This window comes from Coregonus lavaretus, assembly GCF_964263955.1.
Source record: "Coregonus lavaretus genome assembly, chromosome: 17".
NCBI classification, from domain to species: domain Eukaryota; kingdom Metazoa; phylum Chordata; class Actinopteri; order Salmoniformes; family Salmonidae; genus Coregonus; species Coregonus lavaretus.
The window spans coordinates 16,870,011-16,991,659 of record NC_140004.1 but is presented as its reverse complement, the minus strand read 5'-3'; the positions used below and the strand labels follow the sequence as shown (position 1 = coordinate 16,991,659).

Genomic DNA, 121,649 nt, shown 5'->3' with positions numbered 1-121,649 from the left:
ACCCAAAATAGGTTTACTCCAAAATCTGCATTGTTTTTAAAATGGCATGTACATTTACATTTACATTTTAGTCATTTAGCAGACGCTCTTATCCAGAGCGACTTACATGAGCAATTAGGGTTAAGTGCCTTACTCAAGGGCACATCAACAGATTTTTCACCTAGTCGGCTCGGGGATTAGAACCAGCGACCTTTCGGTTACTGGCACAACGCTCTTAACCACTAAGCTACCTGCCGCCCCATGTAGACAAACACATTGGTAAATCTTGATTTTAGATTTTTTTAAAGTACAGTTTCACAGAAATGTCAATGTTTGAAATTGGCTGATTTAAGATGAAAACTTCAACCCTGTTACTTTATTTGGCACCTAGGCACTTACTATAGTCATTTATTTATTAAACTTACCATAGCCTTACAATCCATCTTTTTGGTATTTTGTGCCAGTTTCCATCCCTGTACAAAGGCATGGTCTTCAAGCTATGGAAGATGGCCAAATATTTAATGATAATAATTTATTGGACTTACATGGCACTTTTCTAGACACCCAAAGCTCTTTATAGTATAAGGGGAAACTCACCACACTAATCCCATTTACTTACTCTTTATTTGTATTTACTTTATTAGCACATCCACCCCCCTCTTCGGAGGACAAAAGTAACTTTAACTATTTTTAAAAATATATTTTGTTACAAATACATTATTTATACACTTCACATACATGGTACTTTTATACACAGCATTACGTGATAGGAATACAGTTTAATATACACATTACACATAAAATGGTACTCATCATTATATACTCTTGCAATAAGTGCCATGGGATCTTTAGTGACCACAGAGTTAGGACACCTGTTTAAAGTCCCATCTTCAATTTCATTAAGGAACATTTCATAGTTAGTACTTCAACATTAATGTTGTGAAAGTGTATGGTATAAATTACAGTGATCTGTCTTTGAACTTATTGCCTTCTTGTTCATTGCAGCAGCATATTTCTCTTTGGCTTTTGTTTGTTTGTCTTTCCCCTGGTGGCATTCATATGTCTTTGTGGCCACAACTTGAAATGGAACACCATTGAATGGGAGATTTTTACCCTTCCAATTGAGTTTTTTCCCTTCCAAATGCTGTGCATCTGTTGAAGGTCAAGAATATGATATATTACTATTAGAATGAAAGGCTTGTAGGGAAACTAACAACGTTGCTCTATCAAATAGAATAACTCATTTTAGCTCTCTCAAACTCTAGGCTGCATTCTGCCTTCTCCCTAGTTCTCAGCCATTAGCTTCGCCCATGACTGCCTCATATAAAATACAATCCAAATGCTGTGTTTGAACATTTAGAAACCTCAATAATCATCGCTTGCGATATGGCTTTCGAAACATATGGCCCTTATCTTTCATCAGCGAGTAAGAATCCTTCAAATAAAAAAGATACTACTACAGTAAATGTTTTGCACTGATCCATACAGCTATTGGTGCCTTCATCCAACAAAACTACACTTCCGCTACACTTCAACACAGGTGTTCGGAGCATGCTAGATAGCTACAATGAAAAACAATATAAAATGCAACATGCAACAATTTCAAAGATTTTACTGAGTTACAGTTCAATTGAAATACATGTACATTCATTAGGCCTTAATCTATGGATTTCACGACTGGGAATACAGATATGCATCTGTTGGTCACAGATACCTTAAAAAAATTAAAAGGTAGGGGCGTGGATCAGAAAACCAGTCAGTATCTGGTGTGACCACCATGCAGCACGACACATCTCCTTCGCATAGAGTTGATCAGGCTTTTGATTGTGGCCTGTGGAATGTTGTCCCACTCCTCTTCAATGTCAGTGCAGTTTGTGCAGACATTTTTCAGTTGAGTAAACCCATAGTTTCATTAGCTGTCTCAGACGATCCCCCAGGTGAAGAAGCCGGATGTGGAGGTTCCTGGGCTGGCGTGGTTACATGTGGTCTATGGTTGTGAGGCCGGTCGGACGTACTGCCAATTTCTCTAAAACGACGTTGGTAGAGAACTGAAAATTATATTTTCTGGCAACAGCTCTGGTGGACATTCCTCCAGTCAGCATGCCAATTGCACACTCCCTCAAAACTTGAGACATCTGTGGCATTGTGTTGTGTGACAAAACTGCACATTTTAGAGTGGCCTTTTATTGTCCCCAGCACAACGTGCACCTGTGTAATGATCATGCTGTTTAAATCAGCTTCTTGATATGCCACACTTGTCAGGTGGATGGATTATCTTGGCAAAGGAGAAATGCTCACTAACAGGAATTTAAACAAATTTATGCACAAAATTGGAGATAAGATTTTTGTACGTATGGAACATTTCTGGGATCTTTTATTTCAGCTCATGAAACATGGGACCAATTTAAATGTTGCATTAATATTTTTGTTCAGTGTAATTAGCACAGGAGGTCTTCCGTAGTTTTCCATAAACAAGCGTTGTAACATGGTGATATGGCAGTGTGGGAACACTAACCATAACCCTATCAAGGTGTGTATCGATTTAACCTTTTGTTTTTTGAAAAGTATTTATCTCTGATATGATAGATATGTATAGGGGTAAGGTGATTAGGCATCAGCATATATGATAAACAGAGTAGCAGCAGTGTAAATGATGACTATGTGAGTGGGTGTGTGCATATTATGTGTGTGTGAGCAAATGATGGAGTGAGTGTTTGTATGTGTGTTGGAGTATCAGTGAGCGTAGTTTGTAGGGCCATGTGAGTGTGCATAGAGACAGTGCAAAAATAAGAATAAAATACAAAAGGTCAACTCAGATAGTCTATGTAGCCATTCTGTTAGCAAGCAAGAAAGTTTATTTATATAGCACAATTCATACATCGAAGCAATTCAATGTGCTTTACAAAGATGTTTATTAAAAAAAATGAAAACATCATAATAATAAAAATAAATAAAAAATATTAAAAATTAAATATTAAAAATGGGATAAAAACATAGGAAGCCATAAGGCTAAAGTTTAAGTGCTCAGTCGTAGGCACGTGAAAAGATAAGTGTTTTTAACCTGGATTTAAAAATGGATACGTTTGGGGCACATCGAAGATCTTCTGGTAGTTTATTCCAGTTGTGTACAGCATAAGTGCTAAACGCAGCTTCTCCATGTTTAGTTTGGGCTCTGTTCATGGATCTAAGAGCCCTGCTTGGTTTATATTCTTCAAACATATCAGACATGTACTCGGGTCCTAAACCATTCAAAGATTTATAAACTAAAAGCACCACTTTAAAATCAATTCTGTAACTGACTGGAAGCCAATGTAAAGATTTAAGAACCGGAGTGATGTGCTCCGTTCTCTTGGTCCTGGTTAACATTCTAGCAGCTGCATTCTGAATGAGCTGCAGCTTTTTTACAGTCTTTTTCGGGAGTCCTGTTAAGAGGCCATTACAGTAGTCAACCCTACTAGAGATAAAAGCATGGATGAGCTTCTCTTGATCTTTTTGGGACACCAAGCCTTTGATTCTGGCTATATTTTTTAGATGATAGAATGCTGTTTTGGTGACCGCTTTGATACGACTGTTAAATGTGAGGTCTGAGTCTATCAGAACACCAAGGTTACGCACTTGATCGCTGGGTTTTAAGGACCCGAGAATCCAGCTCTTTACTAATACTTGTTCTTTTATTTTTGTTGCCAAACACAATAATCTCAGTTTTATCTTGGTTTAATTGTAGACAATTTTGGTTCATCCAACTATTTATGTGCTCTATACAGTGACACAGAGAGTCTATTGAGCTGTTGTCATACGGTTCGAGAGCCATATATATTTGAGTATCATCAGCATAGCTGTGGTAGTTAATGTTGTTGTTCTGTAAAATTTGGCACAGAGGTAGCATATAGAGATTAAACAGAATCGGTCCGAGAACTGATCCCTGTGGAACTCCGCATGTCATACAGTGGGGAAAAAAAGTATTTAGTCAGCCACCAATTGGTGCAAGTTCTCCCACTTAAAAAGATGAGAGGCCTGTCATTTTCATCATAGGTACACGTCAACTATGACAGACAAATTGAGAAAAAAATATCCAGAAAATCACATTGTAGGATTTTTAATGAATTTATTTGCAAATTATGGTGGAAAATATGGTTTGGTCACCTACAAACAAGCAAGATTTCTGGCTCTCACACACCTGTAACTTCTTCTTTAAGAGGCTCCTCTGTCCTCCACTCGTTACCTGTATTAATGGCACCTGTTTGAACTTGTTATCAGTATAAAAGACACCTGTCCACAATCTCAAACAGTCACACTCCAAACTCCGCTATGGCCAAGACCAAAGAGCTGTCAAAGGACACCAGAAACAAAATTGTAGACCTGCACCAGGCTGGGAAGACTGAATCTGCAATAGGTAAGCAGCTTGGTTTGAAGAAATCAACTGTGGGAGCAATTATTAGGAAATGGAAGACATACAAGACCACTGATAATCTCCCTCGATCTGGGGCTCCACGCAAGATCTCACCCCGTGGGGTCAAAATGATCACAAGAACGGTGAGCAAAAATCCCAGAACCACACGGGGGGACCTAGTGAATGACCTGCAGAGAGCTGGGACCAAAGTAACAAAGCCTACCATCAGTAACACACTACGCCGCCAGGGACTCAAATCCTGCAGTGCCAGACGTGTCCCCCTGCTTAAGCCAGTACATGTCCAGGCCCGTCTGAAGTTTGCTAGAGTGCATTTGGATGATCCAGAAGAGGATTGGGAGAATGTCATATGGTCAGATGTAAAATAGAACTTTTTGGTAAAAACTCAACTCGTCGTGTTTGGAGGACAAAGAATGCTGAGTTGCATCCAAAGAACACCATACCTACTGTGAAGCATGGGGGTGGAAACATCATGCTTTGGGGCTGTAAGGGACCAGGACGACTGATCCGTGTAAAGGAAAGAATGAATGGGGCCATGTATCGTGAGATTTTGAGTGAAAACCTCCTTCCATCAGCAAGGGCATTGAAGATGAAACGTGGCTGGGTCTTTCAGCATGACAATGATCCCAAACACACCGCCCGGGCAACGAAGGAGTGGCTTCGTAAGAAGCATTTCAAGGTCCTGGAGTGGCCTAGCCAGTCTCCAGATCTCAACCCCATAGAAAATCTTTGGAGGGAGTTGAAAGTCCGTGTTGCCCAGCGACAGCCCCAAAACATCACTGCTCTAGAGGAGATCTGCATGGAGGAATGGGCCAAAATACCAGCAACAGTGTGTGAAAACCTTGTGAAGACTTACAGAAAACGTTTGACCTGTGTCATTGCCAACAAAGGGTATATAACAAAGTATTGAGAAACTTTTGTTATTGACCAAATACTTATTTTCCACCATAATTTGCAAATAAATTCATTAAACATCCTACAATGTGATTTTCTGGATTTTTTTTCCTCATTTTGTCTGTCATAGTTGACGTGTAACTATGATGAAAATGACAGGCCTCTCTCATCTTTTTAAGTGGGAGAACTTGCACAATTGGTGGCTGACTAAATACTTTTTTCCCCCACTGTAGCCACCCTATCAGATTCATGATTACCAATGGTGACAAAGTAACTCCGGCCATCTAGATAAGATCTGAACCAATCAAGGACTGTCCCGGAGAGTCCTACCCACTTTTCCAGCCTATCTATAAGTGTTCCATGATCGACAGTGTCAAATGCTGCACTGAGATCTAATAGAACCAGAACTGTTACTTTATCAGAATCAGTATTCAGCCGTATATCATTTAAAACTTTAATCAGGGCCGTTTCAGTACTGTGGTGAGGTCAGAAACCTGACTGAAATTTGTCTAAGAGACCGCATGAGGTCACAAAATTGCTGAGTTGATTGAAGACAACCTTCTCAATGATCTTGGCTATGAAAGGGAGATTTGATACAGGTCTATAGTTGTTCATTATAGATGCATCCAGTGTTCTCTTTTTTAATAGGGGCTTAATGGCAGCTGTTTTTAGAGATGTTGGGAAAATGCCTGATTGCAGAGAGCTATTAACTATTTGCTGTATGTCCATTGTTATAGAGTTAAAAATTGTTTAAAAAAAGTCTGATGGCAGTGTGTCGAGACAGCAAGTGGAAGCTTTAAGATGTCGAACTGTTTCTTCTAGGGATTTTTGATCAATTGTATTAAAATGCGACATAATAACCAAGTTATGTCTTGGTGGTCGTGGTGACGGTACAGAGTCCTTTTTAGACTGAGCAGTTTTGATGGTCCGTCTTATACTTATAATTTTTTCACTAAAGAAACACGCAAATTCATTACATTTCACAGTGGACATGAGTTCTGATGGTATCTGCTTTATTGGGTTTGTAAGCTTGTCGACCATGACAAATAGAGTGCGGGTATTGTTGATATTCTTGTTGATCATTCCCGATAAATGTTGCGGTCTGGCCCTGCGTAACTCATTGTTGAAGCTACCAAGGCTTTGTTTAGCTATTTAGCAGTCTTATGGCATGGGGATAGAAGCTGTTCAGGAGCCTGTTGGTGTCAGACTTGATGCACAGGTATCGCCTGCCGTGCGGAAGCAGAGAGAACAGTCTATGGCTTAAGTGGTTGGTCTTTAACGATTAGAAGTTGTTAAGGAGCCTTTTGGTCCTAGATTTGGCGCTCCGGTACTGCTTGCCGTGCGGTAGCAGAGAGAGTCTATGACTAGGGTGGCTGGAGTCTTTGACAATTTTTTGGGCCTTCCTCTGACACCACCTAGTATATAGGTCCTGGATGTAAGGAAGCTTGGCCCCAGTGATGTACTGGGCCGTACGCACTACCCTCTGTAGCGCCTTACGGTCAGATGCAGAGCATACCAGACGGTGATGCAACCGGTCAGGATGCTCTCGATGGTGCAGCTGTAGAACATTTTGAGGATCTGTGGACCCATGCCAAATCTTTTCAGTCTCCTGAGGGGGAATAGGTGTTGTCGTGCCCTCTTCACAACTGTCTTAGTGTGTTTGGACCATGATAGTTTGTTGGTGATGTGGACACCAAGGAACTTGAAACTCTCGACCCGCTCCACTTCAGCCCCGTCGATGTTAATGGGGGCCTGTTCGGCCCTCCTTTTCCTATAGTCCATAATCAGCTCCTTTGTCTTGCTCAGATTGAGGGAGAGGTTGTTGTCCTGGCCTGAACTGAATGCATTCAACTGAAATGTGTCTTCCGCATTTAACCCAACCCCTCTGAATCAGAGAGGTGTGGGGGCTGCCTTAATCGACATTCCCGTCATCGGCGCCCGGGGATCAGTGGGTTAACTGCCTTCCTCAGGGGCAGAACGACAGATGTTTACCTTGTCAGCTCAGGGATTCGATCCAGCAACCTTTCGGTTACTGGCCCAACGCTCCTACCTGCCAGGCTACCTGACGACCTCAACACGGCCCCTTTCTTGCATAATCCGCATGTGGGCTACTCTCGTTGGACGGAAGGAGTCCGGAAATGTTTTCTTTAAAGTAAAGGACAGTTAAGCAAAATTCAATTGACCAAGAGTTTGATATTAGTTTGCAGTCAGTGACAGACATTGTCAAACAACAATACTACTCTCTAGTAGTCTGATGCAGAAAATCAGGTTGATACATTTTCCTTTCCCAGGATCAGTAAGGCCCTAGATCAGGGTTCTCCAACTCAGGTTCCAGGGTTACTAGGTATAGGCCTAAAGGCTTTTATTCCAGCGCATCATTAACACACCTTGTTCAAATAAAACGTATCATGGTATTTAGTCTGGGCCATGATTAGCTGAATCAGAGGGGTGTAACGAAAGCCTGCACACTCTCCAGTCTCCAGTACCAGTATTTGCTATGAATTATTAAATGAGCAAAATTAAAAGCCATTAACTAATTTATAGTAACCCAAGATCAATATACTTTGACACGGAATAGTGAAGACAGGCCTAGATGTGGCACATTCAATTCACTTGTTTGGGACTTCTTAGTTTACCCAAATGGAAAAATATTGGTTTCCTTATCTTGAAAGTCTATGTACCAGCATAGATTGTGATCCACACTCTAGGTTTGCATACCTAGCCACAACCAGTATTTACGTACATTAGTATGACCAACAACAATGAGAGTGACTGGACCCCATGCAGCATGCTCATATATTTGCATGCACCTCACCTCACCTGAAATCAGAATGTGACTTAAACAAAGGCAGATTCTCTTTGTCAAACAAAGAAATGCAAAGCAATCACAGGCAAACTGCTATCATGGAGTGAAGGATGCCAGCAAAGGGCACTAGATGACACCCCACTGTGTTTATTAGGGGGCATTATTGTCAGCTCTTTTAACAGGACTGGCATTTGTCATCTGTTGACACTTCTTAAATGAGGCCTCCAGTGGCACAAGGCCAATTCAGTTATAATTCTATCCCAATCAGTTCCCAGTCAAGTAGCCTTCTAGAATTCACACTTGATCCATCTGGCACTAACTGTGGCTGTCAGCAGAATATTGAGTAATACTTCACCCAGAGAGGTAGGAGAGAGGATGGGGAGGGATGAAATTACCATGGGTGAATGAGAGGAATGCCCCCTTCAAGTCCCCACACTACAGCCAAAGCTAAGGCATGGGCACAGCGAGTGACATGTCCCCTTATTCACATCGGCATTTATAGACAGAGGGACAGAATGATTGATTTGTGAAAGGAGAGGTATATTCTAAGGATGACAGTAAACCTGTCAGTTTGATTTATTATTCACTGTTATCCATCCCGTTTAGATGGCTGTGACTAGTCAGCCAGAACTACGACCAAATATGGATTATCTTCAAGTATTGTATTAAGAATATATTTGTATTAACAAAGTCAAATGAGAAGTACAACAGGATATTATGTAGCTAATATAACACATGGAACAAACAAAGGTGTTACATTTTAAGTGTTAAAACAGGCATAGACTTGGCCAAGGTACAATATGCAAGATGATGATGCTGGACCAGTTCACCCTGCACTGTCCTGTCTGAACAGAGGTCCAGTTGATTTCCTAAATAGGCAAGCTACTCGGCCCAACGTCATGGCGGTTGTTTCCCAAAATAGCTGAGTGCAGCCGCATCCCAAGTGCAACACTTTGTACACGGTTATCTTTAGACACATAGATTAGAGCTTTATTCTTAAAGATGTGTAAAAAAAAAATGGAAGCTGAGGATTTGTTTGAAGTCAGAGAGCGTTAAACCTCTTATCCGTCAGACACCTTCTGGAACATGTGTTCTTTCGGTTCTGGATTCATCAGGCACCTCTCACAATATCATCACCGGAAAGGTGCTCCTCACAGGAGAAAAATCTGTTTAATGGAACTAAATCCTACTTTGGGATTATTCACAGAGAACACAACTAGCTAACTAAACCAGGATTAACACAGATTGGTTCAATGGAATCCTTTTCATCTTTAGGCGATGAAAGCAGAGAAGTTTTGATTACATGAAGAGTAATCATCTCACCTAAAAATAGTTCTAATGCGAGACAGACTAATGAACTATAACTGGAGAACTAAGTACAGTAGTGAGAAGTCCTGCTCATTGTGGTAGAGCGTAGTGTACCAGAGTTGGCCCTGCGTTGACGGTCTCCTCGTTCTCACAGCACCAGTCTATCCTCACCACCCTCCTGGATGACCTGACCAATGGAGGCCTGGCTCTGGGCCCTCAGGAAGCACCCACGCTTGCACGCCATCAGCTGCTCCAGGTCGAGCCACATCTTCACCTGCTTCATGTTGGGCCAGTGGCTCTCCCTCACCGCCTTCTGCTGCTCACGCAACTTCTGTTGTTGTCCAAAGGGAAAGAGGAATAATTATTACATCATCACAACAGGCTCATTTTGACATCAAACAGTGTATGATACCAGCAGAGTTAAACAGCCATTTTCATTTAAATGCCTTTTCTTTCCAAGTGTCAGCATATGGTTTTGTATCAAACACTGAATGGAAGGGTGGTCATGACATCCTTGTATTCATTGACTGGAAGCTTGACCAGCCAAATATTACAAAGTGCATTAGCATCAAGCCTATAACCATAGATGGGAAACCCTAATAAAGAAGTAGCTTGTCACGAATGTGTCAGGGGGGAAATATAGATGACTGTTGATGCACTGAGGACTAGCGTAGAGAGAAATCAGCATGCAACCCTACAGCTGCTCCACAGTGATGAGTGGACAGACATTTACATTTTTACATTTTAGTCATTTAGCAGACGCTCTTATCCAGAGCCACTTACAGTTAGTGAGTGCATACATTTTCATACTGGTCCCCCGTGGGAAACGAACCCACAACCCTGGCGTTGCAAGCGCCATGCTCTACCAACTGAGCTACACGAGACTAACTGAGGACACGGGAGTAATGTATCACTGCTGCGTGTTATACAAGCTGCACCTATACTGGCGTGCTGCAGCAGCACGTCTACATTACAGCTCGTCTACTGGGCCAAATGGTTTAGCAGGAATGCAGATGGGCCCCCTCTGCCATACACTTTCTCCTCTCTGGCCACATTCTTATCAGGGTGAGGAAGGAAGGAACCTAAAGTATGGCCTCTGTGTTTGCAGGGGATCCATTTCAGATTCCATTGGCACTGTGCCTGCATCCTGACAAAGCACCTCCTTGCTCACCTTGCCCAGGGACTCCTGCTCTGCAATGTTCTTCATGTACTGCTCCCTGTGAAACAGCCAGAGGGTCAGAGTTCATGTGAGCCTATTAACTTTCGCAAGCTCAATGCTGCCATTATAACATTACTGTGAGTTTTACAAGGGAAATACTACCTGTTAGTTGAATAACACAAAATAGCAAATATTCATAACATATTTTATTAACCTCTTAAGGATCGGACCCCTTTTTTCAATTCTCGCCTAAAATGACATACCCAAATCTAACTGCCTGTAGCTCAGGACCTGAAACAAGGATATGCATATTCAGAGGTGAATGTATCAAACCAGTTGCCGTGATACGTTTTTTGTTGTTGTGTACTCTCCTCAAACGATAGCATGGTATGTTTTCACTGTAATAGCTACTGTAAATTGGACAGTGCAGTTAGATTAACAAGAATTTAAGCTTTCTGCCCATATAAGACATGTCTATGTCCTGGAAAGCTTACCATTACTTACAACAGTCAAGCTAATCACATTAGCGCACGTTAGCTCAACCGATCCCGTAGAGGTTAAACCAGTATTTTATTTACATATTTTTCCTTTAGCAAAGCAATACTTCTGGACACACTTGGAAATGCATAGCTATAGTATATAAAAGACCTGAGGGTGAATCTACTAACGGACTGCTGTAAGTGTATCCTTTGAGGGAGGTATTTGGGGAGGTGTGTGGCAACAGTAGCAGATGCACAAGTGTTGTAATAGGAGCATATGGAGGTGACTACGGTAATAGAAGTCCTAAGCAGCTGGCAGACTCAGCTCAGCGTGCTCACCTGATGGTCTTCCTCCTCTCTTGCGGATCAGGGGACACGTAGGCCTTCATCTCTTCTGCTGCTCGCTGCATTTGCAACTCAAATGATCTGTGAAGAACAGAGAGAGATGGGGAGAAAGAGAGAGATTGGGATAGAGAGAGAGAGCAAGAAGAACGAGAGCTCTGGTTTACTGTCACAGTACAGAACAGGTGTTGGGGAAGAGGTTGTTTGCTACTTGAGCCCCTTACCTCTATCATGCAGTTGATTACATTTACATTTTACACATTTAGCAGACGCTCTTATCCAGAGCGACTTACAGGAGCAATTAGGGTTAAGTGCCTTGTTTAAGGGCACATCGACAGATTTTTCACCCAGTCGGCTCGGGGATTAGAACCAGCGACCTTTCGGTTACTGGCACAACGCTCTTACCCACTAAGCTACCTGCCGCCCTGGAGTTGATGTAGTGGTATCGGTTTTCCTGCCGAGTCATCTCCACCCTCAGAGCTCTCACCTCCTGCAATGGGAGGTGGTGAATGAAAACATTCGACCATAAGAAACTGAACTGTTCCTCATGGAGAGAACATTCAAATTGTGTGGTGTATGTGAACAAATGATATAAAGAAAATGTCATACGTGGTGATATGTGGGGGTGTTAGATACGTCAGGTGTCTACACACAGCATTTCATATTGTACCTGCTCCAGTTTGAATCGGTTACTCTCCAGGCCTGCAGCACAGCTGTCATACTGGGCCTTCCTCTCCTCCTACTCTTGAGTTAGCTCCTGTGATGAAAGAAAAACCCATTCACAGATACATGAACAGAGAAATACACATACATGCACATATTCTACAGCATTTAAAAAAGACAGTACAATGACAAGACAATTCACTGTTATAGTATGTTATGTACAGTGCATTCGGAAAGTATTCAGACCCCTTGACTTTTTCCACGTTACGTTACAGCCTTATTATAAAATTGATTACGTGGGTTTTTTCCTCATCAATCTACACACAATACCCCATAATGACAATGCTTTGTAGATATGTTTGCTAATTTAAAAAACAAAAAATACAATCTGAAATATCACATTTACATAAGTATTCAGACCCTTTACTCAGTACTTTGTTGAAGCACCTTTGGCAGCGATTACAGCCTCGAGTCTTCTTGGGTATGACGGTACAAGCTTGGCACACCTGTATTTGGGGAGTTTCTCCCATTCTTCTCTGCAGATCCTCTCAAGCTCTGTCAGGTTGGATGGGGAGCGTCGCTGCACAGCCATTTTCAGGTCTCTCCAGAGATGTTTGATTGGGTTCAAGTCCGGGCTCTGGCTGGGCCACTCAAGGACATTCAGAGACTTGTCCCTAAACCACTCCTGCGTTGTCTTGGCTGTGTGCTTAGGGTCGTTGTCCTGTTGGAAGGTGAACCATTGCCCCAGTCTGAGGTCCTGAGCACTCTAGAGCAGGTCTTCATCAAGGATCTCTCTGTACTTTGCTCCGTTCATCTTTCCCTTGATCCTGACTAGTCTCAGTCCCTGCTGCTGAAATACATCCCCACAGCATGATGCTGCCACCACCATGCTTCACCGTAGGGATGGTGCCAGGTTTCTTCCAGACATGATGCTTGGCATTCAGGCCAAAGAGTTCAATCATGTTTTCAGACCAGAGAATCTTGTTTCTCATGGTCTGAGAGTCCTTTAGGTGCCTTTTGGCAAACTCCAAGCGGGCTGTCGCGCCTTTTACTAAGGAAGGGTTTCCATCTGGCCACTTTTCCATAAAGGCCTGATTGGTGGAGTGCTGCAGAGATGGGAGAACCTTCCAGAAGGACAACTATCTCCACAGAGGAACTCTGGAGCTCTGTCAGAGTGACCATCGAGTTCTTGGTCACCTCCCTGACCAAGGCCCTTCTCCCCCGATTGCTCAGTTTAGCCGGGCAGCCAGCTCTAGGAAGAGTGTAGGTGATTCCAAACTTCTTCCATTTAAGAATGATGGAGGCCGCTGTGTTCTTGGGGACCTTATATAGATGCACTGTCAACTGTGGGACCTTATATAGACAGGTTTGTGCCTTTCCAAATCATGTCTAATCAATTGAATTTACCACAGGTGGACTCCAAATCAAGTTGTAGAAACATCAAGGATGATCAATGGAAACAGGATGCACCGGAGCTCCATTTCGAGTCTTATAGCAAAGGGTCTAAATACTTATGTAAATAAGGTATCTGTTTTTTATTTGCAAAAAAATCTAAAAACCCGTTTTCACTTTGTCATTATGGGGTATTGTGTGTAGATTGATGAGGGAAAACATTAATTTAATTCATTTTAGAATAAGGCTGTAACGTAACAAAATGTGGAAAAAGTCAAGGGGTCTGAATACTTTCCGAATGCACTGTATGCAAAAGTTAGTTTCCCCAACCCCTTTCATATCACTATCAGATCAAAGCACCATTTTACTTAATCTTAGCTCTAGCTTAGTCTATTAATATATTTCTGCCGCAGCTTTTCATCATTAGTTAATGTTAGCCAGTATGATGGTGTACCAATTTAGGGAACACATGTTGGAAAATATGATCCCCTGCTTTAGCAGATGGATGTGAGGGGCTTTCCCTATCGTACACTTTACATATAGACTACCGGTACATGTAAACTATCGTTAATGGACTCCACAAAAATCCTGCAAACCTTATTCTACCTCATGTTATTTTTTGCGCTACATTGATATTGATGACTGCATTGTTGGGTTTGGAGCTTGCAAGAAAGGCATTTCACCGTACTTGTGCATGTGACAAAAACTTGAAACTTGAAAGTGAATAGCAGCTGGTGGAGGCATCAGGGTTTTCCCCTTTGTTAAACCTCTTGACCTCATGTCATGCTTTGATAAGCTTCTAGTTTCGCATAATAATCTGGGGTTGTAAATGTGGCTAATTCTATAGACACAGCTCTGTGTAATGACGCAATTTGAAGATGAAACTGCTGACAAAGTTATACAGCGTGTGACGTTCACCTGACACTGCTGTCTCAAAGGCCTCAGTTCCTATATGATAGGCGCAAGGGCAGACTTTTTCTCCACTATCGTCGAATTCAGTTTCTTCACCTGAAAAACAGTATCACATATTTCAAAATAATCCACAGAAATGTCAGTTTAAGATGACTAACTATACCCATAATAACATCTGATAATCATAATGTCACTGGTGTTGTACACAAGCAGGGTCCTTATAGGGTGTGTATGCAGAGGCAGGGCTATCTAAAGCCAACCAGGAGATTGGAAGATTGTGAGGTGAGTGAAAGTCTACTTTAGAGGGGCAGGTGTTGCAGCTCTAAGCACTGTGAAGGGTTGAGTCCACCAAACAGGCAGGGCTCAGCTCAACACCTGGGAGTTCAGGCCACTTTGTTCTCCAGTGTGTGTGTATAGAAGTGTGTGTGTATAGCAGTGTGTGTGTATAGCAGTGTGTGTGTGGATGTGGTCTATTGTGAGAAATCTGGAAGATTGTGAGGTGAGTGAAAGTCCACGTTTATAGCTACAGCCAGAGATGCTTGATCATTGGGAGCGGCACAGTCTACTATCTGCTAAGTGTGAAAGCTGCCAGCTTTAACCACAAACCCTGACTACGCTTTAAAGAATTTCAAAAACATCTTGGACTGGGGTCTAATCAGCTGCAACTGGTTCTATTTGGACATTCTTGCAATGGGATGACAGATTGATAAAACTGGTTGATTTGGTAATCAAACCTGGCTTAAAACTCAGCAACTACTCTTCTTTTCCCCTGAATACAAGCACAAAAGGACAGTTGAAGTATGCACAAGGGGTATTTCAAAGGTATCAAGACACTAAATCAATGCGAAGAAATCAATGCCACAAACAAAACAGCACATAGTCAGGGCCTCCCGAGTGGCGCAGCAGTCTAAGGCACTGCATCGCAGTGCTTGAGGTGTCGCTACAGACCCAGGTTCGAGCCCAGGCTGTGTCACAGCCGGCTGTGACCGGGAGTCCCATAGGGCGGTGCACAATTGGCCCCAGCGTCATGCATGTTAGGGAAGGGTTTGGCCGGGGGGCTTTACTTGGCTCATCGCTCTCTAGCGACTCCTTGTGGTGGGCCGGGCGCCTGCAGGCTGACTTCGGTCATCAGTTGGACGGTGTTTCCTCCGACACATTGGTGCGGCTGGCTTCCGGGTTAAGCGGGCGGGTGTTAAGAAGCACGGTTTGGGGGGTCATGTTTCAGAGGACGCATGACTCGACCTTCGCCACTCCCGAGCCCGTTGGGGAGTTGCAGCGATGAGACAAGATCGCAATTGGATATCACGAGATTGGAGAGAAAAAGGGGGTAAAAAAACAACAACACATAGTCAGACAAGAACCGTTCTTGTAAAACAAATTGTGCTGTGTTGGGGTAGTGCATTTGAAGGCAATGAGCATCATCCTGAGTATGGGTGGTCTGGAGTGGGTAAAGATCTGTCCCTGTGGTAAAGTGACATGCTACTCAGACATTGGCTCCGATCCCCTGGTATAGTCACCATTTCAGACATGTCGTCCAGCGAGCGTCCCTTCATCTCGTCCAGCTCACTCTTGATGGCCGACACCCTCTCCAGTTCCTCCTGAGTGTCACTGTACCCAGAGATCCCCTTCTGTGTCTCCATGGATTGCTACACAGACAACAATGTGGCCATATGGAGTTCCAGTCATCAGTTACTACACAAAATATGAGATCCTTGTGCCTTGTAATATGGCAGCATAACATAATGAGATTGTGTCCAGTTTTATCATCCTAAACCAAATGTCAGTGTAGGGACCTGGCAAGAGTTCACTAGAAATAATAATAAGCCATTTAGCAGACGCTTTTATCCAAAGCGACTTACAGTCATGCGTGCATACATTTTTGCGTATGGGTGGTCCCGGGGATCGAACCCACTACCTTGGCATTACAAGCGCCGTGCTCTACCAGCTGAGCTACAGAGGACCACAAACACCTGGCACTTGAGCAATGTAGTCTATCTACACCCACACGAGCTGCAAGGCAATGGGATATTTTTAATGAGTGTAATCAGTAAATACAAGTTAATAATTTGAGATGAGTAAACCTCCATGTAATAACATACAATGGCTCACCTAATTAATTGTTTATAATTAGTTTGCACCATGTCGACAAATGTAAGTCTATAGCTGTGACTCAGTGACTAAGTTACTCCCTCCCTGTCTGGGAGGATAAATCACAGATAGCCTAGTCCGGTGTTGCAGCTCTAAGCACTGTGAAGGGTTGTGTCCACACAAACAGGCAGGGCTCAGCTCGACACCTGGGAGTACAGGCCACTTTGTTCTCCAAGAAGAAGAGAAGGTTACATGCGGTTGAGGTAGCAGTGTGTGCATGTTCGGTCTATTGTATATGATGAGTGAGAAAACTGTGACCTATGAAAATAAACACAATTTCCTTCCCATGTAGCCCCCAGCCCTCTCCTGCAAATATGTTCAAACACTGATAAAGACTGAATGTGAATGACCTAATGAAACTACATGAATTCTAATATTTGTTTCTGATATGAATAGTTCACAGTGGCAGGCAGGGCTTCTAGCATGTTCTGGATTATACTGTATAACCAACATTGTTGCAGCAAATGGTTCATCGTTTTATGTGGGAGGGGTAATGGTTGGGAACAGGAATGCAGGTGGCGACAGGAGAGGGGTCTCAGGCACCAACAACCAACCAGCCGTGGTACAACGGGTAAGGGGGGGGGTGCATCCACTGATAAAAAAATACCAGCGTCATAGAGAGAAACAGATGCAGCCTTCGCAAATAGCAGCAGCCCAGCACTCCCTGATCAGCCAGGCTTTCAGCAAGTCAGGAGGTCAGAGGCTTCTGAGGTGTGAAGTCATTTCCAACGAAGGTCAATGCAATTTGTATGAACAAGGGCAGGATGGAAAGGCACGTGTACCACTATAAGGGGGCTTCTATGCGGTATGGAGGAAAGCAGGTAGGGTCGATAGCTGCCCTGCTGTGAAAGGGGACTGGTGCAGTGCATTACCAGTTGCTGTTGGCCGACCTCATGCCTCTGTTTTAGGATCTCCTCTGTCCGCTGCAGGACCCCGTACTCAGCTCGGTAATCTCCTGCCTCTTCTTCTTGAACACAGTCCCCTTGCTGCGCAGTTTCCCGACAAAACGTTTGAACTGAGAGGAACCGAGAGTGACTGTCATGAAAAAATATGCTACGAGAAAGGGGATGACCAAAAGTAATGACAATAACATTGTAAAGTAATGACAATAACATTGTAAAGTAATGACAATAACATTGCATATTTTTGTGTCTGAAAATGAGACTGACATGTTCTCTTTCTTCCCAGATACACAAGGACAACCACATCTTGAAGCAAGGTCATCCTCTCCAATTCCTACCAAGACAGACATGACCCCTGGCAAACACACCAAATGTTGGCCAACTGGATGCGGCACTCAACCCGCCCTCCCCCTTTCTCTGTAGGGGTACGATGAGACATTTACATTTTTGTCATTTAGCAGACGCTCTTATCCAGAGCGACTTACAGTTAGTGAGTGCATACATTTTTTTTGTTCTTTCTTTTTCATACTGGCCCCCTGTGGGAATCGAACCCACAACCCTGGCGTTGCAAACGCCATGCTCTACAAACTGAGCTACACGGGACTCCTGTGCATGTCAACATTTATAGCCGTTGTTCATTCTGGAGAACAACCCCAGAAATCACAGAATGTTACGTCACTTAAGGCATGCACGGCTTGTGCGCGAGAACGTATGGTTTGTTTTATTTCAGGACATCAAGTGCAGACAAGGTTGAGAGGGAATTAGCAGGCAGAACAATGCTGCATAGCATTCCCTCATCACATACAATATGTCCCCAGAACAACTGCTACTAAATTAGCCAGCACTTTGAAGGGCTTGAACTATTTATCATGACAAACACATACTCAGGACAGGAGGATAGTTGTTGAAAATGCAGCACAGTGGGATAGTAGATAATGAAACATTGTATGCACATACAGTATATGCACTGTGCAAATTTAGAAATAGCAGTTGCCTACAGTATATGTGAAAATCCATTTTGGCCGGGTGAATAACCTTTCCAGATTGAGCAAACACATCTGTTATTTATGTTGGGGGAATTTGGGGTGTAAGGGAACAGAGAGCCAAGCAATGGATGATGGAACACTAGAAACATGGTGGACTAGTTAGTAGTGGGTTTAAAACCAAGCTAACTGAGGATGAGCACACAGGGTCATAATACAGAGGCCCTCCTGCAGCTGCCGGGTGACGTGATTACACGCAAGTTCAGAAATGGAAAGTGCCTCTGATAAGGTGATAATTTCCACCATGACCCCAGGAGAGACTGATAAGGTGATAATTTCCACCATGACCCCAGGAGAGACTGATAAGTCCTTTCCATTTACCACAGAAATCCTCCTTGTTCTTACCTCCTGTTTCACCATACTGAGAAATCAGGTTTAGAGTTTCCTTTCACATCAAAACACACTCCCTCATTATCGAGAGGAGCAGATGAAACCACCCACATTGAACAGGGCATTGGAGAGAGCAGGGAGAAAGTGGCTGCTATTTCAGACAGGCAGCTTATGTGCCTCGCCAGACTGTCCAGCGCTCAGCGCGATGTTCTCACTGCGTGTGGAACTCCTGCTCATAAAACACTCAGACATGAACATATGGGTGCAGTACGTGCCCTATCCATCAGCGACCACCAACTATATACTGTAGAGCTGCTTATGGCAAATGTTCCTCTGCAAACAGCAACAGGCTTAGTCTGAGATTTGAAGAGTGGTCGTTCTCCAGGCACAGGGTGTGTTGACACACAGGAGTGATGGCTCCTGGCACTGTGTTGCAGAGTCAAAAAGGCACTCAAATTTGAGAGTCCACTCTCTGCCAATGGTTCAGAGAGATCTAACCGAACATGGCGTCAAAGTTTGTGTCAGTTTGTTTCGATTGGGGTAAAATATCAGCCATCGAGTTACATTTAGTTGAAGGATTTACACCGCAATGGTTTGTGTTTTCTGAATTAAATTTAGAAGATTTATTTATAAGAGATTAGAAAACAGCTAACATTTCAGACAGTTTGTTCTACAGTCCTGGTTCTAGGTAGTCCATGTTGTGGTCTATTTTTAACCTTGCATGGGAATGTGGGAGAGTGAGTGGAAAGGGATAAGTAGCTTTAGCCAGTGAGCCCTTCTCTGTTTACATAAGAGCAGAAATAGCATCTCATGTTCAGTGCAGCGCACAACTCTACCGCACTTCACTCTTATCCACAAAGTTTGACGTCAGCAAACAGTTTTGAGTGGTGGGCAATTGTACAACGTAACATGCGAATACTGAGCTGATTGTATCAGTGGAGGCTGCTGAGGGGAGGACGGCTCGTAATAATGGCTGAAACGGAGTAAATGGAATGGCATCAAACACATAGAAACCATGTGTTTGATACAATTCCACTCATTCCGCTCCAGCCATTACCACGAGCCCATCCTCCCCAATTAAGGTGCTTCCAACCTCCTGTGGATTGTATATAGGGGTAGCACTCTTTTTGCTGCAAAATGACGATACATCACTCACCATCGAAAAAGGCTCTGACCCTGTTCCACTGGTGAGGAAGGGGATTACTATTGGTGTGGATGATGATGTTCAGACCAGAGTACTGAGCTGTGAGAGGTGGTTAGTTACTGGAACGTTACCTCGTCTCCCCGGATGACCTCATCTCCGTCCAGGTCTCGTGCCTGGCTGTTCTTCTGGCTCAGCTCTCGTCTAGTGAAGCTAGCTCCTCCCGCGCCTCCTGCAGCTCCTCCGCCTACGCCTCCTTCTTACGCGTTATGATGGACGCCTGCAAGACACACACCAGTCATATTATTAAATATACAGTCAATACAGATACAGCCAGTAGATGTACGCATACCCATTTATTGTAATTCGCACAAAATCCACAGCCAGAATAGTTAAGGAGGTAAGGTTGGCGCAACAGCGCGTCTACCACAAACCACAGCTAGGAAAGGTTGAGCGGTGGTTTATACAGTATGTGAGCAAACAAGAGCAGTTTATCCTCTATCATCTGCCTCACTATAGCAAAAGAGACAACAAAACACAAAGATATTAAAATATCAATATGATAACCTGAATAATCCTTTTGATGATAAATGAAGCCGCCTCCCTTCATCAGACAACATCAATCATCCTCACAAGTTCAAAGAGCCTGCAAACGCTTAACCACACACAAACAGCCAGCTGTTACAGATTCATATAACTGACAAAGACCTGTGGATTTAGTATCAATGACGGAGAATGGCATTCTGAAATTGACATAACCATCCTATGTAATTGCTGGTGTTATGTCATATAACTCTACTATATGTTTAAAGAATGTGAGAAAATGAGAAACAAATCACCTGTTGCCTGAAAAGAGACAGTTTATTATCCATGGGGTCGTTTCGCATCATTCTTTTCTCAATCAGGTGGTTTATTTTTATGTTGTTTTCTCGAATCTGGACAAAGTGGGGAACAGTCAGACTTAAACTTTTTGGTTATTGTCAGTCATTCTTGAACCAAATTTACCAAACTGTGAAGGCTCTATAGCTTAATTGCCCAGGTAGGTAGATAGCTCACCTTGTCCTCCAGTTCCCCAAGCTCAGCTTGGCCCATGTCCGGCTCGGACACCACATTCTGCAGGTACTGCACCATCCGCCTCTTACTCTCCAGCTCCTTGGGCAGTTTAGACATAGACATTTGATCAGGCTACATCATTCTGAAAGTCTTTGAAACACAATGAGGCACACCTGCTTATAGAAGAAAAGGGGGGTAATATGCACATCCTAAACTTGAGATGAGCACACCTGCTCATCACAATAATTAACATTAGACAAGATCAAGAGAGTGTATGAAAAATATTGTTTTAATTAATCAACTCAAGGGCATAACCTCAACATATAGTGCATTCGGAAAGTATTCAGACCCCTTGACTTTTTCCACATTGTTACATTACAGCCTTATTCTAAAATGGATGAAATAGATTTTTTCCCTCAATCAATACACAATACCCCATAATGACAAAGCAAAAACTGTTTAGAAATGTTTGCTAAATTATTACAAGTAAAAAACTGAAATATCACATTTACATAAGTATTCAGACTGAAAACCTTTATAAGAGGGTCACATGTTTTGATATGTGGTATTTTGAGTCATTGGATTGTCAAATGCTTCGTTAATGTGCCACCCACAAAAGGTCTCATGTCTGTCTTTCTTTACTTTGGTCATTTTGGAAACTATAAATGTGTAAATCTCCTGTGTGATTGTAGAGGCCACCACTAGACGAGGACAAAAAAATAGGCAAATCCATATATGGTGAGCTCTAATGGAGCACTTCAAAGATCAGGATGATTACAGGGCCTTAATAGATGCGAATTAATTAAACAGAGATTCAGCCTAATCTGCTGTGTCCTTGACCTTTCAACCTTTTCAACCAGCTGTGGCGTGGAGGGTGATGCAGAACAGGCCTCCTCACTCTCTGGCTTGGCATCTGCTGCTGCCTGCTGCAGGTCCTTCAGCTGCTGCTGAGATCTCTGCAGTCTCTGCTCTGCCTGTAAAAGCTGGACATATCCAAACGACAACACACCTTATCCGAATTTTAAAAGAAACCAACATCATGTCTCAACCAACATCATGCTTATCAATCTACTTGTAAGTGAATTTGGAATATGTAATTGACAACAATCTTTGATAATATGTAAACTTTTACCTATATATATATATATATCACATATTTGTACTCTGTATGCAGCAAAGTTGATGATATGGGTTACAAAGCCTGTAAATTGGAAAGTTGGACAAAGCAGGACACAAGCTACCGAAAAAGACATGATATATCATTACTTGGTGCTTCTGCTCTTGCTTCTGCTGAGCCAGAGACTCTTCTCTCTCTTTTCTACATGTAGTTGTCTGGCCAGTTCCAGCATCCGCTGGTGGTTGGACACTGACTCCACCTGGTGGACACAGATGAAACTGTGATACTGTTTCGGCATCTGAGATTGAGTTTCGCCTCACATGACAGCCGGGAGGCACTACCAACAACTCAAGTTTCCTCTCCTGGCATGGCCTTAAAGTATGACCCACTAAAATAGCACTCTATTACTCTTCTGCCCTGTAAAAGGGTGAAGCCTTGAGCCTCTCAGATGCCTGTCCAGTCTCATTACCACAAGGAATCCGTTGGCGTGTATGAGAGGTCATGTTTTCATTCCTCTGTGAGTCCCTGTGAGTTTCAGGCATTATGACAGGGTGGGCTTCCTCAAACAGACAGAAATTCCCACGGGGGGTATGAAAAAAAATAAATAATTATGCACTCACTAACTGTAAGTCGCTCTGGATAAGAGCGTCTGCTAAATGACTAAAATGTAAATGTAAAAATGTCTGCGTCACTCAGGCTGTGGGTCGTGTTGCCCAGGTGCAGTTGGAACATCTGGGACCTAGCAGGCTCCTCTGGGAGAGAGATGTAGATACACTTCTCAAACCTGACGGTGACATAATGCACTGATGAGAATGGTTGATAATGACTTTATTGTATCTGTTAGTTTATTTTTTTGTCTTGAACAGTACAACACAAAACATTTATCATTTAATATCTATTGTTCTACAAACATTTCTAGAAAAATGTAGCAGAGTTAGTCCTGAGAAACTTCAATTAACCATCCTCTATGTTCCAACACACAAACTCTGGAAATCTAAGAGTCTGGTTAGTTTTATAATGATGAATGACAAACCACACACACACACACAGACACACACTCTGACCTCTGACCCCTGTATTTAGTTCTGATCTGCACGCCGTCGTGGCTGACGAAGAGGTGGGTGTTGGCTGTGGTGACCATCTGCAGACAGGTAGCTCTGCTCCACACGGGAGACTTCCTTATAAGGAGGGTGAAGGAGAGGCTCTCACTACTCTGGTAGCAGTCACTGAACACGTCTAAAGAGAGAGAGGAAGGGGTTAACGCTCAACACTTCTCAGCCTTCATCTCATATCTGTAGAATGCATTATTCTGTAACTTTTCTTTAGCAAAGAAAAAGGCTAACCTACCTTTGGCCAGGCTATCAAACTTCTGGCCAAGCTTGGTCTCTGTCTCACTCTCCATCTTCGACAGCTTCTTCAACATCTTACAGCCTGCCAGAACACGGAGGACAGATTCCCCTGCCTGAGAGAGAGAGAGACAGAGGCGGACAGACAAAGGAGATAGATAGCGAGCGAGAGAGAGAGACAGAGACAGAAAGAGAGAGAGAGAGAGAGAGAGAGAGACAGACAGACAGACAGACAGACAGACGAGATAGATAGAGAGACAGACAGACAGAGGAGATAGATAGCGAACGAGAGAGAGAGACAGAGACAGACAGACAGAGGAGATAGATAGCGAGAGAGAGAGAGAGAGACAGACAGAGGAGATAGATAGCGAGCGAGAGAGACAGAGGAGATAGATAGCGAGCGAGAGAGAGAGAGACAGACAGACAGAGGAGATAGATAGCGAGAGAGAGAGAGACAGACAGAGGAGATAGATAGCGAGCGAGCGAGAGAGAGAGAGAGAGACAGACAGAGGAGATAGCGAGCGAGAGAGAGAGAGACAGACAGACAGAGGAGATAGATAGCGCAAGAGAGAGAGCGAGAAACAGACAGACAGACAGACAGATGGTCCGGGACAAGGTAGCACGCCCCCTGGTCCTCCTGGACTGACCCTAGCCCTGTGGCCCTATCCAAAAGTTACTCCTGGACAAGGCCAATTTGAAAATATTATCTTCAAAACATGATTAAATCCTGTTCTGTTAGCAGTTAAAAACCACTAATTCTTCCAGCAACAGTGTTGGTATTGTGTTGTTATTGTTATTGTTTTTTAAAAGGGACTATAAGAAAGAAACTCATAATGAACAGCAAGGCACTGGAGTGACAAATCGCCCTTGCTGTCTCTGCCTGGCCGGTTCCTGTTGCTCCATTGGGATTCTCTGCCTCTGACCCTATTATGGGGGCTGAGTCACTGACTTACTGGTGCTTTCCATGCCGTCCCTCGGAGGGGTGCATCACTTGAGTGGGTTGAGTCACGGACGTGATCTTCCTGTCTGGTTTGTTGCTCCCACGGGCTCGTGCAGTGGAGATCTTCGCCTTGTCTCAGGGTAGTAGGTTGGTGGTCTGTTGATATTCCTCTGGTGGTGTGGGGGCTGTGCTTTGGCAAAGTGGGTGGGGTTATATCCTGCCTGGTTGGCTCTGTCTGGGGGAATCGTCGGACGGTGCCACAGTGTCTCCCGACCCCCGCCTGTCTCAGACTCCAGTATCTATGCTGCAATAGTCTATGTGCCGGGGGGCTAGGGTCAGTCTGTTATATCTGGTGTTATTCTCCTGTGTGAATTTAAGTATGCTCCCTCTAATTCTCTCTCTCTCTCCCTCTCTCCCTCCCATCCCGGAGGACCTGAGCCCTAGGACCATGCCTCAGGACTACCTGGCCTGATGACTCCTTGCTGTCCCCAGTCCACCTGGTCGTGCTACTGCTCCAGTTTCCACTCTTCTGCCTGCGGCTATGGAACCCTGACCTGTTCACCGGACGTGCTACATTGTCCCAGACCTGCTGTTTTCAACTCTCTCTCTCTAACGCACCTGCTATTTCAACCTCTAAATGCCCAGCTATGAAAAACCAAGTGACATTTACTCCTGATGTACTGACCTGTTGCAACCTCTTCAACCCTTTGTGATTTTTATTTGACTCTGCTGGTCATCTATGAACGTTTGAACATCTTGGAGAAAAATCTGGCCTTAATGGCCATGTACTGTTATAATCTCCACCCGGCACAGCCAGAAGGGGACTGGCCACCCCTCAGAGCCTGGTTCCTCTCTAGGTTTCTTCCTAGGTTTCTGCCTATCTAGGGAGTTTTTCCTAGCCACCGTGCTTCTACATCTGCATTGCTTGCTGTTTGGGGTTTTAGGCTGGGTTTCTGTATAGCACTTTGTGACATCTGCTGATGTAAAAAGGGCTTTATAAAATTTTTTTTGATTGATTGATTATAGTTTTAAAAAAATCATATAGTAAATTGTTATTTGTTAATTGATTTCTATAATATATTGTTTCTATTTTCAATAAATGTGTTCGAACTTTAAACAATATTTTTTTGTGATTTTTAATCAGAAAAACGTCCTGTAACAGCCAAGTAAACATTTTTCAGGGGGCCTTTAATTTTGAATAAAATCTGTATGATCATGTGACGTTATGTCGCTAGTTTCACATGGAAGTTACGCGGGAGGAGGCGAGATCAGGTGGGTCCATTCTAGCCAATGAGAGGGCAGAGTAAAGGGGCCATAGAGATAGCTAATCTTTGTATCTGTGCCATTATAGCATCTATGACAGCATGGCCAGCGCCATTGAGGCTATCTCCATTTTAAAGTAGTGGCTGATTGCTCCCAACTCATAGGAATCCCCACCCAGTTGACTACTTTAAAATGGTGGAAGCCCTTAATAGCAATGTCCATGCTAAAAATGGGTTATATGATGAGTCCTCTATCTATCTCTATGATAGAGTTTTGTGGAGTTATGGTTCGTTCATTTTACCGGACCGTGTGTTGTTTAGTAAACGTTAGGGTAGTCCTGTGGAGGAAAAACGATGTCTAACAGACAGCTGTGGGATAAGGAGATGTATACTTGGATGACGGAGGGGGAATGGAAGGAAAAAGAGAGGCAGAGGAGGTCTAAGAGAGAGAGGGAGGAAGATTGTGAGCTTGAGTCGGGAAAAAATGGCGGGAAAAAGGGAGAAGATTTGTTAAAGAAGAATGGTAGGAAATGTAAGCAAAGTGAGCTGAAGACAGGAGGAGAAATGGAAGTGAATGAGGGTGAAGTATCGGAGGTGGTAGGTGTGGTGAAGTACTTGGAGCCAGAGGCTTGCACAGAGGGTCAGGATAAAGATTAGTCTTGGAGAAAGTGGAGCCTTGCCTTTTGGCTGATCCATTTGTCGTTTCAAGATGGGGAAAAAAAGCGTTGGGTAAAGTGGCATCGTGAGGGTAACCAGAAGTGGTCTAGTGATAATTGTTTGTGTTTCTGTTGGTCAGAGAGAGAAGATGCTCAGATTTAGTGGTGAGAGTGGTAGATATGTACCAGTACAAAGGGATAATAATCATATGCCATTTAGCAGACGCTTTTATCCAAAGCAACTTACAGTCATGTGTGCATACATTTTTACGTATGGGTGGTCCTGGGGATCGAACCCACTACCCTGGCGTTACAAGCGCCATGCTCTACCAATTGAGCTACAGAGCACCACAAGTGATATATGTTTCAGTAAGATTGGATTTTTAGCGTTTATAGCAATGGTTATTAATTGTACTGCAGCGATGGAACGTAAGTCGAAGAAAATTGAGGTTGTGGTGGCAGCTGCAGAGAGGTATTTGGGTGTGTGAGACTTTACATCAGAAGAGTTACAGGGAGTGTTAAGTGGTGATGTCCCATCATCTCAGGTTGAGGGCATGAGGTAGGAATGAATATATTTAAATAGTGGAGAAGAGTGGTGTTAATTATTAATAATAATTTTGAATTTGTGAGTGTAGTGTTAGATGGTAGGGTATTTCTTTATTTTATTTTAATTTTCAAGCAAAATATAAGGGAGTTGTAATCCAGTCTAGTAGGTGGCGGTAATGCAACAAATTGGATGCCAACCGCCGTTTAAACTCATTGAAGAAGAAGAAGAAGAAGAAGAAGAAGAAGAAGAAGAAGTATCTCTATGACAACAGGCACAACTCCAATATCAAAGTTGCCGAAATGCCACACGCGTCCACTTATATCAATGCATTCTTAACAACCTAACCATTACGAAACGTCTATTCGATCAAATTAGCAATTCAAGTTTTTGTTGACCAAATTGACACTCTCTCAAATTGACCTCCATACAAAAATGTCTTACTTCGTGGTCTTTTTTTCTTGAACAGATATTAGGCAGAGTAAAACCTCTCGCTTCGCTTCTTTCTCTATGAAGAGGGTCACCTGTGGAATAAGCTGCGCAGATTCTGCCACCAGCGCGCGTGCACAGCACAGTGCACACAAGATGCACACGCAGAGTTGCACGCAGGTTCTTGTCTGTCTGGATTTCTCTTTTGTACCGTTAGATGGAGACAAATATCGATATTTCAGACGGTATATATACCGTAATAAAACATTTATGTTTTTAATCTTACAAAATGGCAATAGATTAGTCTACATTATTACTTACATAATATAGACCATATCATTATCAGTTTTTTCCCCAGCTTGGATCTCTTGTTTTCTCGACGTGCCTGTGTCTTTAAAACTGGACTGACCCTCAATCACATCACAGTCCCTCCCTCTCTTTTCAGCAATAACTCAACCAAAAGAAAATCAGCAAAACACAGTAACTGTGGCGTGCGATCCAACGACGTGTAATCTCATGTCTAGCGAATCTAAGGTTAACGAGAGAACATTCAAACTAACTTTCTATCGGGTGCGGAGTAACGAATTAACACGAAAAACAATCATTACAGTGGAATTGTTAAGTTGTTTTTGGACTTTCATTAAATAATTGGATGGAACTTCTGGATATAGCACAGTGCTGCGTTTACGATGAATGAAGGATATAATGTCTACTGACATTACTTACAGAAGATAAGGATTTTTTTTTTTCGCAGGTGGATGAACTGGGTCGTCATTCTCAGCCCTCATGTCATTTTGTACTACTCGAGCTGATATCATGTTGACAACTAGAACCATAAGAAAAAATGTGCACGAGTCTTCCGAAAACTGTATTCAGTCAGTGAAGTGTGGAGATAGCTTCTAATGGCCATTATAAGTCATACTTTAGAAATGATTTTGATTGGAAACTAATCATATAGTTTAGTAGACATTTTAGTAGAAGTTCCTACTCTATTCTCAGTGAACTACGTTATTTTTTTAAATGGTTGAACCAGTGGGTTTTGTGGAGGCTTGGAAAGCCCAGTTCCCGGAGTCAGATCCCCCAAACATGGAGCTGAAATCATTGGGGGATGTTGAGCAGGAGCTTGAGAAATGCAAGGTATCTATCAGGCAGCTGGAGTTTGAGGTGAACAAGGAGCGCTTTCGGATGATCTACCTGCAGACGTTACTGGCCAAGGAGAAGAAGGCTTATGATGGACAGAGATGGGGCATCAAGAGGATGTCCCTAATGAATATTGGAGACCAATCCAGTGTTTCAGACACCCAGAGGTCCCACTTAGATGAGCCTTCAGTGGAGGAGCAGTCGGGTGAGGCAGTCGACACAGGGAGGTGTAAACAGTATCCAGAGGGAGAGGTGGATGGGGTGTCTACCTCCAAACAGAGTTGTGGCTTCTCCCCGCACAGGCCTACAGTGGGCCCTCCAGACACAGATCTGGACAGGGACAGGGTAGGCATGGGCTCAGTTGCAGCACTGAGGTCCAACTTTGAGCGCATCAAAAGAGCCAACTCCCACACGGCTGGAGATGGGAAAGGGGTTGGATGGACAGAGAGACCCTTCTACGCGAACATGGAGTACCACCATGAGAGAGGCCTAGTGAAGGTCAATGACAGGGAGGTCTCAGACAAGATCAGCAGCCTGGGCTGCCAGGCCATGCAAATGGAGCGGAAGAGGTCCCTGCACTCCCTGCCCGGGAACCTGTCCACTGCGACGGGGGAGATCTGCAAATCTGTCCTCAGAGGCAGATCCACAGATGGCGGTTGTGGCTACAATGGGCTGTATGATGATACAGAGGTGAACCCACATTTCTTCAAGGACAGTGTGATCCGTTCCAATGGAGGGAGACAGTCGGCAGACTGTCAGCCCTACACCAGTGTGTATGTCGGGGGGATGATGGGGGAGGGGAGGATCATCCACATCAGGGACCACAGTGTGGAGGAGGACTCCCACCTCACCTGGCCAAGGCGCTCCTACTCACCTGGGAGTTTTGATGATGTTGGGGGCAGCTACACCCCAGACTGCAGCTCCAATGAGAACCTAACGTCCAGCGAGGAGGACTTCTCCTCTGGCCAGTCAAGTCATGTGTCACCAAGTCCCACCACCTATCATATGTACAGACCGAAGAGTCACTCTCCATCCCAGATTTCCCAGCAGTCCTTTGACAGCAGCAGCCCCCCCACCCCTTTGTCTCAGAAACGTCTGAAGCAGCAGGTGTTGGTATCCGAGGCCTCCATCGTGGGTGTTCGTAAAACAGGCCAGATCTGGCCCGATGATGGGAACTCCACTATGTCCAGTAGGACCTCGCATGACAACAGTCTCCATGGAGATCTGGGTAGGTCTGCAAAGCCATAGTCTCTGTCCTTTTGTACAAGAATTGTTAATGCACCCTAGTGCTCAATAACCACTGCCATTTCATATGTTTATTAAGATGCCTGTATTTGCCCTAACCTTGATCTCTCCTCATGCACAGATGTGCTTACAGTATATGTGCACCAGCAACATGTCAAAGGAAGGAATTATTTAGATGATAGTGTACTATGCATCTACCAATACGTTTTCTATATGAATAAATTAAACCATTAGCATAGCCCAACCATTGCAAAGCACCCTATTGCTTGTGTGGTTATTTGTAGATTGTATGACTGTTTTCTTTTACTTTGTAAGCCTGTCCCCTTTTCCCCCCTTCTGCTCCCTTCTATTGAGTGGTGTAGTGCTCTTGGGAGATGCCCTGATTGAGACAGTGCGTGCCCTCAGGCTGCCCAGTCACTCGGCCCTGTCCACCCAGAATGTTTTTGTGTCAGCACACATCAGCGTTGTTGTCCTTGGCTAGAAGTAATTAACTTAAAGGGGCTTGTGTAGTGTGATTCATTTAGGGAGGCTCTTTGTTGGGGGTGGGGAGGAAAAGGGCTGATAACTCTCACTAAAAGGATGGAGGGCTCAAAGTGTGTCACATGGCTTCCCATCAAAATCTCAGGCCTCAGTGTTTCCTGTTGTGATGTGTGAACACAATAGGATAATCACTCATGCAGAGCATGTATTGACACTGCAACAATGTAGCAATGTTAAGTGGGATGGGGTGGTCTATCTAGGTGCTGCCAAGGACAGAGAAGAGAGTGAGAGTTCCTATGCAAAATATTTATTAAAGCTTTAATACATGAGAGGGTGTATGATTTGTCTATGATGGTGATTCAAATAACTAAATACATGTCTAAGTGAAAAGGGTTGACCCAATGCCACATATTACATGATTTCACTGAAGTCTTAACAGATGGTCTGTTGTAGTGAATCAGGGTCATTCGTTGCTAGGCTCAACAAATAAAAGCTATGAGAATTCATATGAGAAGAGCCGAAACATTGTTTGAAGTTATTACAAAAAATACATGCTGTTTGGAGCAGATCTTCAGTAGCAATTGTTGAGAACAGGCTGTTGTTATGTAAGGTGATAGGCTGGAAACATTTTAAACCGAACATGCAATGAACAAGCAAATTGTCTGGGAAATAATCAGCAGGAGAACAGTAAGCCAGTGTGCGGCTCTTCTGACAGAAATACACATCCATGTGACCTGTGGTCAAATATTTAGCTTTTTGATATTGCAATAACAATATCATGGGTTGTTTTCTACATTGTCTCACCACATTAATGTTTCTTCACAATAACACCCATTTACCAATGCTGCTTGACCTGTAGGAAATGGGGAAACAGGCTATCAGATACAAAGACATGTTTTGACAGAAGCCATAGGAAACAGGACAGTTAGCCTACTGTGATTGCTGCAGCTTGCTGGTTAAATGTTCAGCAGAAACAATGCTGCTGAGCCTGGCCCTGGAGTGGTGGTCTAAATGGCCATGCTGTTGAGGTAACGTTCCTGCTGCATGATCACTTCATGCAAACCGGGCTTTGTGGATTAATGGAAATCAGGATTTATTTTCTGATGTCGTAAGAACATTAGGCCTATTGCGCACATTGCTGGATCAGTGTTGTGGTAAGCAGTGCTTTTCAGGTGAGCATGACAATCCACTATTCTCTATTTTGGTCACTGATTTTGAGCGAGTATGGGAAAATCTGTTTTTCTGTTTTATCACAAAACTCATTGCAGCATTCAATAAATTCCATTTAATCTGCTGAGTAAAGCTAGCTTATAATGTCAACGTTATAAAGGGCCACTGTGCTCCAGTTACATAAGCGTTCTGGTGACTATTTAGCTTTACAAAAATCAGAATCACTTTATTTGCCAAGTACATTTGCACATACCCGGAATTTGACTTAGTGAGTAGGTGCTGCCAGCAAAAGACAATATACAAACAGAATACAGACACAAAGTCAACATACAGATTATACAATATAAATACAGTAAACGTAAAGCTGATTTACCGTGAGGATATACAATTTACAGATATACACTGACTATACCAAACATTAGGAACACCATCTTAATATTGAGTTGCACCCCCCCTTTTGCCCTCAGTACAGCCTCAATTCGTCGGGGGATGGACTCTACAAGGTGTTGAAAGCATTCCACAGGGATGCTGGCCAGTGGCGGTCGGTGCATCAAAAAATTACAAAAATAAACATGTATGAGCATGGCCTTATTTCTAATACAGCATATTGGATGACTGTCATTCATATTCCATTCACCCAGCTCAATGTAACATCGATAGGTTTAGGCTACTACATGATACTCAAATTTTCCTATGCCCATCATGAGGTTGCTACAACCTAGCCTATGAATGAAAGTTTACCACGTAGGTGCACAGGTCGAGAGAATTTTGAGTAATCAAGGTGACAGACTGTGACACATTCAATACCGTCCTGTATCTAGCTGATATAGGGTGTAATCATTAGTCCAACAGTTGCAAATTAGAGTTTCTATTGGACAAATTCAGGTACGTTTATCCCCATTCCGTTTGCTTCCGTTTAAGAAAAAAAATGTCAACAGAATTGGAGGAATGAATACATCCCTGATCACACACAAACACAGTTCTCTTTCATAGCAGCCATATAAAAACAGCATGATCACTTTGCTTCTTGTATATATAATTCCGTCTCGCAACTATCTACGCGCGCTCCTCCTCTCACCTTTTCGCTTCTCTTGTAGACTTCAGTGCACAACACATCAGCTGTCTGTGACCAAGTGAAAAAACCTTTCAAAGACAAACCTTCATATCATGACTGCTAACCGCTACGCACAGCCTACATCGTTGTCACCACATAGTCAACATAGCTACTAGAACTAACGTGTTAGTAAACCCGCTACAATCATGCAGTACAGTGTACAGTCAGCAAGCAGTTTAGCAGTTACACCGGCGGGCCCCGGTGGTAATAAATTATTAAAACCAAAAGCTTACCTTAACTTGGAAGAGTTCCATTGTTGGATAGCCATAGTCAGTTAGTTAACATAGCATCCCTCTCTGTTTTGAGCCAGGTGTTTGAGTAGGCTAAACTAGCTAGCTGCATTCAGCTAGCTAAGTGAAAGTAAAAAAATAAAAAATACAACCAAATATAGCTAGCTCTCTCTCTGTCTCGCTTGTCCTTAATTTAGGAAGGAATTAATTTGTTAAAAACTGTTAAACTATTGTCTTTCTCTCTTTGAGTCAACTACTCACCACATGTTATACACTGCAGTGCTAGCTAGCTGTAGCTTATGCTTTCACTACTAGATTCATTCTCTGAACCTTTGATTGGGTGGACAACATGTCAGTTCATGCTGCAAGAGCTCTGATAGGTTGGAGGACGTCCTCTGGAACTTGTCATAATTACTGTGTAAGTCTATGGAAGGGGGTGAGAACCAAGAGCCTCCTAGGTTTCGTATTGAAGTCAATGTACCCAGAGGAGGGCAGAAGCTAGCTGTCCTCCGTCTACACAATGGTGCTACCCTACAGAGTGCTGCTGACCTTCTAGGCAGAGTTGCAAAGAAAAAGCAATATCTCAGACTGGCCAATAAAAATAAAAGATTAAGATGGGCAGTCTGAGATATGGCTTTTTCTTTGCAACTCTGCCTAGAAGGTCAGCATCCCGGAATCGCCTCTTCACTGTTGACGTTGAGACTGGTGTTTTGCGGGTACTATTTAATGAAGCTGCCAGTTGAGGACCTGTGAGGCGCCTGTTTCTCAAACTAGACACTCTAATGTATTTGTCCTCTTGCTCAGTTGTGCACCGGGGCTTCCCACTCCTCTTTCTATTCTGGTTAGAGCCAGTTTGCGCTGTTCTGTGAAGGGAGTAGTACACAGCGTTGCACGAGATCTTCAGTTTCTTGGCAATTTCTTGCATGGAATAGCCTTAATTTCTCAGAACAAGAATAGACTGACGATTTTCAGAAGAAAGTTATTTGTTTCTGGCCATTTTGAGCCTGTAATCGAACCCACAATTGCTGATGCTCCAGATACTCAACTAGTCTCAAGAAGGCCAGTTTTATTGCTTCTTTAATCAGCACACCAGTTTTCAGCTGTGCTAACATAATTGCAAAAGGGTTTTCTAATGATCAATTAGCCTTTTAAAATGATAAACTTGGATTAGCAAACACAATGTGCCATTGGAACACAGGACTGATGGTTGCTGATAATCAAAAAATAGATGGCATCATGAGGAAGGAAAATTATGTGGATATATTGAAGCAACATCTCAAGACATCAGTCAGGAAGTTAAATCTTGGTCGCAAATGGGTCTTCCAAATGGACAATGACCCAAAGCATACTTCCAAAGTTGTGGCAAAATGGCTTAAGGACAACAAAGTCAATGTATTGGAGTGGCCATTACAAAGCCCTGACCTCAATCCTATAGAACATTTGTGGGCAGAACTGAAAAAGCGCAAGGAGGTCTACAAACCTGACTCAGTTACACCAGCTCTGTCAGGAGGAATGGGCCAAAATTCACCCAACTTATTGTGCGAAGCTTGTGGAAGGCTACCTGAAACGTTTGACCCAAGTTAAACAATTTAAAGGCAATGCTACCAAATACTAATTGAGTGTATGTAAACTTCTGACCCACTGGGAATGTGATGAAAGAAATAAAAGCTGAAATAAATAATTCTCTCTACTATTATTCTGACATTTCACATTCTTAAAATAAAGTGGTGATCCTAACTGACATAAAACAGCAAATTTTTACTAGGATTAAATGTCAGGAATTGTGAAAAACTGAGTTTAAATGTATTTGGCTAAGGTGTATGTAAACTTCCGTCTTCAACTGTATATACTGTATATCTAAAAAGGATAAAAAATTATAGCACTCTCAAAGTCGCTTAGGTCACTTGTTTTGCCCATTCTCACGTTCAATCGAACAGTAACTGAATACCTTGATGCCTATCTGCCAGCATTATATAGCAACCCATGGCCACGTGACTCACTGTCTGTAGGAGCGATCCATTTTCGCTAACGGGGTACCTAATAAACTGTCCGGTGAGTGTATATATGCAGAGGAAGGGATGCTGCCGGTACAAATAAATAGTGTTGTGCAGAGGGTTTATATGTCCCTTTCAGATGGCAGTGGCTTCATTTGACTTCATTTCTCTGTGACTGCGTGAGCGGTGAACCAATCAAACACAGGGTGGCATTGACAGGTACCCTGCAGCCCTCCTAGTGTTTTACTACCTGGCATGGTGGCTGGCTCTGCCTGAGGAAGAGGGACAGCCCTGGCATTGGGTACAGTACTGACTGGCATAAATGGGCCTCTGTCCTTGCCACACTGATTCCACCAACCCTGCTTCTCCTCTTGCTTGTAATCATGGGAAAACAACCCATCTAAAATTGTCACATCTCTAAGGTCTCTTTTTCTTAGAATAGCACAGTAATAAGAGAATGAGCACAGTCTCTTGGTTTGTGGATATCTAGGCCAATTGTCAGTCCTGGCTTTGAATAGAGCTGCTGATTAGTTGCGTGGCTTAAAGGAGGCCACTTCTATGATGTCTTCTTTGCCATAGTTAATTATCACTATGACATTGACATAGACATGCCAGTGGCCAGGGCCTTTTCCTACTGTATGGCTCACAGAAATGTCTTATGGCTAATGATGAGTACATTATAAGATGGGCTACTGGGGCTTGTGTTGTTAGAATGTCTTCACTTTGAGTGAACCTCTGCCAGGCCAAGAATAGCCTCTGCTTAATATCAATTAGACAGGTCTGTATGTCTCCTTTGACACTAATGTGAAGCTTTCACTCAGTCTGTCTTGTAGTGATCCTATCTTTCTGGGTGTCTGGCCTCAGTCCAGGGCTGTATTTGTAATCACAGCAGGAGGCAGAGAGATGGTGGTGGCCCACCCTCCAGGTTAACGGTCCAATCATGAATCTTTCAGAGCTTGTGATGAAGCTCACACAGGCTGGTTTTTGTACCTGAATGTCAACATCCTCAGCTTTTAGTGGTTAAGGAAGCAAAAATAAATGGGCCTCTCCCTCCCCTTGAGTTTACATACAAGACACTTGTCTAAAGATTTAGATGATGTGGGGCCAGCACAGAAAAGGGACAGAGCTCTTGTGCACCCTGAGTGAGCTCTGTGTTTCGTGTCACCTGTCCTCCCAGGTGGTTGACTTGGTAAAATGGTGCAGTGGGAGTGTGCCTGGAGAGCTGGCAGGGAACAGAGCAGCAGGCCAGGGCCTTGCCAGCTGCAGTCTGTGGGAGCACAGGGACAAACACACCATTCATCTCTCAAATGAGCAGACCCTGTCCAGTTCAAGTTACACCAGCATAGGGGTAAATTGTTGGTCAGTAGCCTACTTGGCTCTATTTCAACACTCAACCTTGAAATACTTTCAGATCTAACAGAACATGTACAGTCCTCTACATTATTTTAAGTGCAGTCGGCCTACTACAACCAGGTTTGAAAGTACTGGTGTCACCACAGGCTGTTTCCCATATCCATATATTTTCTTACAGATAATGGTAGAAAGGCATGAGAAATGTTTGATATTTTGTCCCTCGCTCCAGGCTTCCCTCTTCGCTCTAATCCTCTCTTGTGCTCTGTCTCGCCCCTCTGGTCCCCTGGTCTTAGCTCCACTCCCAGGTCCTACTCAAAGGGCCCTCTGTGCTGCTGCCTGGCAAGCCAAGTGTTTATGGAATGTCTCAGCTGCTTGTGGGGTGTGGGGGGAACACAGCTAATGAAATGTAAAGTGCTGTGTGAGCTTAACTCTCCACAAACAGCCTGACCCCTGGGGCTTGTTAGACAATAATTAGTTTGTGGATATTGCTTCTGGCAGAACATACCTGGCTCCACGAGGGGACAAAAGGGGGCTTAGCCCCCTCAATTGAAACTTGTGCTCCCTCAGTTTGTTTTATGTCCCTATATAAAAATAGCACCCCCAAAAAATAATCCCCAGAATCTTTTCGCATGTCTATTTTCAAAGGATAAAGCTAACGTGCTGACCATCCGCACCAGATGTGATCAGAACATGCAGGTTGAAATATCAAAACACTAAACTCTGAACCAACTATATTAATTTGGGGACAGGTCAAAACACATATGAAACATTCACAAACATTTAGCTTGCTGTTGCTAGCTAATTTGTCCTGGGATATAAACATTGGGTTGTTATTTTACCTGAAATGCACAAGGTATTTTTTCTGGGTCTGTAAAATTGGGACCCATTTTGAGTCACACAAAATCGTGTGTTCTCTACTCTGACAATTAATCCACAAATAAAAGGGGGTAACCTAGTTAGTTTCTAGTAATCTCTCCTCCTTCAGTCTTCTTATTCTGTGGACTTTATATGGTGGTTGGCAACCAACTTTAAGGTGCATTACTGCAACCAACTGGACTGGAGTGTGGACCTCGTTCATCTTTCAATCACCCTCGTGAACCAAGTTCTATTTTAGCGCCTGGCTGCGCAGACGCTTGTTGACGCGCACGAGCAGTTAAGATGAAATGATTGAATAACATGTATGTGTACATTTACTTTCCAAAGCTAGCACATGCAACATGGGAGGTGTGGTCAGCATGTAAGAACATTAACAACTTCATAGTTAAGAACACTATAACAATATGGAAGAAAATGAAACGTATTCTACCATAACCAATATCACTCCCTAAAAACACAACCCTATGGAAAAATCCTTGAATAGCTTTTCAGAATTCACAGATTGGTCCCCATGGAAACTAAAGGCATAGAAACAGTAAATTACTTTGTAATAGGAAGTACATTTATTTCCATGACAGAATTAAAAAGCAATTTTGGAATGACCAATGTAGATATTTTCAAATACATGCAACTTAAAAGTTTCATACCAAGAAATGTCTATTTGAAATCTTTTGGACATCAGAGCAATCTTACGGGAATCCGATTCGAGTCAGAAAATGATTTTCATATGATGGGTAAGATATACAAAACCTTGCAGAGAGCCTATCCAACTGACAATCTCTTAGAATTTTTTTTAAATGATTGGAACCAAGACTTAAAAATAACTAATATTGGCACACAGTGGAGGGAATGTTGGAACATAACTAGCAAAATTACATTTAACGAAGGCAGTCATGTCTTAAGTGTAAAACTAACAATGACTCAATCATCCATGCCTTCTGGGAATGCTATAAAGTTGAAATGTTATGGGCAGAGTTCGAAAGTTGTTTATCAGAAGTATTACAATGTAAATGTACTTTTAATGCATCTGTCTGCATATTTCAAGACATGGCATATGAGGGTACATTTCTTGTCCATCTTGAAAAAAAGTATACTTCAACTGGAAATCAACCAATCCTCCATCGTTAACACAATGGAAAGGTCAAATGCTTTATTATCTAAAAGTTGAAAGTGCGTGGGCGACATGTGGCGGAGAGTGATGTAGGCGGCAGCAACTTGTGGCGGCAGCGACGATGCCCCAAGCACCAGCAGAGATTTGGATATAATGACGAGATACCTATGTCTCCACCCTAACGATGGGATTCGTTTTCCACAGAGCATAACGGCGGGCTGCCAAGCTCCTGCCTATTCCACTCTTTGGATTGGCGGATACATCTTGTTATTTGAATACTTTTTTTGAATATATTCGTTGATGTCAACCGCCTGTTTTCAATGGAGAGATGCTATGCTACATGTCACGAATATGCATAGCCATCTCGAGACAACTCCGATATAAAGTGTTTTTTTCTCAAAGTTGCTGGGATGTCACGTGTCCTACTTATATCAGTACACTTGTAACAACCTAAGCATTATGAAACTTATTCTATTCGATCAAATAAACCTCACATAGCAAATAAACCATTACATTTTCTGTTGACCAAATTCGACACTCATTGACCTCCATACAAAAACTCCCCCCTTGGTAAGTGAAAGAAACAACGCCACCTGCTGGAGAAGACAGATTTTTGGCCCAGTTGTCCCTCTCGCTTCGCCTCTTCCTCTCCAGCTCAAGCTAGCGCCGCATGCAGAGCCTTCCCCCTCTTCCACAAGTGCCGCCAGGATAATGGCCCCACAGCCCCCTCCACCTCCACTGTTCCTGACGATCTTGGAACAGAGGAGCCAGCCCAGGTTAGCCTAGAATCCTACCCTAGCTGCAGGTTTTCTGTCCAAAAACGTTAATTTAATAGCAACTGGTTCATAGGAAGAGTGGCTGGAATACTCGGTTACCGCAGATGCGGCATTTTGTTTCCCATGTCAAAAGTTCTGTGTTGGGTCCAATGCTAACACAGACAAGGCCTTTACCCAAGCTGGGTGTTCTAACTGGAAGCATGTTAATGATAGTACCAAGGGAATCGCTAGGCAGGCATCAAGTAAAGAGCATTTGATATGCCCTGTGGAAAGAAAAACAGGTTAGGGTATGGGTACTGAGGTGTCGACACTTGTTTTTGATGGGCAGCTGGCAAGAAATCGTGTCGGCGATTGTGGACATTATTGAGTTCCTTGTTTCAAACCAGCAACCACTGAGGGGGACATTGGACGCGATAGAGTCAAGAGGGGAGGGGGCAGTGGACTTTTTCTGTCTATAATGGAATATACTCTCCGAAAAGACAAGGAACTTGCCAAGGTGTTTAGCACCATACTCCACAATGCCACATACACATCATATGATATTCAAAATGAAATCATAGGGCTCATGAGTGAGATTGTCATTGGGAAAGCTACATGCGAGAACACATTTTCCACTTTGACAAACGTGTTCAGTCAACACAGAGGAAGCATGCTACACCTGAGGAAAGCTCAACTAATCCAACTGGCATTTGAGGGAGATCTTACAAGAAGATTTCGGGGAGAATGGAATGATCGATGACTCAGGAAGTTCCACAGAGCATCGAGAAGATCGAAAAACGATCTAGCTGGTTGTTTTTTATACAAATCTTGCTTTAGTGTGAAGTGCGCTGTTCCTGGTGCTGATAGAGCGCAGCAGAGATTTCGCGCCAACCTGTTACTTCTTGATCAAAAGAATTTGAGCTTTTATGTTCATTGTGGTGTAGCGTGATATAAGCAGAATTCAATATAATTCCAATGCAAGAACCCAAATTACACCCTTGGGTATAGCTACATATCGGAATGTTACATCATAGAAATAGATACATTCTATTATGTTTTTCTTGGTAGCCTATAGGTTTTCGTGGTTGTAAATGGAACTGTACGTATTGGAAACGTGCTGATGGTAGGCCGGCATTGATTATCTGGGTCAATTGATTCACAGAAGTGTATTGTGCCATATCACAATGTGTTGCTGAACTCATGAGCACAGAGTGGCATGATTTTCCATGTTTGACCTATTTATTTGGCAAGACAGCTGTGCATGGCTGCATCTCACTGTAGTAGGCTATGTTTTGGTTATTTGGATCTCCATTCGCCTTTTGTTTAGTGCGTTTGTTTACTGTTACTGTAACTAGCCTACATATAGATTGTGTCATGCCTTTATCAGTCTGATAGGCCTACTACTTTGTAACGCTGTTTTGTTCTGTTCGCATTCGCAGTTGTCGGTATTCTAAGCCAAACTGCTGTTCAGTATTTTTGTTTGCATGCATGAGTAACTAAGCGACTACTTTCAGCATTTAGTTTGCATTATTTTGTTTAGACAGCTGTGTGTACGGCTGCATTCACATAGGGTAATTCACCTCTTTAAAAAAGCCTATCTATCTTGTAGCCTATATTCATTACCAAAACGGACTTGCTTTAGTGTGTAGGGCGCTGTCCATTGTGCTGATACAGATTTCGTGCCAACCTGACTGTCACTTCAAAAGCACTCAATGATCTCCGAGTCTCAGCATTTGAACTTTGTTTATTGTGGTATAGCGTGATATAAGCAAAATTCTGCCCCCTTAGTCACTTTATCCTGGTTCTGGGTCTGTGGCAGACAACACTATTTCATGTATTTACTTTAACAAGATGTACTGTAGAACAAAGACTTATATCCACAAGCATGAGTCCTTAAGAAGATTCCTCCTGGAAGCTTAACTGCTATTCTAGACATTGCTCTGAAAGCACAATGTTAGTGAAGATTGTATAATTCATGATCTTTGCCCCCATTTCCTGTTTGTCCACAGTGCTCAGAGGAAAAGTCTCTAAACCTGGCCTTCAGTGTGTTTCACCTGACTGACCAACTCTTAAGAGACTGCCGAGGGTGGCAGGTAGCCTAGCGGTTAAGAGTGTTGGGCCAGTAACCGAAAGGTCGCTGGTTGGAATCCCCGAGTAGACTAGGTGAAAAATATGTCTGTGCCCTTGAGCAAGGCACTTAACCCTAATTGCTCCTGTAAGTTGCTCTGGGTAACTGCTAAAATGACAAAAAATCTAAAATGTCTCGTGGGTGCATCATCCGTCACTGTCGAGCATATAATAGAGAAAATAACTAGGTGTGTGTATCCGCAATCTGTTTTTGTTGTGGTCTATTTTGGAAAAGAGAAGATGGGACACAGGTGTTGAGATCTGAATAATTTATCCCTGATATTAGGGGAAAACACATTTGTGCCTTTTTAGCTAGTATCACACCTTCACTGTATCAGCGTGCTTATGTGTGTGCATCCTGTAGATCACAGATTGGAACAATTATTGAGCCTTGATATTCTGTTACACAGAGCATTACTGTGACCATCCTGAGCTATTTCAACACACTGATTAGTAGGTGCGCTGGGCTGGGTGGCTGAGTTCTGACCTACACTGCTCAATGGCTGGTGCTAATTTTAGGCTGTCCCATAACAGATCTGAGCAGAGAGATGGTGGGCCTCACTACTCCTACTGGGCCTGTGGTCGGCCTCCCTCCCATTTCAACAAAGCACTTCAGATGTGCCAGAATGTGCTGATATTTGGTTGGCTCACGCTCTGCTGATCGCCAAAACACCCAGTCAGCTTCTTACAGGGCCGGTGTGCCCCCGCCCCTTCGCAAATGCCACATTTTCAGGCCTGGTTCTTTTCAACCTGGTGGGTGAAGCTCAATCAGAGAGAAACCAGATGTGCTGAAGTGACGTGACTGCAGTACTGAAAGATCCACTCCACCCAGCCCAGTCCTTCCTTGTTTAGCTGTGAGGGATGAAAATACCCCTTTGCAGTAGTGCGATTGAAGTGCAACTGTTTGTAGGCTGAGGATTAGTAAAGTGGATTGTTATTGATAAACCATTACACCATTATAGTTTTCTATGTGTCTTATATTTAGCGAGTAGAGCTATAGCGGTCATACACGTTTGATGGTAAAAGCCATTATCACACCTGTATTCTCTCTGTTAGCTGACAGCTGTCTCCCCAGTGACCACACAATCCGGATGAAAATCCATTAGTGGAGGCAGAATGTGGCCAAACCACTTAACAGCATCACACGTTGGCATCTTCAATGTTGATATATTTTTTTTTTAAGGTGCCATATCTCCTCTAATCTATAAACGTGCAGACTGAGGCGACAGCGAGACTGTCATTGTGATACACGCAATACTAAAGTTATTATTCCTGGACCATAATGTCCCAAATAATCAGTCTTAAAGGGAATACTGTGTTAGCCCTGTCTTTGGAGGATCGATTAACATTTGTGTCTCATTTTTGACAGGTTTTTATCTCAATTCTGTTTGTCAATTGAGAGGAATTGGTGGTCTCTGTTTTATTCATTGCGTTAGTGTGTGTCCAGATGGGCCAAGCTGGGTCTCTACAGGCTGTCACTCTGATCACTCTCTGGACCATTTCCTCCTTAAGTTATTTCCAGAATGACCGCCCAGTTAATCTTTCTTTCCATAGAAATATTTACTGTGTCCTCTAGCCAATGCAGTGAAGTGTGACAGTGCGTTGATGCATGCATCACATGGAGACTCTTAACATCATTCAGCACCAACACAGTCAAGCTCTCCGTCTTAATCCAAAGGAGAAAGACAATGGCCTGGAAACTGTCCTTTAAGACAAGTTATTTTTTTAGGAGTGCATTCATATGTAAAGGATATCCTGTATTCCACTGAAACGGACTGCGTGAACCCTGCCCTCTAAGCAAGGTCACATCTGTTGTGAGGTTGAATTGTTGTGTTTACGATTCTTTGGATTTATCCTGGTAACACATGTCATTCCCCACCTCTGGATCATAGTCAGTTCATCTATATACACTAAGTGTACAAAACATTAGGAACACCTTCCTAATTTTGAATTCCACCCCCGTTTGCCCACAGAACAGCCTCAATTCGTCGGGGCATGGACTCTACAAGTTGTTGAAAGCATTCCACAGGAATGCTGGCCCATGTTGACTCCAATGCTTCCTACAGTTTTGTCAAGTTGGCTGGATGTCCTTTGGGTGGTGGACCATTCTTGATACACACAGGAAACTGTTGAGTGTGAAAAACCCAGCAGCGTTGCAGTTCTTGACACACTTAAACCGATGCACCTGGCACCTACTACCATACTCCGTTCAAAGGCACTTACATTTTTTGTCTTGCCCATTCACCCTCTGAATGGCACACATACACAATCCATGTTTCAATTGTGTCAAGGCTTAAACATCCTTCTTTAATCTGTCTTCTCATCTACACTGATTTGAAGTGGATTTAACAAGTGACATCAATAAGGGATCACAGCTTTCACCTGGATTCACCTGGTCCGTCTATAGTGCCTTCACAAAGTATTCATACCCCTTGACTTATTCCACATTTGGTTGTGTTACAGCCTGAAATCAAAATGGATTAAATATATTATTTTTCTCATCCATCTACACACAATACCCCATAATGACAAAGTGAAAACATGTTTTTAGAAATTTTTGCAAATTGATTGAAAATGAAATACAGAAATATCTCATTTACATAAGTATTCACACCCCTGAGTCAATACTTTGTAGAAACACCTTTGGCAGCTATTACAGCTGTGAGTCTTTCTGGGTAAGTCTCTAAGAGCTTTCCACACCTGGATTGTGCAACATTTGCCAATTTTTATTATTTTCAAAATTCTTCAAGCTCTGTCCAATTGGTTGTTGATCATTGCTAGACAACCATTTTCAGGTCTTGCCATAGATTTTCAAGTAGATTTAAGTCAAAACTGTAACCCGGCCACTCAGGAACATTCACCGTCTTCTTGATAAGCAACTCCAGTGTATATTTGGCCTTGTGTTTTAGGCTATTGTCCTGCTGAAAGGTGAACTAATATCCCAGTGTCTGGTGGAAAGTAGACTGAACCAGGTTTTCCTCTAGGATTTTGCCTATGCTTAGTTCCATTCTGTTTCTATTTTATACTGACAAACTATTCAGTCCTTATCGATTACAAGCATACCCATAACATGATGCAGCCACCACTATGCTTGAAAATATGGAGAGTGGTACTCAGTAATGTGTTGTATGGGATTTGCCCCAAACATAACACTTTATATTCAGGACAAAAAGTTAACTGCTTTCCCACATTTTTTGCAGTATTACTTTAGTGCCTTGTTGCAAACAGGATGCATGTTTTGGAATATTTTTATTCTGTACAGGCTTCCTCCTTTTCACTCTGTCAATTAGGTTAGTATTGTGGAGTAACTACAATGCTGTTGATCCATCCTCAGTTTTCTCCCATCACAGCCATTAAACTCTAACTGTTTTAAAGTCCCAATTGGCCTCATGGTGAAATCCCTCAGCGGTTTCCTTCCTCTCCGACAACTAAGTTAGGAAGGATGCCTGTATCTTTGTAGTGACTGGGTGTATTGATACACCATACAAAGTGTCATTAATAACTTCACCATGCTCAAAGGGATATTCAATGTCAGGTTTTATTTTTTAATTTTTTTTACCAATCTACCAGTAGGTGCCCTACTTTGCGAGGCATTGGAAAACCTCCCTGGTCTTTTTTTTTTTCTTATGGATCAGCTTAATATTGCAGATAGATTGTATCTTCTATCAATGTAATTGTCTGCATCACTTCCAATCCCCCATGTTTTTTTTTATATATATATTCCCCTTTATTACTTTTCAACCCCACCATCCTTTCCCTACTTGGAGTAAATTAGTGAACAACAATGCCCAGGCCTCTACTTCCGGTCTATACTTACTATCTACACCTTATGGACAGAGTTAATTTTACAATAATTCTATTATATATATATATATATATATATATATATATTATTTATTTTTATTATTTTTTTGCTCCTGAACTTCTTCTACTCTCAACCTCTCCGATCATTTTCATGATGTCCATCCGGTTTGCTTCTATATGCCATATCTTTCTAACTGTGCTCTTTCCCAAAAGCTCCCAACATACAACCTATATACTTATTATGGACACAGTATGCTTACATTATTAGCTATCTTTGTTATTATTTGTTGTTATTTGTTATTAGTCCCATCCTTCAACTCTATTCAATACCTCCAATCTATCTCTTAACACCATCCATATAGGATTTCTATTTGCCATATATATTTCAACCGTACTGTGATGTTTTACAAAAGTTCTGAACCTTTCTATTCTCATTGCTTCTACAGATTGTGAATTAAAAATAAACATTTTTGCTAAAAGTATTATTATATTATTGATTGATTGACTATGACTTTTCAGATCACCCAGTAATGCTATCTGCAAGGTTAGTTCCAGGTAAATATTGCAATCCTTTAGCCATTCCTGGACCTGTGTCCAAAAACAAGCTACAAATGGACAGAACCAAAACAAATGATCTAATGATCTAATGAACCTCCCTGGTCTTTGTGGTTGAATCTGTGTTTGAAATTCAAAATTCATTGCTCGACTGAGGAACCTTACAGATAATTGTACAGTGGGGAAAAAAAGTATTTAGTCAGCCACCAATTGTGCAAGTTCTCCCACTTAAAAAGATGAGAGAGGACTGTAATTTTCATCATAGGTACACGTCAACTATGACAGACAAATTGAGAAAAAAAAATCCTGAAAATCACATTGTAGGATTTTTAATGAATTTATATGCAAATTATGGTGGAAAATAAGTATTTGGTCACCTACAAACAAGCAAGATTTCTGGCTCTCACAGACCTGTAACTTCTTCTTTAAGAGGCTCCTCTGTCCTCCACACCTGTTTGAACTTGTTATCAGTATAAAAGACACCTGTCCACAACCTCAAACAGTCACACTCCAAACTCCACTATGGCCAAGACCAAAGAGCTGTCAAAGGCAGGGGCGGTGTGTTCATTAGGGCGATATGGGCGACGCACTGCCAAACGGGAAAAGGAAGGGATTTTTTTTCTAATCAATTATATCACGGCAACAGTAGTTATCAGTGTTCTAATCTAGACGTCTGATCTGCCACTAAATGTCCAATCAGGCTAAAGTCGTGCTTCAAATGGCCCCGCCCCTTTTGGGGCGATTTCAGTCAGGTTGAAAATCGCCCCAGAAGTCTCTCATAGACTCTCATGTAAAATCTTTTTTTTTCAAATATCAGAGCTTTCAATACAATCTCTATGGGTTCCGGGAGGGCTTGCACTTACGCGCTTTCGTCATACGTAACATAACCATGAACGTAACTAAGAAAAGAGCGGGTAGCAGCGTCAATCAATTCACGTACTACTGTCAAGATGGCTAGCGTTCAGTGCAACTCGATTGTCTCTTTGAAAGAAGTTCCTTTTTGTCGGCGAACAAATCAAGATAAATTGGCAACGAAACAATTAGGACCTCCCAGACCAAATTTAATAATTCAACAGGTTTCTACTAAAGGGGGAAAGTCCTACACACAAAAATTGGTACGAACGAAAAACCTGGCTAGCAGGCTGCGATGTAGCTAATGCAGTCTTCTGCTACCCCTGCTTACTCTTTCACCCTGAAGGCGGCACGGCAGACAGCACCGCTTGGACAGCGACTGGTGTAACGGACATGCACCATCTTTCAGAAAAGATTAAGAAACATGAGCTGTCAAAGACCCACATGGGTAGCTGTTTGAGATTGTCTGCTTTGGGGAGAGTGAACATTGCCACTCAACTGGATGAGGGATACAGGCTAGCTGTCCGCCGCCACAACGATGAGGTTAGCAAGAACCGCCACATCCTCAGCCGGCTAATCCAGTGTGTGAAGTTTTGCGGAGTGTTTGAGTTAGCTTTGCGAGGCAAAGATGAAACTGAGGGCTCCACCAACCCTGGTATTTTTCTTGGACTTGTCAACTTTGTGGCACAATTAGATGAGGTGTTTTATGGAAATGCATATTGTTTATGCAGTGTTGAGGAATGTGAAAGAACACCCTTGATTATTTTTACTGTGATAACTTATTTTGCTTTTGTAAGCCAACACTTTTGAGATCAGTCAATAAATGCTTCTGGTATTGACTTATATGCTGCCCCTGTCTTCATGTTGTTGCTGGACATATCTTTTTTTAAATGTGTGTAGGTCACCTAAATCATCAGAAAAATTGCCCCCCCCGAGAATCTTTTCAGGAGCCGCCACTGGTCAAAGGACACCAGAAACAAAATTGTAGACCTGCACCAGGCTGGGAAGACTGAATCTGCAATAGGTAAGCAGCTTGGTTTGAAGAAATCAACTGTGGGAGCAATTATTAGGAAATGGAAGACATACAAGACCACTGATAATCTCCCTCGATCTGGGGCTCCACACAAGATCTCACCCCGTGGGGTCAAAATGATCACAAGAACGGTGAGCAAAAATCCCAGAACCACACGGGGGGACCTAGTGTATGACCTGCAGAGAGCTGGGACCAAAGTAACAAAGCTTACCATCAGTAACACACTACGCCGCCAGGGACTCAAATCCTGCAGTGCCAGACGTGTCCCCCTGCTTAAGCCAGTACATGTCCAGGCCCGTCTGAAGTTTGCTAGAGTGCATTTGGATGATCCAGAAGGGGATTGGGAGAATGGCATATGGTCAGATGAAACCAAAATAGAACTTTTTGGTAAAAACTCAACTCGTCGTGTTTGGAGGACAAAGAATGCTGAGTTGCATCCAAGGAACACCATACCTACTGTGAAGCATGGGGGTGGAAACATCATGCTTTGGGGCTGTTTTTCTGCAAAGGGACCAGGACGACTGATCCGTGTAAAGGAAAGAATGAATGGGGCCATGTATCGTGAGATTTTGAGTGAAAACCTCCTTCCATCAGCAAGGGCATTGAAGATTAAACGTGGCTGGGTCTTTCAGCATGACAATGATCCCAAACATACCGCCCGGGCAACGAAGGAGTGGCTTCGTAAGAAACATTTCAAGGTCCTGGAGTGGCCTAGCCAGTCTCCAGATCTCAACCCCATAAAAAATCTTTGGAGGGAGTTGAAAGTCTGTGTTGCCCAGCGACAGCCCCAAAACATCACTCCTCTAGAGGAGATCTGCATGGAGGAATGGGCCAAAATACCAGCAACAGTGTGTGAAAACCTTGTGAAGACTTACAGAAAAGGTTTGACCTGTGTCATTGCCAACAAAGGGTATATAACAAAGTATTGAGAAACTTTTGTTATTGACCAAATACTTATTTTCCACCATAATATGCAAATAAATTCATTAAAAATCCTACAATGTGATTTTCTGGATTTTTTTTCTCAATTTGTCTGTCATAGTTGACGTGTGTACCTATGATGAAAATTACAGGCCTCTCTCATCTTTTTAAGTGGGAGAACTTGCACAATTGGTGGCTGACTAAATACTTTTTTTCCCCACTGTATGTGTGGGGTACAGAGATGAGGTAGTCATAAAAAAATTATGTTAATCACTATTATTTCACAGTGAGTCCATGCAACTTATTATGTGACTTGTTAAGCAAATCTTTACACCTGAACATATTTAGGCTTGCCATAACAATGGGGTTGAATTCTTATTGACTCAAGACATTTCAGCTTTTCATTTTTAATTAATTTATTAAAATGTCTATGAACATAATTCCACTTTGACATTATGTGGTATTGTGTGTAGGCCAGTCACAAAACAATCTCAATTTAATCGATTTTTAAATTCAGGCTGTAACACAACACAATGTAGATAAAGTCACTTTCTGAAGTGCACTGTATATCATGGAAAGAGTAGGTGTTCCTAATGTTTTGTACACTCAGTGTACATATGGAGTAGGATTACAGGTCTCTGTATATATCCTTGATGCAGGGTTAGGGTCAATTCCATTTAAATTCCAGTCATTTCAGGAAGTACACTAAAATACAAATTCTCTTCTATGCTTTTCAATGAGGAAAAATGTGCATTTGAATTGGAGTTTGGTTCACTTTTTGAACTGACTGGAGTTTAAATGGAATTAACCCCAATCCTGCTTTGTTGTGTGTTTCTGTATCAAACCTCTATCATCATTCTCCACAAAACAGAGGTTATCAGAGGTTTTCCAATTTGTTTTATCCTAAGGGACAGAGTGCATGGTGACAGTGCAGAGGTTATTTTCTCTGGACAGTGATTTGAGAGCATTTTAACCTGTTGTGTATAGCAGGCAGCTATGTTTAGTGGCTCCCTCGGGAACTACTAACTTGTGCACTAAACAAACACCATTTCCAGATACAGACAAAGCTCTTCTGAGCCTGATGAACTTTGGTTTACTAAACCCCAAGATCAGCACACAGGCAAATTCAATAATACTGAAAGAATCTCTAAATTATTCGGCAGGATTCTCTAATAAAAGTCCAGATAAATGTTTTCCTTTGTTCCTCTGCTGCTACAGTGCATTCAGAAAGTATTCACACCCCTTGACATTTTGTTGTGTTACAGACTGAATTGTAAATGGATTAAATTGCGATTTTGTGTCACTGGTTTACACACAATACCCCATAATGTAAAAGTGGAATTAAGCTGAAATGTCTTCAGTCAATAAGTATTCAACCCCTTTTCTTATGGCAAATGTGCTTAACAAGTCACATAATAAGTTGCATGGACTAACTCTGTGTGCAATAATTGTGTTTTACATTATCTTTTTAATGACTACCTCATCTCTGTACCCCACACATACAATTATCTGTAAGGTCCCTCAGTCAAGCAGTGAATTTCAAACACCGATTCAACCACAAAGACCAGGGAGGTTTTCCAATGCCTCGCAAAGAAGGGCACCTATTGATAGATTGGTTAAAAAAAATAGAAGCAGACATTGAATATCCCTTTCAGCATGGTGAAGTTATTGATTACACTTTGGATGGTGTGTCAATACACCCAGTCACTACAAAGATACAGGTGTCCTTCCTAACTCAGTTGCAGGAGAGGAAGGAAACCGCTCAGGGATTTCACCAAGAGGCCAATGGTAACTTTAAAACAGTTACAGAGTTTAATGGCTGTGATAGGAGAAAACTGAGGATGAATCAACAACATTGTAGTTACTCCACAATACTAACCTAAATGACAGAGTGAAAAGAAAGAAGCCTGTACAGAATACAAATATTCCAAAACATGCATCCTGTTTGCAATCAGGCACTAAAGTAAAACTGCAAAAAAAATTGCAAAAAAATGAACTTTATGTCCTGAATACACAACGCATTATGTTTGGGGTAAATCCAACACAACACATCACATCACTGAGTACCGCTCTTCATATTTTCAAGCATGGTGTTGGCTGCATCATGTTATGGGTATGCTTGTCATCGGCAAGGACTAGGGAGTTTTTTGGAGAATAAAAATAAATGGAATAGAGCTAAGCACAGGCTAAATCCTAGAGAAAATCTGGTTCAGTCTGCTTTCCAACAGACATTTAGTGACAAATTCACCTTTCAGCAGGACAATAACCAAAAACACAAGGCCAAATATACGCAAGAGTTTCTTACCAAGACGACATTGAATGTTCCTGAGTGGCCTAATTACAGTTTTGACTTAAATCAGCTTGAAAATCTATTGCAAGACTTAAATGGCTGTCTAGCAATGATCGACACCTTGACAGAGCTTGAAGAATTTTAAAAATAATAATGTGCAAATATTGTACAATCCAGGTGTGCAGACTTACCCAGAAAGACACAGCTGTAATCGCTGCCAAAGGTGCTTCTACAAAGTATTGACTGAGGGGTGTGTGAATACTTATGTAAATGATGTATTTCTGTATGTCATTTTCCAAATATTTGCTAAAATGTCTAAAAGGTTGTTTACACTTTGTCATTATGTGTTGATCGGTGAGAAAAAACAGTTAATCAATTTTTTATTCAGGCTGTAACACAACAAAATGTGGAATAAGTCAAGAGGTATTAATACTTTCTGAAGACACTGTACATCTTGCCTATACCACTCACAGCACCCAGTTGTTGGTTTATTTAAGCACTGTTATGCAATGTTATTAGAATGTGTTAATTACAGCTCTATTGCACAATTCTAACCGTTTTGAGGTTAGTTGAGGGGAGACTGTCAGATTCCCTCTACCACCATCCAGCCACATAGTGTTTGAGAGTAAACCCATCTTCTCAATGACTCTGTTACTGCACAGTGGAAACAGGAAAACTGCATTTTCTCTTTGTTTGTCCCACAGAGCTGTAGCTTGTCTTCTTTGTTAAATGTTTTACATTGATTTAACCTATGAAAAAGTAAAAGCATTAGACAACTTACAGGGTTGGTTCAGGGACAGCCATCCTAGAGTTGATTATATGATATTTAATATGAATCTAAATGTGTGTGTGTGTGTGGGAGGAGGGGGGTGTTTGTGTGAAGATGTGACCTTGTGCAGAATGTCCGTTTCCGCTTTGAAGTTGATGAATTGCTCAACATGCCGGACAGACCTGCCTGGACATTTCCTTAGCAACAGCCTTGTAGTCCGATAACTAAGCTTGACTGAGGATTTAGCCTATTGTGAAATCCTCTTCACTCAATGTTAGGATGTTTGCCTGCTTTTTCACGCTACCAATGAAAACTAATCAGCTTTTTTTTTTAAAGCATGTTTATTCCAGAGCCATGTAAATAACTGTCTCTGTGTCATTCCATTCAGAAATAACAATATTTTATTTTATATTAGTTCATAAGTAAGAAATAACATATTTTTAAGACATGTTTGATAGTTTTATGGATGGTAACATTGGATGGTAAATGATCATGGTCGAGTCATATTGACAAAGTTGTTGTGAAGATGGGGAGGGGTGTGGCTGTTTATAAAAATATGTTTTGCATTTTTGACACATCAACTGTACTAGTTGTTCAGGCTCTGGTCTTGTCACATCTTGATTACTGTCTAGTAATATGGTCAAGTGCAGCAAAGAAAGGCCTAACAAAGCTGCAGCTGGCTCAAAACAGAGCAGCACGCCTTGCCCTGAAATGCACATACAGAACTAACATCGACAACATGCATGTCAGTCTTTCCTGCTTGAGGGTTGACGAGAGATTAACTACTAATCTTGTAGTTTTTATGAGAAATGTTACTGTGATAAAAATTCCAGATTGTCTGCATAATCAAATAACATTCAGCTCGGACACCCATACATACCCCACAAGACATGCCACCAGGGGTCTCTTCACAGTCCCCAAGTCCAAAATGAATTCACAGCAACGCACAGTATTATACAGAGCCATGATCGCATGGAACTCCCTTCTATCTCCAATTACTCAAGCAAACAGCAAAATTACCTTTTAAAAAACGGATTAAACAACATCTCATGGAACGGCGAGGACTGTGAGGGGGCACACACAGACACACTCTAACAAGCACATCATTTTTGTTGTTGTATTGTTTATATACATTTTTAGTTGTATTGTTTGTATATGGTTTTATTTTAAATATGTGTGACTGTCCTTGTCTATCAGTGTATCAGTGTTTTGTTACTTGTCGTGTTTGGTGTTTTCTGCAAAAGCTATTTTACTGAAATGTATTTTGGTCTGGATGATGGGTTAGTGTGTGTCCATTGACAGTGATTTCCAGGCCTCTGTATCTGTGTGAGAGGAAGTGTTTTTCACCCAGTGTCACTGCTGTTGTATAATCTGACAGACACACAGTGTGGCCTTTCACATTGGCTTCCCATATATTCCCCTGGCCTGCAGTGGCCTGCTCCTCCAGAGTAAACACAGTGGTTTCTCTCTGCAGGGCGCAGTGTGTTTGTTCAGGTTGTCATTGTATCTAGGTGTCACACTGTCAGCTTGACTCAGCCAGGCCCCAGACACTCCACAGGGCTGGGTTTGTTCTGCCCGCCACACTTCTGGATTCCTTTTTCCTGTTTTCTAGCAGAGGTGAACTACTTATCTCTGTGTATCCTCTTCTGAAAATACAGTAGGCTCTGTCAGATTCCTGGTATTTCAACACTGAAGCCTTACAGACAAACAAACCACAGCTTGTATCTCCCACACAGAAACGGCCAAAAATTATAGACATTGTTGGTGAGTCAAGGTATCAATAAAAGGGATTGAGCCCTTCTTGATGCAATTCTAGATGAATAATAGAGGAAACATGTAGTCTACACAACAGCAGCTATAATACCAAAATAGACCACGGTGTTGCATTGTCTGCATATACTTCCTCCCAGAATGTCCACTTTTGCTGTGATTATGAATAAGAGGGGGTGTTTACTGGTCTTTTGCCAACACTTACGAACCAAAGAGAATAGGAAGAGCTGAGATTAGTCCTCTCTCTCTCTCTGTCTGCTCTACAAACAGAGAGGTCTACTGTAGCCTTAGCCACTTCCCTACACCTTGGATCTATTCACTCAGAAGGAACCAGAAAAACAACACAGCCACAATTAGACAGGGTTGAGAAGGAAGGAGAGGAGAAGAGATAATAACAGGCGGAGGAACTCCTATTGACCCAATTATCTGATCCTCAGGTTACTGGTTCACTTCTGACTACTGAGTGATCAATAAGAAGGAATTCCTCTGATTGCTCTGATACTAGTCTGTTCCCTCCCTAGAGTAATTTTTTGTAATCCATTGAGTTGATATGTAAATAAAGAATTACTATGGTTAAGCCCCTGTCCAGTATAACTACTGGCACATCTGTACAGTTACAGTAGTTTGTGTAGCCCACTGAGAGTAGAGGGACTAACATGAATGATTTTCTGTACCACACAAGTGAGTCAGTATTTTTGCTGCAATTCTCCTGGCTTATCCTCTGCTGTGGAACTACCCCTGACTGTGTGTCTGGCACAGTCTGTGGTAGATTTGGCAAAGCTGCACACTGCCTGCTGAAGGTCAGAGGGGATTTGAAGCACAGAGACAGGGACTGTATTGGAATAGAGCACGCTAGAGGTTGGATGACACAGCTGTATTTTCAGCCTGTGGGCCATTATAATTATTTTCAATAATCAGTAGCTTCTAGATAATACCATTGCTATACAGATTAATAACTTTTTTAAGCCCTTGTGTTTGTATGATGTAAGACCTATTTTGGTTATTTTTGTGTCTGTATAATGTTCTTATCAACAAAGGATTATGACTAGAATGTTTGAGAGGGAGATGAAAATGGATCAACACTTTCTAACTTCCTTCCACTGTCTGTTCAGTGGCAGTAGTGGTGTATTAGATGAGAAGAGGTTTTCTTGCCTGTGAAGTGATGTGGTCAAAGAGAGCGAGATTCACGCTGTGCCACTGCCTGAAATGCCTTGCTGCCATGAAAATAGTTATTAAAATCCCCCACCTAACCGCCTCCTTCTGTGTGTCATTATCCCAGAAGCCCCCTACAGTGGGACCCCTCCTTCCTATGGCTATCTGGAGCAGACAGAGGAGCACCAGCATCATGACCTCCTGCCTTTCAGCACCTCGCCCTCCTCCTCACCTCGCCTCCGCTCCAAGAGCCGCAGCAGCCGGGACACACAGTCATCTGGCTCCCTGGAGTCCACCTTGTCGGTAATGTTATCACCAGTCCTACTACTACACACTTCAACTACCACACACTTCATCTCCTACCTTTAAAGCCCCTGTCTCGGATTTTCCATTCAGTGCAGCAATCTGTTAATGCTCCCGTCCTCTAGCACTACTTCCACCTTTATAAGTGTGCCCTGGGCTCTGCATGTATTTAATAGGGAGATGTTCTGCTCTTTCCAACCACACTTTCACTCACCCTATAAATCTCATCCACCCCTACTGTACTGTACCTAGCCAATCTCCGGTGTCCCCTGGGTCGTCCTCCTCTGATGTGCGCCACTCTCTGATCTTCAAAGGTTAAATCCAGGGGGAGGGCTCCTCTTGTGCCCCCTTCCATGTTCAGGCTGTGGAATGTCAGAGCTATTCATTCCTGCTCTGCTCTCTATGCACGAGCGCCATATCGACAGACTGTCAGAAACCTAACTGACTGATGCCTTTGACCCATCAATAACTACAGGTCTCATCCTAGGCTAGGAAAACAATTGTTTCTCTCCACAATAGAATGGATCTTTGACCCTGGCCTCCACATCTCCCACAGGGTTTCATAGAATGTGTTGGGATCCCTAGAGAGGACGGTCTCTCCTCCTTACTGTTTACAGAGGTCCCATTAAACAACCACAGGGATTTGGGAAGATCTGCTCCAGTTAGAATTAGAATCCCAAGATGAGCCTGGTAGAAGTGAAAACCCTGTCGGTCTGTCTCTCTCTCTCCCATTCACTGTCTCTTTCTCTCATTCTCACACACAGACAGAGCTGGATCAGGAGAAAGAGTTGGAGATGCGGAAATGGGTTCTGTCAGGGATCTTGGCCAGTGAGGAGATGTATCTCAGTCACCTGGGGGCTATCTTACTGGTGAGAGACTGAGGACTTTGAGCTGTGCTGTTGTTGTTAAATCTTAGGCCCTGAGTAATCACTCAACTAATTGAATATGGCACACCTCACTGTTGAACATGTTGGATAGACACACAGAGACCCATCTGTACACACACACACACACACACTCACACTCTCTCACACACACACACACACACACACACAGTAATGCTTTGTCTTGCATTGATTGTCCCAGCCCATGAAGCCTCTGAGGGCAGCGGCCACCACCTCCCAGCCGATGCTGACCATCCAGCAGATAGAGACCATCTTCTTCAAGGTGACAGAGCTCCATGAGATCCACAAGGACTTCTACGATGCCCTGCTACCCAGAGTTCAGGAGTGGAGCCACAACCAGTGTGTGGGCGATCTATTCCAGAAACTGGTGAGCCTTATTATTGTTGTGTAAAGACCTAGGAAATGCTGTTGTGGTTCTTTTGTGTTAGTTCTTCCGGGTGCTTTTGTTCATAACTACAAAAACATGAGAATAAACTTCCCCAGCCGTAAACAGTATTGTGCTCTGAGTAAGCAGATATGTATCCAGTCTAGGGCTGTGACGGTGACTGTATTACCGCCACATTGCCATGTGACCGTTAAGTCACGATAACTAGTCTTCTCCAAAACTGCGCTCTGATGCCACTGATGGTCAATAGTATCCTACCAAACTTGCTAACGGCCAGTCGCTAATGGCCTGGTACTCAGCGCTGTATTGTCCCTCTAATCACTCTGACATCAATGCAAATGCAATCGAAAATCTAGTCATGAGAGCCCTGGCTTTCAGAGTTTCAGATGAATAGGATAACCTGTTGCGCAGCGAGAGCCAGCTCCTCATAGCTGGTTGATGCATGGAATTAAAGGTGTTCCTATAAGCCCATGTTGCGCAACATTATTATAGGCAATGCAATTCAATTGGTTGAGAAAATAGTTTTGATGGCCTCTATTAAAAAGATGAGGATCCCATCAGCTTTATATAAGCTAGGCCTACTATATTTATTTCTAAACTTTCCTAATATTAAGCACATTGCATTGCTTTGCTTTACAACTGGAGTAGCCTACCTGGCTGGCATGAAAATGAACCGCGGGAAAAGTGTCCTCCTCCATTCACTATTCGACTACATACAGATTATTTTTCTCCTCCTGCCTCTGTTCCAGCAGGTGCATGATAATGTCCCATTCTAAATAAAAAATTATTTCACACATACATTATCTAGTGTATATATAAAGACAAAATTGAGAATAGTCTGATGGGTAAGAATATTGTCAATTGTGAATGATACCCAGCTTGTGCAGTCTATGCAAGAAACAGTGCATGCATTTTTTCGCATGCATCATGTAGCCTAGCCCATAGGCCTATATGTTTAGATAAATTGTGAATGAGAAACTGATGAAGTATGTGCAGCCTGCGCAAGAAACAGACCAGAGCTCATGCCTTTCATACAACTTTTTTCAAATCAACATTAGTCGCATCATGCAGCCTTAGAATGTATTAAAAAACAAAACATATAGGGCCTCCCGAGTGGCGCAGTGGTCTAAGGCACTGCATCGCAGTGCTAGCTGTGCCACTAGAGATCCTGGTTCGATGATCATTTTGTTAAATGCTCAACACAGAATAGCCACATGCCCGCACTCCCTCGGAAATCGTTTGGGGAAAAATATCCTTTCTATTTTATTAAGCTATGTTCAATTGTATTCTTCTTACTATAAAATAATATCAAATAATGCCACAGGAATTATAAGCAAATCTTGTCTGCTGAATGAACTAGTGTAGCCCACAGCCATATGGCATAGCCAGATTAGGGCCTAACATAAGGAAGACACAGAATATGCTATTCTGTTCTTCTGAAATAGGCTACATTTTCTTCATATCATAATGTTTCTTTAGACCTGCCTAAAATAAACAATGGATTTATTGTGATGGCTATATTAAATGGATTTATTAGACTTTTTCAAATGTAGATGTTCCAAAGGTCTGCATCAGTGGCTTGTAGGCTATGCGTGGAAGCCAGGAGATGCTAAACATGTTTATGTTAATTAACGGTAATTACCATAAGACCGGCAGATATTTGCATGACCTTATTGCTGACACAATGTCATGACCGACACAGTCACAGTCAGTCACTTTTAGAGACAATGCATCATAACTCCCCTGTAGACTTCATTTGATCATTTAATAATACTGAAGGGAGAGGAAGAGATTTAAGGAATAAAAAGTGGGAGTTAGACTGGCAGTAATGTGCAGTGGATGCTGACGCCACATGTGAGCAGACTGCCTGGAGACATCTCCCGCACAGATAAAAGCCTGGGTTTACCACATGACAGCCAGTAAAGGAGGACAAAACACTAAGAGGCTCCTGAGAGCTGCCTCAGTATGACGGTGGAGGAAAAGAAGATGCATGAAACAAAAGTACATGTGCACACAAACAACACACATTCAGCAGCGAGCTTGCACACATAGACACAGTCACACAAAACGGTTAACTTGTGTAAGACTGATGGGATGCATGTTTTTTAAATGCTGTTTCTATTGAACTGCCGTACCTCATCTGATCCCTATATTCAGCACCATGAGAAGGGAGAAAACAACAGAACTAGTTTGACACGAGTAGAGAGCAGCCAAAGCTGGGTGCATGAATCAACAGCAGGTTAACTACCACATGCTACATCCTATCTACTCTCTATTGTCTCTCTCCACTAAAGGCCAGCCAGCTGGGAGTGTACAGGGCCTTTGTGGATAACTATAAGGTTGCTGTGGAGACGGCAGACAAGTGCTGCCAGGCCAACGTACAGTTTGCTGAAATATGTGAGGTAGGTATTGCACCACACACAGCAGGATAGAAGGGAGGGGTATTTGGGAAGTGGGCACTCTTAACACTCCTTACTGTGACCATTATGTTGCACTTTTACAAGGGTGATGTTTCTGTTAGAACACATTCTGTTATGGGTAATGAAATTGTGTTACTGTGCTGTGTTGAAATTATGTTGTTCTTGGACACACTTGTATGACTTTCTCAATTCCTGTTGTGCCCTCAGAATCTTAAGGTCAGAAGCTCCAAGGAATGCAAAGACCAGGCAAAAAATTCACTGGAAAGTAAGTGCGATTTTATTATTTTGTACTATTCCGGGTCAAATTAACTAAACCTTACATTTAAATATCAATAGTTCAAGACTATGAATAATTCAAACCTGTAGTTATTTTAATTATTTTTAGAAAGAGTGGTACATGCTTAAGCATATCGAATTTGACCCTCAGCCTCAATGTGTCCTATGTTGTTAGTTCTGCTTTGCCTTGTCCTGCCTTGGGCCTTATGCACTTTATGAACCTCTCCTCCTCAGCTCTGCTTTACAAACCAGTGGACAGAGTCACCCGCAGCACCCTGGTTCTGCATGTAAGTCAAATCAACACACTGGAGATTTTTCCCCTTCGGTCGTGAACTTCTGATTTTGTATATAGAAACAATGCTTCTTCACATCCATTAGAAGAAGTCATCATAATTTAATTCAGATTAATCCCCCCCTCTCTCGCTCTCTTCTTTCTCTCTCTCTCCCGCTCTCAGGACCTGTTAAAACACACCCCCTCCAGCCACCCAGACTATCCACTGCTGCAGGACGCCCTTAGAATCTCCCAGAACTTCCTCTCCAGTATCAATGAGGAGATCACCCCACGCAGGCAGTCCATGACAGTGAAGAAGGGAGAGGTCAGTCAGTGTAAAAGGCTGCGACATCATGAGGTGACATGCTGTGTGTCTGCGTGTCTCCACGGATTAGCTTTTTCTATGGCTTTACGACCTAATGAGAACATGTTTTCTTTCCAAACTAGATTACATTGTGCATTCACTCACTCAGTGTGTATACACTTGCTATTGTGGTTATATTGAATGCAGTACAGCTTGTAGATGTATTATTTATCTTTCTGGAATAGAGAAAGATGTCACAGTAGGAGGGGTACCGTTTGTTCCCTACATAGACATAGGCCGGTTGTTCTCAATGCCAAGGAGACATCCAGTGGTTTGACAAGTAGGCACATAGAGGCACAGAGTAGAGGTCTTCTTGGGTCCAAAAAGTTGGATCCGGACCCGAACAGACCCAATTCTTTCTTTTTTTAAAAAGGGGGACCCGAACCCGACAATTGACCCGACGACAACCGACCTAGACCCAACCCGTACCCTAACAGGTCTGGGTCTAGACCGGACCTGAGTGACCTTTGTTCTTTTTATCAGACAAGTTGCTCTTCTGGTTAACGAATAGGTCTTTATATGTTGGCTAAGCCTTCTATAAGTCAGTAAATGCACCTTTATTAGCGTAAAATAAATATGCTATAGGCTATGCAGAGCCGTGGTTTGGTCCACTCGGGTCTATCAGCTGTAGTTACATAGACCCGAGACCCGATGACAATCAAACAGGACCTGACCCGGACCCGAGGGAAAAGTTCGAATTTTGGACCTAGACACACTCGGGTCCTGGGTCGGGTCTTGGGTATTCGGGTTTTGGTGGACCCATGAAGACCTCTAGCACAGAGTCAGACACCCAGACCCGGACCTGTGGCTCTCTGGCCCTCCCTTATATTGCTTTCTTACTTGGCTTCATTTCATTCTGCCACTTTGATGTCACATTGCACATTCCCGTCAGCAAAATAGTGTCCCATTACACAGCTTGTTTCAAGATAAGGAATCATCAACACAGGTTCATAGTCATACATTAGGCATCTAAGAGTTACTGTAAATTAGCCAATCAGTGCTTCTCAGTAGTAGTATAAACATTAAAAGCCAGGAGAATGGTGTGTCTGGAAACTCTAATAAAACTGTGTTGTTAGTCAGATTCCTGCTGAGTCATCTGTGTCTGTCTGGTTTATTAGTGGAGGAAGTGGAGCATAGAGGAAGCTCATGATAAAGTAGTATAAACAGGGAGGGCAAGGGTCTCCACGGTTCTGACCAGGAAAGCCCATTGCACCGCCTACGTCCCTGTCCTGGCTCCCCTACTCCCATCCTCCGGTATTAGTCTCTGATGTCTGTTTCCCAGCAATGACCTGTAAGCATGTCTTATCAAGCATCGGTCCACCCTTCCGAGTGGACGCACGCACTAGAACTTCCTCTATTATTATTGGAAACCTGCCCCACTATGACCATCAGACATCTTATTATAAGTAAACGTGATACTGGAACTCAGACAAATGTAACTGCTCTATTGTAGTATTCCACAATTCATAGGCCTGTACAGTGGCGGCTCCTGAAAAAATTCTCAGGGGGGGCAATTTTTCTGATGATTTAGGTGACCTACACACATTTTAAAAAAGATATGTCCAGCAACAACATGAAGACAGGGGCAGCATATAAGTCAATACCAGAAGCATTTATTGACTGATCTCAAAAGTGTTGGCTTACCAGGGTTGGTGGAGCCCTCAGTTTCATCTTTGCCTCGCAAAGCTAACTCAAACACTCCGCAAAACTTCACACACTGGATTAGCCGGCTGAGGATGTGGCGGTTCTTGCTAATGTCGTAGTAAATATATTTGTTATAGTGAATATGGAATATGATATGTTGAGTAAAATGTTGTGCTAAGATCTATTTAGGTCAGGAGCTGGTTATAAATTATGTTCCTATCCAATAACAATGGACAAAAGGGTCCTATCTTGTCAGCCTTGTCAGTTTCAGTTCTCCAGTAAACTTGTGATTATCAACACTAACCTCATCGTTGTGGCGGCGGACAGCTAGCCTGTATCCCTCATCCAGTTGAGTGGGAATGTTCACTCTCCCCAAAGCAGACAATCTCAAACAGCTATCCATGTGGGTCTTTGACAGCTCATGTTTCTTAATCTTTCCTGAAAGATGGTGCATGTCCGTTACACACCAGTCGCTGTCCAAGCAGTGCTGTCTGCCGTGCCGCCTTCAGGGTGAAAGAGTAAGCAGGGGGTAGCAGAAGACTGCATTAGCTACATCGCAGCCTGCTAGCCAGGTTTTTCGTTCGTACCAATTTTTGGAAAATCCTCGGGTGTAGGACTTCCCCCCTTTAGTAGAAACCTGTTGAATTATTAAATTTGGTCTGGGAGGTCCTAATTGTTTCGTTGCCAATTTATCTTCATTTGTTCGCCGACAAAAAGGAACTTCTTTCAAAGACACAATCGAGTTGCACTGAAGCCTAGCCATTTTTACAGTAGTAGTGAATTGATTGATGAGGCTACCCGCTCTTTTCTTAGTTACGTTCATGGTTACGTTACGTATGACGAAAGCGCGTAAGTGCAAGCCCTCAGAAACCCATAGAGATTGTATTGAAAGCTCTGATATTTGAAAAAAATAGATTTTACATGGGAGTCTATGACAGACTTCTGGGCGATTTTCAACCTGACTGAAATCGCCCCAAAAGGGGGGGGAGCCATTTGAAGCACGACTTTAGCCTGATTGGACATTTAGTGGCACTGTGGCAGATCAGACGTCTAGATTACAACACTGATAACTACTGTTGCCGTGATATAATTGATTAGAAAAAAAATCCCTTCCTTTTCCCGTTTGGCAGTGCGTCGCCCATATCGCCCTATTGAACACACCGCCCCTGGGCCTGTATATGCTAAAGACAAAATAAATGTAGTACTTGTAAGTGACTAGCTAAAAGTATATACTGTGGTGATTGAAATCCAGGGTTCGGTTTAGTTGGGCCTCTCTTACCAATTTTGTCAGCAGATATCTCAAAATGGAGGATGACTATGTCAGAAATTAACCGATGCGAATGTCAATACAGTGACCATGAATCCATTAAGGCCCCTCCCTGGTGCAGTTTTCCTAGTTTTTGCTTAAATGTGGTTAGGATGGGTTGGTAGAGTCTCATGTGGGTAATATAAATATAAGTAGCTTTCAGCCCGGAGTGTATAAGGTCAGTATAAACAGTCCATGCATCCACAGCCCCGCTCTGACCAAAGGAACAGTAGATGTCACTGCAGCAGTCACCAACTGCCAACTGGAATGGCTAGCCAGGCAGGATTATAGGAAGTCCTGAGGGGTATACTACAAAGCAGAGCCAAGGAGTTAGCCAGATAACTTCCCTAAATGTTCTGAAATAACTTATTTCTTTCTTTTTTGGGGAAATGGGCATGGTCTAATTGACTCAACAACCAAAAACATGTTTAGCTTTCTTAATGAATCAGAAAATCAACAGTTATTTCTGGTTGTTTATCAAAGTTAGCTGACTAACTATATAATTGAATCTGCTTTGTAGTATACCCCTCTGGAATTAGGATCTATTCCTGTAAACACAGGCTCTTTGATAACAAAGCCACTGATTAACCTAACAACCCTTAATTTACACATTTTACAACAAGGTCTCATCTTTGTTTGAGGACATAGAGTTTTCTGAGGTTCAGTTCTTTCCTTGTGACAAGAAGAGACTACTCATCCCAGCAGCCTCTGTTATTTTGCAGAACCAACAGACTGTCAGCTCAGATCATTGCTTAAATATTATATTACTGTTCAGTGCAAGTAGTCATTTTGGAGATTCTCCTCCTGAGTCCTGTCGAGAGCCGATCATGCCACATTCATCAGATAGTAGTTCCACTGGGGGGCCATAGTTACATGTTGTTACCATGTGTTGTGTGATGGTGAAACATAGGGTACATTCATTGCTCTAATGTTTCATCTCTACCGTAGGATGACATTGATATTGAATCCTTATTCTTAATGTGAAAAGTTCTGCTGGCATGTAGTATGGTTTGTTTTGCCGACTGGCATAAGCACCAGGAAGCATCCTCTAGGTCTAGGACCCTCATGATCTAGAGTCACATTGTGAAAGCAACTTGACAGGGAAATTATTGGAAAATGGCTTTTCATCGAGAAATCTTCACACTCTGTGGCGGTATGGTAACAAATTCTAGCAAATATGAATAGATTTTTTAAAATCCAATGAATGTGTGATTCACTGTTTGCCCCTGTAGAACCGTCAGCTGTTGAGGGACTGCTTCATGGTGGAACTGGTGGAGGGATCCAGAAAGCTTCGCCACGTCTTCCTCTTCACAGACTTACTACTCTGTGCCAAGCTGAAGAAACAGACTGCAGGGTGAGTGTAGATTTACTGATGGACCAGATGGTTTGTGTAATATCCTATGTCTGTGTGGTGTTCCTTACCTGTGTCTGTTGTTCGATAGTTTGTGTGTGTGTGTTTGTCTCCAGGAAAGGCCAGCAGTATGACTGTAAGTGGTACATCCCGCTGTCAGACCTCACCTTCCAGACCATCGAGGACTCTGAGGCCACCCCCATCCCCCAGGTCCAGGAAGAGGAGATTGACGCCATGAAGATCAGGATCTCACAGATCAAGAATGAGATGCAGAGAGAAAAGGTGACAACAGACATCAGAAAGAGAGAAAATCACTTTATTTCAATAATATTGAAACCCTTGATCAGATCATGGCTTCATAAGAGAAGGAGCCAGCAATGACAGAGACCGTGCGTTGATACAGCAACAAGTGTCTGAGTGCTGTTCTTCTGTATGTGTATGTGCAGAGAACCACTAAAGGTGGGAAAGCAATAGAGCGTTTGAGGAAGAAGCTGTCGGAGCAGGAGTCTCTGCTGCTGCTCATGTCCCCCAGCATGGCCTTCAGAGTGGCCAACAGGAACGGCAAGGTGAGCCAGCCACTTACTGCTTACTCTCTCTCTCTGTACCTATGGTTCTGCCAGGTCATATCTAACAACTACACAGCCCACTGTTTGTACTGTGAAATATTTTGGTCTAGGATCTGGTGCCCCCTACAGGTGTAGAGATGTGGTACAGTATTTCCAAGCGGTCTATTGTGTTATACAGCAGAGGGCTACATGTTCCTGAGCTTTGTCTGTTTCAGGGCTTCACATTCCTGATCTCCTCTGATTACGAGCGTGCGGAGTGGAGGGAGATCATCCGGGAGCAACAGAAGAAGTGTGAGTGTTCTCTGCAACATAAGCTATGGTTGCTACAATCCCATGACTGAGCTGATGGTGGCTGTCAGTCTCTCTCTGAACTCCATTCTCTCCTGCAGGTTTTAAAAGCTTCTCTCTGACCTCTCTGGAGCTGCAGATGCTCACCAACTCATGTGTGAAGCTTCAGACGGTCCATACTATACCAATGACCATGAATAAAGAAGGTAGGCCATTGACACAAAACTGATACAGTATTAGTAAGAATGGAAGGCTGGTCAGTAATCTAACACTTATAATAATATATTTAAAAAAATATTTTACCTTTATTTAACTAGGCAAGTCAGTTAAGAACTAATTCTTATTTACAATGACAGCCTACACTGGCCAAACCCGGACAACGCTGGGCCAATTGTGCGCCGCCCTATGGGCTCCCAATCACGGCCGGTTGTGATATAGCCTGGAATCGAACCAGGGGGTCTGTAGTGACGCCTCAAGCACTGAGATGCAGTGCCTTAGACCACTGCGCCACTCGGGAGAGAGGGAGTTGTTTATTAGTATTGTTTTTTATTTAAACAACTCCTGACTGTTCTCTCTCCTCTCTTTAGAAGACGAATCCTCTGGACTCTATGGTTTTCTGAATGTCATTGTTCACTCTGCATCAGGACTCAAACAGAGCTTGAGTAAGTGGCTCAGTTGTGTTTTCCATATTGTTGGTGTCCTACCCTGATCACCATGAAAGGAGTATAGCCAAGGCCGCCCTTCCCTTCCGCTGTCAGTCCCCTCAAGTCCGGCTGTCACCTGGCAGTCAGCAGGCATTCCCATGTGGAGCAGCTGCTGGGGAACAGTCAGAACTCACAGGATTAACGAGGAACACTGTACTCCAGCCATGGCCAGTCTGGATGGAAAACCCCTGTCGTTTCACTCTTTGTCCTAAGTACAGTCAGGCGTACAGCTCACATGCATACAGTATCTCTTATCTTATACAAAATCTGACCTGTTAATCCAGATGTAATCTTCTGGACGGGAACTCTTTCCCTTAAAACATACCAGATTCAGAGGGCATGGCAAGTTCCATTGTGAGGATTGTCAGAAAGAATGGTTTAACAGTGTAGCGTAAAGTACATACAGGACAGTCCTACTGTGACTCAGTAGCCATGGTAACTCCCATTAACTGTCTCTTCTACCACACAGATCTCTACTGCACTCTGGAGGTGGATTCCTTTGGCTACTTTGTGAACAAAGCCAAGACACGTGTGTACAGAGACTCCACAGAACCCAACTGGAACGAGGTGAGGATGCCATGGGTCCGTTAGCACTCAGAACTCACGTGTCCTGGTGTCTATTATTCAGCCTTATCTGCTAGATTGTCTCTTACCTGGTTCTGCGCTGTTTCCCTGCAGGAGTTTGAGATTGAGCTGGAGGGATCTCAGACTCTGAGGTTGCTGTGTTATGAGAAGTGCTACAACAAAGCCAAGCAAAACAAGGAGGATGGAGAGAACACTGACAGGATCATGGCCAAAGGACAGATACAGGTATGGAGTGTGTTGCCTGCCACACCAGGCTACAGTGGCAACAGTGACATAGCTTAATGAAATAATAGGTGGTTTACTTTATTAGGATCTCCATTAACTACTGCACATGCAGCAGCTACTCATCCTGGGGTCCACATAAAATGTACAAATACACGACAAAGTACATAACTGTTATAGACAAGAACAACCTAAGATATTACATAAAATTCACACAAAGAGACTATATACACACTATTCATATATACATATTCTTATATGAATATACAGTATATATTGATGTCATAGGTGGTGAAAATGACGTATATTGTATACCAGCCCCAATATCTGCCATGTTGTGGGTAATCCCACCATGTGTGGTTCTGTGGTGTGGAAAAGGGCTGTGGGGTCGCTGCTGGGTCACCTCAGCCTGACTGGTGATAGGGTGTTGTGAGTGTGACAGAGGGGGGATTACAGTTGGGAAGGGAAACAGGCTGACCAAATGTAGCCCCTGGCACAGATCCAACCAATGGCAGTGGAAGGGGGAGATAGAGAGCGAACCTTCTTGGTCTAGTTAGTGAAGGGTTAACATTGGATGTTTGTTTATTGAATAGACAATCTACTGTATGTATTGTCTCTTTTGGACAATGCACAGCCAACGTGGTCCCTCACATCGATTAAGTTGGGCATGATGACACTCTGGCCTGGGTCTGATCTGTTTGTGAAATTTTACATTAGTGCTGATTGGAGAGGCCGTCTGAACATTGTGTGTGCATGTGTTCCCATATGTTTGGGGATGAAAAAGAGACAGATCAGATGTGGGAGGGTTTGGTTGAGAGGAAAAAGGGTCAGGTAAACGCACAAAGTCAGGAGGAGCCAGAGTCACTAGAACCAAAACAGATCTACCAACTGGTGATCCATGAGGATGCTGTAGGAAGCTACCTGTGTAAACCTGGGGCTGTATACCCACCCTGCAGTCCTCATAACAACCTCTGAGCAGCTGCCAGCGTGTGTCCATAGTCAAGGGAGGAGGGGATTCTCAGGAGTTAATCCACAGATCCATCTGGGAACTGGGACAACAGGGAGGCAGCATGGTCTAGAGGCTGCCTTTGTTCCGATTGTTTTTTTAATCTGGTGTGCAAGGATTGATGGCAGGGTTAAGAAGTTGATGGGACACCCAGACATTTGCCAGGACCTACTGGACCATTAAAGGACTATAGGGGCCTCTGGATTCTTTGAGACAATACGATATTTTCTGGACTGCTGCCTTGTTTTGTTTTTCCCATTGTTTTGAACAGTACATTAGCTAGTGAAAGTAGAGAGTGAGAGACTGAGTCTTAAGTAGAAGAATATGGGTGACACCTGTGATAAAGAGCTGATCCTGGATCAGACCAGCAGTCAGTTCACCAGCAGCTGTTCCCTGGAGGATGAGGGGGACACAGGTCCCAGGAAGCCCCCAGGCACAGGGGCACGGCTGTGGGGCAGGGTCGTCAGCACTCTTCACAGACAGAAGGTAAAGACATAGCACAAATAGGAGAAAGAATGAGCTATATTTCTTGTCATGGATGGTCTTTGCTTTGAAACAAAGAGGGTATTGTAGATTTTTTTTAAATATCCTTAGTTGTACAGTCGCTAGTGAAAGTCTACACACCCCTTGCACAGTTGTCACATTTTGCTGCCTTTAATCAAATTAAAACTAAAAAGAGATTAAATTGATTTCCCCCCTACCGATCTACACAACTTACTTCACATAGTTTTAGTCAAAAATGCTCAAGCTCTGTACATTTTGTTGGGAACCATTGATGTACACCAATATTCAAACCATGTCTCTGATTTTCAAGCAGATTTAAGTCAGGACTGAGGCTAGACCACTCAGGAACTCTCCACAACCTGGAAAGCCATTCCGGTGCGTCTTTGGCATAAAAATGTGTGTAATTGTCCCTCTGAAAAATCTATCCCAGGGTTAGGTATTCAGGTGACTGAGGCAGGTTTTCCTGTAACTTTTTACCTTTGCCCCTTTCATATTTATTTTGCTCCTGACACCCCAGTCCCTGCCAGTGGCAAGCATACCCATAATATGATGCTGCCACCACAATACTTGAAAATACAGAAGGTTTCACTCTGTGTTGTGATGGTATTGGATTTGACCCAAACCGTACGTTTTTAATTTAGGCCTAAAAGTACATTTATTTGTTGTTGATTTTCAGGTATTGTGGTGACAGCATCATGTTATGGGTATGCTTGTTACCAGCAGGGACTAGGCCTAGGGAGTTTGTTAGGATCAAAATAAATATGAAAGGAGCAAAGCCCTTTAAAAAGTTAGAGGAAAGCCTGCCTCAGACTTCTGAACAGCTAACCCTGGGAGTTTTATTTTTCAGAGGGACAATAACATGCATTTTAATACCAAAGACACACCAGAATGGCTTTCCAATTGGTGTTGAGTGTTCCTGAGTGGTCCAGTCTCAGTCTTGACTTAAATCAGCTTGAAAGTCAGAGACAATGTTTGAATATTGCTGTACATCAATGATTCCCAACCAAATGTACTGAGCTATAGCAATTGACAAAAACAATGGCTATATGTTGCCCTAAGAGTTGTGCAAAGTTGGTAGAATCTTATTCAGAATTATTCACAGCTGTAATGGCTGCCAGTGGTGATTCCACTAAAAACTTGAAAATGTGAAGTATGTTGTGTAGATCGATAGGAAGAAAATCAAATGTAATCCCTTTTTTAGATTTCATTTTAAGCCAGTAAAACGTGACAACTGGGTGTAGACCTTTACTAGATACTGTATATCATCTACAGTGACATTTAAATAATTTAGCAGACACTCTTATCCAGAGTGACTTAGTTAGTGTATTCATCTTAAGATAGCTAGGTGGGACAACCACATATCACAGGCATAGAAAGTACATTTTTCCTCAATAAAGGAGCTATCAGTCGAGTCAGAGCTAGAAGGGGGAGGAGGGGGGGAGGGGGGGGGGGGTTGAGGTGAGGAGAGGAGGAGGATTATTTAAGATACTGTTTGAAGGTAGGGTTTCAGGTGTTTTCGAAAGATGGGCAGGGACTGCTGTCCTAGCTTCAGGGGGAAGCTGCTTCCACCATTGGGGTGCCAGGACAGAGAAGAGCTTCCCTCCCGTAGGGGTGCGAGGGCCAAGAAGAGACCTGAGGTGGCAGAACGGAGTGCTCAGGATGGGGTGTAGGGTTTGAGCATAGCCTAAAGGTAGGGAGGGGCAGTTCCTCTTGCTGTTCTGTAGGTAAGCACCATGGTATTGTAGTGGATGCAAGCTTTGACTGGAAGCCAGTGGAGTGTGCGGAGGAGTGGGGTGACATGAGAGAACTTGGGAAGGTTGAGCCCAGCCAACAGCGAGTTGCAGTAGCTCAGACGGGAGAGGACAATTGCCTGTATTAGGACCTGCACCACTTCCTATGTGAGGTAGGGTCATACTCTACGGATGTTGTAGAGCATAACACTGCAGGAGCGAGTCATTGCTTTTATGTTTGTAGAGAACGACAAGGTGTTGTCCAGGGTCACACCAAGATTCTTTGCATTCTGGGAGGACGACACTGTGGCATTGTCAACCGTGATGGAGAGGTCTTTGAGCGGGCAGGCCTTCCCCGGGAGGTAGAGCAGCTCCTTCTTGTTGAGGTTGAGCTTTAGGTGGTGGGCTGACATCCAAGTTGAGATATCTGCCAGGCACGCAGAGATGTGTGTCGCCACCTGGGTGTCAGAAGGGGGGAAGGAGAATTAGTTTAGTGTCATCTGTATTGCAATGATAAGCGAGACCATGTGAGGAAGCTGGGTGACTTGGTGTATAGAGAGAAGAGGAGAGGGCCTAGAACCGAGCCCTGGGGGACCCCAGTAGTGAGAGTACGTGGTGCAGACACAGATCCTCTCCACGTCACCTGGTAGGAGTGGTCTGCCAGGTAGGATGCAATCCAAGAGTGTGCAGAGCCTGAGACGCTGAGCCCTGAGAGGGTGGAGAGGAGGATTGATGGTTCACGGTGCCAAAGGCAGCGGATAGATCTAGGAGGATGAGAACAGAAGAGCGAGAGTCAGCTTTGGTAGTGCTGAGAGCCTCCGTGACACAGAGAAGAGGAGTCTTGGTTGAGTGACTCGTCTTGAAGCCTGACTGGTTAGGGTCAAGAAGATCGTTCTGAGAGAGATAACGAGGAAGTTGATCAGAGACAGCACGCCTAAGTGTTTTGGAAAGAAAAGAAAGAAGGGATACAGGTTTATCGTTTTTGACGTCTGATGAGTCGAGTGTTGGTTTCGTGACAAGGGGAGCGATTTGGGCCATTTTGAAGTCGGAGGGGACGCAGCCAATGGTCAGGGATGAGAGAAGTGAGGAATGGGAGAAGTTCTCCAGAGATGGTCTGGAGAAGGTCTCCAGAGATGGGGTCGAGCGGGCAGGTTGTCGGGTGGCCAGACATCACTAGTCGCAGGATTTCATCTGGAGAGAGGAGATAAAGAGCCCAAGGCGGAGGGTAGTTCTGTGTGAGTGAGACCAGTGGACACAATGGGCTGAGTGAATGAGTAGCAGATGTCATCAACCTTCTTCTCAAAGTGGTTGACAAAGTCGTCCGCAGAGTGGGAGGAGGGAGTGGGAGGGGGTGGATGATTAAGGAGGGAGGAGAAGGTGGAAAATAGTTTCCTAGAGTTAGAGGCAGAAGCTTGAAATTTAGAGTGGTAGAAAGTGGCTTTCGCAGCAGATACAGTGGAAGAGAAGGTAGAGAGGAGGGAGTGAAAGGATGATAGGTCCTCCGGAAGTTTCGTTTTCCTCCATTTTCTCTCAGCTGCCTGCAGCCCTGTTCTGTAAGCTTGCAATGAGTCACTCAGCCACGGAGCATATCCTTTAAGTATCCTTGAATGTGTTTTACAGTATTCTCATACTTAATACGTAATGCTCTTTTCTTTTAATAAATCCACTGCATTATGTAAGAAGAAATGGATGTCCACAGAACAAAAAAATATGTTGTATCTATCTGTTGGTCACTTGGGTGAGAGGACATCTGTCATGTTAGATAATCTGAATACCGGGAGATGATGCTATCACAATACTCATGCCTGATCACTGCAAATAACTGTTTGCAGCTTGGTATTAGTCACATGATTTAAAATACATCAGTGACATGAGTTGACACTACCCAACCATATGATGTTTTTGTGAGGATAAGGGCAAGTGAAGGGTAATTGTTATGGAAGACCCAGGCTTGCTGATTGGGGAGAAAGACAAAGTAACCATCTTTATCTTTGAATCCATAATTTTGTCAATTTTTAGCTTTGCTTCAGTGAAATCCAATCTAATATCGACAGTTTCATTGAAGTGTTTTTTTAATACTCTGCTTTAGATTAATTGGAAAGGATCAAGAGGCTAACTGTGCTAAACATTCATACAAAGCAGGATTTTGAGAGGTTTAAATATCTGAGCAGTTCATCTTTACTGGGTTAGATGATTACTCTGACTGACAGATGTCTCCATATTTTCCAGCTGGATCCCCAGACGCTACAAAGCAAAGACTGGCAAAGAACAGTCATCACCATGAACGGGGTACGTATTACCAGCCTAAGTTTAAACAATCATCGCTGTTTTTCACAAAGCTTTCTGAAACCACACTGCCTTACTTATTTTGTTTAGCAAAAGTACTGTTTTGGCACAACTTTACATTGACATTACTCCAGTGGCCAGTGTAACCATTTTTAAATAAGTTATGTATATAACATGGTAATTACATGGGTTTTTCCACTGATAGTTACTGTGGAATAAAGATGACCCCTATATTAACGTTTACTGTGTGGATCAGGATACATGCAATGCTCTTCATTTCACTGACTCCTGGCTAATTCTTAACTTCTCTTGGTACAGATTGACGTGAAGCTGTCAATGAAGTTCACCAGCAGAGAGTTCAGTCTGAAGAGAATGCCCTCGCGGAAACAGTCAGGCGTGTTTGGAGTGAAAATCAGTGTTGTAACGAAGTGAGTGAATAATGTGTGTTTGTTAGCCTCTGTATAATCTCGGCACCCAGAACCAAATCAGACTCATACTTGAGGATTTTGGCAATGAAACCATTTTTATGTCTCTATATGTAGTTTGAAGTAAGTTGCTAACTAGTATTAGCGCAATGCTAACTAGTGTTAGCGCAATGCCTGGAAGTCTATGGTAACTGCTAGCATGCTAGTAGATACCATAGACTTACAGTCATTGCGTTCATGCTAGTTAGTGTTGGCTCGCGAAACTACCACTAATTTGCTTCATACTGGATACAGAGACATACAAATGGTATCCATGAGTTCATCTGACTCTGGGGAAGTAGATAAAGGGCTCCATTGCCAAAATCCCAAAGTATCCCTTTAAGCCTGTCATGAAGGACTAGCCTCCATGTAATGCATGCCACATTTCTGTTACCAACACAGATCAGACCTAATATTGTCAAATGAATGGGATACCTCCTCCTACCTCCTACCTCCTTCACTTTAATCCAAAAACAACAGTGCAGGGTAAGGAATAACTGTCAAAGACAGTGGTCTAAGGCACTGCATCACAGTGCTAACTGTGCCACTAGAGATCCTGGTTCGTATCCAGGCTCTGTCGCAGCTGGCCGCGACCGGGAGACTCATGGGCGGCGCACAATTGGCCCAGCGTCGTCCAGGGTAGGGGAGGGAATGGCCGGCAGGGATGTAGCTCAGTTGGTAGAGCATGGTGTTTGCAACGCCAGGGTTGTGGGTTCGATTCCCACGGGGGGCCAGTATAAAAAAAAAAAAAATGTGTTCACTAACTGTAAGTCGCTCTGGATAAGAGCGTCTGCTAAATGACTAAAATGTAAAATGTAAATGTTTGGGATTTTCTATTTTCACATGGAGCACAAGGCTCTCATGATCATTTGTAAAATAACTTTTGCCCCTTATGGGCAGGGTCTATTTGAGAAAACATCATTTTATAGTGGTAAAGATGCAATACTGCAGGATGGAGGTCTTTCTCTGTGTTTGCTTTACTCTGAAAGTAGAAAGAAAATATAGGGGTCATTTATGAGTACTTGGGAACAGGTATTACATATCAAAATTGAAAAATGCTCTTGGGTTCAGTTTATGCACTACCACAATAAAACAAACATCAGGTGTGTACTGAAGTCAGAAATGAGACACCCAGTTTTGCAGTCACAGGTATTTTGACTCATTAGTGTAAAGCACTAGACTTCTCGTTTCCTGCATTAATCCTGTTTTAATCCTGCATTAAGTGTAACCATGTGTCTGTGTTTGACCTCGACAGACGGGAGCGGTCCAAGGTGCCCCTAATCGTGAAGCAGTGTGTAGAGGAGATAGAGCGCCGGGGCATGGAGGAGGTAGGAATCTACCGGGTCTCAGGGGTGGCTACAGACATCCAGGCCCTGAAGGCTGCATTTGATGCCAGTGAGTACACCGACCTTGGATCTCTGGTACAATGTCATTTATGTATTACTATTATTCATACCGGCTTGCAGCGTACTGTTCCCCCTGTTTATCGTTAATTCCTTTCCTCTGATTGACAGACAATAAGGATGTGTCGGTGATGATGAGTGAGATGGATGTGAATGCCATTGCTGGAACGCTGAAGCTGTATTTCCGTGAGCTGCCGGAACCTCTTTTCACAGATGACCTGTACCCCAACTTCGCTGGAGGCATCGGTCAGTCTCTCTTTGTGACCTAAAAAAATCTTACTATGGCATTTAGCCTCATCATAGTGAATACAACATAAGAGTGACATTTAACAAACTATTAAACCTAAATCAGGTAAGACAAAAAAATACTAAACAATTGTGTCTTCGTCTTGCAGCCCTGTCAGACAGTGTGGCTAAGGAGAGCTGTATGCTGCACCTGCTGCTGTCACTCCCAGAACCCAACCTGGTCACCTTCCTCTTCCTGCTGGATCACCTGAAGAGGTATACTCCCCACAGTGACATGATTGATCCTGTCACATGAATATAGTCTAGTGCTGAGCGATTAACCGATCATTTTGGTTTTTGGGGTTATTAAACAACTAATTGACCAATGTCGGTTCAATTACTTGTATTCCATTTAGTTCGGGGTTTCTTTTTGCCCAACGCGTCGTTTCTTTAGAGAGAAATCAAATAATTCATGAATTAAATCAAGTCAAGAACTATGTGGGATGCTAGGTTGAAGGGAGTTGTTGTTTTCATTAAGCAAATATTCAACCTAGTTCAAATCAAATCAAATCAAATTTTATTGGTCACATGCGCCGAATACAACAGGTGCAGACATTACAGTGAAATGCTTACTTACAGCCCTTAACCAACAGTGCATTTATTTTTAATTTAAAAAATAAAACAACAACAAAAAAAAGTGTTGAGAAAAAAAAGAGCAGAAGTAAAATAAAGTGACAGTAGGGAGGCTATATATACAGGGGGGCACCGGCTAGTTGAGGTAGTTGAGGTAATATGTACATGTGGGTAGAGTTAAAGTGACGATGCATAAATAATTAACAGAGTAGCAGCAGTGTAAAAAGGATGGGGTGGGGGGGGCAGTGCAAATAGTCCGGGTAGCCATGATTAGCTGTTCAGGAGTCTTATGGCTTGGGGGTAGAAGCTGTTGAGAAGTATTTTGGACCTAGACTTGGCACTCCGGTACCGCTTGCCGTGCGGTAGCAGAGAGAACAGTCTATGACTAGGGTGGCTGGAGTCTTTGACAATTTTGAGGGGCTTCCTCTGACACCGCCTGGTATAGAGGTCCTGGATGGCAGGAAGCTTGGCCCCAGTGATGTACTGGGCCGTACGCACTACCCTCTGTAGTGCCTTGCGGTCGGAGGCCAAGCAGTTGCCATACCAGGCGGTGATGCAACCAGTCAGGATGCTCTCGATGGTGCAGCTGTATAATTTTTTGAGGATCTGAGGACCCATGCCAAATCTTTTCAGTCTCCTGAGGGGGAATAGGCTTTGTCGTGCCCTCTTCACGACTGTCTTGGTGTGTTTGGACCATGATAGTTCGTTGGTGATGTGGACACCAAGGAACTTGAAGCTCTCAACCTGTTCCTGTTCAGCGCAGAAATGTGGTAATTAACTACAATGGACATAGTCCATTGCACTAGTTCTTTCCAGCTCAGACGGATCAGAGAGGAGGAGGCAAAGCGAGAGGTTTCACTCTCACCAACATATGCCCAAAATAAGCCCAATGCGTTTCTATGGGCTTATTTTTGACCTAAGCTTGTCGCCTGCCTTCCTGCCTTTGGGACACGACTACCATTGTTAGGGCAGAGACATGAGCATCTCTTCATTAGATACAGATCTCTGGCCTGATACACTTTTACGCCTGCTACGTTAGGTTAGATACACACAGACCACATAGACCACATGAGAGAGGAATGAACACAACGACGAGGGAAACAGAGACAGTTTGTGAAAGTATGCCAAATCTATTTTGAAGAACTAGTAAAATGATATCGTCAGACAGCTCTGCAGCATACTTAGGCAGGTTAGCTAAATAGGATGACTAAAGACAGTACAGTATGGGGAGCACATAACGTTAGATGGCCTGGCTGGCTGACTGCTACTGCCTGAGCAGAGATGAGATTATTACTTTTTAAGGAATGAAAAATAATAAAGTAATCAAATAAAAACTAAGTAATATACACAACTGAAATATTGTATTATTTCATAGTAATTTCAATTTTTTCTATTGATGTCTACCCTATGTGGACCTGATCAGAGACAATGGAATATTTGTTATGTTTTGCAATTGAATGTTCACTATTTTTGGCTTTGGAAATTCCATTAAAAAGCTCTAAAATCATAGTAACGTCATTATTTCATAATGCATTTAATGTTTTTACCGAAATCAAAAACCGTCATTATTTTTTAATAATCGAACCGAAACTGAACCGACCTAAAAAAGCACTAATCTCTCAGCACTAATACAGTCACAGATCTGTTATTCAAAACCTGTTGCTAATTTCTCCTTCCTTGTTCTCACAATCAGACACTTTTGATATCCTCTGTGTTCTTACAGGATTGCTGATAATGAGGGCGTTAATAAGATGTCTTTTCACAACCTGGCCACGGTCTTTGGTCCAACCCTGCTCCGCCCCTCTGAGAAAGACAGCAAGATCCCAGCCAATGCCACGCAACCCATAACAATGAATGACAACTGGTCACTGGAGGTTATGTCACAGGTACTGCCAAAATCTGTGTAGACATCTATAGTGTCTTTTGGAACGTCAATGTTGATTTTGTTGCAGAGGTAGATTCAGAGGTATTCATGGAGCCCATAAATATGTGCTATGGTTCTAATAATCCCTTTCCTTTGCTCTTTCCCGCTTCCCCTTCTGTCTCTGTAGGTACAGGTCCTGCTGTATTTCCTTCAGCTTCAGAGCATCCCAACACCGGACAGCAAACGTCAAAGCATTCTCTTTTCCACTGAAGTATAGCGGGAGCATGGGCATTTCCATCTGTGAAAAACAGAGGGAGGAAGAAGTGGACAAAATTATCCCTTTCATGGTAAATTGTTGGCTGCTGGAGGAAATGAACACTGCTAAGGAGCAATGGCTGGATTACAGGGTACCTGCTCTATATGGCCACCAGAGGGAGTCAACAGCACATTTCAGACTAACAAATTCAGTACTTTCATGACCAAAGCCATTCCATTATGATCAATGATCCAAATATCATCCTTATCTTGCTGCCCTTAAAACTGTCGTACACAGACACAAAAAGCCATTTAATATGGTCAAGTCAAAGCACAGACCATTCCTTTATTAGATTTTTAATTGCAAAAATGTTTTTACCAGATGAAGTGAGGCAAATTGTCATCTCCATGATCCCTTATATTAGGTGTGCTGAGCATTTACAGATAGTGTGTAACAATCTGTTAATTATTTGACAATCAACTCATTTTAGAGGCACTGATGATCCACTGATTATTATCAAAACTGTGAAAAATAGTTTCATTCCTTATTAAGACACAAGGCCTGTTTCATAACTTTTCCCTGCTGAAGCCCATTGTAGGAAAATGTGCATTCACCAGATGTTTATGCGAATGCTCTCTTTATTTTGTAAGGAATGTGAGACTGATCAAACTTAAGTAGGTATATTTAACATGCAGGCATGTTGACATAAATGTGTTTTTAATACTTTTCTCTTCAAATAACTGCTGTTTGTGAGTTTCTGTTAAGATATTTCTGGGAGGTTGTACTTAGTTAAACAGTCGACCTCAACCATATCTCAGAATATGTCTTTTTTTTGTTTTTATCTTATATGGACCTGAAAGCTGGATATTGCTAAATATGTTGTAAGACCAGCTGCATTAAGTAGTAGGCCTAAATGTTTAAGTACAATTATGACAGTCCTACATTTTCCTTAAGCATTCCCACTGTAGCGTCATTTATCTTTTGATCTTATTCAATTAGAGATCATTCATCTGAACACACCACCCCTTTACTGGATGAATTTTGTTTTTATTTCAGATGGGTTAAAACCAAAGACTATTCAGTGCTGTCACGTGGAAATTAGACAGAAATAGCACTGATAAGCTTTGTCTCTTTATTCAATTTTAGTGGTAGTGATCCACTAATATCCAAATCTCCTGGGTATGAAAACAAGTATGGGCATTGTGAAGGGCACCATTGTCTTCTGTTGTGTTATTTTGTTTCTAGCAAAATATATAAAGGGTTTACTGTTCTCTGCCTGGCGAGCTGTAACTTCGAAAGCCCTTAAAAATATATCAGTGCTTGCAAAGTGAAAATCATTCCAAATGTTTACAGATATCTGAATTAAGATGTTAAGCAAGATATGAAACTGTTATGCTAACTGACTGTTTATAGTGTATCAGCAATCACTTAATTTACATTTCTTCCTTCCAGACAGTTGTTGTAGTCATTATCCTAAGAAAGGCTAATTTATGTAGCTACAATAAAGAGTTGATTCCCATGTGCTTTGTATTTTTTTAATTTTGATTCTCTGCAATCTGAGAACACAATTTAAGATTATTTAACATGATTTTGTTCAAGTGTTGTGTCGGTAGAATATGATTTTAGTTATTTTCTGCACAATGTATACTCTAAAACAGCTGCGTGAGACTTTGTAGCTAGCTGAGATTCAATACATGTTCTTTATTCATATAGAGCTGGGCTCTAGATGTAAATGGACTAGAATGCGCATGCCGATCTTGTTAAATACATCTATGGAGGATGCGCTCCAGTCCAGGGCAAGGCTCTGGGAAGCAATAATCAGGCTGATGTTCGCTGCATTGACGACTGAAAAGCAACGTGTCAGATGGACCAAATTGGGATAACCTCCAGTATCTATCTGTCTCAGCTACAAAGCTGTCTTAAAATGTATTCGCATCCAGTTATACATTTTCACTCTTCAAGGATCAAATAGAAGAAGCCACGGTATGAATTTTAGCTAGCTACAGACAGTACGTTAATAACGTCTTTATCAAGCTAAGCTAGGCTAGCTAGCTACTGTAGTTATGTGAAAATATATACTTTAGCTAATCATTTCTTAGCTAATGTATTTCTGGGAAAGCTTGCAACTTTCACGTCTCCTGGAACATCCAATTTAGTCGTATTTTAGGCTAGCTATAGTTGCCAGTCAGACTAGGAAAAAAAAAACGACCGTTAGCTTGCTAGCTGTGTCAAACTATTCAGCTAACGTCAACTGGCTAGCGACGGTAACTTGCTAGTTAACGTTAGCTGACAACTTCTCATGATTGGCTGTATGGAAATGTTGATTACAAAATGTTGGCTGCAAGCTATTTAGATACTACTAGATAGTAAGCTAGTTAGCTTTGTTATTATTCTAGCTAACGGTAACTAAAAAGGCAAGTGGGGTGACACACTGTCAACTGGTCATATAGCCAAATATTTTTTTAACTAACCCAAGCTCATAGTTCTATCTGTGACATTGCCAGAAGATTCCGACCCTAACATTACCCTTGTTTAAACTGATCTGCACTGGGGTCGGAACGCAATCGTGGTTCCATTAAGACACTGTGGAGCCCATGCCAGATATAGGTCGGAAAATGTATCTCAATGCAGGGATGGGATATGCCTTTATCCACACTAATTCATTGAGAAGGTTGAAATACTGCTAGTTTTCCCAGAAAACGGCCCAGTTTGTCCTCATGCTAGCTAGCAGTAGCCAACACAGCCATTTTGGAATGGCAGTGTCAGCCAATCAGCATGAGGACGAAAAAGGCAGTTTTCCGGGAAAACTAGCAGTATTTCAATCTTCTCGATGGAGCAGTGTGGATGAAGGTACAATTTGGAGTAAGGTGGCATATCCCATCCCTGCATAGAGGCCCACAGTGGAGGTGTAATAATACCCATAAAACCTAGCGGTCAAACAGGGAAATGGTACAAATCCCTGCAAGCTCCTGCACGTCATCTCTAGCCGACACTTTTAATAACAGGTATTGTGTCAATTTAAAACTTGCACAAGACAGTTAACGGAATTGTCCATTTTAAATACATTTTACCAATTTATTCATTACTACATTTAGCTAACATTAGAATAGTTAATCCAGAGATTCTTACCTTTGCCTCGATTAGGCAGTCTCGTCCAGATCATGATAACCACATTAGCAGCTAATTAGCATTTCATTATTGGGTGTAAATACAGGTGAAGATATTGATAAAAGTCACCTTGGCCTAGAGAGATTTACACGGTTATCAAAACGTCACGCCAGGGTAAGCCTACACACAACACAGCCCTTATTTTAAGTGTTTCTAAAAAATCCCCTATGGGAAAAATGAATGGTGGAAAAACTATTGGAACCATTTCCCTGTTTGACTGCTAGGTTTTATGAGTATTATGACTCATACTGTCGTACTCTATAGAGGTACGTTTTCCGACCCATATCTTGCGCCGGCTACACAATGTCTTAATGTAACCATGGTTGTGTTCCGACCGGGGGTAAACAAGCATAACGATAGGGTCGGAATCATCTGGCTAGATATGTCAAATGTCATGGCAATAACTAACTTGTCATGTAGTCCTGATTGTGGCGATGCTTTCCATTGCCTGTACAGCATACCCACGCAAATGTACATAGTAAAATCCTTAACATCCCTTGTCTGTCACATGTTGAATACAATTATACTTGTACTTACTCTGCCGATTGTCTGTGGGGGTGGTCCTTCAGCTGGTTGAAACTTGAGACAAAATATCCACAGAAAATTATTATTAAGCAGACTTCAAAACGCAAGTCTCTGTGTGTGTCAATTAAGATGTGTTTGCTCATGACCTAAGACATGTGCACAAGATGGAAGTACATGCACGTAGCATACTAACCGAAGTCTTGTAGGTGTTTACATAGTTTTGCGCATGTGCCAGGTGATAGAAAGTTCAACGGCAGTACCGGCACTCTAAAAGTCTGGATATTTTGTCTCAAATTTCGACCAGCTGAAGGACCAACCACACAGACAATCGGCAGAGGGAAATAATTCAAATGGAATTTTAGTAAACATTCTGGCTTGTAAAGAAACAAGTTTCCACGTTTTTGCAGTGCTTTGTTTGACTGTATACCAAGAATTGGTATCATAGTCTGATTTAGGCAACTTGTCATAGCTATCTAGCTACATTATTAATGTTTGTGATTCCCTGGGCCTGAAGCATGTCACTCTTTTTTCCACATGCAACTTAGAGGTCTCTCTAAAGCCCATATAGCTGATTTATTTAGAAAATATAAAACACACGTCTCATTATACAGTAGAAGAATTCAAAGTGAGCATATTTCTCCTGACTATTCTTTATTTTCCTGAATTGAATATCTTTAAGCTTTACAATCTGCTCTCCAATGTCCTGTCCAGGGAATGTGACTTGTGCAATATGAATTTGGCTACTCCTCCTTGTCTCTGAATCCTGCCTTTTGGGAAAATTTCCCAAAGTGAAAAATCTTCAGTTCTTGGAAATGTTCCTAGAGCTGGAAGTTACCTAAGCACCCATTTGTGCATGTGTAATTGTCTATAGTCTGATCCTACTTTTTAAAGAAGCCTGAGTTGTTCACCTCACACTCTGATATTTCCTGAGCTCTGATACAGATTGTCCTAGCCATGTGTTTTGTGTTGTATGCACTGCATAGCGCAGTGTTTCTCCATCCTGGTCCTGGGGACCCAAAGGATTGGGAAACATTGGTATAGCATAATAGGGTACATGAAGGATGGCTTGGTTGGATCTGTTAGGAGGACTGGGTCTTTGGCTATAATGGATGTTTTCGACTGAAGAGTTGAGGTTACACTTTCTGCTCTGTCTGAAACACACTGATGCCTACTTGTCCTCGCACACATTCATCCTTGTAGAATTTTCTCAAAGGAGACGCCACCACAGGAAGCGGATGTTATGGAAGGGAAGTGACTCCCGCAGTCAAAGCACTGAATAAGGAAGATGAGGAAGAGGGAGGGGCAGTTTCCAGTAGGCCGAATCTTGCTCGCTCTCTCTTGCTTCCTTTTTTCCCTGCTTTTAATGGTTTTGTTTCATAAGCAACAAGGGGACACTGACTGTGCATAGTTGTCCTTCGGGTCAGCCTTGGATTGAATCCAAGGGTTCCATGCGTTCATTAGCCGGACATTGTTGGAATCAAATAGCAGCACTAGCCCAATCATCATGGCTAGTGCTGGCTTTAGATCTTGCTAGTCTGTTGCTGAGCGAGAACTCATCACCCTAGACGCCAACCCTTTACCCACCCATGAATGCATAGCTGGGATTGTCGTGTCCTTTCACTTTCTGTACCCCATTTGCACACAGTGCATTTTACATAAGACCAAGGCCTTTATTTCTTCTTAGAGGATGCTGGGATGCATTACTAATATTTGGACTATAAGAATGCCATTGAAGTATTACTGCACACCTGAACCTGATAGTCTACGGAAGGCATATGAATAGTGAGAATAGACTGAAAGTCTAGGCTATACCCGCAGCCTCTCTCTCACTCAATCCCATTCATTCATAGCCAAAGAAAATGGCAGCCTTCCAAGTCGTGTGTTTAGGTGATCAGAAAGCTGTACCCAGGCTGTATTGAGAGCCCATGTCAGCAGCTGGCAACGTGCCCTGCACAATCCAAACAGAGGTCAGATAGGGTGAGAACACACACACACACACCTGACTGGGGAGTGTAGGCTACAGTAGAACACTCTTCTGTTGCAAGATGTCCCTATTTATATGTTTTGTTTTACTTAAAGGTGCAACTCTAAAGGAATGTTTCAATGCCAAGTTTTACATTAATATTCCACTGCCAGTAAGGGTGTATTGTATTTCATTGTTGTTATTTCAACATTCACTATCTGGTCTGTCTCTTACCCTCTGGCTGTTCAAGAATGTGTACACTACTAGGCATATTTCAATGAGGGTCTGAATAAACAAGCACCTCCCAATCACAGGAACCATGGGGCTTCAACACACATCTCACAGCTGAGAGACATTAGGCAGAGTTTACTCCTAACGAGCACAAGTGCTCTGCTGCTCTGCTATAAATGAGAGGCGAGAGAGGACAACGGGGAGCTGTTAAAAAAGCTCTGGAAAGATCTCATAACTCCAGCACAAGTGCAGAAAGACCCAAAAGGACCAGACTGCGTGTTCCCTTTTTGATGGTTTAAAGTAGAAAGACAAATGGAAGCGTTTTGGCGTCATATCTGAATTTATTAATATGCCAAACAAGAGTTTAGAAAACGTTATCACTTTGTCACAGGCACGGATTATTCTATTTAGACAGAAATGCACCCTATATCATTTATATTTAGAAAATAAACAAGTATAATATTTACTCAACTTTCTGTCTGCTTACTTGATTAAACAATGATGGCCTTTCCAGGCAGGGCGTTGGTACTTCCACCTGCACCCAGCTTGAGAGCAGGCACAGAGAGATCCAGAAAGCCTGCTTGGTTTAATGGTCACATATGCTGTGCAGGATAGTATGTCCAGCAGGTTGGGTTAGAGATCATAGGAATCGCAGGGAAGAACAGCAGCACTAATGTAACTCAGCTGAGGGATATTACTGAGATCTGCCCCCCGTCCCGTCCCGTCTCATCTCCAGCAGTATAGAATTTAAACTACGCCCACATCTCTGAGAACCATAGTATGGCCGAGCCCTTTGGAAAGCCATTACTCTTCAAATTGGTTCACCAATTGGTTTATTTTTAGGCTATCTTCAGGGCCTATTGCAATTACGATTTACTCTTGCGATTTGTTACACAACTATTCCTTGTAGACAAAAAGTAAAAATGTCTTGTGTGCAACAACTAGAATACTTCTGGTTATGTAACTTTCAGGAAGAAAAAGACTGCCTCATTTGTCATATAACGCTGTTTTATAACCTCTGCTGTCATAGATAAAGCCCCAAATACTTTCCCTACCTTGGTCATCATGACAGCAAGGCATGTTGTCCATGCACCTGGGTGAGACGTGTGAACTAATACACATGGATTGTGTATTACATTTTTATCAGTGAGGTCGGAACTTCTGAGCAGAGAACAACCCCAGTTGAACCCTAACCAGCCTATGACTGCCATCTGGTAATGCTGATGACAGTCAGGATATCTGAGACTGGGATGAAGAGAGATTAAGTCAAATGAGCATGCCTGGTTTTCCAGACTTGTGGAGCTAAGGTGTTTTCCTTTAATGGAAATTATTTCAAGGAAATATAGTTGAAGGTAGTCCTTCCACTGATATGTTGTCCTTTCTCCCTGTGTGTTTCCAGATTGAGGTGTAAATGTATGGGCATCAGAGAGCCCAGTATGAAGAAGACAGGCAGGCCGGTGGTGAGTAAGGCTCAAAGTGGAGAGAGGGGGAAGACTGAAGGCGCTGCTACAGGAATCACAGGCAAGGCTGCAGCCAAGACCACCACAATGGCACCACTGTCAAAGGTACACTTCTATCCCACTACACGTCTTGTAACTAAGCCAGGTACACTTATATCAAATTCTAAATTATGTACAATGGCCTACTTTGCCAACACCCATTTGTACATGTTTATCATGGTACCGAACAATCCTATGTTATTCTTCTGGTGGCTGGCTGGATTAGTGGGCATTAAAGTAATTGTTTTCATGTAATTGTTTTCCATGTGATTTGTTCTCCAGGTTAAAAGCAATGATGATCTGCTAGCAGCAGTGGCAGGGGGCACTCCAGCTATGAACAGCACTGTGACCAAGAACAAGAGAACTGCCTCCACGGGGACCAGCAGTGGTAACCCAGACAGTAAACCAAAGACTAGCTCAAGTAAATCTGTTTATATCTTTATATTAGCTGACTAGCCTTTAATGACCTAGTCTATGTTCATCATACTTATTATTACTCTGCATTTCATGCTTGCTGGGTTCTGTCTCTCTTTACAAGGTTCTTCAGCCAAACGTGTGACGTCCTCTACCTCCAAGGAGCCCAACTCATCAAGGGACCGTCTGCGGACATCCAGAACATCGGCTAGTAAGAAGCAGTCATCGTCAGGGGCAGGGCAGGAGGATGTGGCCCAGGGAAAGCGCTCTCGCAGCCAGCAGCTGACAGAGTCGGAGGGCCGCATGAACAAGTCTAAATCAGACAGCCAGATCAGTATCAAGGTAGCCCTGGAGGCCAAGGTAAAAGACCTGCTGGGTTTGGCCAAGAGCAAAGACTTGGAGATCCTGCACCTGCGCAGCGAGCTGAGGGACATGAGGGCCCAGCTGGGCCTGGGAGGGGAGGAGGTGCCCCCAGAGGAGGGAGGAGGGGAGGAGGAGAAGCCCCAGGAGAGGGAGGTGTCGGCCATCACAGCAGCGGATGTGGAGTCCACGCTGCTTCTCCTGCAGGAGCAGAACCATGCCATCCGTGAGGAGCTGAACCTGTTGAAGAGTGAGAACCGCATGCTGAAGGACCGGCTCAACGCGCTGGGCTTCTCGCTGGAGCAGAGGCTGGATGGCTCTGACAAATTCTTCAGCTACCCCTCCCTGAGCCCAGACCTGGCAGTCAGCAGCGGTCACAGTGATGGCGGGGGCACTGGTACCCTCACCTCCTCTGTGGAGGGCTCTGCCCCGGGCTCCCTGGAGGACCTGCTGACGGCCCAGCAGCACGGTGGTTCAGTGGACAACTTGGACAGTGAGTCCAGCGAGGTCTACCAGGGCATCACCTCCAGCGATGACGCCCTGGACGCCCCCTCCGGAGCATCGTCCTCCTCCGAGTCGGAGAGCGTGCCCAGCCGAGAGCGCTCACACCGGGGCAGCAGCGGCAACGCCAGTGAGGTGTCTGTGGCCTGCCTGACAGAGCGCATCCATCAGATGGAGGAGAACCAGCACAGCACGGCCGAGGAGCTGCAGGCCACACTACAGGAGCTGGCTGACCTGCAGCAGATCACCCAGGAGCTGAACGGAGAAAACGAGAGGCTAGGGGAGGAGAAGGTCATCCTCATGGACTCCCTGTGCCAGCAGAGCGACAAGCTGGAGCACTACAGCCGGCAGATTGAGTACTTCCGCTCTCTACTGGACGATCACCACTTGTCCTACGTCCTGGAGGAGGACATCAAGAGCGGCCGCTACATGGAGCTGGAGCAGCGCTACGTGGACCTAGCCGACAATGCCTGTTTCGAGAGGGAGCAGCTGCTGGGAGTGCAGCAGCACCTCAGCAACACGCTGAAGATGGCGGAGCAGGACAACGCTGAGGCCCAGGAGGTAATTGGGGCTCTGAAGGAGAGGAACCACCACATTGAGCGCATCATGGAGTCGGAGAGGCAGGACCGGGGTACCATGGTGGCAGCGCTGGAGGAGTACAAGGCAGCGGTGAGCTGTGACCAGGTAGAGCTGAGCCGCTGCAGGGCCCAGCTGGACCAGGAGAGGCAGAAGGTGGCTGAGCTCTACTCCATCCACAACTCTGGAGACAAGAGTGACATCTGCCAGCTGCTGGAGGGAGTTCGGCTGGACAAGGAGGAGGCGGAGGGCAGGGCTGCCAAACTGCAGGAGGAGCTGAGCCACGCCCGCACTGATGTCACCAGGCTGCAGGACACCCTCAATAAGGTGAGTCCACCACGCACACACCATCCTACAGAGGTAGTACACTTGATCCCTGAACCCACCCTTTTGATAGTTTGCCCATTTTAACCATCAAAGTTGCGAGACTGCTTCTGTCTCCTGTATCCAACTTGTGAAAAGTTGACGAAAGTCCACTTTCCTCCATGTACCTCACCACTGAAATAGAGAATGAGCATTCATTTGGGCCATTTAGTTTATGAATGAGATGATGATTGATTCCCTGGATGGTGTGTGCAGCTTGATAGGGAGTACCGGGACTTCCAGGAGCAGGTGCAGAAGCAGATGGCTGAGCAGAAGCGTGGGCTGGAGAAGCAGCGCGGGGAGCTGCAGGAGAAGGAGACGGAGATCGGCGACATGAAGGAGACCATCTTTGAGCTGGAGGACGAGGTGGAGCAGCACCGAGCCGTAAAACTCCACGACAACCTCATCATCACAGACCTGGAGAGTGAGTGGGCTATGGCCAAGGGGGAAAACATGTCACAGCATCATAGATCTATGCCATATCACATAAGTAAGGCCAGGTCCAGGAGTTTTATGGCACTTTTTGAGGCACTGTGCTTTTACCGGTATTTCCAACATTGTCCACTAGTGTTGCTGCAGGTAGTAAATCTTAGGAAATGTTCTGTAATTAACACAAGCTGTCTCCAATCAATCAATCAATCCATGTCTGGTTGTGCGTGTGTGTTTAGCGGGGAGATCGCCTAAGCCAGGGGAGGCGTAGCTCTGCGAATCTTAATCGCACAAAACCTATTATTTGGCAGGGAATACTATTTGTAGATCAGTGATTCTACAGCACACTTTGCTCAAGCTGATCCTGTCCAACGGACTCAGACGTTGTAACTAAATGGGCCAATTAGGGGAAGTTTCACGCAAAAGTTGACATTCATAAAAAAATTCTACTTGACGAGAGAATGTGCTCACCTCCCCACAAACTTTAGACCATGCGCATGCACATCTGCTAGTGGTTGAAATATTGTGCAAAAAAAACAGGAAAACATGAGTGAGTGAAAATGTGTTTTATTTTTTGAATCTAAAATAATTAGACATAGGAATCTTTTTCCTATTTATTTTATTTTCATAACCATTGCAGAATAAATTCCTCACCTTTTCTGGCCATGATGGGTTCATATTCCCAAAGTAGCCATACAACAAATGACCATGCTCATCTCTCATGGGCCTATTAAATAGATAGGCTATATGTGTTTCAAGTTTTGCCATCCCATATGCAGCGCGGTTTATAATATAGACCTACAGTTGAATTTAACAGGTGAACAGTTGATCTTTTACATTGAAGTAGGCCTATGTATGCCACTGTAAGTACTGTATTTTATGTTTTTTTTGTGTGTTTTAGAATTGGTGGGCAGTCCATCATATTTAGGTTGGGGGAAAAGTCGATGCAGAAACATTGTTGAATTCACACGTTCTGCTGACAGGTCCACAACAATTTGCCATTGCTTTCTCCTATAGAAACTGACACAGTCCTTTGCCAGATACAGCATAAATTTGTGCAAAAGATTAAAATATTCTGCCAACACAGTAAAATGTATATTTTGCATAAGCCGTAGCTTATGTAAAATATTTAACTGTATGGGCAGGCTACAGTATTGCTGTGCAATAGTAGCGTGACATCATTGCCTATTTAATATCAGAACCTCTACCAAGGCAGGACATGGAAACCCATAATCAGTGTTGGGGAAGCTGCTCTGAAAATATAGTGTACCAAGCTACCAATTACTTCACACTGGAGGAAGTTAAGCTAAACTAAAGCTACCCTTAAAAAATATAGTTTACTTAACTAAAGTTACTTTGAAAAAGTAGTTAACGACATCAAAACTACTTTGTAAAAAATTATCATATGTAAATCTGAAATGTCATAGACGACAAATTGCAAGAACAGATCACTCTGTAGTCTGATGTTAACTGAATGTGTAATTTATTCTATTAATCACAAAAACAATGTTTCAAGTGAGAGTTGGGCAGGTCTGATGCCGAAAAGGAAAGGGAATTATTGCTTATTTCACCCATATTTAATTTTTGTAAAAAGAGTAGTGTATAGTTCCAGTAGTTAGCTACACAACTACATGGCAAAAAAGTTAACTATTGAAAAACACTACCTGATTTGAATGTAGTACAACTAGCACCAAGCTACTGCAAAATGTCGCTAAATTACTAGTTGAACTACATGTAGTTTACTACTCTCCAACGCTGCCAATAATCTATTGATAAACTAAATATTGAACAACAACTTGTCTTTTGCATAGAAGTGTGGGCTGTAGCATTTAGCCTAATTGTTTTGAATATACAATCAATCTTGCAGAATTGCAACTTGCTATATAGGCAGCATGCATGTTTAGTTTGAAAAAGTCACTGCAAAATATCCAAACATTCTGCCCACAACTCTACAGAAATATGATCTAAATTGCCATTTCTCTTTCTTATAGAAACTACAGTGGCCTAATTCCAATAGTTTCAAATTATACAGCAAATAAAGGGTTTTATTATCACCATAAAAGGTGAATGGTGGAGTTTTAATGCTCGTTCACGGGCGCACAGTTCTTTTACGACAGGTCTGATTTACACTATCAGTCAAATGTTTATTAAAAAAAAAAATTACATTGTAGAATAATAGTGAAGACATCAAAACTATGAAATAACACATATGGAATCATGTAGTAACCAAAAAAGTGTTAAACAAATCAAAATATATTTTATATTTGAGATTTTTCAAATAGCCACCCTTTGCCTTGATGACAGCTTTGCACGCTCTTGGCATTCTTTCAACCAGCTTCATGAGGGAGTCACCTGGAATGCATTTCAATTAACAGGTGTGCCTTCTTAAAAGTTAATTTCTTTCCTTTTTAATGTGTTTGAGCCAATCAGTTGTGTTGTGACAAGGTAGGGGGGGGGTATACAGATGATAGCCCTATTTGGTAAAAGTCCATATTATGGCAAGAACGGCTCAAATAAGCAAAGAGAAACGACAGTCCATCCATTACTTTAAGATATGAAAGTCAGTCAATACGGAACATTTCAAGTGCAGTCGCAAAAACCATCAAGCGCTATGATGAAACTGGCTCTCATGAGGACCGCCACAGGAATGGAAGACCCAGAGTTACCTCTGTTGCAGAGGATAAGTTCATTAGAGTTACCAGCCTCAGAAATTGCAGCCCAAATAAATGCTTCACAGAGTTCAAGTAACAGACACATGTCAACATCAACTGTTCAGAGGAGACTGTGTGAATCAGGCCTTCATGGTCAAATTGCTGCAAAGAAACCCCTACTAAAGGACACCAATAAGAAGAAGAGACCTGCTTGGGCCGAAACACGAGAAATGGACATTAGACCGGTGGAAATGTGTCCTTTGGTCAGGGTCCAAATTGGAGATTTTTGGTTCAAACCGCCATGTCTTTGTGAGACGCGGTGTGGGTGAACGGATGATCTCCGCATGTGTATTTACCACCGTAAAGCATGGAGGAGGAGGTGTTATGGTGTGGGGGTGCTTTGCTGGTGACACTGTCTGTGATTTATTTAGAATTCAAGGCACACTTAACCAGCATGGCTACCACAGCATTCTGCAGCGATACTCCTCCCATCTGGTTTGGGCTTAGTGGGACTATCATTTGTTTTTCAACAGGACAATGACCCAAACACCTCCAGGCTGTGTAAGGGCTATTTTACCAAGAAGGAGAGTGGAGTGCTGCATCAGATGACCTGGCCTCCACAATTCCCCGACCTCAACCCAATTGAGATGGTTTGGGATGAGTCGGACGGCAGAGTGAAGGAAAAGCAGCCAACAAGTGCTTAGCATATGTGGGAACTCCTTCAAGACTGTTGGAAAAGCATTTCAGGTGAAGCTGGTTGAGAGAATGCCAAGAGTGTGCAAAGCTGTCATCAAGGCAAAGGGTGGCTATTTGAAGAATCTCAAATATAAAATATATTTTGATTAGTTTAACACTTTTTTGGTTACTACATGATTCCATATGTGTTATTTCATAGTTTTGATGTCTTCACTATTATTCTACAATGTAACAAATAGTAAAAATAAAGAAAAACCCTTGAATGAATAGGTGTGTCCAAACCTTTGACTGGTACTGTATAACGGGAAACATTCGTATACCATGGTGCGCCAAGTCTATAAATCTCTGTATTTTTGTAAGTGCGCAGAATTTTCAGACATTTTGTGTGAAATTTATGCAATGGTTATAAATGAAGCCCCTGGCTCTACACATAAGACATAACACTGGAACCCCACAATGCATTTTCCACCTTTGGCCAGTGCCACATGGTGGCTGTGTAGAGCTGTGTCAGGCTTCTTGCAGCCAGAGGAAACTGTGAACAGTAGGAGTGTGCCAAGTACTTGGACAAAACAAGTATTGTAATGTATATGGAGAATTTTCCGTGTACGATTATGACTAGTATTTTTTTGGGAATTACAGTTGAAGTCGGAAGTTTACATACACTTAGGTTGGAGTCATTAAAACTCGTTTTTCAGCCACTCCACAAATTTCTTGTTAACAAACTATAGTTTTGGCAAGTCAGTTAGGACATCTACTTTGTGCATGACACAATTTTTCCAACAATTGTTTACAGATAGATTATTTCACTTATAATTCACTGTATCACAATTCCAGTGGGTCAGAAGTTTACATACACTAAGTTGACTGTGCCTTTAAACAGCGTGGAAAATTCCAGAAAATTATGTCATGGGTTTAGAAGCTTCTGATAGGCTAATTGAAATCATTTGAGGCAATTGGAGGTGTACCTGTGGATGTATTTCAAGGCCTACCTTCAAACTCAGTGCCTCTTTGCTTGACATCATGGGAAAATCAAAAGAAATCAGCCAAGCCCTCAGAAAAAAAATTGTAGACCTCCACAAGTCTGGTTCATCCTTGGGAGCAATTTCCAAATGCCTGAAGGTACCACGTTCATCTGTACAAACAATAGTACGCAAGTATAAACACCATGGGACCACGTAGCCGTCATACCGCTCAGGAAGGAGACGCGTTCTGTCTCCTAGAGATGAACATACTTTGGTGCGAAAAGTGCAAATCAATCCCAGAACAACAGCAAAGGACCTTGTGAAGATGCTGGAGGAAATGGGTACAGTAAAACGAGTCCAATATCGACATAACCTGAAAGGCCGCTCAGCAAGGAAGAAGCCACTGCTCCAAAACTGCCATAAAAAGCCAGACTACGGTTTGCAACTGCACATGGGCACAAAGATCGTACTTTTTGGAGAAATGTCCTCTGGTCTGATGAAACAAAAATAGAACTGTTTGGCCATAATGACCATCGTTATGTTTGGAGGAAAAAGGTGGGAGCTTGCAAGCCGAAGAACACCATCACAACCGTGAAGCACGGGGGTGGCAGCATCATGCTGTGGGGGTGCTTTGCTGCAGGAGGGACTGGTGCACTTCACAAAATAGATGGCATCATGAGGAAGGAAAATTATGTGGATATATTGAAGCAACATCTCAAGACATCAGTCAGGAAGTTAAAAATGGGTTGCAAATGGGTCTTCCAAATGGACAATGACCCCAAGCATACTTCCAAAGTTGTGGCAAAATGGCTTAAGGACAACAAAGTCAAGGAATTGGAGTGGCCATCACAAAGCCCTGACCTCAATCCTATAGAAAATTTGTGGGCAGAACTGAAAAGGCGTGTGCGAGCAAGGAGGCCTACAAACCTGACTCAGTTACACCAGCTCTGTCAGGAGGAATGGGCCAAAATTCACCCAAGTTATTGTGGGAAGCGTGTGGAAGGCTACTCGAAACGTTTGACCCAAGTTAAACAATTTGAAGGCAATGCTACCAAATACTAATTGAGTATGTAAACTTCTGACCCACTGGGAATGTGATGAAAGAAATAAAAGCTGAAATAAATAATTCTCTACTGTTATTCTGACATTTCACATTCTTAAAATAAAGTGGTGATCCTAACTGGGAATTTGTACTAGAATTAAATGTCAGAAATTGTGAAAATCAGAGTTTAAATGTATTTGGCTAAGGTGTATGTAAACTTCTGACTTCAACTGTATTTGTGATCGGAAAAAGTTATTATCAGCTGCCAGCATGGATCTCGCTTTCTCTCAAACAGTGTGAAGCACTGTGTGCTCCAAACAACATTGACTAGTTATTCTGTCTGTAAAGAAACTTGTGGCGTTTCGGTTGCGCCTGCTGCAACGATTGGATTAGAACAAGCCACTCTCGTTCTGCTCTCATTTAATTTGACATTTTAGTCATTTAGCAGACTCTCTTATCCAGAGCGACTTACAGTAGTGAGTGCATACATTTTCGTACTGTTCCCCCTTGGGAACTGAAACACACAACTCTGGTTTTGCAAGCGCCATGCTGTACCAACTGAGCCACACGGGACCACATTTCCCCAGACACACGTGGCTGTTTTCAAAGCCAATGCTTCTTGCAATTATTATTTATTCTGGCCCAGGCATGTTTACAGAGCGACAGATCATAAAATAATAAAAGTACAAATGTATATAGGTTTTTTATATTGTACAAATGTTGTGGCATAAGTGTCGGGAGAGAGGTTTTGCTCCTCTCGAAAGTGAAACAATATACGAGGCAAGCGAATTAGCCTACCTTCATCTAAATCTGTCTGGAATAAATGCAGGCAGTAGTAGCCAGCCATGCATTAGGGTATTCATTAGCCTATTTAGTTGATAATTGAATAGGGCTAAGGAAGGAGCTTTGTTGATTTGTGTGTTCATAAGTCACTCAGTATTCATACCCCTTGACTTATTCCACATTTTGTTGCGTTACAGCCTGAATTCAAAATGGATTCAATAAATGTTTCTCACCCATCTACCCACAAAACCTACAGGAGGGTAGCTCTCCAGAAACAGGGTTGGGCAACCCTGGTCTAGGGTATCCGGGATGATGCTGTTGATGTGAGCCATGACCAGCCTTTCAAAGCACTTCATGGCTACCGATGTGAGTGCTACAGGGCGGTAATCATTTAGGCAGGTTACCTTCGCTTCCTTGGGCACAGGGACTATGGTGGTCTGCTTGAAACATGTAGGTATTACAGACTCGGTCCGGGAGAGGTTAAAAATGTCAGTGAAAACACTTGCCAGTTGGTCCGTGCATGCTTTGAGGACACGTCCTGGTAATACGTCTGGCCCCGCGGCTTTGTGAATCTTGACCTGTTTAAAGGTCTTGCTCACATCAGCTACCGAGAGCATTATCACACAGTCGTCTGGAACATTATTATTTTAAAAAGTTCTTCAAACTCTGTCAAGTTGGTTGTTGATCATTGCAAGCCATTTTCAAGTCTTGCCATAGATTTTCAAGACGATTTAAGTCAAAACTGTAAGTAGGCCACTCAGGAACATTCAATGTCGTCTTGGTAAGCAACTCGTGTATATTTGGCCTTGTGTTTTAGGTTATTGTTCTGCTGAATGGTGAATTTGTTTCCCAGTGTCTGTTGCAAAGCAGACTGAACCAGATTTTGACTGGGCTTAGCGCTATTCCATTAATTTTTATCCTAAAAAAACTCCCTAGTCCTTGCCGATGACAAGCATACCCATAACATGATGCAGCCACCACCATGCCTGAAAATATGAAGAATGGTACATACTGTGTTGTGTTGGATTTGCCCCAAACATAACGCTTTATATTCAGGACATAAAGTTAATTTTACTTTAGTGCTTTATTGCAAACAAGATGCATGTTTTGAAATATTTGTATTCTGTACAGGCTTCCTTCTTTTCACTCTGTCATTTAGGTTAGTATTGTGGAGTAACTACAATGTTGTTGATCCATCCTCAGTTTTCTCCTAGTACAGCCGTTAAACTATGTAACTGTTTTAAAGTCCGCATTGGCCTCATGGTGAAATCCCTGAGCGGTTTCCTTCCTCTCCGGCAACTGAGTTAGGAAGCATGCCTGTATCTTTGTAGTGACTGGGTGTATTGATACACCATACAAAGTGTCATTAATAACTTCACCATGCTCAAAGGGATATTCAATGTCTGCTTTTTTTTTTTTTTACCCATCTACCAATAGGTGCCCTTCTTTGCGAGGCATTGGAAACCCTCCCTGGTCTTTGTGGTTGACTCTGTTTGAAATCCACTGTTTGATTGAGGGACCTTACAGATAATTGAATGTGTGGGTACAGAGAAGAGGTAGTCATTCAAAAATCATTTTAAACACTATTATTGCACACAGTGTGTTCATGCAACTTATTATGTGACTTGTGAAGCACATTTTTACTCCTGAACTTATTTAGGCTTGCCATAACAAAGGGGTTGAATGCTCAAGACATTTCAGCTTTTCATTTCAAATTAATTTGTAAACATTTCTAAAATCATAATTCCACTTTGACATTATGGGGTATTGTGTGTAGGCCAGTGACACACAATCAAAATGTATCCATTTAAATTCAGGCTGTAACAACAAAATGTGGATAAAGTCAATGGGTATAAATACTTTCTGAAGGCACTGTATTACCATATTGCTTACACCTGTCAAATCCTAACAAAGGGGTTGAATACTTATTGACTCAAGACATTTCAGTGGTATTGTGTGTAATCCATTTTAAATTCAGGCTGTAACACAACAAAATGTGGAAAATGTCAAGGAGTGCGAATACTTTCTGAAGGCACTGTATTGAACTTGTTGTTATTTAACATAAAATAACATGTTAACTTTGATACGCTTGGTAGATAAAAGTCAATCATGTTTTGCCTTTGAGACTCCTTGACATGTAGCTATATTGCTATTGGCATCAATGGGATTCAGTTTACTTCATAGACTGAATTACACAACAATTAACCCTAACCTCTAGTTTCATAAATTGGTGCAGCTAAGGTCAGTGTCTCTGTCGGCTCTTGAATTGTTTGAAAGCAGATTCTCTTCCTGCGCTGCATGTGAATATATCCTGTGGCCCGTTCACATGAACTCAGCCATGTCTGCTTCCTCCCTCAGACTCTGTGAAAAAACTGCAGGACCAGAAGCGCGATATGGAGCGGGAGATTAAGATTCTGCACCGGAGGCTGAGGGTGAGTGGGCCAGTGGACAGGGTCATCTGAGGACCAGAGGTTACTGACACGGTCAAGTACAGCAACACTATGGCTTGGTTTGGGCCATGTTCATTACAACTGGAATACACTGGAAAGCAATATGTTTGGTTACACAACTTTTCTTATTAGATTTATCATTCGGCCTCAGTGGTCGAAATTATGTTGCTGTGTGTATGTGTCTGTTTGTCTGTTCAGGAAGAGTCGGCAGAGTGGCGTCAGTTCCAGGCCGATCTACAGACGGCCGTGGTCATCGCTAATGACATCAAGTCGGAAGCACAGGAGGAGATTGGGGATATGCGGCACCGTCTCCGCGAGGCCCAGGAGAAGAACGAGAAGCTGGGCAAGGAGCTGGACGAAGTCAAGAACCGCAAGTAAGAGACACTGAGGAACACGCTGTGCTTGATTCCAAGTGTCATGTGGCCGACGCCAGCTGTCTTGATCGTATTGGGGAGATGTGTGTGTGCGGGTTTAACAGTGATAGTCACATTGATGAAGCTGGATGTGGTGGTCTGAATTTGCATCCACATGAAATGCGTGAGGTGAGACCTGATGTGCCTTGGTCTGTATTGAGTGTGTTGGTGTTTGTCTCGTCAGGCAGGATGAGGAGAGGGGCAGGGTGTATAACTACATGAATGCAGTGGAGAGGGATCTGGCTGCACTGAGGCAGGGCATGGGCCTGAGCCGTCGCTCCTCTACCTCCTCTGAGCCCTCTCCCACCGTCAAAACCCTCATCAAGAGCTTCGACAATGCCTCCTCACAAGGTACCCCAACCTGCGAGTGTAAGAAATGGACCACTTTTTTGTACTTTTCTCATTTCACCTGTATATTCCTAGTACTAAGCATAGCAGTAACACTGCTACTAATACAATGTAGTAGTATTGCTGTGGGATATCTACCTGACGTGACTGATTTCTGTTCACAACAGGCCCAGTCCCCCCGACCACAGCCCCTGCTGCCACATTACCACGCACTCCCCTGAGCCCCAGCCCCATGAAGACCCCTCCTGCAGCCGCCATCTCACCCATACAGGTACGCCACCTGGAACCCATTTCAGTGCGTTTGTTTGAATGGCAAGCTCTAAGTGTAGGCATCAGGTCAAGCACACAATAAAAATCTGGCTTACACTAGACCAGTCATTCACACATAGCTACAGTGCATTCGGAAAGTATTCAGACACTTCACTTTTTCCACATTTTGTTACGTTACAGCCTTATTCTAAAATTAATTAAATTGTTTTTTTCCCTCATCAATCTACGCACAATATCCCATAATGACAAAGAGAAAACTGGTTTTTAGAAATTTTAGCAAATGTATAAAAAGAAAACAAACCTTATTTACATAAGTATTCAGACCCTTTGCTCTGAGACTCGAAATTGAGCTCAGGTGCATCATGTTTCCCTTGATCTTCCTTCAGATGTTCCTACAACTTGAGTGGAGTCCACCTGTGGTACATTCAATTGATTGGACATGATTTGGAAAGGCACACACCTGTCTATATAAGGTCCCACAGTTGACAGTGCATGTCAGAGCAAAAACCAAGCCATGAGGTCGAAGGAATTGTCCGTAGAGCTCAGAGACAGGATTGTGTCAAGGCACAGATCTGGGGAAGGGTACCAAAAAATGTCTGCAGCATTGAAGGTCCCCAAGAACACAGTGGCCTCCATCATTCTTAAATGGAAGAAGTTTGGAACCACCAAGACTCTTCCTAGAGCTGGCCACCCGGCCAAACTGAGCAATCGGGGGAGAAGGGCCTTGGTAAGGGAGGTGACCAAGAACCCGATGGTCACTCTGACAGAGCTCCAGAGTTCCTCTGTGGAGATGGGAGAACCTTCCAGAAAGACAACCATCTCTGCAGCACTCCACCAATCAGGCCTTTTATGGTAGAGTGGCCAGACGGAAGCCACTCCTCAGTAAAAAGCACATGACAGCCCGCTTGAAGTTTGCCAAAAGGCACCTAATGGACTCTCAGACCATGAGAAACAAGATTCTCTGGTCTGATGAAACCAAGATTGAACTCTTTGGCGTGAATATCAAGCATCATGTCTGGAGGAAACCTGGCACCATCCTTACGGTGAAGCATGGTGGTGGCAGGATCATGCTGTGGGGATGTTTTTCAGCGGCAGGGACTGAGACTAGTCAGGATCGAGGGAAAGATGAACGGAGAAAAGTACAGAGATCCTTGATGAAAACCTGCTCCAGAGCGCTCAGGACCGCCTGGGGCGAAGGTTCACCTTCCAACAGGACAACGACCCTAAGCATACAGCCAAGACAACTCAGGACTGGCTTTGGGACAAGTCTCTGAAAATCCTTGAGGGGCCCAGCCAGAGCCCGGACTTGATCCTGATCGAACATCTCTGAAGAGACCTGAAAATAGCTGTGCAGCGACGCTCCCCATCCGACCTGGCAGAGCTTGAGAGGATCTGCAGAGAAGAATGTGAGAAACTCCCCAAATACAGGTGTGCCAAGCTTATAGCGTCATACCCAAGAAGACTCAAGGCTGTAATCACTGCCAAAGGTGCTTCAACAAAGTACTGAGTAAAGGGTCTGAATACTTATGTAAATCTGATATTTCCGTTTTTTATTTTTTTTAAATTTGCCAAATTTTCTGAAAACCTGTTTTTGGTTTGCCATTATGGGGTATCGTGTGTAGATTGATGAGAAGAAGGGAAACAATTGAATCCATTATAGAATACGACTTGTGGAAAAGGTCAAGGGGTCTGAATACTTTCCGAATGCACTGTATTTATCAAGGTCTATCAAATTGTGTGTTTTAGAACTGCCAGAGCAGTATGGCAAGGAATTGTTGTCTGTGCTGACTAGATCAGGGAGCAGTGCAGTAGTGAAAGAGTTATTGTGACCACCGGGTCAAGAGCTGTCCTATATTCACAGTGTTTATAGACCTCCAATACTCCACAGATAGCACTTCCTCCTCTTCCTCTGGCACTTTGTCACAGCTGACAGTCCCTTGGCTTGCCTCATACACAGACCATGAGATGGAAAAGAGATATTGAGTTGTTGGAGAATATGTCCCATAGCTCTAATTCCATTACCTCACTTTCCCTTAATTTACGTTTTGGTAATTTAGCAGATGCTCTTATCCAGAGTGACTTAGTCAGTGCATCCAAGTCATCCATATGACCCATAGATTCTTTCTCATGTTTTAAACTCTCACACATTTTTTCAAACATGTCAGCTGTTAGGCTCTAACAAATTTTTTATGAACCTGCAATGTAGTGTTGTCACGATACCAGAATTGACTTAGATACCGATGCCAGGTTTAGTATCACGAAACTCAATACCATCACGATACTCGATACCAAAACGATACCTAGGGGGGAAAAATAAGACGTATTAGCCAAAGTCGCAGAGTGGCACTTGATCCAGACAGATCTTTTGAGTTCAATATCATTACATTTGAAATGTTCGATTTTTTTATGTAAGCATTAATGAATCAATTATACAATCACACAATCAATTTGACTTCGTTTTTACCAATCTAACTACATAACAACATAATGGTAATCATTTATTTGAATGGAACATCTCTAGTCTATTGATAAACTGAGTAAATCAAGATGTAGCCTAGGCCTATTTCAATACAGGTGAATGCATATTCAATAGGAGTGTGTGCATGCATTGAGTTATTGAACTTATTTTGGCTGATTTAATGGGGTTCCAAATGAAAAACAATCTGTTTCCCTTCCATTTTGGATTTATTTTATTGTACTGATCAACAACATTTGCATAGAAGAAGCAATATCTTCTTATATAAGTGTGCTCTGTCTTTTTAAGCCCCATGACGTAAGCATTTCACCGTTAGTCTACCCCTGTTGTTTACGAAGCATATGACAAATACAATTTGATTTGATTCACACACACACACTCAGTTCGAGGCTCGAGCAAAGATGATCTTGGCCAAATCCCAAATGGACCCCTAAGCCCTACACCCTATGTACTTATGGAGATGTGACAGGTGTAAGCAATATGGTAATAGTTCCACCTTGCCCTGTAATAGGCTAGGTGGAAATGTCACTATATTGCTTATACCAATCAAATCCTCTCAGATCTCCACAAGTGAATAGTGTGTACGACTTGGGATTCCATTTGGGATTGGGCGGGGGAGATGAAGTGAATGAATAAAGTTTTTGGTGACAATCAGCTTTAAAATCAGCAATATTTTGCGTTATGGTGTTGCATATTATCACAAACAAGGTAATAGGGTAGTGAATTGATGTTAGCTTCAGCTGTAAGCTAGTAAGGAAAGTTAGCCTACAAAGCTGGAAGCTACCGGTATCTTCTTGCATTGTAAAGTGTTTTAGCCTGTAATGGACATTGTTTTGCGAACAGTAATTAACAGTTTCAAAATGTCTACATGCCGTGTTGCATTAACTTCTGTGTTAACTTCTGTGCAACATAAGTGGTGATGTAGCCCAGTGCAGTGGGACAGGCTAGAGCTAGCAATGAGTAAGTGGAGCAGGCACGGTGCTCTCATACTATAAGGTGATATCAGCTGATCTGATGGAAAGACTTGATCCTCTCTCAATCAGTAGACGACGTGAGACACATTTGACAGAAGTACCGAAGGCAATGCAAATTCTAGTTTCGAACTGTTTTTCAGGTTTTAGTATCGTTACGTTTCGGTATACCGTGCAATGCCATACAGCAGTGGCATTCACATTTGTGGGCGGGGGAACTGCAGTGGTGCCAAAAAAAACAACAACGTTTTTGTTTTTTTAACAAAAAGTTACGGGTACAAATTATTGTATGAGACAATATACAAACGTTTTGAGAAAGATAATTTGAAAAATACCATTTCACTAAATGTATTTATTGGTTTCTTTTCATTTTGATAAGAGATGAAAATGCAATGAATTGAAGGTTATTTGTTGATGTAAAAGTTTAAATTTACTGATAAAAAAAGAAGAAGTTGTCATTAGATTTGGGGTGGGGTGAGGTTGCGGTGAGGTTGCGAGAAATCTTGGGGAAACAATGGGGTCCCCAGAAATTCTGCCTGAAAAAAAATGGGGTCCCCGCTGAAAAAGTTTGAATACCACTGTGAAATAGTATAAGGACAAATTCAGTCATTCCATGTAATACTGTGGACAGACGGGCAAAATCTGAGCATTGGATATTTTATATGCATTATTTTAGCAGAGAATCAGATCTTCTCATATGAAAGGGTCAAAGTTCAGGGAGAGATGGGTTTTTCTATTTCCTAGACACATTTCATAAGTCTTCAGTCCTGCTCTTTCTCATCTATCATTGACCTCCTCTGCAGTCACAAGATTATTGCCAATGCCTGGTTGCTAGTGCTGCTGTCAGAATGGCCTCTCCTCGAGCTGGGCCTTTTTCCAGAAATGGCACACAGTTTGGCTACTTCTATTTGGATTATGTAGACATTTTCAATAGGTCTTTGGATAAAAAAAGGGGTTTAGGTGGTGGGCGTGGCAGGAGGCGTGGTAGGGGGCATGGTAATGAGCACTGTCGGCCTATCAGAGTGGCTACATTTTAGAGGCCCACATCTTGTAGAGAAGTGTTTGCATTTTTAAGCCATTTTCCTGCAATTCAACAAATTTCTCCATGGAGCTGAGAGAAAATGTTGCAGTTTTTAACCTAATTTCCTGTGATTCTGTGATGGAGCTGAGAACTTTTTGGTTTCAAAGCTATTTTCCTGCAATTCTATGCATTTTGCTGAGGGTTAATGCAGTGTTCTTTTGCTCAAACATAATAACAAAATGAATACTCAATTCTCCCTGACTGTCTAGCTTTTATTTTGGTGATTGTTCATTCTCAAAGATTATATTATTTTAAAATGTATAGGTTCATTATCTTTTTCAGATACTTTATATCTGCTTTTAGTCTAAGTTTACACTGAAAGTGTTTTTCCAGCCCTTTATTTAATTTTTGTATTATTACACTGTTTGGACTTAGGCGGCCTGAAAAAACGCTTAGGCGGACCGCCCAAGGATTATGTATGTGAGAGAGTTTTAATCCAACGATTGTTGGTCTATTTCAGAGACACTCCATTACCGGGTCCATCTCTGCACCCAAACCCCTCTCGTCTCTGAGTGACAAAAGGCCCAGCTACACAGACATCAGCATGCCAGGTGAGTCGGCAGAAACACTAACACTGACAGAAAAAGCTCCATATCTGGATCTCATTCGGTCCCTCATTAATAAAATGAGAGAGGAGTACTCTGTCACAACCACTCATAAAGGAGGGAAATGGGTGCAGATATTATACCATTTCATCTTAGACATCTTTGTTCCTCCTAGTATTAGGCTGTCTGTGTTGGTCAAAACAGTATGTGGATATATTTGTCATTTGTAAGTTTGGAGGTGCTTTGCGCCCAAAGCAGGGGGGTGGGTGTCTTTAGCCCCTAAGTCAGCAGAGCTTTATGTTGACTTTGGTGTGTGGGTTTAGCAAAGCACCATAGAAAGGGGGTGTCCCAGTGATTGGCCTCCCTGTTAATCCTCATTCCCCATACATTTTGTCATACATATTCTAGTGAGTTCAAGGACCTGTAAATGTGAACGTGCTATAATGGTCATGGCCTCCAATGTTTAGTTAAATGTCCCGGTTGTTTTCTAACCTCATTCCATGGTACTTGACAGTTCCAGGGCCTGGAATGTTGCATTGACCCCTTCAGTATATATTTTTAAAAATCCCTCTTGCTTAAAACTAACATTTGAAGGGAATAGGAAGTCACTTTATTTCAGTGCAATGTTTCTGTTTCCTCACTGTGGTTGTGGGGTTGTCTTCCATCCACAGCAGAGCATCTTCTCAGGGGCTCCTCTGCCAGCCGCCCTGCCTCTGCACTCCAGAGGGTCTCCAACATGGACTCATCAAAGGCCATGGCCATCTCAGGTATCACAAATCATGGACATATGAATAGGCCATGAAATAAATCTAAAATTCTTATAAATGGTTGCCAGTAAAATGAAATGCATTTTGAGAAAGAATTCAACGACATTTGACAAATATATTTTTCCAGAACACGTCACTGGCAGTGAAGGGTCACTCACACTGTATCTCTGTCTGTTTGTGTGGTGGCCAGTGTCCCGCAGGAGCAGTGAGGAGATGAAGAGGGACATCTCTGCCCCTGAAGGTGGCTCCTCCTCTCTGATGGCCATGGGGTCTGCTTCCTCCTTGTCCTCCTCCTCCCCCACTGCCTCTGTCACCCCCACCGCACACAGCCGCCTCCGGTAACACCCTCATCAGCTCCATACCTTTGATACAATACATACTAATCCACTAAGTCCTTTGTATGTTTAACATGATATTTTGACTATACTAAATGGGCTTTGTGGACTAGCCAGTCAATGGAGTCTGAATATGTGTGTTAACTCAAATGATTCACTGCCCTCTCCTACGTGGTGTGTGTGTTCAGAGAGGAGCGGAAGGACCCCCTCTCAGCGTTGGCCCGGGAGTATGGGGGCTCCAAGAGGAACGCACTGCTCAAGTGGTGCCAGAAGAAGACTGAGGGGTACCAGGTATGTGTTGTTCAGTCAGAACAGACTGGTCAGGTCATTTCACCTCTCGGGTCGCTCTCTGTTGATGAGGATTTCTTTTTAAAATGTCTCAATAGTTTTTCTATAAGCTCAACTATCTGGAGTGACAATCTAATTAAATAACCTTGTCAGAATGGGTGGGTGAGGTGTGCAACTCTATTAGGAAGGTGTTCCTAATGTTTGGTATACTCAGTGTACATTCATACTACACACACACACATCACAACTGCAGCTTCCAGACTCTTATTATGATTGCTAAATACTGTACAATTTAAACACTTGCCCCCCAATCCCCCCTTCGCCAAAACACGTGTAAATATTGGACTATAAATTGTACCTTCCTGTAATATAATTATGCTAAAATGTTTATTCTATTCTACTGAGCCATTTACTTTATGTTCGTATTTTTATCTTTTCTTATTTCTTATTGTTGCATTGTTGAGAAGGAACCAGCCATTAAGCATTTCGTTGGACGGTGTATACTGTGTATCCCGTACATATGACTAATAAAACTTGAAACTAGTAGAAAGATTAAACAACAAGGTGCTTTTAGGACCAATGTCTGGGACCCAGTATCTATTGAATTATCAATACAAAAAACTCCTGCACCCTACATTTCTTTACACTGTACCTTTGTGCTACAATGAAAATCTTTCCCCTCTTTCTGGCAGAACATTGACATAACAAACTTCAGCAGCAGCTGGAATGACGGCCTTGCGTTCTGCGCTGTGCTCCACACCTACCTGCCTGCTCACATCCCCTACCAGGAGCTCACCAGCCAGGAAAAGGCAAGCCTATTTCCTACTGTAGTGATGATGAGTAACAATGGGGTCACGACAGGGCTCATGGAAACAGGAAGTCGGTACAATTTCATAAATGTCAACAGACAATTGGTTCGTTCGACATGGTGGGATCTTTTTGTGTGAGTATAATTATTTGAGAAATGGCAGTGGGAATGCCAAATATTGACTTAATAACCATCATATTGAAGTCAACTTGGAGTCAATCAATGATATGGGCCTACCACCACCACGTGGAAAAGAATCAAACGTTTATAGGCAGGTGAAATAAGTTATGATGAACTTCACATGGTGGTTAAGTGCACGGTATTCATGCACATTTCCAATAGGCTAAATATCGAGGGTACGCTATTATTTGAATGCTGGTGACATGATTGGTTCTTGGCTGCCAATGATCAAATAAAATGATCTTGCGCTTATCCATATCTCATCATATAATCAACCTCCTTTCAACTTTATCAGGTCTTGTCTAGAGAGCATGCGCCAAAACCAGATTGTGCAAGGTTAAGTTGAAATTGCGATGGAAACCCATGTAACGTACGTTTTTTATTCGGTACATGGGAACTTAACCGCAAAAGTCATTTTTATGTGCACTACATAATCACGCACAGCCTTTTATACGCAACAAGTCAGTTTGATGGAAATGCACATATTGTTTTTATGCAGATTTTAGAATATATTTGCATGAAAATCTGTCGCCAATTGGATGGAAACCTAGCTATTGTTTAATCTTTTACAGTTGTTTCATTCTGTCAAGGAGCATTATAGTATGTGAATGTGTGTTTTTGTCTCCCAATCTTTAGAGGCGGAATTTCACACTAGCCTTCCAGGCTGCAGAGAGTGTGGGGATCAAGTCCACTCTGGTAAGATTCAAGTGAAAGATTGACTGAACTGTGAATAACAGAGGTGTTTTTCACATGAACATATTAAAGCTATATCTGACATGGTTAAAAAAAAATCCTGTTTTTAATAGAGAATCTTTCAGGCTCATTTCACCTTAAAAATCAGTCACTGGCACAGTGGTGAATTGTGACCTGCTATTCTATTGCATATTGAGAATGGTATTCTTTTTGTGTGGGATTGAGGACTGTACTCACAGGCTCTTATAGGCAGACTCTTGTAGAGAAGAGATACATATTTTAGATGAAATACTGCTTTCATTGTACATATGTGCAGGCTTGCAGGTGAAGTTTTATAGGATCACCTGGAAAGCTATTTTAGTCCTTTTCACAAAATAAGTCCTCACATTAAGAAAGTATTCAGACCCCTTCCCTTTTTCCACATTTTGTTACGTTACAGCCTTATTCTAAAATGTATTAAATAAAATGTTTTCCTCATCAACCTACACATAATACCCCATAATGACATTTATAAAATATAAAAAAACTGATACCTTTTTCATATAAGTATTCAGACCCTTTGCTATGACACTCGAAATTGAGCTCCGGTGCATCATGTTTCCATTGATCATCCTTAATGATGTTTCTACAACTTGGTTGGAGTCCTCCTGTGGTAAATTCAATTGATTGGACAAGATTTGGAAAGGCACATACCTGTCTATATAAGGTCCCACAGTTGACAGTGCATGTCAGAGCAAAAACCAAGCCATGAGGTCGAAGGAATTGTCCGTAGGGCTCCAAGACAGGATTGTGTCGAGGCACAGATCTGGGGAAGGGTACCAAAAAAATTCTGCAGCATTGAAGGTCCCCAAGAACACAGTGGCCTCCATCATTCCTAAATGGAAGAAGTTTGGAACCACCAAGACTCTTCCTAGAGCTGGCCGTCCGGCCAAACTGGGCATTCGGGGGAGAAGGACCTTTGTCAGAACCCGATGATCACTCTGAGATTGAACTCTTTGGCCTGAATGTCAAGCGTCACGTCTGGATGAAACCTGGCACCATCCCTACAGTGAAGCATGGTGGTGCATGGTCCCGTGTAGCTCAGTTGGTAGAGCATGGCGCTTGCAACGCCAGGGTTATGGGTTCGTTTCCCACGGGGGGCCAGTATGAAAAATGCATGCACTCACTAACTGTAAGTCACTCTGGATAAGAGCGTCTGCTAAATGACTAAAATGTAAATGGCAGCATCATGCTGTGGGGATGTTTTTCAGCGGCAGGGACTGGGAGACTAGTCAGGATCGATGCAAAGATGAACGGAGCAAAGTACAGAGAGGTCCTTGATGAAAACCTGCTCCAGTGCGCTCAGGATCTCAGACTGAGGGGACGGTTCACCTTCCAACAGGACAATGACCCTAAGCACACTGCCAAGACAACGCAGGAGTGGCTTTGGGACAAGTCTCTGAAAATCCTTGAGGGGCCCAGCCAGAGCCTGGACTTGAACCCGATCTAACATCTCTGGAGAGACCTGAAAATAGCTGTGCAGCAACGCTCCCCATCCAACCTGACAGCGCTTGAGAGGATCTGCAGAGAAGAATGGGAGAAACTCCCCAAATACAGGTGTGCCAAGCTTGTAGCGTCATACCCAAGAAGAATCGAGGCTGTAATCACTGCCAAAGGTGCTTCAACAAAGTGTCTGAATACTTATGTAAATGAGATATTTACGGTTGTTTTTTGAATTACATTTGCAAAATGTTCTAAAAACACGATTTTGCTTTGTCATTATGGGGTATTGTGTGTAGATTGATGAGGAGAAAAAACTATTTAAACTATTTTAGAATAAGGCTGTAACGTAACAAAATGTGGAAAGAGTCAAGGGGTCTGAATACTTTCCGAATGCACTGTATATCACTGGTACCCATAGCTAGGTATAAAGCAGGCTCCGTGTGAGTTGTAAACTGACAGATTTGTTGTACGAGTTCAGTTGAAAATGCTAGCTCTAATTTTCTGAATTTATGCCACAAAAGCACATTTCTGACCTCCACAGTGAATTCTAGTCAGGCTGTGGAAATCTGACCTAGACAAACAACAGCATGTTATTTCATGTTTTTTTTTTTTTTTTTACAAACGTCTCCTTGAGATAGATATATAGATATATATATATATATATATATATATATATATATATATATATATATATATATATATATATATATATATATATATATATATATATATATATATATATATAATACAAAGATGAACAAATGGCACAGACTTTTTTTCTAGACATGGTATGTCTTAATGACAAAGCCCCTGTTGCTTCAACTTGGTCTCATTCTCTGTTTTGCAGGACCTCAATGAGATGGCCAGTACTGAGAGACCAGACTGGCAGAGTGTGATGACCTATGTCACAGCCATCTACAAGTACTTTGAGACCTGATGTGATCTCTCCACCCAACATGGCAAGCACAACCTGCAGCCCAGTCCGCTTGCTCCTCTGACCTCACCACACCTCCACCACTTCACCTCCACATTCAATTCAGCTGTTATACCTCACTTCACTGAACCACCCTTCACCCCAGCACCCAGCCATGCCGCACACCGGCCACTCTGTCTCTGGTCTAGACGCCTGCTAGTTTGAATCACCATAAGAAACAAATAAGCTCACTGTTGACTTCTTAAAGCTATTCATGGAATTGCAATGATGAACAGTCTGACATTTTTCACTGACACATTTAGTGTGATGAACACAGCCTAAGGGTACTTCAAGCACCTGTTCAGCGCCTGCTCTGTTTGGGATGCTATTTTTACTCTTATCCATTACTGGATAACCCAGTTGAGATGACCCTCAATCCAAATTCTCTGGTTAAACCTGTATGATCTGAGCTGCAATAAGAGCCTGCAGATCTACTAGCTCTCCTCTCCATGACCAGAATTGGGGAACATGCTACAGACTATCCCAGCCTTTGTGCCTTGCACCCGGCTTTGATTCTTCTAACCAAGTGGTTATCCCAAATGTTTTAGCCAAACCATACCCAGTGTGCAGTGTGTCCACCCTAGTAATCATGGGACAAATTTCAGATGGAAATCAGACAAAGCCTTTTTGCTCCATGTCTTCCTGATCCATTGAACACTTTGTTCAGGGGCCTCTTCTATTATGGATTAAGTGCCTGTTTGAATCACATCGTTGGAGACTTACCAAGAGACGGTTGGAGCAAAAATTGATAAATGAAACATTTCAATGCTCCATTCTTTCAAAGCATCTTTGGAGGAATCTAAATGAAACGTTTTAGAAATTATTCTGTAGTTCTATGAACACTAGCTACATCATAAGGGAAAAGCTGTCAGGTGCTCTCTTGGTCACCTGTGAGATTCTAGTTACAATTTGATATGCTTTTGGCCTATTTTCAGGAGAGTGATCATTGATACATTAGCATAATTTGTTTTGCTAACAGAGACCAACTAATAGAAAACAATGGAATATACAGGACCAACACAATGTCTCTCAGTGATGGTTCGCTCACATAGAACTGTTTTAATCCTGAACCAAAAAAGTAACTTGCTCAAGTGTCCTATCTCTATGTGAAGTCAAGGGCTAGACTTGCCAAAGTCCTAGCTCTTGGTGATTTGATTGTGGTAAATGTTTTTCCAGCATGTTGAGTTTCAGGGTTGGATATTCTTTATAGAGCCACTTTTGTTGTTGTCATCAATCATGATAGGGAAAGAGTTTTTCAGATGCAAAATGCATCCGTTTTGCTGCTGGAGCCAACTGTATTAATACATTGTTCGTTTTGACACATTACTTCCACCAACAGCAGACTGAAACTCCCAGGATTGGTCACAGTCCAGTGGTCTTGAACTGTAAGATTGTTGTGTTATTAGAGACTCTGAGCTCAACAATGACCTTAAGTTATCATATGTGGGTGTGATTGTGTGTGTAACCTAATTTTGTAAGTTGATATATTCCATCATGCTAGTAACATTTAACGGGGGGGGTGGGGGTAAACCCTTACTAACACTAACGTTAGTCATGTATCTGAATTCTATGTGGTTTACATAGTCACCAAGAAAGATATTGGAATGAAGAATGACTGTGTTATGTTATTGAGCCTCTGCTTATTCAAGTTTGTGTGGGTTTATTAGCATGGTTTAATCCACCATTGAGTATAGTGATGCAAGTGTTTTAGAAATGTTAATGTAAAGTTCATATAATGTGAATCTATGACTTTTCATCACACTGCTGCACTGATTCCTCTCATAAGCTCATAATATATGATGACTTATTGCCTTTCATTTGGTCCCAACCACACTCCTGTGTCATTTCAGAATGGTACAGTATGCAATTGATACTCAGTCGTTGGCGTACCATTTTAGTTAAGGCCCCCTTACATCTACGATCTAACACACTCGCATGTGACCATAACATTTTTTCTGAATATATTTTTAAAAGCACATTCACGCCTGTCTGCTTGCCAAGCCACCTTCCCACCAGCTGTACAGGTGCACTGCATGGTGTTTGACAAAGCACAACTTGGAGCACAAGTGCTAGGTTTTTTTTGTGTCGATCAGTGTGGTTGGAGAGTAAGACTGGGCGGTTAAAAGTTGTTGGTAGTCGATTGTATGGATAAACACATTTGTGAGAGTGCATGTGCTGTGACTGTTATCATTATTGTGTATGGTATTTACTATTGAACAGTGAGCACAGTATGTTAACGCTAACTCGTGTATTTATGATTCCCATTGCCATACTGCAACCCTGTCTTAAATTTGATTTGCATTGGATCCAAACACTAGTTGGTCTGCAATTATTCTATTATGTGAAGCTACTCTGCTACTAATTGCCAACTGTTAAAAATTGAATCATGTTCCAATGGACATTGGTATTGATAAGTGATCCTTCATGTTGTGATTTATGAGGAGTGAAACCTTGCCCTAACATTCTACTCAACTGTACTGTGTAGACAGAATGGAGTTGGCAATAGTAGATAATACAATGTGTTAAAATATCAGGGTGATACCATCTTGACATATCACCACTGAAGAACATTAGTCTGATTGCTTGAGTTCATTCAATAAGTTGCTCATATTTTCCATGGCTTCTGTATTTTGCTCTGCATTTTCTTCTGTTTCTTTCTACACTACATCACAAAAAAATGTGAAAATAACTGAAAGCATGTTTTTATTTTATTTTACGGGTCTATTAGAAGTTAATTCTGTTTACTTGAAAGGTTGAGTTTTTCTAAGCCGCTTTCTTTTCGTTCTTATTCATGGTGCCTTTTTGCCTACAAATGTATGTCATTCTTGCCAGAGTTTTACTTTGGTAATAAGGAGACCAAAAGATCCATGTTTCCCTTTGTCTTATTCTGTCTCTAAGAAGTCATGATTGCCACTATATTAATTGCCGAAGGAGTATCTTGAAATCAAAATGTGTCCTGTTGATTTGATAGTGATAACATGAAAAGTATGGTGTAGGGAAGTAAGCCAAATGCACATTATGATAATCAACAATATAACTTTTTTTTTTTAAAGGCTTATCTGTATTTATATTGTTTTTGTTTTGCAGACAGTAATATTAAAGAATCATTGCAACAGGAATGTGTTAATGTTTTGTGAAGGCAAACTGTCATATCCCCCTTTTATAGAGTAAGAGGCTATGATTTAATTGTAGCACTGTATGTATTATCAGATTACTGGTCTGAAGGCACTGATAAACAAAAAGCTGCATTCCTCCCTTGTGAAACAGGCAACACTAATATGAACTCTTCTCTGTAGGGCTAGGGCAGATTAAACTACTGGGATGATTTAGATCACGGTTATATCAAATTAGATTGTGATGTAAATTGTTGATGAATATAGTGTTTAATTCAGTCAGCTGGCCTGTGGGATTTGTAATACAGCAGCAGCCTTTGTTCTGATAATGAACGATATATACTGAAAAATATATATAAATGCATCATGTAAAGTGTTGGTCACATTTTTCCTGAGCTGAAATAAAAGATCCCAGAAAATTTCCTTAACACAAAAAGCTTATTTCTCTCAAATTTTGTGGACAAATTTGTTTACATCCCTGTTAGTGAGCATATCTACTGTGCCAAGATAATCCATAGACCTGACAGGTGTGGCATATCAGGAAGCTGATTAAACAGCATGATCATTACACAGGTGCACCTTTGGCTGGGGACAATAAAGGCCACTCTAAAATTTGCCGTTTTGTCACACAACACAATGCCACAGATGTCTCAAGTTTTGAGGGAGGATGCAATTGGCATGCTGCTCAGGAGTATTTGTCTTTTTTTGTTCAGTATAGTTTTTATTCAGTGGAATGATGAGATAAGACCCAGATTCACCTGAATACATTGTTTCTCTAAGAACAGTTTGGCAACCGTGGAGCAACAAATAAATTAAAATGTGCTTGTAAAGACTGATATAAACTCTAAATTAACCCCTCAGTAATGGTGGATTATTTTAATAAGGTTTTCACACAATACAACCTAAATCAAGAGGATAATCTGGAGATTAAAAAATATTCTGACTTCAAGACCTGAATATTTCCAATATGCACAATCGAATGTGTACTTTAGCCGGTGATCTCATTCCCAAGCCTTGGGATAATATCTGTTCAAATGTCAAAGATGAAGTCCATAGCCTGTAAAGTCTATTACTAACATGGCAAGTATTACCAGAGGGGAAGATAGGTTTTACTGTGTATACCAGATGAAAGTCCCGTGTACAGTGGGGGGAAAAAAGTATTTAGTCGGCCACCAATTGTGCAAGTTCTCCCACTTAAAAAGATGACAGAGGCCTGTAATTTTCATCATAGGTACACGTCAACTATGACAGACAAATTGAGAAGAAAAAAATCCAGAAAATCACATTGTAGGATTTTTAATGAATTTATTTGCAAATTATGGTGGAAAATAAGTATTTGGTCACCTACAAACAAGCAAGATTTCTGGCTCTCACAGACCTGTAACTTCTTCTTTAAGAGGCTCCTCTGTCCTCCACTCGTTACCTGTATTAATGGCACCTGTTTGAACTTGTTATCAGTTTAAAAGACACCTGTCCACAACCTCAAACAGTCACACTCCAAACTCCACTATGGCCAAGACCAAAGAGCTGTCAAAGGACACCAGAAACAAAATTGTAGACCTGCACCAGGCTGGGAAGACTGAATCTGCAATAGGTAAGCAGCTTGGTTTGAAGAAATCAACTGTGGGAGCAATTATTAGGAAATGGAAGACATACAAGACCACTGATAATCTCCCTCGATCTGGGGCTCCACGCAAGATCTCACCCCGTGGGGTCAAAATGATCACAAGAACGGTGAGCAAAAATCCCAGAACCACACGGGGGGACCTAGTGAATGACCTGCAGAGAGCTGGGACCAAAGTAACAAAGCCTACCATCAGTAACACACTACGCCGCCAGGGACTCAAATCCTGCAGTGCCAGACGTGTACCCCTGCTTAAGCCAGTACATGTCCAGGCCCGTCTGAAGTTTGCTAGAGTGCATTTGGATGATCCAGAAGAGGATTGGGAGAATGTCATATGGTCAGATGAAACCAAAATGTAACTTTTTGGTAAAAACTCAACTCGTCGTGTTTGGAGGACAAAGAATGCTGAGTTGCATCCAAAGAACACCATACCTACTGTGAAGCATGGGGGTGGAAACATCATGCTTTGGGGCTGTTTTTCTGCAAAGGGACCAGGACGACTGATCCGTGTAAAGGAAAGAATGAATGGGGCCATGTATCGTGAGATTTTGAGTGACAACCTCCTTCCATCAGCAAGGGCATTGAAGATGAAACGTGGCTGGGTCTTTCAGCATGACAATGATCCCAAACACACCACCCGGGCAACGAAGGAGTGGCTTCGTAAGAAGCATTTCAAGGTCCTGGAGTGGTCTAGCCAGTCTCCAGATCTCAACCCCATAGAAAATCTTTGGAGGGAGTTGAAAGTCCGTGTTGCCCAGCGACAGCCCCAAAACATCACTGCTCTAGAGGAGATCTGCATGGAGGAATGGGCCAAAATACCAGCAACAGTGTGTGAAAACCTTGTGAAGACTTACAGAAAACGTTTGACCTGTGTCATTGCCAACAAAGGGTATATAACAAAGTATTGAGAAACTTTTGTTATTGACCAAATACTTATTTTCCACCATAATTTGCAAATAAATAAATTAAAAATCCTACAATGTGATTTTCTGGAAAAAAATTCTCAATTTGTCTGTCATAGTTGACGTGTACCTATGATGAAAATTACAGGCCTCTCTCGTCTTTTTAAGTGGGAGAACTTGCACAATTGGTGGCTGACTAAATACTTTTTCCCCCCACTGTAGCTCAGTTGGTATAGCAGAGTTTCCCACGAACCCACAACCCTGGCGTGAAAAAATAAATTTAAAAAATGTATGCACTCACTAACTGTAAGTCGCTCTGGATAAGAGCATCTGCTAAATGACTAAAATGTAAATGTAATGAAAAGCTAAATCACAACGCTCTCCCTTCCATGTGTTTTATTCTGAACAACAAATCAGCCAAAACGTTTTTTTAGGGATGTGTGGGTCAGCTGCACACACCCCCAGTTGCTAATCAAATGCAATGCATGGTAAATCCGAATTCTGCAGTGGCCATACAGCATTTACTTTGATATGGAGTCTCCAAGCACATTTCGGATCAAGCATAAATTGTCTTTAACCCATCTGCAACCGCCAGACTATATGTGATGAAGTGAAGGCACATGAATTTATGCTGGGCAACCTCTTCTTCTCTTGTGTATAATTAAATGAAACACACTGTTTTAAGTTAAATAGTTAGTGTCTATATATAAACCAAATTTGATCCCATTCACATTCTCCCAAACAAATGGCCTATACTATATACAAGACACAACATTATCGCTTTGTTTACCCTGGCCAGAGGGACAGGGCCATAGTGGGCTAGACTATGTAGCTGCTGTTGTTAGTAGCCTGCTGTTTCCATGCAATACAGCAGGTCAGATCGCTAGTGTTTAGTTGTATAGGCTTCTACATTTATTTTAGAGTTTTTGCTTGTGTCTGTCGGGAGTGATGTGTTATCAGGCTTGCTAAATAACTACCGGAGGGAAGTAGAGAGCGCGCCTTGAGCTTTGTGCCTGGTCCGCGCGACATGGTCAAGAGACGCAAAGAGCCAGCATTAGCACTCGGATGTGAAGGACAGCCCTTACAAAAATGTACAATCGTAGTACAACGAACAACAACATTCCATGGTACTATTATGTTTTTTTAAACATCCCTTTCATAGCATCTACCACTACATTAAATGAGTAGTTCACTATTTTACAACTTGAATTCCTATATGTAAGGTTTGTATACAGGGGACGTCGGTCTGTACTCAAGATTCAAAAGTATGTAGCTCAGTTGGTAGAGCACGGCGCTTGCAACGCCAGGGTTGTTGGTTCGATTCCCACAGGGTGCCAGTATGAAAAATGTATGCACTCACTAACTGTAAGTCGCTCTGGATAAGAGCGTCTGCTAAATGACTAAAATGTAAATGTAAGGCCTGCACCCTACCCTAAAAGCCAATTTATGCTTGATCTGTATGGAGGTCGTGACCAATTGCGGAGCCTCTGGAGGGACGCAGAGGCCAAATTGAGCTCCATACCGAATTGACATTCGCCTCCCAAATGTTGTAACCACCAAGTTTTGTTACAATGCTGAGGGCACCTTATAGCTCTGCATTGACATGATTGGTTGACGGTAGTTGGGAGCAGCTGGTCCTATGTAAACACAAACTCACTTCGTTGACATCTTCCTTCACAACAGCTCTGCGCTTAGCGCAAGAAGTATGAATACACTGACTTCTGCAGAGGTCATATCACTGTAAATGCAGCATGATGCGCCTTTAACCTGCAAATTTAGAACATGAGCTGTACAATTCCCTTTTTTCATAAACATTTATTTAACAATTATGTTTTTCTTCAACGTTTCATCATATATTTATTGAATAGGCTATTTTGGCCTATTGAACAGTAGCCTAATGTTTTTCTGAAACAGAAAATCTCAAATAATAGCCTAAATGGACACCTTACACATGCATTTGTGAACGAAAAAATATATAATCTTATTGAATTAAACTCAGAGTGACCTTTTTGCCTCAGTTGATTGATGTAAACTTTTTCTGCCCAAATTCCCAAAAGCATTTGGCTATTGACATGTATTTGTCGCTAATAACAGTTAGGCCCTAACGTTTATGCTTTAGCACTAATGTCACATTATGAAAGAAAAAATTATGGGAAAAAAAGCCTCAATGTAGCCTATAGATATGAATTGCACAAGAATTATAGGCTACATTTATAAAAATAAAAATAAATGCATCGTTTTCTCTTCAACCTTCATCCACACAATTGATCATGACCCTAAACCCGCCCGTACGGGTTGAGTCTACTCGAGCATCACTATCCTATGTTGTGCTGCTGTGGTCACGTGTCAATCTGGTCCGCCTGTGCGATATTGAACCGAGGAGAATCGGCTTTACCATCAGTAGTCAAACAGTGGGAGCGCACAAATTGCCTATCAAATTACGTTCCCCAGCTATGATCCTTTACAACGCGCGTTCAATCTGACACGATTTATAACCTAGGCCTATAATATATTTTATTCGAGCGATGTTTATTGACATGGTGCAAACTATTTCTGTTAGGTTGTAATTAATTTGGAATAAGACACGTCGAGGGACATTGAAAAAGGTATGTTTTTTAGAAATTGAAAATAGCATTAGATAGAAGTCCAAGGGTTTGTATTTGCATTTAGAGTCTTTCATTTAAATCCATTTAATGAATAGCCTAATTAAATATTTTGTTTTCAGACAATGTAAGTTTATACAACAGTTATTGATCCTGGTGCAATCAAAATGATTTTCAGCCAGGTATACGGAAACAGTAGCCTATGCAAAGCTTTTTTTGAGAGAGAATTTTGCACAGTACATTTTGGGGAGTTTTTGGAATTACTTTATGGATTTCTAGATATTATGTTTACACAGATTCCCTTGTATGTTCTGGTGTACTCCCTCTTTTGATAGGGAGTTTCAGGAGGCAGGCGAGAGAGCTAGGGAATAATACTGTCACTTTCTGGTAAGGATAATGTTGATGGGTGTGCCAGGTATAGGTTTCCTCATGTGAACAGGATGTAGCAGGTTTTACCACGATGATTTTACCTCTCCAGGTAATCTAATAAAGTGGAAGTCAGATTTCTTGTTCTCTGGTTTCCTGGGCAAACAGTTATACATTAAGCTGTTTATGTGCACATGTTAAGGCACTGTATGTTCAGTTGGTTTGTCTTCATGGACATTATTTTAATACCTTTACATTTGTGTCAAACTGAAACATACAATACCTTTCATCTGAGATATCAAAGCACTCCAAATACACCACCTTGGTTTACATCCAACCACCAGGACCCACTGTTGAGCAGAATACTGTCAGAACTCTTGTTGGCTACAGCTGTTGAGAAACATTTCAGGATGGAATATGAATGCATTTAACATGATTGACTATTGGACAATTCATACCCCTCAAGTGCTATCAAAGAGGACAACTGAAATACACTGTTATTACCTAGCTGCTGTAAGGTGACTGGGACAGGGTCACACATGCCGTTCACATTGAGATATCACTTCTAATCCAGTTGTAACCTCCATATTAAAAGGTACCACTTTGCACCTTCACTTGTGACTAGGTCTGTGTGATGGTGAACATAATTATGCCTCTTATTTTCTCACCTGCATTATAGAAATGTAGCCATATTAGGCTTTTTGCATTGTCAAAGAGGTTTTCATACAGAGTACTAGGCTATGACTATTAGATCTGTCACTGTTGGGTTACATGGGGTCAAAGACTGACACAATTTGCAACAGCCTCTTTTTGCACCTTATACTGTATGTGTGTGATAAAGTTAAAACAGTGTGGAAACTTACACAGTGACTGAGATCGGTCTGAAAAAAACCTCTGTCCCACCAAAATGGAAATGTTTCTGAGAGCAAAGGCCTTTCAGTTCCAGCACAGCTGCTATCTCCTGAAAACATTATTGGCTTCACCATGGGAATTCTCCTCCATAAACATGATGAGAGTTCTGTATGGAAGGAGCTTGGAAACCTCTTCACTCTCACATACAATTCCAGGGAAATTCAGTGTTACGCAGTGACCTCAGTTGATTGACAAATTAGACCTAATTTAAAACAATTGTCAAGTGTAGATTATGCTTGCTGTATTCTCAAATCACATACTGCACTACTTGAATTGTTTTTAGTTTTTTTTCTTGAGCATGACGACACCCATCTAACAAAATCGGAATTATTAATTTGGTGTTCTTATAACCTCATTTAGTGAATATGTCTCTGGACGTCCTCAAGACTCCTCTCCCCTTATCAGGCAGGGGTTTGGCAATCTCCTGGGGACATATAGAACATTCCTTGGGAATGTTCTGGGACAGCTGACATTTAACTCACTGGGATAGTAGCTCCATAACACCATTGTGTCATTCTGACACTGGTTATATTTCCGCTGACCCCTGGTTTACAGTTCAGTGACTGTTGTTAATGGGGTTAAGGAGGATTGGTGGGAAGTCAGTTATCATGTGTTAACATGATCACTGCAGTTGCCCAGGTACTGTAGTGTGGTGACTATTGCAGATCTTGATGTTGGTTTCGGATCGAGTATGAATGATGATGACCACCAGTTGTATGGGGAATAGAGTACAGTAATGTAAAGTAAACAATGAAATTGTTACTTTACAGTGTATTTTACTTGCTACATTGGACATTCCAGTGTATCATGTCAGATAAAACACTGTCATTTATTGTTTGACTTCAAACGTGGTTAATATTTGATGGAAAGGATCATTGTAATATTCACTGGTATTTTATGCAGTCATTTCCTATTACGTCCTTTAGCACTTCCACTTTATTTCACTCTTTCTTCCCTTTATCTGCAGCAGTATGACGCTCATGTGACCGCTTCCTGGCTCAGTCTCAGCCCCATTGGAGTTTCATGCTGAATCATGCAACAGTGAGGGGAGGAACTTGAGAGGAGAGCACCAGACAGGACAGCAGATACGATAACAGAAAGGTTGGACTGCTTCTCTGACCACCAACTGTGGGACTTCTAAGAGGCTTTAAGGTGAAGTGGTCTCTGTGTTTGGAGAGCTCAGCCATAGTCCCAGGTAGCGAGTTAAGCCCTACAGGGTGCAGTCACCGCTGCCAGTCTGCAGCTATGGACTTTGAGGAGACTGGTCCTCCCTCCTCTTCAGTGACATCGCTGCTCCGCTCACCATGCTGAACGATGCTGCCTCTGTCATCTACATTGTGCTGGAACTGCTGATAGCCATACTGTCCGTGCTGGGCAATGTGCTAGTCTGCTGGGCCGTCTGCCTTAACAGCAACCTGCAGAGCATCACCAACTTCTTTGTGGTGTCCCTGGCGGTGGCAGACATTGCTGTGGGAGTGCTGGGTATCCCCTTCGCCATCGTTATCAGCACAGGCTTCTGCTCCAACTTCTATGGATGCCTCTTCATTGCTTGCTTTGTGCTGGTGCTCACCCAGAGCTCCATCTTCAGCCTGCTGGCCATCGCCATAGACCGCTACATCGCTATCAAGATGCCTCTCAGGTCAGTTCAACATTGTATTAACATATAGTGAGGGAAAAAAGTATTTGATCCCCTGCTGATTTTGTACGTTTGCCCACTGACAAAGACATGATCAGTCTATCATTTTAATGGTAGGTTTATTTGAACAGTGAGAGACAGAATAACAACAACAAAATCCAGAAAAACGCATGTCAAAAATGTTATAAATTGATTTGCATTTTAATGAGGGAAATAAGTATTTGACCCCTCTGCAAAACATGACTTAGTACTTGGTGGCAAAACCCTTGTTGGCAATCACAGAGGTCAGACGTTTCTTGTAGTTGGCCACCAGGTTTGCACACATCTCAGGAGGGATTTTGTTCCACTCCTCTTTGCAGATCTTCTCCAAGTCATTAAGGTTTCGAGGCTGACGTTTGGCAACTCGAACCTTCAGCTACCTCCACAGATTTTCTATTGGATTAAGGTCTGGAGACTGGCTAGGCCACTCCAGGACCTTAATGTGCTTCTTCTTGAGCCACTCCTTTGTTGCCTTGGCCGTGTGTTTTGGGTCATTGTCATTTACATTTACATTTTAGTCATTTAGCAGACACTCTTATCCAGAGCGACTTACAGGAGCAATTAGGGTTAAGTGCCTTGCTCAAGGGCACATTTACATCATTTAGCAGACGCTCTTATCCAGAGCAACTACAAATTGGTGCATTCACCCTATAGCCAGTGGGATAACCACTTTACAATTATACTTTTTTTTTTTGGGGGGGGGGGGGGGGGAGGGGTAGAAGGATTACTTTATCCTATCCCAGGTGTTCCTTAAAGAGGTGGGGTTTCAAATGTCTCCGGAAGGTGGTGAGTGACTCCGCTGTCCTGGCGTCGTGAGGGAGCTTGTTCCACCATTGGGGTGCCAGAGCAGCGAACAGCTTTGACTGGGCTGAGCGGGAACTATGCTTCCGCAGAGGAAGGGGAGCCAGCAGGCCAGAGGTGGATGAACGCAATGCCCTCGCCTGGGTGTAGGGACTGATCAGAGCCTGAAGGTACGGAGGTGCCGTTCCCCTCACTGCTCCATAGGCAAGCACCATGGTCTTGTAACGGATGCGAGCTTCAACTGGAAGCCAGTGGAGTGTGCGGAGGAGGGGGGTGACGTGAGAGAACTTGGGAAGGTTGAACACCAGACGGGCTGCGGCATTCTGGATGAGTTGTAGGGGTTTAATGGCACAGGCAGGGAGCCCAGCCAACAGCGAGTTGCAATAATCCAGACGGGAGATGACAAGTGCCTGGATTAGGACCTGTGCCGCTTCCTGTGTAAGGCAGGGTCGTACTCTCCGAATGTTGTAGAGCATGAACCTGCAGGATCGGGTCACCGCCTTGATGTTAGCGGAGAACGACAGGGTGTTGTCCAGGGTCACGCCAAGGCTCTTCGCACTCTGGGAGGAGGACACAACGGAGTTGTCAACCGTGATGGCGAGATCATGGAACGGGCAGTCCTTCCCCGGGAGGAAGAGCAGCTCCGTCTTGCCAGGGTTCAGCTTGAGGTGGTGATCCGTCATCCATACTGATATGTCGGCCAGACATGCAGAGATGCGATTCGCCACCTGGTTATCAGAAGGGGGAAAGGAGAAGATTAGTTGTGTATCGTCAGCGTAGCAATGATAGGAGAGGCCATGTGAGGATATGACAGAGCCAAGTGACTTGGTGTATAGGGAGAAAAGGAGAGGGCCTAGAACTGATGCTGGAATACCCATCCACGACCCATTTTCAATGCCCTGGCTGAGGGAAGGAGGTTCTCACCCAAGATTTGACGGTACATGGCCCTGTCCATCGTCCCTTTGATGCGGTGAAGTTGTCCTGTCCCCTTAGCAGAAAAACACCCCTAAAGCATAATGTTTCCACCTCCATGTTTGACGGTGGGGATGGTGTTCTTGGGGTCATAGGCAGCATTCCTCCTCCTCCAAACACGGCAAGTTGAGTTGATGCCAAAGAGCTCCATTTTGGTCTCATCTGACCACAACACTTTCACCGAGTTCTCCTCTGAATCATTCAGATGTTCATTGGCAAACTTCAGACGGCCCTGTATATGTGCTTTCTTGAGCAGGGGGACCTTGCAGGCGCTGCAGGATTTCAGTCCTTCACGGCGTAGTGTGTTACCAATTGTTTTCTTGGTGACTATGGTCCCAGCTGCCTTGAGATCATTGACAAGATCCTCCCGTGTAGTTCTGGGCTGATTCCTCACCGTTCTCATGATCATTGCAACTCCACGAGGTGAGATCTTGCATGGAGCCCCAGGCCGAGGGAGATTGACAGTTATTTTGTGTTTCTTCCATTTGCGAATAATCGCACCAACTGTTGTCACCTTCTCACCAAACTGCTTGGCGATGGTCTTGTAGCCCATTCCAGCCTTGTGTAGGTCTACAATCTTGTCCCTGACATCCTTGGAGAGCTCTTTGGTCTTGGCCATGGTGGAGAGTTTGGAATCTGATTGATTGATTGCTTCTGTGGACAGGTGTCTTTTATACAGGTAACAAGCTGAGATTAGGAGCACTCCCTTTAAGAGTGTGCTCCTAATCTCAGCTCATTACCTGTATAAAAGACACCTGGGAGCCAGAAATCTTTCTGATTGAGAGGGGGTCAAATACTTATTTCCCTCATTAAAATGCAAATCAATTTATAACATTTTTGACATGCGTTTTTCTGGATTTTGTTGTTGTTATTCTGCCTCTCACTGTTCAAATAAACCTACCATTAAAATTATAGACTGATCATTTCTTTGTCAGTGGGCAAACGTACAAAATCAGCAGGGGATCAAATACTTTTTTCCCTCACTGTAAGTATTTGACCCCCTCTCAATCAGAAAGATTTCTGGCTCCCAGGTGTCTTTTATACAGGTAACGAGCTGAGATTAGGAGCACACTGGCTGGGAGTCAAATGGCTGGGAATACAGATATGTATCTGTTATTTTTTTTTAAGTAGGGGTGTGGATCAGAAAACCACTCAGTATCTGGTGTGACCACCATTTGCCTCATGCAGCTTTTCACATAGAGTCGATCAGGCTGTTGTCCTACTCCTCTTCAATGGCTGTGCGAAGTTGCTGGATGTTGGTGGGAACTGGAACATGCTGTCTTACATGTCGACCCAGAGCATCCCAAACATACTCAAGGGGTGACATGTCTGGTGAGTATGCAGGCCATGGAAGAACTGGGACATTTTCAGCTTCCAGGAATTGTGTACAGATCCTTGCAACATGGGGCCGTGCATTATCATGCTGAAACATGAGGTGATGGCGGCGGATGAATGGCACAACAATGGGCATCTGTCTGTGCATTCAAATTGTCATAGATAAAATGCAATTGTGTTCGTTGTCTGTAGCTTATGCCTACCCATACCATAACCCAACCGCCACCATAAGAAACTATTTTCACAACGTTGACATCAGCAAACTGCTCACCCACACAACGCCATACACGTGGTCTGCGGTTGTGAGGCAGGTTGGACATACTGCCAAATTCTCTAAAACGATGTTGGAGGTGGCTTATGGTAGAGAAATGAACATAAAATTATCTGGCAACAGCTCTGGTGGACATTCCTGCAGTCAGCATGTCAACTGCACACTCCTTCAAAACTTTAGACATCTGTGGCATTGTGTTGTGTGACAACTGCACATTTTAGTGGGCTATTATTGTCCCCAGCACAAGGTGCACCTGTGTAATGATCATGCTGTTTAATCAGCTTCTTGATATGCCACACCTGTCAGGTGGATGGATTATCTTGGCAAAGGAGAAATGCTCACTAACAGGGATGTAAACAAATTTGTGCACAACATTTGAGAGAAATAAGCATTTTGTGCATACAGTGAGGGAAAAAAGTATTTGATCCCCTGCTGATTTTGTACATTTGCCCACTGACAAAGAAATGATAAGATAAATATAATTTTAATGTCAGGTTTATTTGAACAGTGAGAGACAGAATAACAACAAAAAAATGCAGAAAAACGCATTTCAAAAATGTTATAAATATATTTGCATTTTATTGAGGGAAATAAGTATTTGACCCCCTCTCAATCAGAAAGATTTCTGGCTCCCAGGTGTCTTTTATACAGGTAACGAGCTGAGATTAGGAGCACACTCTTAAAGGGAGTGCTCCTAATCTCAGCTTGTTACCTGTATAAAAGACACCTGTCCACAGAAGCAATCAATCAATCAGATTCCAAACTCTCCGCCAAGACCAGAGAGCTCTCCAGGGATATCAGGGACAAGATTGTAGACCTACACAAGGCTGGAATGGGCTACAAGACCATCGCCAAGCAGCTTGGTGAGAAGGTGACA

General features: G+C 42.7%; 2 protein-coding genes and 2 pseudogenes across 5 annotated transcripts in view; 3 read left to right on the top strand and 1 right to left on the bottom strand.

Moving 5' to 3' along the window:
- Positions 1-9,420: 9,420 nt before the first annotated feature.
- On the bottom strand, positions 9,421-23,499 carry LOC311145053 (intraflagellar transport protein 81 homolog; annotated as a pseudogene). Its single transcript, XR_014615571.1, has 15 exons — positions 23,424-23,499; positions 23,173-23,312; positions 22,226-22,335; positions 21,733-21,942; positions 20,963-21,058; positions 20,746-20,841; positions 20,041-20,186; positions 17,363-17,505; positions 15,860-15,988; positions 14,349-14,438; positions 12,046-12,132; positions 11,781-11,865; positions 11,373-11,459; positions 10,567-10,612; positions 9,421-9,726 (listed from the first exon to the last, which is right to left on the bottom strand). The product of XR_014615571.1 is annotated as an intraflagellar transport protein 81 homolog (transcript).
- A 4,251-nt stretch (positions 23,500-27,750) lies between these two features.
- LOC311144545 (breakpoint cluster region protein-like) lies at positions 27,751-77,476 on the top strand. Of its 2 annotated transcripts, none has more exons than XM_084180575.1 (23): positions 27,751-29,621; positions 54,125-54,297; positions 55,062-55,166; positions 55,384-55,569; positions 57,882-57,989; positions 58,215-58,272; positions 58,518-58,570; positions 58,739-58,879; positions 63,101-63,222; positions 63,336-63,501; positions 63,666-63,785; positions 64,001-64,076; positions 64,175-64,279; positions 64,661-64,735; positions 65,247-65,344; positions 65,456-65,587; positions 71,054-71,113; positions 71,429-71,538; positions 72,830-72,969; positions 73,089-73,223; positions 73,373-73,478; positions 75,559-75,721; positions 75,887-77,476. In XM_084180575.1, the coding sequence occupies exons 1-23, from the start codon at positions 28,274-28,276 to the stop codon at positions 75,974-75,976; spliced, it is 3,870 nt and encodes a 1,289-aa protein (XP_084036701.1). In that variant the 5' UTR covers positions 27,751-28,273; the 3' UTR covers positions 75,977-77,476. The 2 variants fall into 2 exon arrangements, with proteins under 2 accessions (XP_084036701.1, XP_084036700.1); XM_084180574.1 differs by having other exon boundaries at positions 54,122-54,297.
- Positions 77,477-77,787: 311 nt separating this feature from the next.
- LOC311144431 (cytospin-A-like) lies at positions 77,788-109,244 on the top strand. Its single transcript, XM_084180441.1, has 16 exons — positions 77,788-77,938; positions 83,242-83,407; positions 83,624-83,762; positions 83,880-85,519; positions 85,772-85,979; positions 94,477-94,550; positions 94,767-94,942; positions 95,166-95,350; positions 95,497-95,600; positions 100,588-100,678; positions 101,344-101,439; positions 101,630-101,777; positions 101,963-102,065; positions 102,755-102,871; positions 103,687-103,746; positions 106,073-109,244. Exons 2-16 carry the CDS (start codon positions 83,258-83,260, stop codon positions 106,160-106,162), a joined length of 3,381 nt encoding a protein of 1,126 aa, XP_084036567.1. The 5' UTR covers positions 77,788-77,938; positions 83,242-83,257; the 3' UTR covers positions 106,163-109,244.
- A 5,019-nt stretch (positions 109,245-114,263) lies between these two features.
- LOC311144231 (adenosine receptor A2b-like) overlaps positions 114,264-121,649 on the top strand; it is a 12,022-nt pseudogene continuing 4,636 nt past the window's right edge. Inside the window, exons 1-2 of the transcript XR_014615569.1 lie at positions 114,264-114,443; positions 116,686-117,357. The product of XR_014615569.1 is annotated as an adenosine receptor A2b-like (transcript). The remainder of the gene's footprint in view (positions 114,444-116,685; positions 117,358-121,649) is intronic.

Bases quoted from the DNA above. Each gene is read 5' to 3' on its own strand.
- LOC311144545 (XM_084180574.1), top strand. From the start codon at position 28,274: ATGGTTGAACCAGTGGGTTTTGTGGAGGCTTGGAAAGCCCAGTTCCCG. The intron at 64,736-65,246 runs GTAAGTGGCTCA...TCTACCACACAG, and splicing joins AGGACTCAAACAGAGCTTGA to ATCTCTACTGCACTCTGGAG. The intron at 71,539-72,829 runs GTGAGTGAATAA...TGACCTCGACAG, and splicing joins AAAATCAGTGTTGTAACGAA to ACGGGAGCGGTCCAAGGTGC.
- LOC311144431 (XM_084180441.1), top strand. From the start codon at position 83,258: ATGGGCATCAGAGAGCCCAGTATGAAGAAGACAGGCAGGCCGGTGGTG. The intron at 94,943-95,165 runs GTAAGAGACACT...TTGTCTCGTCAG, and splicing joins GACGAAGTCAAGAACCGCAA to GCAGGATGAGGAGAGGGGCA. The intron at 95,601-100,587 runs GTACGCCACCTG...GGTCTATTTCAG, and splicing joins CCGCCATCTCACCCATACAG to AGACACTCCATTACCGGGTC.